Source organism: Cherax quadricarinatus, chromosome 66, assembly GCF_038502225.1.
Source record: "Cherax quadricarinatus isolate ZL_2023a chromosome 66, ASM3850222v1, whole genome shotgun sequence".
NCBI classification, from domain to species: Eukaryota; Metazoa; Arthropoda; class Malacostraca; order Decapoda; family Parastacidae; genus Cherax; species Cherax quadricarinatus.
This window is the reverse complement of record NC_091357.1, coordinates 11,019,618-11,163,796: the sequence shown is the minus strand read 5'-3', so window position 1 is coordinate 11,163,796 and position 144,179 is coordinate 11,019,618. Positions and strand designations below refer to the sequence as shown.

General features: G+C 40.2%; 3 protein-coding genes across 10 annotated transcripts in view; 1 reads left to right on the top strand and 2 right to left on the bottom strand.

Annotated features, from left to right (window-relative positions):
- The window catches only part of LOC128704076 (intraflagellar transport protein 81 homolog), a 71,919-nt gene extending 30,717 nt beyond the window's left edge, over positions 1-41,202 (top strand). Inside the window, exons 13-15 of the mRNA XM_053799088.2 lie at positions 24,418-24,566; positions 36,563-36,691; positions 39,246-41,202. Of these exons, the coding sequence (XP_053655063.1) occupies positions 24,418-24,566; positions 36,563-36,691; positions 39,246-39,336 (369 nt within the window). The 3' untranslated portion in view covers positions 39,337-41,202. The remainder of the gene's footprint in view (positions 1-24,417; positions 24,567-36,562; positions 36,692-39,245) is intronic.
- A 2,556-nt stretch (positions 41,203-43,758) lies between these two features.
- Positions 43,759-79,468, bottom strand: LOC128704077 (NAD-dependent protein deacetylase sirtuin-3). 3 transcript variants are annotated; one of them, XM_053799091.2, is made up of 7 exons: positions 78,856-79,468; positions 76,592-76,704; positions 52,107-52,229; positions 51,560-51,711; positions 46,256-46,372; positions 44,435-44,633; positions 43,759-44,275 (listed from the first exon to the last, which is right to left on the bottom strand). In XM_053799091.2, the coding sequence occupies exons 1-7, from the start codon at positions 79,200-79,202 to the stop codon at positions 44,262-44,264; spliced, it is 1,065 nt and encodes a 354-aa protein (XP_053655066.1). In that variant the 5' UTR covers positions 79,203-79,468; the 3' UTR covers positions 43,759-44,261. The 3 variants fall into 3 exon arrangements, with proteins under 3 accessions (XP_053655066.1, XP_053655064.1, XP_053655067.1); XM_053799089.2 differs by having other exon boundaries at positions 43,759-44,633; positions 78,856-79,467; XM_053799092.2 differs by lacking the exon at positions 46,256-46,372 and having other exon boundaries at positions 43,759-44,633.
- A 6,203-nt stretch (positions 79,469-85,671) lies between these two features.
- On the bottom strand, positions 85,672-142,957 carry LOC128704084 (UPAR/Ly6 domain-containing protein cold-like). Of its 6 annotated transcripts, none has more exons than XM_070099071.1 (4): positions 141,820-142,957; positions 98,938-99,060; positions 98,391-98,569; positions 85,672-98,204 (listed from the first exon to the last, which is right to left on the bottom strand). In XM_070099071.1, exon 4 carries the CDS (start codon positions 92,345-92,347, stop codon positions 91,097-91,099), a length of 1,251 nt encoding a protein of 416 aa, XP_069955172.1. In that variant the 5' UTR covers positions 92,348-98,204; positions 98,391-98,569; positions 98,938-99,060; positions 141,820-142,957; the 3' UTR covers positions 85,672-91,096. The 6 variants fall into 6 exon arrangements, with proteins under 6 accessions (XP_069955172.1, XP_069955169.1, XP_069955170.1 ...); XM_070099068.1 differs by lacking the exon at positions 141,820-142,957 and adding an exon at positions 133,689-133,833; XM_070099069.1 differs by lacking the exon at positions 141,820-142,957 and adding an exon at positions 133,693-133,833.
- Positions 142,958-144,179: the final 1,222 nt, after the last annotated feature.

Below are 144,179 nucleotides of genomic sequence, written 5' to 3'. Positions count from 1 at the left end.
AGAGAAGTAAATGCGAGGGTCTTGGCAAGAGGCGTGGAGTTAAAAGATAAAGAATCACACACAAAGTGGGAGTTGTCACAGCTGCTCTTTGCTGATGACACTGTGCTCTTGGGAGATTCTGAAGAGAAGTTGCAGAGATTGGTGGATGAATTTGGTAGGGTGTGCAAAAGAAGAAAATTAAAGGTGAATACAGGAAAGAGTAAGGTTATGAGGATAACAAAAAGATTAGGTGATGAAAGATTGAATATCAGATTGGAGGGAGAGAGTATGGAGGAGGTGAACGTATTCAGATATTTGGGAGTGGACGTGTCAGCGGATGGGTCTATGAAAGATGAGGTGAATCATAGAATTGATGATGGAAAAAGAGTGAGTGGTGCACTTAGGAGTCTGTGGAGACAAAGAACTTTGTCCTTGGAGGCAAAGAGGGGAATGTATGAGAGTATAGTTTTACCAACGCTCTTATATGGGTGTGAAGCGTGGGTGATGAATGTTGCAGCGAGGAGAAGGCTGGAGGCAGTGGAGATGTCATGTCTGAGGGCAATGTGTGGTGTGAATATAATGCAGAGAATTCGTAGTTTGGAAGTTAGGAGGAGGTGCGGGATTACCAAAACTGTTGTCCAGAGGGCTGAGGAAGGGTTGTTGAGGTGGTTCGGACATGTAGAGAGAATGGAGCGAAACAGAATGACTTCAAGAGTGTATCAGTCTGTAGTGGAAGGAAGGCGGGGTAGGGGTCGGCCTAGGAAGGGTTGGAGGGAGGGGGTAAAGGAGGTTTTGTGTGCGAGGGGCTTGGACTTCCAGCAGGCATGCGTGAGCGTGTTTGATAGGAGTGAATGGAGACAAATGGTTTTTAATACTTGACGTGCTGTTGGAGTGTGAGCAAAGTAACATTTATGAAGGGATTCAGGGAAACCGGCAGGCCGGACTTGAGTCCTGGAGATGGGAAGTACAGTGCCTGCACTCTGAAGGAGGGGTGTTAATGTTGCAGTTTAAAAACTGTAGTGTAAAGCACCCTTCTGGCAAGACAGTGATGGAGTGAATGATGGTGAAAGTTTTTCTTTTTCGGGCCACCCTGCCTTGGTGGGAATCGGCCGGTGTGATAATAAAAAAAAAAAAAAAAATTGTAATTGTAGTTCATTGTCATGATGTATTATGTCTAATGCATTGCTTAATGCTACATATGTTACCAAAATAATATTTCTTACTTTATATTGTGGTTGCTGGTATATTTCATTGATTCTGAAGAGAATGGAGAGGGATGCTATGGCCCTACTGGGCTGAGGTGGAAGGTTGTGGATTGTTTGCTGAGGTGGATGGTTAAGGCTTTTACACTAAAGTCGATAGTTGTACTAGATTAGTCAGAAATTCTGTACAATACGTGTGCAACAATATAACAGGCTATCATCTGCTATCAGCGATCACTTGTATATATCAGTAAAAAATGCCATATTTTACCAGTTAAGACTTTACTAAATAAATGTGTCCAGAGTAATACCTACCATAATATAAATGTAAGTGATCCAAGAAAACATGAAAAATATAACATCACAAGACAAGCTTTTCAAGGCTATCAGCATGTAAGTAAGTAAGTTTATTCAGGTATACACAAATACAGTTACATAGAATTATCATACATAGCAGCATATGTGTAGAGAACCTAGGATAATCCAAAAAAGTCAGACAGAGTGACTTATTTCCATTGGGGTCCTTTTACCTTATTATTATAATATAAAGGTTATAATATTTTCTTATTATTCTACAATGAAGATAACATCTTATTATCATACTAAAAAGATTATTTACTACACGAGGGTCATTAAGACTATCTACAATAAGAGGGTCATTACTAGGAATAAGGTAAAATTTACACGTATGTTAGCTAAAAAATAAAAAATCTTTCCCCTCCCTTTCTGTAGCTACATTCATCAGACACCTTTTGGCAATCTTCTTGAACTGGTTCATGCTATGACTGGCTTTGACATGTGCGGGTAGTCTGTTCCATTCCTTTATTGCTGTACAATAAAAGGTGTTTGACGCCTGGCCAATGACTGTGGGTACTACAAAGTTGTGCTCTCTCCCCCTAGTACTATGATTGCTTTGGTTCCCAACCTTGACAAAATTGACAGTAAGATATTCTGGACACTGTTTGTGAGCAATTTTATAAACATGATTTAGCTTCAGTTGTTTTACTCTGTCTTCAACATTCAGCATATCCAACTGCTGTAATTCATCCTGGCCTACATGTTCTCTTGGTCCCAGCCCCAGGATGAATCTTACGATTTTGTTCTGAGTGATTTGCAGTCTATCTTTCAGTTTTTTTGTCAAGGCAGAGTACCATGAAGAGCAAGCGTAATCCATATGGCATTGTATAAGGGCTAGACATAGGGTCCTGCGAGCCTCAGTAGGTAGACACTGTGCTTGTCTATACAGAAACTTCAGTCTGGCATTCGCTTTCTTTACTACACTGTTCCCTATCAATTCTCCTGACATGCATGGGTCAAAGGGGATTCCCAGATATTTTACTGATGAAACCAAAGTGATGGGCTCCCCATTACACTGAACATTAAAATTATTTACCCTTCTCAGTTTATGTTTCGTGCCAAAGAGAATGGCTTCAATTTTCCCTAGGTGTAATGATAGTTTGTTGTCTACTAACCATTTGCTGCAGGACTCCAGTTCCAGTGTTAAAACATTAGCAATATCTTGTGGGTCTTTACCTGTCACTAACAGAGCACTGTCATCTGCATACAGTAGGAGTTTGCACTTGACACTGATAGGCATATCATTGACATAACATAAGAATAATAAGGGACCCAGAATACTACCTTGGGGGAACTCCACATGTTATCGGCAGGGGTTCTGATTCCGTTTTGTTGATTTTGACTATTTGTCTCCTGTTGCTAAGTTAGGACTTAAACCAGTCTACAGAACCTATACCGATAGCTTGAAGTTTCTTGCATAATATATTGTGGTTGACAGTATCGAAGGCCTTTTGCAGGTCTAAGGTTACCATACCTATGAGGTTCCCCTTTGACATTTCAGTTCTCAGGTAATCCATCAGAATAATAAGGGAGGTGTCAGTTGAGTAGGATCTTCTAAAGCCTGATTGATAGCTATGGAGAATGCTGTTGTCATTAAGGTACTTAACTACTTGAGAATACACCGCCCTCTCCAGAATTTTAGATATTATACTGAGTATACTAACAGGCCTATAGTTGCTTACATCAGACCTATTATTTTTCTTGAAGATAGGAGTAACTCTGGCCTCCTTGAACCCCTCCGGTACGGTATTAGTGGTGATTGATAGATTTATTATGTGAGCAATAGGGATTGACAGTTCAGAAGCACCATCTTTTAGGAACTTAGACGGGATGTTATCAGGGCCTGTGCTCTTAGTTGGGTTTAACCTGCTTAGCTCTTTTTGAATGAAGTCATGAGATACACTTACTAGTTGACAACTGTTTGGGGTTACCCCTTTATTGGTATAGTATGTTTGAAACTTATCAGAGTCTGTGTTAAAGGTATTTGATGCAGCTGGTAGTTTACTTACTAGTGTTGATGCAACAGATGTGTAGTAGGAATTAAAACAATTTGCCACCTTAGATGTTTCGTGGCATACTTCATTATCGATAGTGAGTACTATGTTAGACCTATCTACTGGCTTATGGCTATACCCCAACTGTTTTAGTTGTTGCCAGAGCTTTCTGGGGTTATGCTTATACTCTTCAATTTTTGAGCAATAGTGTTTTGCCTTTGCTCCTTTTATAAGTCTCTGTACTCTGTTCTTCACCCTTTGGAATTCATTTAGTGCTGCAATATCCTATATGTTTGCTTTAAATCTTTTTAGCAGCTGGTCTCTGAATTTCATATTATCTAATATCTCAGTAGTCATCCAGGGTTCAGTTCTTCGTTTAATCCTAACCTCTTTGACTGGTGCAATATTATCAAGGATGGCAGTGAACATTGTTTTGAATTTTTCCCAGGCATCGTTTATGTCCATGCAACTTGTTATCTCTGTCCAGTCACAATTGTGTAGCCTATTTACCAGTGTTTCTTTACTGTAGTTTCTAGTTGACCTCATTTTTATTGTCCTGTGTAGGCCTATCCTATCCCTAGTGATTTTCCTGGTGCAGTAAATGATGAAATGATCACTAAGACCTGTGGTAATGACGCCTGACTGACTAATGTTCTCAGAGCGGTTACAAAGTATGTGGTCAATTAGGGTGGCTGAGAACTGTGTGATCCGGGTTGGTGTATTAATTAGTTGAGTGTAGCTATTTAATCCTAGAATTTGCTTATACCTTTTGCATAGCCCGTTATTTTGCTGCTGAAAACAGATATTGAAGTCACCCAGTATTATTGCCTCGCAATTGTTTTCAAGTCCGGACAATACTCTGGAAAAGTCTTCTAAGAACTGGTCCTGGGTAGGAGGGCGGTAACTAGCTCCTACTAAGATGGGTTTGGTCTTGGGAAGCAGCACTTCAAACTATAGAATCTCCAGTTTATTGTTATTTAAATCAGGTCTTGGGTTGTAAGCTAAGTCATTTATAAATAACAAAAAAGGCACAATACCGTGACTGGAACGATACACAAATAACCCGCACATAAAAGAGAGAAGCTTACGACGACATTTCGGTCCGACTTGGACCATTGACAAAGTCACACAGTGTGACTTTGTCAATGGTCCAGGTTGGACCGAAACGTCGTCGTAAGCTTCTCTCTTTTATGTGCGGGTTATTTGTGTATAGCTAAGTCATTTCTAATGTAGGCACATACTCCACCACCCTTTCTGTTTCTATCTAAGTGTTTTATATTGTAACCTTCTATTTTGACCTCGTCGTCAGTCACCGTATCATCCAACCAAGATTCAGAGATGGTTATAACTGCCGCCCTAATTTTGTTAGCTAGAATCCTAATCTCTGCCAATTTAGGAAGAAGTGATCTTGTGTTGACATGAATAAAGTGAAGGCCTGTTTTCATAAAACAATCATAATCATCAATATATGGCAATGGGTCATTTGTATTAAAATTAGGTAAATCAATGTCATCACTGCTAAAGGGTAACTGTGCCAAAGTGCATTTGTTACACACAAAATGAATTCTGGCACCGTTGCTATAATTGTACATACATCCATCATGCACCCACCCCTTACACATTTTACATAAGGTGCCTTTTCTGTTTTTCATGTGTACTTTAGTACAGTGTATGCACCTGTTTGGTAATGTTTGAGATAATAATGGCTGTATTGTCTCACATTGACCTATGTATGCATTACATATGGAGTTAAGGTTATCATCCCTAGCTACTAGACCGTCATTATCGCCGTCATTTATCTGTCTGTTTTGCCTCTGCACAATAGTTTGAGGTCCTGGATTAATTTGGATATCACCACTTAAGAGCCCTACAATAAGAGCTGTGTGCCACTGTTTTTGTTTGGGTATGCGGTGTTGCCATACCTTGCGGCGATAGTGAGATTTACTTTTCTGGTAGGATGGCAACTGTTGGGCTTTTACTGTCCAGGGCGCTGTTACTCCATTCACCTTTTCCAGCCCCCATGACTGATTTCTTTCATGGAATTGAAGAAGAAAGATAAATATAATTATGGCAGCCTGTACCCCCCTAATGCCTGCCATTTTCACTCTTCGCTCTTTTACTCATATACAATAATATTTATTTCTCTTTTCCAGTCCCTAGTACACTTAGTATCAGCTTTAGCAATCACCACTGAATTACTAGTAAAATTTCCTCTTCAAAACCCTCTTCACTGCTTGTTTTTCCCTTAACTTCACAAACCCCTTACAGTTAACCCCTTATTACACACTCCCCTTCCCACCTCACTTCACAGTCTGGCTTCACCAATTAACTTCTAACTCCTTTCCATTCTGGTAGACCAGAAAGGTTTAATCAATGGTTTTATCCTTCCAAATCACCCTCAATTCCATTTATCGGGGGTTGTGTCGTGTTGTTGTCTCCTGACCTGTTCTGCTGACTCAGCCATTTTTAAAACACTGAGGGGAGTAATGCCACCTACAACCTGACTTTCCTTGAGCTTATAGATATAATTGGCTTTTTCTGCTATGATTCTCTCACTGTACACTAGTCAGCTAAATATAGGTCACCTACTAAAACATTGACCTTGACTATTTAACTATTCACTTCTTTCCCATGACTGGCACTGAGGGATAACCGTCCTATAACCTTGGAGTTTTGTACTGTTGATTTGACGATGTCTCCTGTGTTTCCCTCTCGTTAGCACTGGTACAGGTGATATGATGGTGGTACAGATATGATGCTACTGTCAACAGATGAACGTCAGTAAAGACGAGAATTTCACTTCGCTAGTTGTACGTCTGGCAGTAGCTGCTGTTTGGTTGCCGGTCAGCCATGTTTAAAGGCTCAATTCTTTCCCTCGTTTGGCACTGAAGAAAAAAGTCCTACAGACCTGTCATTTCCTTGGAGATTTAGTTGATCAGGTTTTCTGCCATGTTGTCTTCCCGTTGAACACTGGTGCAGTTGATATGGAGGTCAGTTATTTCATTGTAGTGGAAAACGTCTCATGTCTGGTTCACGTCTGGCAGCAGGTCTGGTACTTGAATGCCGGTCCCTCTTTTGTCATATTTAGTCCATTTCGTTGTCGTCACCGTCAGTTTTTATGTCACTATAGGTTACTTGCATGTTGTTGCAGCAGTACTTGCAAATTTGGCCATCACTGGAGTTCAGATAGGCCCAGGGGATGGCAAGATATAGGAGCAGCCTTGTTGCTGCTTGCTGCGGCTGCGGCAAGCACTGACGAGCATGTGTTGATGCTATTGTTGGGCTGAAGATTGTGATGCTCCTAGGGCCGTTGTATCTCTCGTTCCTGTGAAACTAAGTACAGTGGACCCCCGCTTTACGATCACCTCCCAATGCGACCAATTATGTAAGTGTATTTATGTAAGTGCGTTTGTACGTGTATGTTTGGGGATCTGAAATGGACTAATCTACTTCACAATATTCCTTATGGGAACAAATTCGGTCAGTACTGGCACCTGAACATACTTCTGGAATGAAAAAATATCGTTAACCGGGGGTCCACTGTACTAGAATGCTTTTACAAATATAAACTATTTATTACATATTAATAAATTCATTAAAATAAAGGAATATAATAAAATTATCATTTCCCTTGCATTTTCAACAATAAAAATATTAATATAAGGAAGGGTAAGTAGGTGGGATGCCCTTAACCCTTTGACTGTTTCGGTCATATATATACATCTTACGAGCCAACGTGTTTGACATATATGTACTCAAAAATTCTAGCGGCTTCAAATCAAGCAGGAGAAAGCTGGTAGGTCCACATGTGAGAGAATGGGTCTGTGTGGTCAGTGTGCACCATATAAAAAAACCTGCAGCACGCAGTGTATAATGAGAAAAAACCTCCTACCGTTTTTTTGGATTAAAACGCCGACTTTGTGGTGTATTTTCGTATAGTATTTATGGTTGTATTCTCGTTTTCTTGGTCTCATTTGATAGAATGGAAAACATATTATAGAAATAGAGGTGATTTTGATTGGTTTTGCCATGAAAAGAACCTTGAAGTGGAGCTCAAAGTAGGGGAAATGATTGATTTTTGCCGATGTTCAAAAGTAAACAAATGATGCCATTGTTCAATAAATGTCCAACTAGCCATTCTGATATGCAGTCATGAATGGGTTGACATTATTTATACAATTATTACAATATTGCAGTAGTCTGCATAGCAGTAAATCTTCTATTTTTTTGTCTGAATAAAAATTCAAAATAGAAAGCAATAGTAGTAGTACCAGAGGGGCCTGGAGACATGACTGATGAACAAAGAAAATGTTATTTTAGAGCCAGGAATGTCTGCATTGTTCATTCTGGACCCTATTTTGAAATTGGCATATTTTTTTATTTGCGTGAAATTGGCCAAATTGCAAATTTCTGACCATGTTATTGGGTAGTTGAAATCAGTAAATGGGCAGTTTCTTGTATTCAGTCGATAGAACAAATGGAGTTCTAAAGAAATAGCTATGAGTTTGGTTGACTGGAACAATGGAATTAGCCGAAAATAGGGCTCAAATTGGGCAAAATCGCCACTTCATAAATATTACTGAGGTCGCTAACTTCGCTAGAGCATAATTCCATAAGTTTTCCATCAAATTTCGTTCTTTTGGTGTCATTACCATTGGAAAAAGATTCTCTGTCATTTCATGAGATATTTTTTTTTTTTTTTCAAAAATTTTTCAAAACCAGGAGATACCTCAATATTTGGGGTGTCGACAGTCAAGGGGTTAATCCCAGCACAGCAAACCCTCACACACATCCTAGTTTGTGTACTACAATATACAAGTGTGCTAATGAAACTGATGCATAAATATATATTATATAAGTAGGTACTGTATACATGTTACATCTAGGTTCCTTACATTATTTAACCTTTATTGCAATGGAAGATAAAATGTATATAAACAGTCCCTAATGGACAGATGCAGTTTGTGTCTGCCTTCTCAATTTGTATATAAACATTGTCTCCGGTAAGCTCACATTTGAGCACAGTTACACGTAATTACAGTTATCATACATTCAATTCAAGTTTATTCTCTATAAGGGTTACAATGTGGGGTTTACAGGTTTTGGGTATTGTGTGGTTTACATGTTATAAAATACTAATTATAGAGGGGGGGGCCACTAGGACACCTAGCATGGCTAGGCATTTCGGGCAGACTTAGATTAATTCTTAACATTAAATCCTTACAGATTATGGTATTAATTTGTGAGTTTAGCAATGTGAATGCTTTTGTTTTGGCACAGTACAAAGTGTCTATATTGGAGTATCATAGGCAAACTTATGACTAGTTAGGATTTATTATTTTAAGATTGATTAGTAGTTCTGGGTTTATAGTCAGTGGGTGAGTGAGTGTAATTGTGAACCACCAAGTGGTTATCATGTAGTTAGTTGTCGGGGTGTATCAGGGAGATAAGATGTTTTCTAACTGTAGTTTTGAAAGTGATGAATGTGTCTGCAGTTCTCGAGTTTTCAGGTAGGGTGTTCCAGATTTTAGGTCCTTTGAAATACATTGAATTTTTGTAAAGGTTTAGTCGAACACGGGGAATGTCATAGAGATGTTTGTGTCTGGTGTTATGCCTGTGGCATAACTTGGATAGCCCAAAAAAGTCAGTGACATATTGATATGATAACACTGCATGTATTGAGTTGTATGCAGGAATCAACTAATTTAATCACAAACACAGATCTGAGAGTCATATGGGACACGTGTGGACCAATGAGAGGTGAGGCAGGGGATGAAGCTGGGCCTCCCCCACAAAGACAATGTACTGACCCACATGTAGGCTACTCACATGTCCACTAGAATGGTGTCCTGTAGCTTGACAGCTAGACCATTCAACTCACACACTGAAGTTTGTGGTTCGATCCCCAGTATGGGTGCAAACATTAGATGTGTTTCCCTAAGACACCTGCTGTCCCTGTTCACCTACCAGTTAAATAGGTATCTGGGTGTTAGTTGACTAGTGTGGGTTGCATCTTGGGGACAAACTTGACCTAATTTGCTGAAATGCACTGCATAACAAGGGGCTTTCTTTATACAGTGGTACCTTGACTTACAAATGACCCAACTTACAAGTTTTCCAAGAGGTGTCGCTCAGTCAAATTTTTGCTTTGAGTTGCAAGCCAAAATCTGAGTTACGAGCGAACAGTTATTTTGCCAGAAAACATGTGAAAAAAAATATTTACTGAAAATGACATTTGACAAGAACCCCGGCCTATGCACAAATAACCCGCACATAGAAGAGAGGAGCTTACAACGACATTTCATAAGCTCCTCTCTTCTCTGTGTGAGTTATTTGTGTATTGTTCCAGTCATGGTATTGTGCCTTTTTTTTGTTACTCCGGCCTAAATGGCACACTGAAAGGTGGTTTTGGGACTTGGTACTTATAAAACAATGCTAGTGTGATGTTCTTACTGGAGGTAATCATGTAATTATCTTTAGTTACTCTACAAAAAAATAAAGTTGCTAAGTTTTTGACATTTGCAAAATATCTTGCCCTTTACTCGCACACAAATCCCAAAATATTTGGAATATTTCCAATATTCCACAAGCCAATTGTATAGCAATCATATTTTTATGATTCCTGTCAATATTATTGCATTTACTTCAATAATAAATAGTGGGCTTCATGAAATAAGTCAATAACTTACTTCTGACCTCCCATGATCTAGTGCAGTTACCCTCTCAAAAACTCTGTTTTCGCCTACCCAGGATCAAACAAAACGTTATAGGAAGGAGCAGTAATGATTCTATATTCAAATTCAAATTCAAATTCAAAGTTTATTCTCTATAAGGATTACAATGCTGAGTTTACAGAAATTTGGTTATTGTGTGGTTTACATGTAGTAAAATTGTGATTACAGAGTGTACCACTAGAACGCTTAGCATGGCTAGGCATTTCGGACAGACTTAGTTTTATTCTTAATTGTAAAATATTACAAATTATGAGGTAAGTTGGTATTATGGCTAAGTGACTAAATACTAGTTTGTGAGTTTAGCAATGTGAATGCTTTTGTTTTGGCACAGTACATAGTTTCAGTATTGGAGTATCACAGGATTCATTATTTTAAGATTGAGATTAATATTTCTGTTTATGGTCAAATGAGTGAGTGAGTGTAAGTGTGAACCACCAGGTGGTATTCGTGTAGTTAGTTGACGGGGTGTATCAGGGAGATAAGATGTTTTCTAATGGTAGTTTTGAAGGTGATGAATGTGTCTGCAGTTCTAGAGTTCTCAGGTAGGGTATTCCAGATTTTAGGGCCTTTGACATACATTGAATTTTTGTAAAGGTTTAGTCGGACACGGGGAATGTCGTAGAGATGTTTGTGTCTGGTGTTATGCCTGTGGGTTCTGTCACAACTATCAAGAAAGCGTTTTAGGTCAAGGTTGATATTAGAGTTTAAGGCCCTGTAGATGTAGATTGCACAGTAGTAAGTGTGGATGTACTGAACTGGGAGTAAGTTTAGGTCTATGAAGAGTGGGGGGGTGTGTTGCCAGGGATGGGATTTAGTGATTATTCTTACTGCAGCTTTTTGTTGGGTTATTATTGGCTTTAGGTGTGTTGCTGCAGTTGATCCTGAAGCACAAATAGCATAGGTGAGGTATGGATAAATAAGTGAGTGGTATAGTGTGAGAAGGGCATTTTGTGGCACGTAGTATCGTATCTTGGAGAGGATCCCAACCGTTTTGGATACTTTTTTGGTTATATGTTGGATATGGGTGCTGAAATTCAGGTTGTTGTCAAGGTATAAGCCTAGGAATTTGCCCCCATTATTTCTGGTAATTAGAGTGTTGTCAATCTTAATGTTAATTTGTGCATCTCCTGCTCTGCTACCAAACATAATATAGTAGGTTTTGTCAGTGTTAAGCGTAAGTTTATTGGCTGTCATCCAAGTCGATATTTTAATCAGCTCCTCATTCACAATGGTGTTGAGGGTGGCAAGATTAGGGTGAGAGATGACATAAGTCGTGTCATCAGCAAAGAGAATGGGTTTCAGGTGTTGGGATATGTTTGGAAGGTCATTGATGTATATGAGGAAGAGCAGGGGACCAAGGACACTTCCCTGCGGAACTCCAGTATCAAGTGGCCGTGTTGCTGATGCTGTGTCTTTAATGGTGACATACTGATACCTATTAGTAATGTAAGATTTGAAATAAGCAAGCGCATGGCCTCTTATACCGTAATGATCAAGTTTGTGGAGTAGGATGTCGTGGTCTACTGTGTCAAAAGCTTTTCTTAGGTCAATAAAAATTCCTAGTGGATATTCCTTATTTTCCAATGCTGTGTAAAGCAGATCTAGCATTTTTATGATTGCATCATTAGTGCTTTTATTTTTCCTGAATCCAAATTGGCAGGGGTTGAGTATGTTTTGAGCCGTTATAAATGAATACAGTCTCCTGTGCACGAGTTTCTCAAAGATTTTGGATAGCAATGGTAAGTTAGATATTTGGCTATAGTTGTTTAAGTCTGTAGGGTCACCACCTTTATGTATTGGTGTAACCCTTGCCATCTTGAGTAGTTTCGGGAAGGTGCTAGTCTCTAGTGACTTGTTAAAAAGTAATGAAATAGCATGCGAAAGGACATGGGCCGCTCGCTTGTACAGTAATGGTGGGACATGAGACAGATTCCCCGAGTTATTTTTAAGTGACTTTATAATCTCAGTGACTTCCGAGGGCTCAGTTGGTGCAAGATAGAAGGAATTAGGGAAATTCCCATCTAGGTAGTCCCCGGAATGGGCATTGGTATGTGGGATTTTACTGGCGAGATTAGATCCTATGGTTGAGAAGTTGTTTATCTTGTTAGCTGTGTCAGTGGGATGTAGTGGTGTTTCATTAGGTTTAGTTAGGACAATATTCTTGGTTTTTCTCAGTTTGTGGGTCCCTAGAATCTGAGAGAGTGTTTTCCAGGTCTTTTTTATATCTCCTCTAGTGTCTGTGAATCTACTGGAGTAGTATAGTTGTTTGGCTTTCTTTATTACTTTGGTGAGAGCTGATGAATAGTGTTTAAGAATATCTTTGTGTATTAAGCCCTGTCTATATTGCTTTTCATATTGGTGTTTCTTGTCAATGGATTTCAGAATGGTGCTGGTTAGCCATGGGCAACCAAGCCGTTTGTTTGTGATCTGTTTTGTTTTTATAGGACAATGTTTGTTGTATAGTCTAAGTAATTTGTTAAGAAAAATGTCTGTCCAGTCATCAATACCATTGGCCTTGGAGAATTCTGTAGGCCAATCAATAGTCTCTAGGTCAGCTGTGAACTTCCTTACTGAGGTCTCGTCATGGAGTCTAAATGAGACTTTGTTGTATTCAAGTGGTGGTTTACTAATGTTTGTCAGGAGGAAGGTAGGGTAGTGGTCTGTAGTGCTATCTGTGATTATCCCTGATTTAAGGGGGGCCAGTATATTGGTCCATATGTGGTGTATTATGGTTGCACTTGTCTCAGTGAGCCTGGTTGGTTTAGTTATTGTTGGTATGAGAAGTGTGTTGTTCATATTGTTGATGAAATCAGTTACAGGCTGATCATCTAGTAAGCCAAGGTTGATGTTGAAGTCTCCAGCTAAGAGAAGGTGGTGCTTATTCATTTGTCTGTTTGTTATTAGTGACTTTAATTTCTCACTGAAATTTGGGATGTTTGTGTGAGGTATCCGGTAAATGACACCGATTGTTATAGGCGTCTTAAGTTTTTTTACAGTAAAATTAGCAAAAATGTATTCCCCATATTCATCACTAAAGCAAGTGGTGCTAAGACAAGATAATTGGTTAGAGTAATAGATTGCAATACCACCCCCAACTTGGTTTGGTCTGCAGTTGTGAATTGCTGTGTATCCTGGTAGAGGGTAGATATCTATTGTGTCCTGCTTAAGCCAGGTCTCAGTAAGAATAATGCAGGAGAAGGGTGTCTTTAGTGATTCAAGGAGTGCTAGCAGGTCATCATAGTGTTTGCTTAAGGACCTGATGTTGTAGTTAAGTACTGATAGCTCGGACTGGTCTGGACACTTGCCATATTATGGCCTATTTTATTCATTTTAGAGTATATGTCATGTTTCTATGTTACTTAGTGTATATTATGTCATATTAGATCAATTCTGATAGATAAATAAGCTGTAGAGTTGATATTAGTGTTATTTATTTTATTTTTTATTATCACACTGGCCGATTCCCACCAAGGCAGGGTGGCCCGAAAAAGAAAAACTTTCACCATCACTGTCTTGCCAGAAGGGTGCTATACACTACAGTTTTTAAACTGCAACATTAACACACCTCCTTCAGAGTGCAGGCACTGTACTTCCCATCTCCAGGACTCAAGTCCGGCCTGCCGGTTTCCCTGAATCCCTTCATAAATGTTACTTTGCTCACACTCCAACAGCACGTCAAGTATTAAAAACCATTTGTCTCCATTCACTCCTATCAAACACGCTCACGCATGCCTGCTGGAAGTCCAAGCCCCTCGCACACAAAACCTCCTTTACCCCCTCCCTCCAACCTTTCCTAGGCCGACCCCTACCCCGCCTTCCTTCCACTACAGACTGATACACTCTTGAAGTCATTCTGTTTCGCTCCATTCTCTCTACATGTCAGAACCACCTCAACAACCCTTCCTCAGCCCTCTGAACAACAGTTTTGGTAATCCCACACCTCCTCCTAACTTCCAAACTACGAATTCTCACATTATATTCACACCACACATTGCCCTCAGACATGACATCTCCACTGCCTCCAGCCTTCTCCTCGCTGCAACATTCATCACCCACGCTTCACACCCATATAAGAGCGTTGGTAAAACTATACTCTCATACATTCCCCTCTTTGCCTCCAAGGACAAAGTTCTTTGTCTCCACAGACTCCTAAGTGCACCACTCACTCTTTTTCCCTCATCAATTCTATGATTCACCTCATCTTCATAGACCCATCCGCTGACACGTCCACTACCAGATATCTCAATACGTTCACCTCCTCCATACTCTCTCCCTCCAATCTGATATCCACTCTTTCATCACCTAATCTTTTTGTTATCCTCATAACCTTACTCTTTCATGTATTCACCTTTAATTTTCTTCTTTTGTACACCCTACCAAATTCATCCACCAATCTCTGCAACTTTTCAGAATCTCCCAAGAGCACAGTGTCATCAGCAAAGAGCAGCTGTGACAACTCCCACTTTGTGTGTGATTCTTTATCTTTTAACTCCACGCCTCTTGCCAAGACCCTCACATTTACTTCTCTTACAACCCCATCTATAAATATATTAAACAACCACGGTGACATCACACATCCTTGTCTAAGGCCTACTTTTACTGGGAAAAAATTTCCCTCTTTCCTACATACTCTAACTTGAGCCTCACTATCCTCGTAAAAAGTCTTCACTGCTTTCAGTAACCTACCTCCTACACCATACACTTGCAACATCTGCCACATTGCCCCCCTATCCACCCTGTCATATGCCTTTTCCAAATCCATAAATGCCACAAAGACCTCTTTAGCCTTATCTAAATACTGTTCACTTATATGTTTCACTGTAAACACCTGGTCCACACACCCCCTACCTTTCCTAAAGCCTCCTTGTTCATCTGCTATCCTATTCTCCGTCTTACTCTTAATTCTTTCGATTATAACTCTACCATACACTTTACCAGGTATACTCAACAGACTTATCCCCCTATAATTTTTGCACTCTCTTTTATCCCCTTTGCCTTTATACAAAGGAACTATGCATGCTCTCTGCCAATCCCTAGGTACCTTACCCTCTTCCATACATTTATTAAATAATTGCACCAACCACTCCAAAACTATATCCCCACCTGCTTTTAACATTTCTATCTTTATCCCATCAATCCCGGCTGCCTTACCCCCTTTCATTTTACCTACTGCCTCACGAACTTCCCCCCCACTCACAACTGGCTCTTCCTCACTCCTACAAGATGTTATTCCTCCTTGCCCTATACACGAAATCACAGCTTCCCTATCTTCATCAACATTTAACAATTCCTCAAAATATTCCCTCCATCTTCCCAATACCTCTAACTCTCCATTTAATAACTCTCCTCTCCTATTTTTAACTGACAAATCCATTTGTTCTCTAGGCTTTCTTAACTTGTTAATCTCACTCCAAAACTTTTTCTTATTTTCAACAAAATTTGTTGATAACATCTCACCCACTCTCTCATTTGCTCTCTTTTTACATTGCTTCACCACTCTCTTAACCTCTCTCTTTTTCTCCATATACTCTTCCCTCCTTGCATCACTTCTACTTTGTAAAAACTTCTCATATGCTAACTTTTTCTCCATTACTACTCTCTTTACATCATCATTCCACCAATCGCTCCTCTTCCCTCCTGCACCCACTTTCCTGTAACCACAAACTTCTGCTGAACACTCTAACACCATTTTTAAACCTACCCCATACCTCTTCGACCCCATTGCCTATGCTCTCATTAGCCCATCTATCCTCCAATAGCTGTTTATATCTTACCCTAACTGCCTCCTCTTTTAGTTTATAAACCTTCACCTCTCTCTTCCCTGATGCTTCTATTCTCCTTGTATCCCACCTACCTTTTACTCTCAGTGTAGCTACAACTAGAAAGTGATCTGATATATCTGTGGCCCCTCTATAAACATGTACATATTGAAGTCTACTCAACAGTCTTTTATCTACCAATACATAATCCAACAAACTACTGTCATTTCGCCCTACATCATATCTTGTATACTTATTTATCCTCTTTTTCTTAAAATATGTATTACCTATAACTAAACCCCTTTCTATACAAAGTTCAATCAAAGGGCTCCCATTATCATTTACACCTGGCACCCCAAACTTACCTACCACACCCTCTCTAAAAGTTTCTCCTACTTTAGCATTCAGGTCCCCTACCACAATTACTCTCTCACTTGGTTCAAAGGCTCCTATACATTCACTTAACATCTCCCAAAATCTCTCTCTCTCCTCTGCATTCCTCTCTTCTCCAGGTGCATACACGCTTATTATGACCCACTTCTCGCATCCAACCTTTACTTTAATCCACATAATTCTTGAATTTACACATTCATATTCTCTTTTCTCCTTCCATAACTGATCATTTATCATTACTGCTAGCCCCTTCCTTTGCTCTAACTCTCTCAGATACTCCAGATTTAATCCCATTTATTTCCCCCCACTGAAATTCTCCTACCCCCTTCAGCTTTGTTTCGCTTAGGGCCAGGACATCCAACTTCTTTTCATTCATAACATCAGCAATCATCTGTTTCTTGTCATCCGCACTACATCCACGCACATTTAAGCATCCCAGTTTTATAAAGTTTTTCTTCTTCTCTTTTTTAGTAAATGTCTACAGGAGAAGGGGTTACTAGCCCATTGCTCCCGGCATTTTAGTCGCCTCATATGACACGCATGGCTTACGGAGGAAAGATTCTTTTCCACTTCCCCATGGACAATAGAAGAAATAAAGAAGAACAAGAGCTATTTAGAAAAAGGAGAAAAACCTAGATGTATGTATATATATATGCATGTGCGTGTCTGTGAAGTGTGACCAAAGTGTAAGTAGGAGTAGCAAGATATCCCTGTTATCTAGCATGTTTATGAGACAGAAAAAGAAACCAGCAATCCTACCATCATGCAAAACAGTTACAGGTTTTTGTTTCACAGTCATCTGGCAGGACTGTAGTACTTCCCTGGGTGGTTGCTGTCTACCAACCTACTACCTATGTTAGTGTTATATTGAAGTATTTTCTCCTGCCGCTCAAGACTCAGACTGGTTTTTTGGGGGCTGGAATGGATAAATGACATTTCAGTTAATTTCAATGAGGAAAATTGATTTGTTATATGAGCAAATTGAATTATGAGCTTGGTCACAGAACGAATTAAACTCGTAAGTTAAGGTACCACTGTAGTAGTATGTCATTGTCAGCTAGGCCTGTATACATTGTACATGTACTTCTAGAATTTTTTTTTTTTTCAACAAGTCGGCCATCTCCCACCGAGGAAGGGTGACCCAAAAAAGAAAGAAAATCCCCAAAAAGAAAATACTTTCATCATCATTCAAACACTTTCACCACACTCACACATTATCACTGCTTTTGCAGAGGTGCTCAGAATACAACAGTTTAGAAGCATATACGTATAAAGATACACAACACATCCCTCCAAACTGCCAATATCCCAAACCCCTCCTTTAAAGTGCAGGCATTGTACTTCCCATTTGCAGGACTCAAGTCCGACTATATGAAAATAACCGGTTTCCCTGAATCCCTTCACTAAATATTACCCTGCTCACACTCCAACAGATCGTCAGGTCCCAAGTATCATTCGTCTCCATTCACTCCTATCTAACACGCTCATGCACGCTTGCTGGAAGTCCAAGCCCCTCGCCCACAAAACCTCCTTTACCCCCTCTTTCCAACCCTTTCGAGGACGACCCCTACCCCTCCTTCCTTCCCCTATAGATTTATATGCTTTCCATGTCATTCTACTTTGATCCATTCTCTCTAAATGACCAAACCACCTCAACAACCCCTCTTCTGCCCTCTGACTAATGCTTTTATTAACTCCACACCTTCTCCTAATTTCCACACTCCGAATTTTCTGCATAATATTTACACCACACATTGCCCTTAGACAGGACATCTCCACTGCCTCCAACCGTCTCCTCGCTGCTGCATTTACCACCCAAGCTTCACATCCATATAAGAGTGTTGGTACTACTATACTTTCATACATTCCCTTCTTTGCCTCCATAGATAACGTTTTTTGACTCCACATATACCTCAATGCACCACTCACCTTTTTTCCCTCATCAATTCTATGATTAACCTCATCCTTCATAAACCCATCCGCCGACACATCAACTCCCAAGTATCTGAAAACATTCACTTCTTCCATACTCCTCCTCCCCAATTTGATATCCAATTTTTCTTTATCTAAATCATTTGATACCCTCATCACCTTACTCTTTTCTATGTTCACTTTCAACTTTCTACCTTTACACACATTCTCACTCATCCAATAACCTTTGCAATTTTTCTTTAGAATCTCCCATAAGCACAGTATCATCAGCAAAAAGTAACTGTGACAGTTCCCATTTTGAATTTGATTCCCCATAATTTAATCCCACCCCTCTCCCGAACACCCTAGCATTTACTTCTTTTACAACCCCATCTATAAATTATTAAACAACCATGGTGACATTACACATCCCTGTCTAAGACCTACTTTTACCGGGAAGTATTCTCCCTCTCTTCTACATACCCTAACCTGAGCCTCACTATCCTCATAAAAGCTCTTTACAGCATTTAGTAACTTACCACCTATTCCATATACTTGCAACATCTGCCACATTGCTCCTCTATCCACTCTATCATATGCCTTTTCTAAATCCATAAATGCAATAAAAACTTCCCTACCTTTATCTAAATACTGTTCACATATATGCTTCAATGTAAACACTTGATCTACACATCCCCTACCCACTCTGAAGCCTCCCTGCTCATCCGCAATCCTACATTCTGTCTTACCTCTAATTCTTTCAATTATAACCCTACCGTATACTTTTCCTGGTATACTCAGTAAACTTATTCCTCTATAATTTTTACAATCTCTTTTGTCCCCTTTCCCTTTATATAAAGGGACTATACATGCTCTCCGCCAATCCCTAGGTACCTTCCCCTCTTTCATACATTTATTAAACAAAAGTACCAACCACTCCAACACTATATCCCCCCCTGCTTTTAACATATCTGTCATGATCCCATCAGTTCCAGCTGCTTTACCCCCTTTCATTCTACGTAATGCCTCACGTACCTCCACCACACTTACATTCTGCTCTTCTTCACTCCTAAAAGATGGTGTACCTCTCTGGCCAGTGCATGAAATTACCGCCTCCCTTTCTTCCTCAACATTTAAAAGTTCCTCAAAATATTCTCGCCATCTACCTAATACCTCCCTCTCCCCATCTACTAACTCCCCTACTCTGTTTTTAACTGACAAATCCATACTTTCCCTAGGCTTTCTTAACTTGTTTAACTCACTCCAAAAATTTTTCTTATTTTCATTAAAATTTCTTGACAGTGCCTCTCCCACTCTTTCATCTGCTCTCCTTTTGCACTCTCACCACTCTCTTCACTTTTCTTTTACTCTCCATATACTCTGCTCTTCTTATAACACTTCTGCTTTGTAAAAACCTCTCGTAAGCTACCTTTTTCTCTTTTATCACACCCTTTACTTCATCATTCCACCAATCACTCCTCTTCCTGCCCCCACCCTCCTATAACCACAAACTTCTGCCCCACATTCTAATACTGCATTTTTAAAACTATTCCAACCCTCTTCAACCCCCCCCCCCCACTACTCATCTTTGCACTAGCCCACCTTTCTGCCAATAGCCGCTTATATCTCGCCCGAACTTCCTCCTCCCTTAGTTTATACACTTTCACCTCCCTCTTGCTTGTTGTTGCCACCTTCCTCTTTTCCCATCTACCTCTTACTCTAATTGTAGCTACAACTAAATAATGATCCGATATATCAGTTGCCCCTCTATAAACATGTACATCCTGGAGCCTACCCATCAACCTTTTATCCACCAATACATAATCTAACAAACTACTTTCATTACGTGCTACATCATACCTTGTATATTTATCTATCCTCTTTTTCATAAAATATGTATTACTTATTACCAAATTTCTTTCTACACATAGCTCAATTAAAGGCTCCCCATTTACATTTACCCCTGGCACCCCAAATTTACCTACTACTCCCTCCATAACATTTTTACCCACTTTAGCATTGAAATCCCCAACCACCATTATTCTCACACTTGATTCAAAACTCCCCACGCATTCACTCAACATTTCCCAGAATCTCTCTCTCTCTCCTCTATACTTCTCTCTTCTCCAGGTGCATACACGCTTACTATAACCCACTTTTCACATCCAATCTTTATTTTACTCCACATAATCCTTGAATTTATACATTTGTAGTCCCTCTTTTCCTGCCATAGCTTATCCTTCAACATTATTGCTACTCCTTCTTTAGCTCTAACTCTATTTGAAACCCCTGACTTAATCTCATTTATTCCTCTCCATTGAAACTCTCCCACCCCCTTCAGCTTTGTTTCACTTAAAGCCAGGACATCCAGTTTCTTCTCATTCATAACATCCACAATCATCTCTTTCTTATCATTTGCACAACATCCATGCACATTCAGACTTCCCACTTTGACAATTTTCTTCTTCTTATTCTGTTTAGTAATCTTTACAGGAAAAGGGGTTACTAGCCCATTGTTCCCGGCATTTTAGTTGACTTTTACAACACGCATGGCTTACGGAGGAAAGATTCTTATTCCACTTCCCCATGGATATAAAAGGAAAAGTAATAAGACCAAGAACTATTAAGATAAAATCAAAGAAAACTCAGATGAGTGTGTATAAATAAACGTGTACATGTATGTGTAGTGTGACCTAAGTGTAAGTGGAAGTAGCAAGACATGCCTGTAATCTTGCATATTTATGAGACAGACAAAAGACACCAGCAATCCTACCATCATGTAAAACAATTACAGGCTTTCGTTTTACACTCACTTGGCAGGACGGTAGTACCTCCCTGGGTGGTTGCTGTCTACCAACCTACTATTATTATTATTAGAGGGAGGGGAAAAATCCTGTGGTCCAGCTCTTGGTGCTCCAAATTTTTTTTCCAGAGGTGGCACCACGTTAGTGTTACTGAGTGCTATTTGAAAATATGCCGCAATTTTGCAATACTGTGATGGTAAATACACATGATAAATACACGTGTGAGCAGGGTAATAGTTAGTGAAGGGATTCAGGGAAACAGGTTATTTTTATATAGCCGGACTGGAGTCCTGGAAATGGGAAGTACAATGCCTGCACTTTACAGGAGGGGTTTGGGATATTGGCAGTTTGGAGGGATATGTTATGTATCTTTATACGTATATGCTTCTAAACTGTTGTATTCTGAGCACCTCTGCAAAAACGGTGATTTTGTGAGAGTGAGGTGAAAGTGTTGAATGATGATGAAAGTATGTATGTATTTTCTTATTGGGGATTTTCTTTCTTTTTTTGGGTCACCCTGCCTCGGTGGGAGACAGCTGACTTGTTAAAAAAAAAAAAAATTACACATGTTAATTGACAGTCTACTGTATATAAAATATGCAATAACTTAAAACACTTGAAATTTTGTAAAGTTTCCAGACATAATCGAGAGATGTGGAGCTCGCAGATGATGTAAACAAACAGTGGCGTGCAGATGCCATAGTAGTGAATCAGAGAGCCTTATAAACAAATTTTTGGTTATAATTTGAAATGTCTGTATTAGTGAATCGCCATAAAGCGGAGCCCTCCTGTGCAAGAATAGTTGTAATAACAGCAAGACACAATATAATACAACTAATGTTAATAAACAGTTTAGTAAGTCATTATTACTCAACACCAAAATTGCTTAGCCCAACATAGCCCCACATTGAACATTCCATACAATATCAATTGGTGTAGATAGTTGTTTTGATTGTAGGTAGTAGGTTGGTAGACAGCAACCGCCCAGGGAGGTACTACCGTCCTGCCAAGCGAGTGTAAAACGAAAGCCTGTAATTGTTTTACATGATGGTAGGATTGCTGGTGTCTTTTTTCTGTCTCATGAACATGCAAGATTTCAGGTACGTCTTGCTACTTCTACTTACACTTAGGTCACACTACACATACATGTACAAGCACATATATACACACCCCTCTGGGTTTTCTTCTATTTTCTTTCTAGTTCTTATTCTTGTTTATTTCCTCTTATCTCCATGGGGAAATGGAACAGAATTCTTCCTCCGTAAGCCATGCGTGTTGTAAGAGGCGACTAAAATGCTGGGAGCTAGGGGGCTAGTAACCTCTTCTCCTGTATATATTACTAAATGTAAAAGGAGAAACTTTCGTTTTTCCTTTTGGGCCACCCCGCCTCGGTGGGATATGGCCGGTGTGTTGAAAGAAGAAAGAAGTTGTTTGGATGTCATTTGTCTTCTAGGAATTTTTATTGACCTAAGAAAAGCTTTTGACACAGTAGACCATGGCATCCTACTCCACAAACTTGACCATTATGGTATAAAAGGCCATGCGCTTGCATATTTCAAATCCTGCCTTACTAATAGGTATCAGTATGTCACCAATAAAGACACAGCATCATCAACACGGCCACTTGATACTGGAGTTCTGCAGGGAAGTGTCCTTGGACCCCTGCTCTTCCTCATTTACATCAATGATCTTCCAAACGTATCCCAACACCTGAAACCCATTCTCTTTGCTGACGACACGACTTATGTCATCTCTCACCCTAATCTTGCCACCCTCAACACCATTGTTAATGAGGAGCTGCTCAAAATATTGAATTGGATGACAGCCAATAAACTTACACTTAACACTGACAAAACCTACTATATTATGTTTGGTAGCAGAGCAGGTGTTGCACAACTTAACATTAAGATCGACAACACTAATTGCCAGACATAATGAGGGCAGATTCCTAGGCCTATACCTCAACAACAACCTGAATTTCAGCATCCATATCCAACACACAACAAAAAAAGTATCCAAAACAGTTGGGATCCTCTCCGAGATACGATAATACGTGACGCAAAATGCCCTTCTCACATTATACCATTCACTCATTTATCCATACCTCATCTATGCTATTTGTGCTTGGGGATCAACTGCAGCAACACACCTAAAGCCAATAATAACCCAACAAAAAGCCACAGTAAGAATAATCACTAAATCCCATCCCAGGCATCACCCCCTCCCCCACTCTTCATAGATCTAAACTTACTCCCTGTTCAGAACATCCACACTTACTACTGTGCAATCTACAAATTCCAATATTAACCTTGACCTAAAATGCTTTCTTGATAGTTGTGACAGGACCCACAGGCACAAACATCTCTACGACATTCCCTGTGTCCGACTAAACCTTTATAAAAATTCAATGTATGTCGAAGGCCCTAAAATCTGGAATACCCTACCTGAAAACTCTAGAACTGCAGACACATTCATCACCTTCAAAACTACTGTTAAAAAACATCTTATCTCCCTGATACACCCTGTCAACTAACTACATAAAAACCACCTGGTGGTTCACACTTACACTCACTCACTCACCCATTTGACTCTAAGCACAGAAATACGAATCTTAATCTTAAAATAATGATTCCTAACTAGTCATAAGTTTCCCTGTGATACTCCAATATAGAAACTATGTATTGTGCCAAAACAAAAGCATTCACATTGCTAAACTCACAAACTAGTATTTAGTCACTTAGTATTTAGTCAACTTACTCCATAATTTGTAATAATTTAGGGTTAAGAATTAATCTAAGTTTGCCCGAAATGCCTAGCCATGCTAGGTGTCTTAGTGGCCCCCTCTGTAATTAGTATTTTATTACATGCAAACCGCACAATAACCAAAATCTGTAGTATACCCCACATTATAATTCTTATAGAGAATAAACTTGATTGATTGATTGATGTACAAGGAAATCATGTCTCCCATTCTCTAGGCACTATATGATCTAGTGCTATAGGTTTAGTGATTTCTCTTAATTAAAATAAAAAATTCTAAAATTGTAATAAACATGCAAGTGTCAGAAATGTTGGCGAGATGCCAGTTCTACTATGATAAGATTGTCTATCTGTGATTACATCTTTTTGTACCCACAGAAGCAGAGTCAGGTGCTGTATTTTCAGGCCTTCATCAATATAAAATTAAATTGAATGAGCTCAGCTTTTAAAATCTAATTTACAATTGTATTTAGACCATCTGTTTATAAATATAATCATGCATTTACAAGAAGTTGTTTCTTCAGAGTCTACATGATGAGATTGTAAAATCAGAAACAAAGTACCACCTGTTCAATGCTGAACGGGAAATTCTGAACTTCAAGCAACAGCAGGCAAGTGAAGAAATTAAATTATACCTTTCCAGCGATCCACATGATAAAAAGAAATCACTCAGGCAAGTTTCTCTAATAATAAAACATTTTAAAGATATGTATGTGTGTGTGCACACGTGTGATTTCTGTTGAAGCTTATGTAGTACATATCTTATTTCAGTTTTGCGTTATATTTAGTTGTAAGTAGTTCTGGCTGATTTTTCAGTTGCTGTGTACTTTTGGAAATCATCTGTGCAGTGTTTAGTTATGTCCTCTGCCTTATCGGCACTTTGTTATACAGTGGACCCCTGGTTCACGATATTAATCCGTTCCTGAGAGCTCATCGCAAACAAAAATTATCGGAAAGCAAATAAATTTTCCCCATAAGAAATAATGGAAATCAAATTAATCTGTGCAAGACACCTAAAAGTATGAAAAAAAAACTTTTACCACATGAAATATTAAGTTTAATGCAATATAATAATTACAATAACAATAATAACAATAGAATAATCACAATAGAATAATTGACACTTACCTTTAATGAAGATCTGGTGATGATTGATGGAATGGGAGGAGGGGAGAGTGTCAAAGTTTTTAATGTTTAGAAGGGGAATCCCCCTCCATTAAGACTTGAGGTAGCAAGTCCTTTTCCGGGGTTACTTCCCTTCTTCTTTTAATGCCACTAGGACCAGCTTGAGAGTCACTGGACTTCTGTCGCACAACATATCTGTCCATAGAGGCCTGTACCTCTCGTTCCTTTATGACTTTCCTAAAGTGGTTCACAACATTGTCAGTGTACAGGTTGCCAACACGGCTTGCAGTAGCTGTGTCAGGGTGATTTTCATCAAAAAAGGTTTGCACTTCAAGCCACTTTGCACACATTTCCTTAATTTCAATAGTCATTAGCACCCTTGGTCTCGATGGGTTGGCACTAGAAGCTTTCTTGGGGCCCATGGTGACTTATTTTGCAGAAACAAGCACCAAAAACAGTGATAATATGGAATGTACTGAATGTATCCTTAGATGCGCGCACACTGGCTGGCTTGTAAACACTGGCACACACGGGGCAGTTCAGGCCACATGTGGACACGTCTTGTACGAATCGTATCACATACAGTGGATCCCCGCTTAACGATCACCTCCCAATGCGACCAATTATGTAAGTGTATTTATGTAAGTGCGTTTGTACGTGTATGTTTGGGGGTCTGAAATGGACTAATCTACTTCACAATATTCCTTATGGGAACAAATTCGGTCAGTACTGGCACCTGAACATACTTCTGGAATGAAAAAATATCGTTAACCGGGGGTCCACTGTACTGGGTTTTGTAACGGGAACTGAGGCAAATTTTTTGCAATATAATGCTTCGGATACCGGATTTATTGGATACCAATGGCTTCGCGAACCAGGGGTCCATTGTACTTAGGTGTTGTCCTGTAACTTGGGACTACCATGACCAACAACAGAAGAGACATATACAAGGACCTGGTGCTTGCTACTGACCCTTATATGTGCCTCAGTACTGTCAGTATATTGTTACTGTGAATACCATAGCATCATTAAAGTACTTCTAGTCACATCTTACAACTGGCAAGGCATGCGGCTAATAGGTCTTGTCTCCTCCCTTTGTAAGGGCCAAATTCTAGTTAGCCATCGTCCTAGCCCAAGCCTTCCTTTCCTAGGAAAGGCGAGTTGTTACCTCATGCCTCGTTTTCTGCCTGAGGGTCCTCTAAGTAGGTTAAAATATGTGTTGGGGTAAAGGGTAAATGACCATCAAGCCCTCGGCCAACAAGGAAGGCCTTTGATGAGGCTCTTACTCTTTCACTCATGAAGGGCTCGGGTAATTCAAGAGCAGACCCCTCTCCCCTCCCTTCCTCATCCATATAGTAGCAAAGCCCTTCTTTTCCAATTCTAGCACCATGGCTCTTCAAGTTCTAACCATTAAGGTCTACACATGTGGTTTGGAGAAACGTGTGTCAACTTTGCATTTTCCTTCAGTCTCAATTAAGAATGTGATAAATGGTTTTCAAAACTGACAAGTTGAAGATTGAGACACTTTTGCAACACATGGGAAACTTTATTATTGAAATGTTTCGCCACACAGTGGCTTCATCAGTCCAATACAAAGCAGAGAGGGATTAGGAGAGGAAGAGTTTGAGGTAATCAGTCCCTCAGCCTGTCAGTTTTGAAAATCATTCATCACATCTGTCAAGACACTGCAACACCATGGAAACTTGATACAAGGAATTCTTCAATACTTGTCCGACCTTTGGACAAAGACCTGCTTACACTAGTGGATGGTTCCAGTGTGATCCCGCTGCCGCCTGCTTCAACTCGCCTGACTACAGTATGTAAGCCATTTCTCTGGCCATATGTTGTACTTTCAACAAGAGTGATGGGCTGAACACATTGATTCCAGGCTGATTACCTCAAACTCCTCCTCTCCTTACCCCTCTCTGCTTTATATTGGACTGATGAAGCTACTGTGTGGCAGAACGTTTTCTTAACCCTTAAACTGTCTGAACGTAGATCTACGTTCACGTGCGTAGCGCTCCGACCTTGATTTTCCCCATTTGAAAGCATGTAAAAAAAAAAATGTAAATGTACGTTTGGAGCCCCCCGCACGTGGATGTAGATCTGCGTTTGGACAGTTTAAGGGTTAATAAAGATTTCCATATGTTGCATAAGTGTCTCAATCTTCAATCAAGAATACCATCAGTATCAGGCACAAAGGTAGGCACACTTCAGGGTGACACCGAACTTGAACTTTCTTCTCAAGAACATAAGAATTCATAACTCCATTACCCTCCATGTTAACATTATGATTCAGGGTATTCCTGGAAGCTCTGTAGGGGCATTAATTAACCCTTTGACTGTCGCAACCCCAAATCCTGAGGTGTCTCCTGGTGTTGCAAAATATTTGAAAAAAAAAAAAAATTATCATGAAATGATAGAGAAGCTTTTCCCGATGCTAATGACACCAAAAGTACAAAATTTGATGGAAAACTTACGGAATTACACTCTCGCGAAGTTAGCGACCTTGGTGATATTTACGAATTGGCACTTTCGCCCACTTGGAGCCATTGCCCCAGTCGACCAAACTCGTAACTATTTCTCTAGAACTCCATTTGTTCTATCGATTAAGTACAAGAAACTGCCCATTTACCGATTTCAACTACCCAATCAAGTGGTCAGAAACTGGCAATTTGGCCAATTTCACGCAAATTAAAAAATATGCCAATTTCAAAATAGGGTCCAGAATGAACAGTGCAGATATTCCTGGCTCTAAAATAATATTTTCTTTGTTCATCAGTCACATCTCCAGGCCCCTCTGATATTACTCTTGCTTTCTATTTTGAATTTTTATTCAAATAAAAAATAGAAGATTTACTGTTATGCAAACTACTGCAATATTGTAATAATTGTATAAATAACATCAGCCCATTCATGACTGCATATTAGAATGGCTAGTTGGACATTTTTTGGACAATGACATCATTTGTTTACTCTTGAACATTGGTAAAAATCAAACATTTCCCCTACTTTGAGCTCCATTTCAAGGTCATTTTCATAGTAAAACCAATCAAAATCACCTCTATTTCTATAACATGTTTTCCATTCTATAAAATGTGACTACAAAAACAAGAATATAATCATAAAAACTATATGAAAATACACCTCACAGTCGGTGTTTTAATCCAAAAACACAGTTTTTTTTTTTCCTCATTATGCACTGCATGCTGCAGGATTTTTTTATATGGTGCACACTGACCACACAGACCCATTCTCTCGCATATAGGCCTACCAGCTTTCTCCTGCTTGATTTGAAGCTGCTAAAATTTTTGAGTATACATGTTATTATATTATTATTATTAGCACACTGGCCGATTCCCACCAAGGCAGGGTGGCCCGAAAAAGAAAAACTTTCACCATCATTCACTCCATCACTGTCTTGCCAGAAGGGCACTTTACACTACAGTTTTTAAACTGCAACATTAACACCCCTCCTTCAGAGTGCAGGCACTGTACTTTCCATCTCCAGGACTCGAGTCCGGCCTGCCGGTTTCCCTGAATCCCTCCAACAGCACGTCAAGTATTAAAAACCATTTGTCTCCATTCACTCCTATCAAACACGCTCATGCATGCCCGCTGGAAGTCCAAGCCCCTCGCACACAAAACCTCCTTTACCCTCTCCCTCCAACCTTTTCCTAGGCCGACCCCTACCCCGCCTTCCTTCCACTACAGACTGATACACTCTTGAAGTCATTCTGTTTCGCTCCATTCTCTCTACATGTCTGAACCACCTCAACAACCCTTCCTCAGCTCTCTGGACAACAGTTTTGGCAATCCTGCACTTCCCCCTAATTTCCAAACTACGAATTCTCTGCATTATATTCACACCACATATTGCCCTCAGACATGACATCTCCACTGCCTCCAGCCTTCTCCTCGCTGCAACATTCATCACCCATGCTTCACACCCATATAAAAGCGTTGGTAAAACTATACTTTCATACATTCCCCTCTGCCTCCAAGGACAAAGTTCTTTGTCTCCACAGACTCTTAAGTGCACTGCTCACCCTTTTTCCCTCATCAATTCTATGATTCACCTCATCTTTCATAGACCCATCCACTGGCACATCCACTCCCAAATATCTGAATACATTCACCACCTCCATACTCTCCCTCCAATCTGATATCCAATCTTTCATCACCTAATCTTTTTGTTATCCTCATAACCTTACTCTTTCCTGTATTCACTTTTAATTTTCTTCTTTTACATACCCTACCAAATTCATCCACCAACCTCTGCAACTTCTTATTAGAATCTCCCAAGAGCACAGTGTCATCAGCAAAGAGCAACTGTGACAACTCCCACTTTATGTGTGATTCTTTATCTTTTAACTCCACGCCTCTTGCCAAGACCCTCACATTTACTTCTCTTACAACCCTATCTATAAATACATGTATATTAAACAACCACGGTGACATCACACATCCTTGTCTAAGGCCTACTTTTACTGGGAAATAATCTCCCTCTTTCCTACATACTCTAACTTGAGCCTCACTATCCTCGTAAAAACTCTTCACTGCTTTCAGTAACCTACCTCCTATACCATACACCTGCAACATGTGCCACATTGCCCCCCTATCCACCCTGTCATACGCCTTTTCCTAATCCATAAATGCCACAAAAACCTCTTTAGCCTTATCTAAATACTGTTCACTTATATGTTTCACTGTAAACACCTGGTCCACACACCCCCTACCTTTCCTATAGCCTCCTTGTTCATCTGCTATCCTATTCTCCGCCTTACTCTTAATCCTTTCAATAATAACTCTACCATACACTTTACTAGGTATACTAAACAGACTTATCCCCCTATAATTTTTTGCACTCTCATTTGTCCCCTTTGCCTTTATACAAAGGAACTATGCATGCTCTCTGCCAATCTCTAGGTACCTACCTTACCCTCTTCCATACATTTATTAAATAATAGCACCAACCACTCCAAAACTATATCCCCACCTGCTTTTAACATTTCTATCTTTGTCCCATCAATCCCAGCTGCCTTACCCCCTTTCATTTTACCTACTGCCTCACAAACTTCTCCCACACTCTCAACTGGCTCCTCCTCACTCCTACAAGATGTTATTCCTCCTTGCCCTATACATGAAATCACAGCTTCCCTATCTTCATCAACATTTAACAATTCCTCAAAATATTCCCTCCATCTTCCCAATACCTCTAACTCTCCATTTAATAACTCTCCTCAACTATTTTTAACTGACAAATCCACTTGTTCTCTAGGCTTCCTTAACTTGTTAATCTCACTCCAAAACTTTTTCTTATTTTCAACAAAATTTGTTGATAACATCTCACCCATGCTCTCATTTGCTCTCTTTTTACATTGCTTCACCACTCTCTCTTTTTCTCCATATACTCTTCCCTCCTTGCATCACTTCTACTTTGTAAAAACTTCTCATATGCTAACTTTTTCATAAGAACATAAGAAAGGAGGAACACTGCAGGAGGCCTGCTGGCCCATACTAGGCAGGTCCTTTACAATTCATCCCACTAACAAAACATTTGCCCAACCCAATTTTCAATGCCACCCAAGAAATAAGCTCTGATGTGAAAGTCCCACTCAAATCCAACCCCTCCCACTCATGTACTTATCCAACCTAGATTTGAAACTACCCAAAGTCCCAGCCTCAATAACCCAACTAGGTAGACTGTTCCACTCATCAACTACCCTATTTCCAAACCAATACTTTCCTATGTCCTTTCTAAATCTAAACTTATCTAATTTAAATCCATTACTGCAGGTTCTCTCTTGGAGAGACATCCTCAAGACCTTATTAATATCCCCTTTATTAATACCTATCTTCCACTTATACACTTCGATCAGGTCTCCCCTCATTCTTCGTCTAACAAGTGAATGTAACTTAAGAGTCTTCAATCTTTCTTCATAAGGAAGATTTCTAATGCTATGTATTAATTTAGTCATCCTACGCTGAATGTTTTCTAACGAATTTATGTCCATTTTGTAATACAGAGACCAGAACTGAGCTGCATAATCTAGGTGAGGCCTTACTAATGATGTATAAAGCTGCAGTATGACCTCTGGACTTCTGTTGCTTACACTTCTTGATATAAATCCCAGTAATCTATTTGCCTTATTACGTACGCTTAGGCATTGCTGTCTTGGTTTAAGGTTGCTGCTCACCATAACCCCCAAGTCCTTTTCGCAATCTGTATGGCTAAGTTCTACATCATTTAACTTATAAGTACTAGGGTTATGGGCACTCCCAAGCTTCAGAACCTTGCATTTATCTACATTGAACTGCATGTGCCACTTTTCTGACCAAGAATAGAGTTTGTTTAAATCCTCCTGAAGTTCCATAACATCTACGTTTGAATCAATTATCCTACCTATCTTTGTGTCATCGGCGAATTTGCTCATATCACTAGTAATTCCCTCATCAAGATCATTGATATATATTATAAACAACAACGGGCCCAAGACTGATCCCTGTGGAACGCCACTTGTTACAGATCCCCACTCGGATTTAACCCCATTTATGGACACTCTCTGCTTCCTGTCAGTGAGCCATGACTCGATCCACGAGAGCACTTTTCCCCCAATGCCATGAGCTGCCACTTTCTTTAACAGTCTGTGGTGCGGAACTCTATCAAAAGCCTTACTAAAATCTAAGTAAATAATATCAAATTCTTTATTGTGGTCAACAGCCTCAAAAGCTTTACTGAAGAAAGTTAATAAATTAGTTAGACAAGACCGGCCTCTTGTGAATCCATGCTGAGTATCATTAATCAAGCTATGCTTATCGAGATGGCTTCTTATAATCTCAGCTATAACTGACTCTAGTAATTTGCCTATAATTGAGGTCAGGCTTATTGGGCGGTAATTTGACGGTAACGACTTGTCCCGTTTTAAAAATAGGAGTTACATTAGCCATCTTCCACATATCAGACACTACACCTGTTTGAAGAGATAAATTAAAAATATTAGTTAATGGTTCACAGAGTTCCATTTTGCATTCCTTAAGAACCCTTGAAAAAACCTCATCAGGACCCGGCGACTTATTTTGCTTCAGTCTGTCTATCTGCTTCACAACCATCTCACTAGTGACTGTGATGTTACATAATTTATCTTCTTCTAGCCCACTGTAAAAATTAATTACTGGAATATTGTTAGTGTCTTCCTGTGTAAAAACTGAGAGAAAATAATTATTTAAAATCAAGCACATTTCATTCTCTTTGTCAGTAAGGTGCCCATAGTTATTTTTAAGGGGACCTATCTTATCTCTAACTTTTGTTCTATAGATCTGGAAAAAACTTTTTGGGTTAGTTTTAGAATCCCTAGCAACTTTAATTTCATAGTCCCTTTTAGCTTTTCTTATCCCCTTTTTAATGTCCCTCTTAATGTCAATATACTGATTCATAAGATGACCCTCACCTCTTTTGATACGCCTATAAATTCCTTTCTTATGCCCTAGTAGATATTTGAGCCTATTATTCATCCATTTTGGGTCATTTCTATTTGATCTAATTTCTTTATATGGGATAAACGCTCTTTGAGCAGCATGTATAGTGTTCAGAAAACTGTCATATTGATAGCTCTCTTCGTTACCCCAGTCAACAGATGATAAGTGTTCTCTAAGCCCATCGTAATCTGCTAAGCGAAAATCTGGGACTGTTACTGAGTTATCGCTACTATCGTACTTCCATTCAATGCTAAATGTAATTAATTTGTGGTCGCTAGCACCCAGTTCCTCTGAAATTTCTAAATTATTAACAAGGGATTCATTGTTTGCCATAACTAAGTCAAGCAGGTTATTTCCCCTTGTAGGTTCTGTCACAAACTGCTTCAAAAAACAATCCTGAAATAATTCTAAGAAGTCGTATGATTCTAAATTCCCAGTCAAGAAATTCCAATCAACATGACTAAAGTTAAAGTCTCCTAGAATTACCACATTATCGTGCCCCGCGGCCCTAACAATTTCCTCCCATAGCAGTTTCCCCCGGTCCCTATCTAAGCTTGGGGGACGGTATATCACTCCCAAAATCAGTTTTTCATGCCCCTCTGAAAATTCTATCCAAACAGACTCTGTATGTGTTACTTCAGACTTAATACCCGTTTTTATGCAACAGTTCAAGCGATCTCGGACATACAATGCCACCCCACCCCCCCTCCCAATACTTCTATCTTCTTGGAACAATTTAAAACCCTGAATATGACATTCCGCAGGCATGTCCCGACTTTTTGAATTAAACCACGTCTCAGTTAAGGCAAATACATCAATGTTACCTACACTAGCAACTAATCTCAACTCGTCCATCTTATTCCTAGCACTACGGCAATTAGCATAATAAACATTGAAAGACTCTCCTTTCTCTTTAACCTTCCTGCTCATTTCTATTTTTCTACTAAACCTATTACTGTCCTTATCACCCAAGGTCCCTGGCTTTTCAATATCTATCTCGTTCTTATTATTACTAGTTCCCCTAGAACTCGTAATATTACTACACTGGAACTTCACTGTTTTCCTGCCAAAACCCATACCACTAACTATTCCTAGTTTAAAGTCCTAACTGTTCCCTCCACTGCAGTTGCCAGTGCTCCCACCCCACACCTAGATAAGTGAACCCCATCCCTAGCATACATGTCATTTCTGCCATAGAAGAGGTCCCAGTTGTCAATGAATGTTACTGCATTTTCCTTACAGTATTTGTCCAGCCAGCAATTGACACCAATTGCCCTGGACAACCATTCACTTCCAACTCCCCTCCTTGGCAAAATACCACATATGACAGGTTTCCCACCCTTACTTCTAATTATTTCTATTGCTGACCTATACCTGCTAATCAGGTCCTCACTCCTACGTCTGCCTACATCGTTGCCTCCAGCACTTACTACTCTCTTACTACTCTCTTTACATCATCATTCCACCAATCGCTCCTCTTCCCTCCCGAACCCACTTTCCTGTAACCACAAACTTCTGCTGAACACTCTAACACTACATTTTTAAACCTACCCCATACCTCTTCGACCCCATTGCCTATGCTCTCATTAGCCCATCTATCCTCCAATAGCTGTTTATATCTTTCCCTAACTGCCTCCTCTTTTAGTTTATAAACCTTCACCTCTCTCTTCCCTGATGCTTCTATTCTCCTTGTATCCCATCTACCTTTTACTCTCAGTGTAGCTACAACTAGAAAGTGATCTGATATATCTGTGGCCCCTCTATAAACATGTACATCCTGAAGTCTACTCAACAGTCTTTTATCTACCAATACATAATCCAACAAACTACTGTCATTTTGCCCTACATCATATCTTGTATACTTATTTATCCTCTTTTTCATAAAATATGTATTACCTATAACTAAACCCCTTTCTATACAAAGTTCAATCAAATGGCTCCCATTATCATTTACACCTTGCACCCCAAACTTGCCTACCTCACCCTCTCTAAAAGTTTCTCCTACTTTAGCATTCAGGTCCCCTACCACAATTACTCTCTCACTTGGTTCACAGGTACCTATACATTCACTTAATATCTCCCAAAATCATGTATATACGTTAAACACATTGGCTCGTAAGACGTATATATACGACTGAAACAGTCAAAGGGTTAAGAAACTACTTTTCCCAAGAAAGAGAGCAGCCTCATCAACCTGCCTCCAGCCTCAGTTCTAAATCTTGACCGATTTAAGTGTGGATATAAAACACTTCATCTCTTCAGCCTTCTGTTAGTCTAGGAAGGAGTTCTACAGTCTACTTCCATAATACCAACAAGTGTTCCTAGCTCATTAACTTTATCTTCTCCCCAGAACCGTATTCTGGAGTATCCTGCCTTATTACTTGGTGGTTTGTTGAAGAAAGTCCATATCAAACTATCATTGTTGTTTTTACATTGGCTGATGCTGTATAGTCCTTATGGCTTAGCGCTTCTTTTTTGATTATAATAATACATTGGCTGAGGAGACTGTGGTTGCTTGCCTAGCAGTGTCTCTCTCTAGCTGGAGCCTGTGACTGAGTAATAAGAAATCCTCAGAGATCACGTCTAAGTTTTAAAGAGTTGCATATCAGCATGATCAAAACTGCTCTTTTGTTTAACCTGGTTCCTAGATTCCTCTCTCTTCTACATCGCCCATATTTTGGGACTGTTGATGGAGTCTCTGGTGGATCATCAATGCCTCACCACAGAATAAGTGGTTTTGAAGGATAACACATTTCTGCATGAGGACCCTATGACAGACAGAAAGCACCATCTCCTCCAGCTCTTTTGCACTGATTGTCAACTGGTGGATAAGCCATTGGAAGGTCCCAGTGGTCTCTGCTTGCAGAGACCACTGTATATGTGCTGTGTGTGTTCATAGTGGGTCATCAAACCCTGATGCCCAAAATTACTTTTTCATCCATCAAAACCATTTGTTTTGACTACCCTTTATACAGTATGCTCTTTTTCAGATCTTTTATTTATTTTTTTTTTTTTACACTGCGGCCGTTTCCCACCAAGGCAGGGTGATCCGAAAAAGAAAAACTTTCATCATCATTCACTCCATCACTGTCTTGCCAGAGGCATGCTTACATTAGTTATAAATTTGCAACATTGACACCCCTCCTTCAGAGTGCTGACACTGTACTTCTCATCTCCAGGAATCAAGTCCAGCCCCCAGATTTCCTTGAATCTCTTCATAAATATTACCTTGCTTACACTCCAACAGCATGTCAAGTCCTAAAAACCATTTGTCTCCATTTGCTCCTATCTAATAAGCTCACGCACGCCTGCTGGAAGTCCAAGCCCCTCTCACACAAAACCTTTTCTTCTCCTCCCTCCAATGCCTAGGCCCACCCCTACCCCGCCTTCCCTCCACTACAGATTTACACACACTCGAAGTCATTCTATTTCGTTCTATCCTCTCTACATGTCCAAACCATCTCAATAACCCCTCCTCAGCCCTCTGGATAATAGTTTTGGTAATCTCGCACCTCCTCCTAATCTCCAAACTATAGATTCTCTGCATTATATTCACACCACACACTGCCTCCAGCCTTCTCCTTGTTGTAACATTCACCACCCATGCCTCACACCCATACAAGAGCATTGGTATAACTATACTCTCATACATTTCCCTCTTTGCTTTCATGGATAAAGTTCTTTGTCTCCACAGACTCCTCAGTGCACCACTTACCTTTTTCCCTGTCAATTCAGTGATTCACCTCACCTTTCATAGACCCATCTGCTGACACATCCACTCCCAGATATCTGAATACATTCACCTCCTCCATACTCTCTCCTTCCAATCTGATATCCAGTCTTCCATTACCTAATTTTTTTGGTTATCCCCATCACCTTACTCTTTCCTATATTCACTTTTAATTTCCTGCTTTTACATACCCTACCAAACTCATCAACCAACCTGTGCAACTTCTCTTCAGGATCTCCCAAAAGTGCATCTTTTACTTCAGTACTAAAATTTTGTCATCAGTTAAAATTTTCTGACATTTTTTATCTACATTAATAATAACCTAATTCCTACAGAGAACAGCTTATGGCAAACATCAATGAACAAGAGAAGCTTGGCCGGCTACTACGAGAAGAACAAAAATCAGTTAAAGACCTCCTTCAGACTTCTGCTAAACAACTTAGAATGTGGCAGGATGTTGTAAAGTAAGTTAATTTTCATGAAATATAAAGCAACTCATTGTAATATACATCATTATTATATTTGTGAGAAAGCATTAACCCCTTGACTGTCGCAACCCCCCAATCCTGAGGTGTCTCCTGGTGTCGCAAAATTTCAAAAAAAAAAAAAATATTTTTTCTTATGAAATGATAGAGAATCTTTTCCTGATTGTAATGACACCAAAAAAAAACGAAATTTGATGGAAAACTGACGGAATTATGCTCTCGTGAAGTTAGTGACCTCGGCGATATTTACAAATCGGCGATTTCGCCCACTTTGAGCCCTATTTTCGGCTAATTCCTTTGTTCCTGTCGACCAAACTTATAGCTATTTCTTTAGAACTTCGTTTTTTCTATCGATTGAGTACAAGAAACTGCCCATTTGCCGACTTCAACTACCCAATAATGTGGTCAGAAATTTGCAATTTGGCCAATTTCACAAAAATTAAAAAATATGACAATTTCAAAATAAGGTCCAGAATGAACAATGCAGACATTCCTGGCTCTAAAATTACATTTTTCTTTGTTCATCAGTCACATCTCCAAGCCCCTCTGATATTACTCTTGCTTTCTATTTTGAATTTTTATTCAAACAAAAAATAGAAGACTTACTATTATGCAGACTACTGCAATACTGTAATAATTGTATAAATAACATCAACCCATTCATGACTGCATTTTAGAATGGCTAGTTGGACATTTATTGAACAATGACATCATTTGTTTACTTTTGAACATTGGTAAAAATCAAACATTTCCCCTACTTTGAGCTCCATTTCCAGGTTCTTTTTATAGTAAAATCAGTCAAAATCACCTCTATTTCTATAATATGTTTTCCATTCTATCAAATGAGACCAAGAAAACGAGAATACAACCATAAATACTATACGAAAATAGACCACAAAGTCGGCATTTTAATTAAAAAAAAAACGGTCGGAGTTTTTTTTTTTCTCATTATGCACTGCGTGCTCCAGGATTTTTTTTATATGGTGCACACTGACCACACAGACCCATTCTCTCGCATGTGGGCCTACCAGCTTTCTCCTGCTTGATTTGAAGCCGCTAGAATTTATGAGTATATATACGTCAAACACGGTACCTCGTAAGACGTATATATACGGCCGCGACAGTCAAAGGGTTAAACGAGTATGAGTCACAGTGCCATATGATGCAGTTGGCAATAAAAACTTTAAAGTGCATTTGAAAAAATTACTGCAGTCTTATATAGATCACATTGGATTTTTAAATTTTATTGCTGGAAAATAATAAATTCAGTCATCTGAGTAATCTGAACATCCAAAGTTTGCTAAAAAAATCTACCGTGCACAAACAACACATGGTTGACTGAAGCCTCAATTGCTTGGTCCGATTGTTTACCAAATTTATTAGGTATCCATGTTGCTGAGTGTTTATAAGATATATTCCAGATGGCATAAACTTTGGTGAGGAATTAACTTGTAAAGCAGATAGATATTTTTTATAAAAAAGAGTTAAATACAAAAGTATATTTAAAAGTCTTATTATTTCTTTTATGACTATCTGAAAATTTTCAAATTAAATAATAGCATATCAAATCATTATCTCTGGTGACAGATGATTAGATGATTTAAAAAAAAAGCAGCAGCATAACAATACCAAATACTTTTCCACTGAATTATTGGCCACAGTTTTACTAATGCAAAAAGTTAATTATTCAACAAGAAGCAAATGCACTTTGGTTTGACTTTAAATTTTCAGTGTTGTTGTAGCTTACTAAAGAAAAATTAAGATTATTGGGATGTGTAGTTGCTAGTTTAGTTGGCAAATAGTTTAGTGGTTTCCATCCAATAACTTGAGAATACCTCTTCTGATCTGCTTCTGACTTTCAACATAGGTGTATCCTACTTGAAAAAATGTTCAGATTGTTACTGGAGTCTGTAGATATGAATTTCCCAGTTTTATTAACAGAAAATCCAACTTCTGAATAATTTCAAACTTATCCTGCTGGTGTACTGTGCTCAAAGGAAGGCTCGTATTGTTCTTGGGCCGTTGGTTTCTGTATGGTAACTAGAGCACTCCTCATCTGAATGACCACTTTCGAAAGCTTAAAGTCAGTCTTAATGTATGGCCAAATTGATAAAGGGAGAAAAAAAAATCATTCCTTGAATGTCACAGTTTCCAGACCAGACACTAGAAAATTTGTGGTGTTAGGTGATAAAAGCAGTGCACATGTGCAAGCTGCACTACCTGATGGAGCTGGAGAGGTACTGCATGGAAATGTGGTCTAATATACCTCCTGGGAAGTTCATGAACTAACTTGTCATTTGAGCAAAACAAGAGTTTGTTAAATGTTTTGCACTCTGGAAGTCTGAGGGTATATGGAGTGAGAAGGTTGTCAATATGGTGTGTATGACATTGACTGAGGATACAGATACAGTACCTACAAAAGACTGCACTTGCCACCTTGTGTGCTAGTTGGTAATGGTGTAATTGGACAAGCACAGTACATAGAGGTTTCTCTTACTACTTTTTCTAATTAATCTTTCACCTTGATTTCCAGGCTCTTGGATATGAAAAGAAGATGCTTGGATGCTGTAAGAAATGGTGGAAATGTTACTCGAAACAGTGGTGGTGAAGCATTAGTATTATAAGTTAAGAAACTTTCGTGTAAATTTATTATATTCTGCATTCTACAAAACTAAATCTTACAACAACTTAGCTCAGTTCCAGAGGATTTAAAACAACTTTTTTGGTTTATAAGTAATGTTGGAAATCCTATTTACATTATTCTTAAACTAGAATTATCATTGGTAGCTCTGCATAAAACTTCTTTCACAACTAGTCTGCAATTTTCTTTTTTTTAGATTGTCAGTCACATTTGTCTTCAACCTCAGATTGTATATAATTTACTACTTAAAAGTCATAATAATCTCAAAAACTAACCTACACAACTCTAACCAAACAATGTTGCAATAACTCATGTAACCAGTTTCATCATAACTCGACTCACGAAATCGTAATGAAACGATTGCAAACAAACCATACCACGGGCGAGGATAGAACCCGTGTTCAAAGAGTCTCAAAACGAATCTTATTGTGGCTAGCTGGTCCAGTGGCTAATGCGACGGTCTGGAGTTTTGAGACTCTCTGATCGTGGGTTCTATCCCCGCCCGTGGTATGGTTAGTTTCATTATAACTTTCACAATATAAGCTAGCTATTGTTTGGTAACTTATCTGTATATTATTGATAACTTACCTCCTTGGAGTTCCTCAGGAATGGGGAAGTGGCTGAGAATTGCAACTGCTGGTTTTGTTATGCCAGAGAAGTGGGTTCCACCAAAACATCTGTACACAGTGGAACCTCGGTACTCTAACAAAACTCAGCACTTGACCAAACAAACACGACGTGCCAGAACTTCACTGTAAGCTATTTCATATTTCTTCACATTTTTTGGTGTTTTTTTTTTTTTATATTATTTGTATAAGTCACCATGGGGCCTAGTGATAACAGCCAACCAAAAAGAAAATTGGTTGGGAAGAATTTGTTCGATACTTGAATGGATCGGCACTCGAACAGCCTTCTGGAATGAATTAAGTTAGAGTAACGAGGTTTCATTGTACTTCATGGAAGGGCAGTACAAGTGAAAAAGGTGCCTTCTTTTTTTTTTACCATGGATATTTTTACTTAATATACAGGTACATATTTTTTTTTATATGGTGTATCAGTTACTGTGATATAACTCATCCATATTATAGTCATAATGTAAAGTATACTTTTAGTAACCAAACAGTCTAGTAAATGTTCCACAATGGTTCCAAGTTAATGTCTTTTGATATACTCAAGTTAGCATTGTGGTTTAATATACCTGTGGTTGTTCTTGGTGTGTACAAAGTTATTCTGATAATGTACTCTTATATTATAATCATAACTAAGTGCTAAACTCATTAAGGTTTTACAGCACTGATGTACTCTCATAGTACTGAATTATGATATACAGTAGGGTCCCGCTTTATGGCGTGTTGCTTACGGTGTTCCACTAATACAGAATTTTAAAATTATGACCAAAACTCGCTATACGGCTCCCCCCCCCACTTGACTTTCTAATACGGTCACCATGCCACCGCCCAGTTTGTTTACATTCTCCATAAGCACAGTGTCTCTCTATTATGTCTGGAAACTTTCCAAAATTTCAAGTGTTTAAAGTTATTTCATGTTTACATTAAGACTACAAATATTTTAAGGTATGTAATAAATGTACTGTATATGCATTTTATCATTCTGGGGTGCTTTAAATGTTGTAGTATATTACGTGTGGGTGGGGTGTCTTGGCTGGCTACCATACCTCCCACACCTGACTTCTTACAATAAATACTACTCACCTCTCGACTTAAAATATTTGTAGTCTTAATTTAGGGTAAGTAATGAATGTGCTGTGTGTGTATTTTACTTTTTATTGTTTTTAATGCCTAGTTCTATTGCTAACTTAATATATGTTAGTGTAAACTTATCTGGCATTTATATGCATTTATAAGTGAAAAAATGACTCTCTGCTTTCCAGCAGTAGCCTGGAACCTAACCTGCTATATAAGTGGGGCCCTACTGTACATTATACACTGAATTATAATTATTATAATCGTGGGGGAGCACTAAACCTGTAGGATTATACAGCACATGTGGGGGGTGGGGGTAGAAGGTATTCAGGCTCAATTCAGGGAACCAAAGCACAGATCCAATTCCCTAGATCAAAAGCCCCTCACCAGCATCAAGGAACCTCCCTTGAGGGGTTATACACTGAAGATAATGTAATATAGCAGACTTCCTTCAAGGGATGGAGGGTGCCTAGATTATGGTGAAGGGCTTTTGTGCCAAGAAATTGAAGATGCAGTCTCCTTCCTCAGATCAAACCTGATAACTTCCATTCCCTCAAGTGCTGTACAACTCATACAGGTCTAGCACTTCCACATGAATGTATAATCTGGCACACCCATTGTATTTAAACAGAAGCACTTTGCATTCTTTGATCTGATACACAAGATTTATACAACGCTGTATGTTTAAAATTATCGAGCCTTTATGCTAAATTACAAATGAGTACTGTATTATATGCAGTATGTTTTTAGACCTAGTAATAGAAATCTGTTGAATTAAAACATATTATTCACCTTATAAATACAGTAATGAATATTCTAGTTGTATTTAACCCAATATTTAATTTTCAACACATCAGGCATCACCCACCAAGGTTTGGCGACTTGAAGAAGAGATGCATTTATTGCCTCCAACCTCTTCTCTGCTGCAATATTTAACAATCATGCTTTACACCCATATAAGTGTTGGTACCATTATACTTTGGCACATTACCTTTTTCGATGCCTCCATATATGCATCAATACACCACCCAACTTTTTAGCTTAGTGCTATGATTTACCATCTTTAACAGACCTATTTGGTGACATCCTCACTCCCAATCACCTAAACACATTTACTTTCCCCATACTCCCTCCCTCCAATCTGATATTCAGTCGTTCATTGTCTAAATGTTTTGTTACATACCCTCCCAAATTTGTCCGCTAACCTTTCCAGCTTCTCTTCAAGACCTCCCAAAATAAATAAATAAATATGGGTCATCCTAGAAAAGGATAGAGGGAGGAGGCAAAAGAGGTGTGTATAAAGGGGCTTGGACATGCAGCAGGCATGTGTGAGTGTGTTAGATAGGATTGAATGGAGACAAATGGTTTTTGGGACCTGACGAACTATTGGAGTGTGAGCACAGTAATGTTTTGTGAAGGGATTCAGGGAAAATGGTTAACTTGAGTCCTGAAGGTGGGAAGTACAATGCCTGCGCTTTAAAAGAGGGGTTTGGGATATTGGCTGTTTGGAGTGATATCTAAATGCCTCTGCAAAAACAGTGATTATGGGTGAAAGTTTCTTTTTAGGGCCACCCTGCCACGGTGGGAGACGGCCGACGTGTTGAAAACATACATAAAATTTTTTTTTATTAACACAGCCATTTCCCACCAAGGCAGGGTGACCCGAAAAAGAAGAAACACTTTCATTGTTCACTCCATCACTGTCTTGCCAGAGGTACACCTACACGTGTTAAAAAACTGTAACATATCAACACCCCTCCTTCAGAGTGCAGGCACTCTACTTCCAGGATTCAAGTCTGGCTAACCAGTTTTCCTGAATCCCTTCGTGAATGATATTTATCCACAAAATGTTCCTCTCACCACCTAATAGTTCATAAAAGATATTACTACTGGTATCTTGTTACTGTAAATTTGCCCAAAATGCTAATGGTATTACCACACCTTTCTGAGTCCCTGCCCCTCCCCCCCTAAAAAAAAAATTGCCTCAAAAATCTCTGTGAAACCTACTGCTCTTTTTTCTAAAGAAGTCAAAGAATGCCAAACATGGTATTCTCCAAAAGCTTTAGGGAAGACCAGAAGCCAAGATCTGTTGGGAGTGTAAAAAGCAGAAAACCTGTAAACCGGCCATGAATCAGACTGGCCCATTGAAAGCTCTAGTAGCACTCACTTAACCAGGAATCAAAAAAGGTGCCATCTGTGATCTTTAATACGTTAGCAACATGGGGCCTTTTTATTCCGTTGTAGTTAACTATTGCTCGTGGATATCTTAGTTCTATTTCATGCAGTAACTCACTAAATGAAGGTGGATGAAGATCAGGCTCCTGGTCATACTCCCAAGCCTACTGGCCTCCATTTATTTACCACTCGCTACCCTTCTCACCTTCATTCCCTTCACGCATTATCTATCCACAAAGTGATCACATGCAGCTTTATTATTTTGCTGTAGCTGTCTGGATATACTGCCTACATATGCATGTGCTACAGAAATTTAAAGTTTGGGTGTTCCTTGGAAATGTAGAGAAAAAAGAGGAAAATAGGGGAGGGAGGGTGGCCATTTGCAACTCTCCTCACCTTCACTCAGTGAATGATACTTTTGTTTTGATGCTTGCAACTTGAGGACCATTGTAACTGGTGAGATTTGGAGACTTAGCAAGAGCAGATCCATTTCTAGTCAGTGTAACTTCAAAGTGAAATAGCTAGCAAACATTTTGATATCATTTTTTATTAAATGTTTACATGGAATTTGCAAAGAAGAGCATTATTTCAAGTACAAATTAAATTTCTACTTTTTTTGTGCATGCTAGTGAGAAAATACACTGTATAATAAAGTGAGAACATATGTTAGAATCCAAAAAATATGTTTGAATGGAGGCCTTATGTTGCCACGTGGTTGCAATATTTATATACTAATTTATTATGTATTTATACAGAATTCTAACATTAAAGTTATCTGTGCATACTTGATTTGAAATTCAACAATTTTAGAACTACGGCAGTAAAAAATGTAAGACAAACCGTTTAGTAACAGAGAACTTTCAGTGAGGTAGCTGCTATCACTCCTAGTTACCATGCAAGATTTCCTTTTTTTTTTTTTTCCCTGCAACTTCAGGAGTTATGAGGCCTCCAGACACCTAAACCATGCAAGTTCCAAGGCTCAACTGTACAGTATGAAGACTTAAACTTGAGACACTGTTAATTATGAAAATTAACCTACAATATCTGCAACATTAAAAATAAATTTAATATGTATCATCATTCTTAATATACAGCATAAATAAATATAAGATTTTTGCAGTTTCACCAAGTTTTATATAATTTAATTTAAAACTAAAATTATTATTAAAAGGATTACTTTTTATTCTTCATTTATCTGCTTACTTTCATAGACTTTTTCAAGAGCTTTTAATTTTTCTTCCCAGCCTAATTCCCTTACTAAACTGTGAACACTTTCTTCGAGATCTCCTGTCAGTATAACATCAGTTGTACGTCTTCCGAGGCTACCAACAGCATTAAGATTGATTAGTACCCTAGGTGTCTGTGTTCCCACAGCATCTGCTATTCCGGCAAAGGGGTAAACCTGTAATAATGAAAATAAATGAAAAATATTACAGGACAAATTTTTATACAGTAATTACAAAAATCTAATTTAGAACAATCACAACAACCACTTTAACATTTTCAGTACCATAATGTATGCTTTATTAGTCATAAATGACAAACAAAAGATGTAGAAGCTTTTATTAGACAATGTCCACACAGAGAAATATATCCTTAAAAAAGCTTCTTTCTGCATCCTGTCTTTGTCTTGATACTGAATTTGTTGGCACTATGCCATTTAATCCATAATCTAATTATTTTTTATAGTTACAAGTATATCAGGGCAAGGGTATTAACTTTTATAAAAAGTCAATACCATAACTGGAACAAATCACAAATAACTTTTCACTGTACATCACGTAGATCTATGCTACTGATGCCAAGGTCTGTCACAAAGATCTGTGTCATGAACTCGGCTCACTGAGATAAGCTGTTCATAGTAAATTTTGGCCTAGATATGAGAGAATGGGTCTGTGTGGTGAACATATACAACCAAAGGAATAGGAAAAAGAATGCAAGAAAAGGGAGTGAGAGGAAGTGAATTTGGGAGGGTGTGTAAAGGAAGAAAGTTGAAAGTGAACACAGTTAAGAGTAAGGTGATGAGGGTATCAAATGAGTTGGGCAAAGAAAAATTGGTGAATGTATCCAGATATTTGGGAACAGACTTGTCAGCAGATGGGTTTATGAAGGATGAGGTAAACCATAGAAGTGATGGAGGAAAAAAGGTGGGTGGTGCATCTAGGTATCTGTGGAGACAAAGGTTATCCATGGATGCACAGAAGGGAATGTATGAGAGTACAGTGGTACTAACACTTATATGGGTGTGAAGCATGGGTTGTGAATGTTACAGCGAGATGGAGGCCAAAGGCAGTGGAGATATGTAAGGGCAGTGTGTGGTTTAATTATAAAGAGAATTCGTACTGTTGAAATCAGGTGTGGCGTTAATAAAAGTATTATTCAGGGGTTGTTGAGGTGGTTTGGTCATTTAGAAAGGATGGAACAAAATAGGATGACTTGGAGAGTGTATAAATCTGTAGTGGAGGGAAGGAGGGGTAGAGGTCATCCTAGGAAAGGACAGAGGGTGTGGTAAAAGAAGTTTTGTATGAAAGAGGCTTGGACATACAGAAAGCAAGTGTAAGCATGTTAGACAGGAGTGGAGACAGTTGGTTTTTAAGACTTGATGAGCTGTTAGAGTGTGAGATTCAGGGAAACTGGTTAGCCGGACTCGAGTCATGGAGGTGGGAAGTACAATGCCTGCACTTTAAAGGAGGGGTTTGGGATATCTGTGGTCTAGAGTGATACCTAAACTGTCATATCTGTGTGCCTCTGCAATTTTTTTTTTTTTTTGGGGGGGGTCGCCCTGTCTCGGTGGGAGATGGAGAGTGTTAAAAAAAAAAAAAAATCAAATTAAGCACTAAACCTGCAAGGATCACAGTACTGAACAATCATGCAAGTAGAATGGAGAAAGTGATCAAGAGAAAGGAAGAGAACATGTAGGTAAGATGTAGGGAGGGATGGAGCAAACAAGATGGATGGATGGAATGTGATAAGAGGTAAGGTACAAAACAGTCTTAGCTTATAACACCAAAAGAAGATAATCACCTCAAGTGAAGTTCCAATAATAAGAAGAAGATCTGTGAAGTGAATGTGTTGGTGGTAGTCCCAGAATGAAGGTGGCAGATTCTCACCAAAGAAAACAATATCTGGTTTTACTTTGCCCTGTGGATATTGCAACATTTTATGTACAATTAAATCATCATCAAAGACTGTCATTATATTTGCAGACAAAAAGAGTACAGTGGCACATAAATGCCTTGTATAACATAACTGAAGCTGTAGTCACACCTTGTTTAAATACACTCTACATAAGATGCACTTAAGTTAATGACTGGCTCCTATACAACATTTAATCATAAACACTTTTCATCTGTGAGGATGTTGTGCGGTGCTGCTGTCACTTCTGTTATTTGGACTATCTAGTCCAGCAGACTTCGCTATTGCCTGTGCAGGCGCTGACTGTCACCTCATTACAGTTTCTCTCCAGCATGCGGTCGACCGTGTTTCCAATTGGGCCACCACACATGGGTTTAAATTTTCCAGTACCAAAACTCGCCAAATTACTTTCACTAGACGCTCTGTCATCTCCAATCATCCTTTATACCTCTATGGCACCCGTATCCCTGAACGTGATACAATCAGGTTTCTAGGCCTCCTCTTTGACCGTAGGTTATCCTGGAAACCTCACATTACCTCTCCGAAGACAACTTGTCAGAGCCGGCTGAATCTTCTTAAAACCCTTGCTCATCTTTCATGGGGAGCTGATCGTCGAACTCTCCTTCGCCTACATTCCACCCTCATTTTATCGAAACTTGACTATGGTGACCAGATCTATTCAGCTGCCTCTCCTGCTACTCGATCTAGCCTCAACCCTATTCATCACCAAGGATTACGTTTATGCCTTGGTGCTTTTCGCTCTTCCCCTGTTGAGAGCCTCTATGCAGAAGTGAACTTTCCATCCTTATCCGATCACCGTGATGCCCATTGCCTTCGCTACTATGTACGCTCTCATGATCTCCGCAATCCTTCCATTTATAGAATGGTCACCGATATTAGTAGACATTCTTTATTTGTTCGCTGCCCCTGTTTCCTCCGTCCCTTCTCTCTTGTCTTCTCTTCAATTTCCACCTTTCTATGTTCATATAGCATCTCACTTTTCCCTACCCCCCTGGGAAGTTCCAGCTGTTCAAGTCTGTTCTTTCTCACTCCCTTGCTCGAAAGCCCAACTGTCTACGGTAGCTTCCCGCTCTCTTTTTCTTGACCACTTCCACTCTCATTCTCATGCCATTGCAGTGTACACAGATGGCTCTAAGTCTTCTGACGGCGTAGGATTCGCAGCAGTGTTTCCAGACAGCGTCGTACAAGGGCATTTACTATCTTCGGCTAGTATCTTTACTGCTGAATTGTATGTCATTCTTGCAGCACTTATCCGTATTGCATCTATGCCTGTGTCATCATTTGTGGTTGTCTCAGACTCCCTTAAGTGCTTTACAGGCTATACAGAAATTTGATACACCTCACCCCTTAGTCCTCCGTATCCAACTTTGGCTACGCCGCATCTCTACCAAGCATAAAGATATTGTTTTTTGTTGGGTCCCTGGTCATGTTGATGTACAGGGCAATGAACAGGCAGACACTGCTGCGTGGTCAGCAGTACATGACCTACCAGTTTCATATAGAGGTGTTCCATTTACGGACTATTTTGCTGCAATAGCTACCCACCTTCACACCCACTGGCAACAACGTTGGTCTACCCTACTCGGTAACAAACTTCAATCTATTAAACCGAGTATAGGTTACTGGCCGTATTCTTGTCACCAGTGCTGAGGTTGAGAGACTACTCTCTCCCGTCTCCGCATTGGCCATACTCGTCTTACTCATGGATATCTCATGGAGGGGCGCCCTGCTCCTCTCTGTGAGAATTGTCAGGTTCCATTATTGGTCAGCCACATTCTGTTAGACTGCCCACTTTATCAACGAGCACGCAGAATTTACCTCCAACGTCGTCTTCGCTCCACTGCTCTCTCTTTGCCTTCCCTTCTCGCTGATGGACCCACCTTTCATCTGGACTCTCTCATTGACTTTTTGACAACAACTGACTTACTTCACAAACTCTGATGATACCTTCAGCCCTTTCTACCTCGATCTCTTGCTACCCTCTACCCTGCACTATCCCCTGCCCTGCTGTTTTCTGTAACCTACTGATTGCCCCTCCCCCCTTCTGCCACCCAATACCCTCGCCTCCTTTCCTACCCTGCAGCGCTGTATAGCCCTTGTGGCTTAGCGCTTCTTTTTGATTATAATAATAATAATAGTCCAGCAGAACACTCATTTCTCATGACTGGATGAATAACACTCAACTGTATTATAATGTATATTTCTCTTCCCCTCCAAATTCTGTTCCCTTAATTTTACTAATGTCACCTTGCTCCCATATACTGTCAATATTTATGTATCTCCATAGCCTTCAGACTAGTGAAGGGCTCTGATCTAAGGAATGGAAGTTACCCTCCCCTCCCTTGGATCATACCTGATTACTTCCCATTCTCAAGGCACTATATGACCCTTATGGGTTTAATGTTTTTCATGAATAATTTTTTTTAACATACTGGTTGTCTCCCATGAGGTAAGGTGATCTGAAAAAGAAGAAACACTTTCACTATTATTCATTCAGCATTTTCCCAGGAGCATACTGACATCACAGCCCAAGTGACCCTCTAAACTGCAACATCCCAACTCCTCCTTCAGAGTGTGGGCAGCATACTTCCCACCTCCAGGACCCAAGTCCAGCTAGCCAGTCACCCTGAATCCCTTCATAAATGTTATCCAGCTCACACTCCAACAACACGTCAAATCATAAAACCACCTGCTTCTACTCACTCCTATTTGACATGCTATACAAGCACTCAAAATATTCCCCACTGGACAGACACCTAGTCAATACCAGCTGTGGTTCATATGCTGGTCTGAATGCAGCCAGCAGTAACAGCCTGGTTGATCAGGCCCTGATCCACTGCGAGGCCTGGTCGTGGACTGGGCCACTGGGGTATTGACCTTCAGTATGCCCTCCAGGTATACCCCCTCCCTCCAATCCTTTCTGGGATGATCCCTACCTCTGTTTCCCTCCACCCCAGATTTCTATGACCTCCTAGCCATCCCGTTTTGCTCCATCCTCTCTAAATGTCCAAACTGCCTTAACATCCCCTCATCTTTTTTCTAATCTCCAAGCTGTGAATTCTCTGGATAATATTCACACCAAGCATTGCCCTCAAACACAGCCATAATAATATACATCACTATATGCCTGTATTTCCTGAGATTCTAATAATGCTGGTGGCCTGGTGGCTAGAGCTCCCGCTTCACACACGGAGGGCCCAGGTTCGATTCCCGGCGGGTGGAAACATTTCGACACGTTTCCTTACACCTGTTGTCCTGTTCACCTAGCAGCAAATAGGTACCTGGGTGTTAGTCGACTGGTGTGGGTCGCATCCTGGGGGACAAGATTAAGGACACCAATGGAAATAAGTTAGACAGTCCTCGATGACGCACTGACTTTCTTATGTTATCCTGGGTGGCTAACCCTCCGGGGTTAAAAATCCGAACGAAATCTTATCTTATCTGTCAACAAGCAAGCAAGCATCAACATGCGAGCAGTGGTGAAAAGCATGAAATGGTCTTTAGTTGGGGATCGGAGATATGAGTGTCTGTGTGAATGAGGTCAGCACTGCTGTTTTTATACAAACTCCATGGAATACTTGTCTATCTTCCATCTAAACTATCAAGTCAGTAAACCCCCAGATTAATTATCCCTTTGAGGGTTGACAGGCCCTCTCCGAAACTCGTTCTCAGGGTCGGCCAAATTTAAAAAAAAAAAAAATTATTTTCTCTTATGAAAAGATAGAGAATCTTTTCCCGACCATAAAGACACCAAAAGTTTGAAATTTTATAGAAAACTTACGGAATTATGCTCTCGCAAAGTTAGCGGTCTCGGCGATGTTTACGCATCGGCGATTTTGCCCAATTTGAGCCCCATTTTCGGCCAATTTCACTGTACTAGTCGACAAAAAACATGAATATTTCGCTAGAACTCCATTTTTTCTATCGAATGGGTGCAAGAAACCACCCATTTATGAAATTCAACTATCCAGTACAGTGGTCAGAATTTAGCAATTTTGCCAATTTCACACAAATTTCAAAAGATGCCAATTTCCGAATAGGGCCCAGAATAAACAAGACATTCCTGGCACTAAAATGACATTTCCTCTAGTCATTAGTCACGTCTCAAGGCCCCTCTTATATTCTTTTGCTTTCCACTTTGAATTTTTATTCTCAAAAAAAATTTAAGATTTACTGTTATGCAGACTACTGCATTAGTGTAAAAAATGGTATAAATATTATTGGTGCACTTGTGAAAGAATATTAGACTCACCAGTTGACGTGTATTGCACGCTTGGCACGATTTGTTTACTTTTGAAGTTTGGTAAAAATCGAACATTTCTGCTACTTTGAGCTCAATTTCAAGGCACCTTTCATTGTAAAACCAGTCAAAATCATCTCAATTTCTGTAATATGTCTTCAATTCTATAAAATGAGACCAAGAAAACTAGAATACAACAATAAATACCATACGAAAATACACTGCAAAGTCGCTGATTTATTCCAAAAAAATGGTCAAAGTTTTTTTTTTCTCATTATGCACTGTGTGCTGCAGGATTTTTTTTAGACTGTGCACACTGACCACATAGACCCATTCTTTCATATGAAGGCCTACCAGCTTTCTCCCACTAGATTTGAGGCCGCTAGAATTTATGCGTACTAGTACGTCAAAAACCCCTACGCGTAAGACGTACTAGTACGACCAAAACCCTCAAAGGGTTAAAGCAGAAGCCTTAGAATAGTAATTTTGCAGTTATAACTGTTAATGCTTCCAGGGATTTATCAACTCAGTGGCCTGGTCACATAACAGGCCATCAAAACTGCAAAAGAAATATTACAGGAATAACAACTATTCAGAAACACACAGGAAGAAAAATAAATATATGTAACATACAAGTAGTTTGTAAGTACTACCATCTAATATATCACTCCAAAGCTCTTCATTGAAAATACTGTAAACATATATTTACAGTATATATACTGCATATGGAAGTATTTTTAAATTCACCAAATAGATTCAAGTCTGTTCAAATTACTGTGCATCCTATGGGCTTTTAAAAACTAACACTAGTGTATGCATTTTTTGGGAAAAAAAAAAAAATCTTCAACTACACAAAACCAAGTTATATGAGCACACAATCCTCCCTATCTGAAGTCTTTACTGGTCAGCATCTTCCACAATAATACTCTCACCTTACAATTGGTGGCTTCACACATTGGAATATCTCCTTCGATGATGGCTTGTTTAACTTTATTAGAATTATGCATCTTGCCACAGAGTGTGCATGAGGCTGTAGCGAAAGTACCATGAGCTTCCATAAGCTTTGTATCTGGTATCCCTGCCACTGGAGGAGATAATTAAGAGAAACCAGCTGCAATTAATAAAAAAAAAAAAAAAAAATCAATAAATCTTACCACTATCATCAGTATTTCCCATTCTATATATAAATGGGGTAGACCAAGGAAATACCACCCCCTCATCCATTTGTATGTATTCTCAATGCAATACAATTTACTTAAAGCCTTTAAACCTAATGCTTGCCCAATTGAACAAATTTTTTTTTTTTCATTTCTATTCTATTCAAGTTATAGGGAGCACTAAACCAAAGGTAAGATGCTGCTATATATGATACCCTGTGTACAGGGTATCATATATAGCAAAACCATGATATACAGACTGGCAGGACATAGTCTCTTAACTCTAAATTATTTCTGAAAATACCAGCAACAAAGTACTTACATCTCTCCAAACCATCGATGTTTTGTGTGTACACCATTTGTAGTTTTTCTTCTTCATATAACAATCGAAGAAAGTGGTGAACCACATTAGGTTTGTAATTCACTCCGGGGTAGAGATCCTGAGCTGTTTAACAAGAAAAATATAACTGAATAACTTTTTTATGTTTATACTGAAGAGCATAAAGTTTATTTGAAAACTTAAATTATCACCCATTAATATACCTTCTAATGGCATAAGGTTTTACATTTACCCTTCGTAAGCATATAGTACATACAGTACTTTAAGCTACATGAAAAAAAAAAAAAATTCAATGCTATTTTTGAAGAGAATAATATAGTAGGGGGATACTGGCTATGATACATATGTATTACTATGCAAAATAACCACTGTGAAAAAAATAGCAAAATTCCAAGCACTTTCATGATTTCTCACATTATCAAGAACTATAAAAAAAAATTAACAGGAAGCATATTTGGTAAGTAAGACACATAGGCAACACTTAAGCATCTTTATTCTGAAATGTTTTGCCTACATAGTAGGCTTCTTCAGTCAAGTACAGAAAGTAGGCAGGAGCAATAGAGATGTTAAGATGATGTAATCAGTCCATCACCCTTGAAGATGTTGCATATGTCTTGCTTACCAACTTGTCGGAATTGTATACAACTCTGATATTCAGGATGTATGTATATTTATATGCCTTCCTGTTAGTCTTTTATTATTATAGTTCCTTGATAATATAAGAAATCATAAAAGCACTTGGAATTTCACTATTTTTTTCAGTGGATATTCTGCATATTGTAATACATGTATCACTTGTTTACTGTGATCTTATTTCATGTACGTATTACTATATCTGACTTGTCTTAATGGTTCACAATTTATAGAAATGTACTCGTGCAAACAAACCACTGTACAGGTGGTAACTGAACTCTGTTGTGTATAAATACATATACAGTGGAACCTCTACTCGCGAGTACATCCACATGCGAGTTTTTCCAAATACAAGCAGTCGATTGGTTGATTTTTTGTTTCCATACGCAAGCAAAATTTCCATAAGCGAGCAGATCTCAAGGCAGGTTCCTTGACGCTGGTGAAGGGCTCTTGATGTGGGGAACTGTATCTCATTTGTTTGTTGGACTATCTTATTGAAACCTGGGCAATGTATGATGGAAAGATGCTTCTTAATGTACACCAAAAATGAAAGAAATCTAAGCATAAATAATGGAGTTCACTTCTCAGCAATTAGCCACCCGTTAGCGGTATTTTCACATGGTTTTATGGTTGTATTCTCGTTTTTTTGGTCTCATTTGATAGAATGGAAGACATATTACAGAAATAGATATGATTTTGATTGCTTTCACGATGAAAAGTACCTTGAAATTGAGCTCAACACAGGAGACATGTTCGATTGTTTTGGCTATGTTCAAGAGTAAACAAATGACGTCACTGTCCATTCCAATATGCAGTATTGAATGGGTTGACATTATTTATACAATTATTGTTTATTATGTCATATTAGATGAACTGTGACAGATAAATAAGCTGTATAGATAATATTAGCAAAATATTCAAGAAGTATTTTGTCATGTCACCAGACAAACACTCGTCAGCCGCCGCCGCCACATATATAATGACGTTTTATCCATTCTAGAGTATATATATCAGGTTTCTATTTATATTGTTTATTATGTCATATTAGATGAACAGTGATATATAAATAAGCCGTATAGATATTAGCGAAATTATTCAAGAAGTATTTTGTCTGGTCTCCAGACAAACTCTCGTCCACCACCGACACCGCCCATACCACTACATGAATTACATATTTTATTCACTTTCAATTCAAAGTTTATTCTCTATAAAGATTACAATGTTGAATTTACAGAATTTGGTTGTTGTGTGGTTTACATGTAGTTAAATAATGATTACAGAGTGTACCACTAGAACGCCTAGCATGGCTAGGCATTTCGGGCAGACTTAGTTTAATTCTTTATTTTAAAATATTACAAATTATGAGGTAAGTTGGTATTATGGCTAAGTGACTAAATACTAGTTTGTGAGTTTAGCAATGTGAATGCTTTTGTTTTGGCACAGTACATAGTTTCAGTATTGGAGTATCATAGGATTCATTATTTTAAGATAGAGATTAATATTTCTGTTTATGGTCAAATGGGTGAGTGAGTGTAAGTGTGAACCACCAGGTGGTATTCGTGTAGTTAGTTGATGGGGTGTATCAGGGAGATAAGATGTTTTCTAATGGTAGTTTTGAAGGTGATGAATGTGTCTGCAGTTCTAGAGTTCTCAGGTAGGGTGTTCCAGATTTTAGGGCCTTTGACATACATTGAATTTTTGTAAAGGTTTAGTCGGACACGGGGAATGTCGTAGAGATGTCTGTGTCTGGTGTTATGCCTGTGGGTTCTGTCACAACTATCAAGAAAGCGTTTTAGGTCAAGGTTGATATTGGAGTTTAAGGGCCTGTAGATGTAGATTGCACAGTAGTAAGTGTGGATGTACTGAACAGAGAGTAAGTTTAGATCTATGAAGAGTGGGGGGGGGGGGGTTGCCAGGGATGGGATTTAGTGATTATTCTTACTGCAGATTTTTGTTGGGTTATTATTGGCTTTAGGTGTGTTGCTGCAGTTGATCCCCAAGCACAAATAGCATAGGTGAGGTATGGATAAATAAGTGAGTGGTATAGTGTGAGAAGGGCATTTTGCGGCACGTAGTATCGTATCTTGGAGAGGATCCCAACTGTTTTGGATACTTTTTTGGTTATGTGTTGGATATGGGTGCTGAAATTCAGGTTGTTGTCAAGGTATAGGCCTAGGAATTTGCCCTCATTATGTCTGGTAATTAGAGTGTTGTCGATCTTAATGTTAATTTGTGCATCTCCTGCTCTGCTACCAAACATAATATAGTAGGTTTTGTCAGTGTTAAGCGTAAGTTTATTGGCTGTCATCCAAGTCGATATTTTGATCAGCTTCTCGTTAACAATGGTGTTGAGGGTGGCAAGATTAGGGTGAGAGATGACATAAGTCGTGTCGTCAGCAAAGAGAATGGGTTTCAGGTGTTGGGATACGTTTGGAAGATCATTGATGTATATGAGGAAGAGCAGGGGACCAAGGACACTTCCCTGCGGAACTCCAGTATCAAGTGGCTGTGTTGTTGATGCTGTGTCTTTAATGGTAACATACTGATACCTATTAGTAAGGTAAGATTTGAAATAAGCAAGCGCATGGCCTCTTATACCGTAATGGTCAAGTTTGTGGAGTAGGATGTCGTGGTCTACTGTGTCAAAAGCTTTTCTTAGGTCAATAAAAATTCCTAGTGGATATTCCTTATTTTCCAATGCTGTGTAAAGCAGATCTAGCATTTTTATGATTGCATCATTAGTGCTTTTATTTTTCCTAAATCCAAATTGGCAGGGGTTGAGTATGTTTTGTGCTGTTATAAATGAATATAGTCTCCTGTGCACGAGTCTCAAAGATTTTGGATAGCAATGGTAAGTTTGATATTGGCCTATAGTTGTTTAAGTCTGTAGGGTCACCACCTTTATGTATTGGTGTAACCCTTGCCATCTTGAGTAGTTTCGGGAAGGTGCTAGTTTCTAGTGACTTGTTAAAAAGTAATGAAATAGCATGCGAAAGGAAATGGGCCGCTCGCTTGTACAGTAATGGTGGGACATTAGACAGATTCCCCGAGTTGTTTTTAAGTGACTTTATAATCTCGGTGACTTCCGAGGGCTCAGTTGGTGCAAGATAGAAGGAATTTGGGAAATTCCCATCTAGGTAGTCCCCGGCATGGGCATTGGTATGTGGGATTTTGTTGGCGAGATTAGATCCTATGGTTGAGAAGTCGTTTATCTTGTTAGCTGTGTCAGTGGGATGTAGTGGTGTTTCATTAGGTTTAGTTAGGACAATATTCTTGTTTTTTTCAGTTTGTGGGTCCCTAGAATCTGAGAGAGTGTTTTCCAGGTCTTTTTTATATCTCCTCTAGTGTCTGTGAATCTACTGGAGTAGTATAGTTGTTTGGCTTTCTTTATTACTTTGGTGAGAACTGATGAATAGTGTTTAAGAATATCTTTGTGTATTAAGCCCTGTCTATATTGCTTTTCATATTGGTGTTTCTTGTCAATGGATTTCAGAATGGTGCTGGTTAGCCATGGGCAACCAAACCGTTTGTTTGTGATCTGTTTCGTTTTTATAGGACAATGTTTGTTGTATAGTCTAAGTAATTTGTTAAGAAAAATGTCTGTCCAGTCATCAATACCATTGGCCTTGGAGAATTCTGTAGGCCAGTCAACAATCTCTAGGTCAGCTGTGAACTTCCTTATTGAGGCCTCGTCATGGAGTCTAAATGAGACTTTGTTGTATTCAAGTGGTGGTTTATTAATGTTTGTCAGGAGGAAGGTAGGGTAGTGGTCTGTAGTGCTATCTGTGATTATCCCTGATTTAAGGGGGGCTAGTATATTGGTCCATATGTGGTCTATTATGGTTGCACTTGTCTCAGTGAGCCTGGATGGTTTAGTTATTGTTGGTATGAGAAGTGTGTTGTTCATATTGTTGATGAAATCAGTTACAGGCTGATCATCTAGTAAGCCAAGGTTGATGTTGAAGTCTCCAGCTAAGAGAAGGTGGTGCTTATTCATTTGTCTGTTTGTTATTAGTGACTTTAATTTCTCACTGAAATTTGGGATGTTTGTGTGAGGTATCCGGTAAACGGCACCGATTGTTATAGGTGTCTTAAGGTTTTTTACAGTAAAATTAGCAAAAATGTATTCCCCATATTCATCACTAAAGCAAGTGGTGCTAATACAAGATAATTGGTTAGAGTAATAGATTGCAGTACCACCCCCAACTTGGTTTGGTCTGCAGTTGTGAATTGCTGTGTATCCTGGTAGAGGGTAGATATCTATTGTGTCCTGCTTAAGCCAGGTCTCAGTAAGAATAATGCAGGAGAAGGGCGTCTTTAGTGATTCAAGGAGTGCCAGGAGGTCATCATAGTGTTTGCTTAAGGACCTGATGTTGTAGTTAAGTACTGATAGACTTTAGCATTGTTTAGGATAGTGCTGGCTTGTGATGCTGTGTAATAAAGGCAGTTACTTTCCAATAGGTTTTGATTGAGTGTCAGATTATGGAGGTTTAGATCAGGGTCAACGTGATCAATCATCTTCTAGGTTTAAATTATGGTTATTTATATCCTGAGTTATGTGTTGAGTTCTAGTACTGATATCTGTAGTGGTGGGAAGCTTGGATAAGTATATAGCTAGAGTATTTTGGTCATATAGAGTATAGTCACTACTACACATAATGAAGTTGATGTTGTCTATGTGTTGTGCTGGAATGAACTAAAGTACAACTAGGTATAAACTAGTAATATAAAAATACAAATTTAAAATAGAACAAGACTCTCACTTGTAATTGCACTAAGGTCTAATATAATGACTTTTGTGGAGTCTATGTTTTGAGCTAGAATGAGCTATAGTACAACTAGATTTAATCTAATAATATAAAAATACAGATTAAAAATAGCACCAGTCTCTCACTAGTAATTGCACTATGGTCTAATATAATGAATTTGGTATTGACTATAGTACAACTGAGTTTAATCTAATAATATAAAAAAGGCACAAGACTCTCAATTGTAATTGCACTAAGGTCTTATATAAGTTGTTTACAAGAATTAGAGTATAACTAGATTTAAATTGACAAGATAAAATACACAAGTTATGGTAGCAAAAGAATAATAATAAAAAAAAAATTATAAAAATAAAAATGGCAATGACTTGGTTATAATATGCTAGTAAGATGGTAGACAGGATAGTATAAGAGTTGTAGTTGAAAATACTAGTTTAAAAAAGTATAGAATAAAATGGTCAATAAAAGAAGTTTACAATAAGTTTGATCAATATAGTTTAAAGCAAAATTGGGCAATAATAGGGATTTTAGAATAAAATTGGGCAATTGAGTATTTCTTAAAGTGAGGTAGAATTATTGAGGACAAGTTATGGCTAGTTTATAATAAAATAAGATAGAACAGTGATGCAGTAAGTTGTAAAAAAAGGAGATAGATTCTGTAGATATTAACCCTTTCAGGGTCCGTCCCGTAGATCTACGGCTTTACGTTCAGGGTCCAAACCTTAGATCTACGCCATGAGCTCAGCTCACTCTGATAAACTGTGAGTGGTACATTTGGGCCTAGATATGAGAGAATACATCTATGTGGTATGTGTGCACCACATAAAACAGATCCTGCAGCACACTGTGTATAATGAGAGAAAAAAAATGAAATCATGATTTTTCGATTAAAACAGCAACTTTGCAGTGTTTTTTCGTATGTTTTTTATAGTTGTATTTGCGATTTCTTGGTCTCATTTGATAGAATGGAAGACATATTACAGAAATAGAGATGATTTTGATTGGTTTTAGCATTGGAAATGGCTTGAAACTGAGCTCAAAGTAGCGGAAATGTTAATTTTTTGCCGATATTCAAGAGTAAACAAACGACCTCACACATCTAATACACATCAGCTGGTGGGTCTAATATACATTCACAAATATGGTGATGATATTTATACAATTATTACAGTATTGCATAACAGTAAATCTTCTATTTTTTGGTGTGAATAAAAATTCATTATGTGAATAAAAAATCAAAATGGAATTTATTTGTAAAGCCTCAAAACATAACTAATGAACAGAGGAAATGTTAGTTTAGTGCAAGGAATGCCTACATTGTTCATTCTGGACCCTATTTTGAAATTGGAATATTTTGAACTTTGTGTTAAATTGGCCAAATTAACAATTTCCGATCACTTTATTTTGTAGTTGAAACAGTTGACTTGGCGATTTCTTGTGCTCAATCGATAGAATAGAAGTAATACAGTGGACCTCCGGTTAACGATTTTAATCCGTGCAAGAGGGGTAATTGTTATGCGAAATAATCGTTATGTGAATGAATTTTCCCCATAAGAAATAATGGAAATAAAATTAATCCGTGCAAGACACCCAAAAGTATGAAAAAAAAATTTTTACCACATGAAATATACATTTTCCCACACACAAAGAGAAGGATACATGCACAATAGTAGAGTAGTACATGCACAGTATATATTGTGCATGTACTAGTCTACTAAATGAATAAATGACACTTACCTTTATTGAAGATGCAGCAATGACTGATGAGACACTGTGTCCTGGGAGTGCCTTTTCCTCCTGAGTACTGTAGGTCCTGTTTGGCATTTTCTTCCAGAACAGGCCTTATCACACTGTGTATGCCACTACGATTCTTAAATCTCTCAAACCAACCTTTGCTGGCTTTAAATTCACCAATATGAGCACTAGTTCCAGGCATTTTTCCCTGTTCACCTGGGTGTTAGTCGACTTGTGTGGGTTGCATCCTGGGAGACAAGATTAAGGACCCCAATGGAAATAAGTTAGACAGTCTTCGATGACACTGACTTTTTTGGGTTATCCTGGGTGGCAAATCCTCTGGGGTTAATTGTTTCTTGGTATTCTCAATAAGCCACACCAACAACGGTGCTACAGCAGCAGCAGCAGCTGACAGTGCAGCAGCAGCAGCAGCAGCTGACAGTGCAGCAGCAGCAGCAGCTGTACCACCAATAGTAGCGATGGTTGATTGGGGTTTATTATACAACCTGGCCAGCTCGGAGACATGCACTCCACTTTCATACTTATCAATGATCTTTTTCTTCATCTCTATTGTAATTCTCACCCTTATCTCTCTCTCCAGGTATTGCTGTAGGGTTGGCACTAGAAGCTTTCTTGGGGCCCATGGTCACTTATTTTCCAGAAAAAGCACCGAAAACACTGTAATAATACGAAATATTCCGATTGTATGCTTGGATGTTACCGCGGAGGCTGGCTGGTAAACAATGCCACCGGCGGAACATGTGAGCGTGGCTCAGGCCGCACATTGGACGCGTCTCGGACGAAAATCGGTAAGCGGGTTTTTAAGCGGTATGTGAGGCAAAATTTTTGCAATTAAAGTAAGCGGTATGCGAAATAATCGCTATGTGATGCCATCGTTATGCGGGGGTCCACTGTACTAGTGAAATAGCTAAGAATTTGGTTGATTGGAATAATGTAATTGGCCTAAAATGGGAGTCAAAGTCGGCAAAATCGCCGATTCGTAAATATCGCTGACACATCAAAATTCGCGAGAGCATAATTTCGTCAATTTTCCACCAAATTTCGTACTTTTTGTTTTATTACCTTCACAAAAAGATTCTCTACGATTTCATAAGAAAAAATAACAAATTTTTTTTTTGAAAATTCTTGGACACTGGTGCGTGACTCCAGATTTGGGCCTTGGACCCTGAAAGGGTTAAACAAATTAAGACTATGAGGTAGAATGGTCATTGAATACAACAGGTTTCTACGTTATTTATATTGTTTATAATGTCATATTAGATGAAGTGAGATAAATAAGTCGTAGAATTGATATTAGCGAAATTATTGAAGCACAGAATTCCACTGGAATGGATTAATTGCATTTCAATTAATTTAAATGAGAAAAATTGACTCTGCAAACGAGCAAATCCAGTTGCGAGCAAGGTCATGGAACGGATTAAACTCACAAGTAGAGGTTCCACTGTACCTAGTTAGATGAATCTTATTGTAGTCAGCTGGCCCAGTGGCTTACGCACTGGCCTGCAGTTTTACCACTCGCTTTCCACGAGTTCAAGTCCCACCCGTACAGTGGTTTATACAAATGTACAGTGGCAGAAGACACCATTAATAATTACAGTACACCCTTCATAACTTCATTTCATTTTATCTGTGATTATTATAATCTGTTGGCCGCAAAAAGAAGCGCTAAGCCACAAGGGCTATACAGCGCTGCAGGGTAGGGAAGGAAGCGAGGGTACTGGGCGGCAGAAGGGAGGAGGGATGATCAGTAGGTTACAGAAAACAGCGGGGAAGGGGATAGTACGGGGGTAGAAGGTAACAAGAGATTGAGGTAGAAAGGGCTGAAGGTATCAGAATTTGTGAAGTAAGTCAGTTGTTGTCAAAAAGTCAATGAGAGAGTCTGGATGAAAGGTGGGTCCATCAGCGAGAAGGGAAAGTAAAGAGAGAGCAGCGGAGCAAAGACAACGACGGAGGTAAATTCTGCGTGCTCGTTGATAAAGTGGGCAGTCCAACAGAATGTGGCTGACTGATAATGGAGCCTGGCAATTCTCACAGAGAGGAGCAGGGCGCCTCTCCATGAGATATCCATGAGTAAGACGAGTATGGCCAATGTGAAGATGGGAGAGAGTAGTCTCCCAACCTCGACACTGGTGACAAGAATACGGCCAGTAACCTATACTCGGTTTAATAGACTGAAGTTTGTTACCGAGCATAGTAGACCAACATTGTTGCCAACAGGTGTGAAGGTGGGAAGATATTGCAGCAAAATAGTCCAGAAATGGAATACCTCTATATGAAACTGGTAGGTCATGTACTGCTGACTGCGCAGCAGTGTCTGCCTGTTCATTGCCCTGTATGTCAACATGACCAGGGACCCAACAAAAAAAATATCTTTATGCTTGGTAAAGATGCGGTGTAGCCAAAGTTGGATACGGAGGACTAAGGGGTGAGGTGTATCAAATTTCTGTATAGCCTGTAAAGCTCTAAGGGAGTCTGAGACAACCACAAATGATGACACAGGCATAGATGCAATACAGATAAGTGCTGCAAGGATGGCATACAATTCAGAAGTAAAAATACTAGCCGAAGATAGTAAATGCCCTCGTATGACGCTGTCCGGAAACACTGCTGCAAATCCTACGCCGTCAGAAGACTTAGAGCCATCTGTGTACACTGCAATGGCATGAGAATGAGAGTGGAAGTGGTCAAGAAAAAGAGAGCGGGAAGCGACCATAGACATTTGGGCTTTCGAGCAAGGGAGAGAGAAAGAACAGACTCGAACAGCTGGAACTTCCCAGGGGGGTAGGGAAAAGTGAGATGCTACATGAACATAGAAAGGTGGTAACTGAAGAGAAGACAAGAGCGAATGAAGGCGAAGAGAGAAGGGATGGAGTAAACAGGGGCGGCGAACAAATAAAGAATGTCTACTAATATCAGTGACCATTCTATAAATGGAAGGATTGCGGAGATCATGAGAGCATACATAGTAGCGAAGGCAATGGGCATCACGGCGATCGGATAAGGATGGAACGTTCGCTTCTGCATAGAGGCTCTCAACAGGGGAAGAGCGAAAAGCACCAAGGCATAAACGTAATCCTTGGTGATGAATGGGGTTAAGGCTAGAGAGAGTAGCAGGAGATGCCGCTGAATAGATCTGGTCACCATAATCAAGTTTCGATAAAATGAGGGTGGAATGTAGGCGAAGGAGGGTTCGACGATCAGCTCCCCATGAAAGATGAGCAAGGGTTTTAAGAAGGTTCAGCCGGCTGTGACAAGTTGCCTTCAGAGAGGTAATGTGAGGTTTCCAGGATAACCTACGGTCAAAGAGGAGGCCCAGAAACTTGACTGTATTACGTTCAGGGATACGGAAGCCATAGAGGTTCAAAGGATGATCAGAGATGACAGAGCATCTAGTGAAAGTAATTTGGCAGGTTTTAGTGCTGGAAAATTTAAACCCATGTGTGGTGGCCCAATTGGAAACACGGTTGACCGCATGCTGGAGAGAAACTGTAATGAGGTGACAGTCAGTGCCTGCACAGGCAATAGCGAAGTCATCAACATAGAGTGATGACCAAATATTTGATGGAAGACTAGAGGCCAAATCATTAATAGCAAGGAGAAAAAGTGTTGTGCTCAGAACACATCCCTGGGGGACACCTTCAGCTTGGATAAAGTCCGGGGAGAGCACATTATTAACCCAAACACGGAAATGTCTATCAGTTAAAAAGTTCTTAAGGAAGGATGTTAGATTGCCTCATAGGCCTAAGGAGTAGGCTTGGGCCAAAATGTTATACCTCCAAGTTGCGTCATATGCCTTCTCAAGGTCAAAAAATATAGCAATAACTGAGTGGTTATTCGCAAAGGCATTACGAACATACGTATCCAAGCGTAGTAAGGGGTCTATGGTAGAACGTCCCTTACGAAAGCCATATTGACGAGTAGAGAGACTGTTGCATGTCTCTAAATACCACACTAAACGTCTATTTACCAGGCGTTCCATCACTTTGCAAACTGCACTGGTAAGAGCAATGGGATGATAGTGGGAGGCTTCATGTCACGTAGTGCCTGGTTTGCGGAAAGGGAGAACAATGGCAGATTTCCACAGCTGTGGAAGAACTCCTTGTGACCAAATAAGATTGAAAAGGCGTAATAGGACTGCAAGGGCTGACTGATGTAAATGTTGTAGCATACGAATATGAATGTCGTCGGGCCCAGGTGCCGATGATCGGCAAGCTGAGAGTGTTGCCTCCAGTTCTTGAAGTGTAAAAGGCACATTATACTGTTCTTCTCTGAGAGAAGAAAAGTCCAAGGGTGCTAACTCTCTGGCAGACTTTGAGGAAAGAAACGATGGAGCCCCTGAGAAATACGGACCAGATGATTGCCAATTTCATTGGCAACATCTAGTGGGTTTGCTATATCAACACCAGCAACCCGCAGAACAGGAGCCGGGTCAGGAATATATTTACCACTCAGTTTTCGTACTTTTTTCCAGACTGCACTCATAGAGGAAGCAGAGGTGATGGTGAAGACATGCAGAGGTGATGGTGGAGACATAATCTCGCCAGCAAGTGCGTTTAGCATCACGGATGACACGGCGAGCGATCGCACGCTTCTGCTTAAAATCAAGAAGTCTCTCCGTGGTTCTATTGTACCGGTACCTGCCCCATGCAGCGCGTTTCAAACATACTGCACGAGCACAAGCAGGAGACCACCAAGGCACGCATTTCTGAGAATGCCTGCCCAAAGTTTGGGGTATAGAATGAGAAGCTGCGGTTAAAACGGAGGACGAGAAGAGGTGTAAAAGCTCATCAATGGAGGACGAGAAGGAACCTCACTAAAAACAGTTAGTTGTGAGTAAAGGTTCCAATTTGCCTGATCAAATTGTCAGCGTGGGATACGAAGAGGTGGTGAATATGAAGGGGAAGTAAGAATGATTGGGAAATGATCACTGTCATGTAAATCCGGGAGAACAGACCAGGTGAAGTCTAATGCGGCGGAGGAAGAGCAGACTGAGAGATCGATGCAAGAGAGAGTGTGAGTCCGAGGATCAAAATGGGTGTGAGTACCTGTATTTAAAACATGGAGGGGGTGGGTGGCAAGAAAAGCCTCTAACTGAATGCCACGGGAATCACAGTGAGACCCCCCCCAGAGGAAATGATGGGCATTAAAATCGCCAAGCAACAGAATTGGTGGTGGTAATGACGAAACAAGAAAGGCAATATCCGGAATAGATAATGCCTGTGAAGGAGAGAGATATAAAGAACAGAGCGTATACCAACTATGCAAGTGGATATGGGCTGCTGTGTAATGCAGAGAAGTACGAACAAATAGCTGATGGTACGGAATATCAGTGCGTAGAAGAAGGTCACTTTCATTAAAGGCCCCATCAGGAAAAGGATGTGAAGAATACAATAAATTATAGCCTGAGATGGGAGAGATAACAGCAGAGTGTAATTTTGGTTCCTGTAAGCAAACACCAACAGGGGAAAACTGGGAGAGTAACATCTGAAGCTCACCCCGATTACCCCTGAGGCCGTGTATATTCCACTGTAAATAGGCCATGATTGGCAATGATAAAGATACTTGAAATCCGCAGGTAAGGGTTCCTACGGACTAGAGGGGTTAGAAAAGTCCACATGCGGAGGCAGCGGAAAACGTTCAAGCAGCGAAGGAACAGTGCGCTGTGAAGAAAGGAGTTGCGCAGATGGAGGAGAGGAGAGAGAAGGAACAGAGGGTGGATCAGTGTCCATTGATGGTTTGGTCTCTGCAATATATTCAGAGATTGCTTCAAGTGTTTCGGAATTCAGAGACGTCGTATGGGAGACAATATTGGAAATGGTAGGGGGAGGATGAGTAAAGATTGGAACTGTAATGGACTGTACCAAGGTAGGGGATGGCGAAAGGGTGGAGGGAACTGGAGAAGAAGCGTGGAAGGGGACAGAAGAGGCAGAAACCTGGGAGGTGGCAGAAGAGGAAGAAACTTGGGAGGGAACAGGGGAGGTAGGTACAGTACGAGGAGGAGGGTGAACCTCTACACTTGTAACAGAGCCAGTGAGAGGGGAAGAACCCGGTACAGAGACAGGGAAGGTAAAATGAGGAGGTGGAAGAAGGGAAGGAGGGGTTAAAGGACCTTTTTTTGACTTTTGAGAAGTAGAGGGACGATTGGGAGGAGGTGTCGTACGAGGTCTAGTCGATACTGAGGCTTGTGAGGGAGAACACGAAGAAGCGAGAACAGACTGAGGCGTTGAAGTAGGGACGTCTGAGCCTAGGACAGCAAAAGAATTAGATATAGGAGTGACTATGGGAGAGGTAACCACAAAGGAGGTTGCAGAAGATGGGACCCCAGAAGTGGGGGGACGTTTTGAAACACGGGAATAAGAAACATGAGGTAGTCTCCCTTGGAGGCGGAGATGAGAAACTGCCATGGCATAAGTGAGACCTTCTGCATCTTTGAGGTAACGGATTTCCCGCTCATTTAAGTAGACTTGGCAATGGCGAGAGTACGAAGGGTGAGCCTCATGACAATTAAGGCAAGAGGGAGGTCGATTGCAAGACGTATTAGAATGGTCATCGGCACAACAGACTGGGCATTCAGCTATGGATCTGCAATATTTCGCTGGATGGCCAAACCGCCAGCAATTTCTACACTGTTGCAGTGTAGGGATCACCTTTCAAACTTGTAACCGATGTCCTGCTACATAAACTGAGGATGGGAGTTCATGGCTGTCAAAAGTTAAACGAGCCACATTACTAGGGTATCGTCTCCGCCCGCGGGCAGGAAGAACATAAGTGTCTACCTTGAGGATTGGGAGATCTTGGAGTTCCAGCTGTTCAAGAATGTCATTGCCACATGTCTGGAAATTTTGTTGAACTATGGTATGGGGCAGAATGACGGTACCACTACAAGAATTGAGGGAATGATGTTTTTCAATAGTGACAGGAACAGTATCTATATGGGAAAGAAGAGAAAGATCATGAGCTTGGGTAGCATTCTGTACCGTGATGATGCGCGTACCGCTCTTAAGAGCATGAAAAGAAATATCTTTACCAACATGGCGTAGGAGTGCCTTGCCAATACTGTGGTCAGAAAGATAGGCGGTAGAGGAAGTCGGTCGTAAAGTGAAGAATTTAGTCCATTGTGCAGTCTGAAACTGAGCGTGGAAAGGGAGTGCAGGACGTGTCGATCTTTTCTGAGAAGAACGAGAAGGTGGAGAAGTATCATCAGCAGGTAATTGTTGTTGGCGTTTAGGCGTGGGACCAGAGTTGGTCCGATGTGGAATGGTCCGGCGATTCAAAAATTGCTGCACCGTAGAGGGAGAGGCCGGAAGCATAGTCAAAGGAGAGCGGAGGTCAGATAAATCAAAGGAGTCAGTCGAGACCTCAGTACCTGAAGCGGGTGAGGAAACAGCACCGGCAAGAGGTACAGAGGCATGAGGAGTGTCCGAAAAGTGGTCCAAAGATGAGGCGGGGTCAGAACGGGGTGCAGTATCAAGAAGGGGCCCGGGGGTAGCAGGTTCATGGATTGGGTTCTCCATGGTTAGGTTACTTCTTTCTTTTTGTTTTTAAGAAAAAAAAAGAAAGAAAAGAAAAGAAAAGTAAAAAAAGAATAAAAAAAAGGGGGGACTGGGGAGGGATAGTTCCTAGGAGGAATGAAAGGGCCAGAAATCTCCCTCCGCGCCCAAGAAGACCTCAGCACCGCAAGTAGCGTAGATGCAGCATGGAACCCGTGCCATACCCTACCCATCATGCCAGTAAACCAGCAATCCGGGATAGCAACCTCACATCTGCTGAGCTACCTTGGTGGACAAAAGAGAGGGCGGCCGGATATCCGCCACAAAGCATACCTCCTTCAGCCACCACCCCCGGAATCCGAAAGGTGGCTTCCAGAGATACACCCGTCGCCCGAAAGACACCCAAAGCCACTCTCTGGGATACCGGAGAGGGATCGGGACATCCCCAGGCGATCCAGATTCCACGGCAAACTACGCCACCGCTAAGAACCCCAATGGAATGGGATGGACCTCGGTACCCTTTCCCCTACCTAGGAACTAGCACGCCTGTGGGAAAAATTCCAAAGGCCAAAAAGAGGAAGGGCAAAAGGGAGGGGAGGGGGAGGAGGAAAGGGAAAAGGGGAGGATGGGATAGGGAAGGGGGGATTGGGGGGTAATTAGGTTCGGTCTGAGGAAGGAGACCAACAGGTCTAATTCCTCAGACCAAGAGCCTCTTCACCATGCCAAGGAGCCCCCCTTGAAGAGGTTTCACGTGCAAATACGGTACTAATCCCTCTAGGATTTTCCAAGCATACATAATCATGTATCTCTCCCGCCTGCATTCCAGGGAGTAAGGTCGAAAACTTCAAACGTTCCCAGTACGTAATTTAGGTGTTTTATTGCACTCATGTGCCATGAAGGTTCTCTGTACATTTTCTAGGCCAGCAATTTCACCTTCCTTGAAAGGTGCTGTTAGTGTGCAGCAATATTCCAGCCTAGATAGAACAAGCGACCTGAAGAGTGTCATCATGGGCTTGGTATCCCTAGTTTTGAAGGTTCTTATTATCCATCCTGCCATTTTTCTAGCAGATGCGATTGATACAATGTTGTGATCTTTGAAAGTGAGATCCTCTGATATTATCACTCCCAGGTCTTTTACATTAGTTTTTCACTCTATTGTGTGGTTGGAGTTTGTTTTATACTCCGATATAATTTTAACTTCATGTTTTCCATATCGTAGTAATTGAAATTTCTCATCACTGAACTTCATATTGTTTTCTGTTGCCCATTTAAAGATTTGGTTGATGTCTGCCTGGAGTCTTGCAGTCTCTTCAATGGAGGACACTGTCATGCAAATTCGGGCGTCATCTGCAAAGGAAAACACGGAGCTGTGGCTTACATCCTTGTCTATGTCAGATATGAGGATGAGGAACAGGATGGAAGAGAGTACTGTGCCTTATGGAACAGAGCTTTTCACAGTAGCTGCCTCAGACTTTGCTGTTTACTACTACTCTGTGTTCTATTTGTTAGAAAATTATAGATCTATCTGCCAACTTTTCCCGTTGTTCCTTTATCATGCATTTTGTGCACTATTACACCATGGTCACACTTGTCAAGATTTTTGCAAAGGCTGTGTATACTACATCTGCATTTTGTTTGTCTTCTAGAGCATCCAGGACCTTGTCATAATGGTCCAGTAGTTGGGACAAGCAGGAGCAACCTGCTCTAAACCCATGTTGCCCCTTTTATGTTTTAGGACAAACAGCTGAACAAACTCAAGCAACACTAAAATGTTTTGCTTCCTCTATTATAATTTTTCTCTACAATTTCTTAAAACATTTTCATCATTAAAAATGTTTCCAAGTATCTAAATTGTTCCATTATGGCTGTACTACTTGTGAAGTTTATGCTTGTTTCTATTATACTCTCTCTTTCCTGCAGAACTGGAAAACCTCCTTTGAATTACTAACTCTGGAGGGCCATTAACCCAGAATAAACCGAGAAAGGAAAGAAGAATGGTTTGCCTCCATTCTGGTCCTTAGGTCTTCTTCCTCAAGATGCAAACAATATCCAGGTACCTAGTTACTACTAGGCCCGTGGCCTAGTAGGCAATGCTCTTGCTTCACACATTAAAGTGTCCATGGTTTGATCTCTGGCAAGGGTGAAAACATGGGGTGAATTCCTTACACCTGTTGTCCCATTCACCTAGCAAGCAAATAGGTACCTGGGTGTTAGTCAACTGGTGCGGATCGCATTCTGGGGGACAAGATTGAGGATCCCAATTGAAATAAGACAGACAGTCCCTCGATGATGCACTGCCTTTCTTGGGTTACCCTGGGTGGCTAACCCTCCAGGGTTAAAAATCCAAACAAAATCTTATCTTCTATCTTAGAGATTAAAAAAAAAAATCATTGGGAAATTTGCCCTATACATTTCGACTTTCCCAGGACTGAACTCATGTCCTCAGGTAGTGTACTGACTGTTCCACCACTGAGCTGAAAGTCACTATCACACCTCTCTCCCTATTTTTAATAACCATCTCACACACACTATAATGCACTGGATGAACCAAACAGCCTGGTTGACCAGGTGGTCAACAGGAAGACTAATACATCAGGCAGGGGTACAAGTAAACCAGAAGGTTCTACCTTATCTACTTAACCTATCCCAGCCCATCATAAATACATATGCATTTGCTCAATATCATGAACATAGGTAAAACTTTCTCCGTTTTGCTCCATTATTGTTCAAATTTCATTGTACAATCTCTTAGTAATTAAATAATCAACTACCTCATTTTGTGATTTTACTAGTAAGCATAAGTCACCTTATGTGATTTTCTTATTTACTATTGTTCGCTTAAACATTAGCTGAATTGATACTTTCTCTGTCCATATTACTACCTCATATTTTTTTAAATACTATCAATTGATATTACTTACTAAAATTAATAAATATCATTTTTACTAAAATTTCAATTTACTCTTAACATTTTTGACATTTAATAACCATTACTTGTCTAATTACCTTTACCTGTTTTAATACCACATTTACTATCCTAGATTACTCTTAATTACCTTGTACTGCCATATAACCTCAAGTATAACTACCAGTGCAATATTGAATGAAATAAACATTACTTTTTCACTTTTTTGTAATCATTATTACTTACTAAAATTTTATTAAACACCATATTTACTACCAGTCAATTTTACTTTTGTACATTAAACATTATTTTATACTTCCCATAACATTTTGTAGCCAAATTTTCAAGTTTTTATATTCAACCCCAACCTTTATATTATCCCTTGTACCTGTGTACCTGTCTACCCTCTTACTATCATATTATAACCAAGACATTACCATTGTTATTTTTTTACTATTATTCTTTTGGTACTTTAATTGTGAATTTTATTTTGTCAATTTAAATCTAGTTATAATCTTAATCTTGTCAAAAACCTATACCAGACTCTAGTGCAATTGCAAGTACCATTTCAAATTGTATTTTTATATTATAAGTTTATATTATAATTCCTACCATCTGTCCATTTAACTTTGCTTACCATTACTTAATTTTAGTCCCTTATATATTTTCTCCTTTATTTTAGCTTTATATAACTATCCTAGTTTATATATTATATTCACAATTGTTAAAATAATCAAGGTGCTATTCTTAGGTGCTAAAGTAGAATAAGTTCACAATTTTGCCATTATATTCCAAAGCTCATTTATTTGATTACCACTTTATTGTTCACCACAACCTATATTAGTCCCTTTTGTATTATAATTTTATACTATAATTCTAACTTTAAAAAATTACCTTTATAGTACTACCTACTACCATATTCCCAAGCTCCACTATTTGATCATCACTTTATTTGTATTAGTCCCTTAGCTCATTATTTTACATTTGTTAAATAATCCAGGTGCTATTTTTTAGCTTAAGACTATTTACTTTGTTTTATACTTAATTCAAACTATAGATTCACTACAAATCTTATGATTACAAGCATTGATCCTGATACCAACCTCTTATTTAATGACTTAAATGAATCAAACAGTTACTGTAATTACTACACTGCAGAACAATCAAAGGCACTTCTCAGTGCCAACAACAACATAACTATCTTTAACTACAATATCAGATCTTTAAGCAAGCATTACGATGACCTCATAGCATTACTAAATTCCTTACATGCCAATATGTCCATCATTACACTAACTGAAACCTGGCTAAAGCCTGATAGTACAGATGTCTATGCCATTCCTGGTTACACAGCCATACACAACTGTAGGCCAGACCAACAAGGGGGTGGCACAGCCATATACTACTCAGACCAACTACAATGTATCACTAATACTTGCACAAGGGATGAACATGGGGAATATATAATAGCTAAATTCAAATCCAAGTACCTACAAAAACCTCTCACATTGATAAACATCTACAGAGTTCCACAGTCAAACATTAGCCAATTTAGTCAAAATCTAGGAAGTATGATAACTGATGCACGCATGAACAAAGATCACTTACTACTCTCAGGTGACTTCAATATAAATCTCCTGCAAGACCAGGACCCACACGTTACTGAATTCACAAACACAATGAGTAACTGTATGTTACTACCAACAGTAACAAAACCTACAAGAGTTACAGAGACTAGTGTTTCCCTACTTGACCACATCTGGACCAACACCATATCCCCTTTAAAATCAGGCATAATTACAGATAATACCACAGACCACTACCCTACTTTCCTCATAACAACTCTTGGTAAACTACCCCAAGACACTACCAAAGTCACCTCCAGACTTCACAATGAGGCAGCCATTAATAACTTCACAACAGCAATAGCAAACATTGATTGGCACACTGAGCTAGAAACCTATACAGATATTGACGAATGTATTAATAATTTTCTAAAAAAAACCCAATACCTCTATAACAAGCACTGCCCTAAAAAAACTAAACAGATGACAGCAAAGAGACTGAACAGTCCCTGGCTAACACCCAGCATTCTCAAATCCATAAATACAAAACACCAATATGAAAAACAGTACAGAATGGGTCACATAACCAGAGACCAAACAAAACGTTACTCGTCAATCCTAACCAGCCTGATAAGAAGGGCAAAAAAATTGTATTATGAGAACAGATTATCCAACTTACGAGGTGATATAAAAAAGACCTGGAAAACCCTATCAGAAATTCTGGGAACAAAAAAGATATCACGAAATAGCGAAATAAAATTAGCAAAATCAGATGAACCCCAACTCCCACCAACAGAAACAGCAAACAGACTCAATGATTTCTTCTCCACTATAGGACAAAACCTTGCCAATAAAATCCCAAGCTCAGATACCCCACCAAATGACTACCTCACCGGCAACTACCCGAACACACTGTTCCTAGCTCCGACTAACCCATACGAAGTCTCCCTTATTATCAACGCACTAAAAAACAAGGCAGGAGATTTAAATACCTTACCACCCTTTATATACAAAAAAGTGTCACAAGTGCTATCACCAATCATTGCAACACTCTTTAACAAATCCATTGAATCCTCCACCTTCCCTACAGTACTCAAAATAGCAAGGGTCACCCCGATCCACAAAGGAGGAGACCAAACAGAGTTGAATAACTATAGGCCAATATCCAACTTACACCCTCTCTCAAAAATCTTTGAAAAATTAATTCATAAACGAATCTACTCCTACCTTATCTCCCAAAACATACTCAACCCCTGCCAATTTGGATTCAGGCCTAATAAAAATACTAATGATGCTATTATACACATGCTAGAACATATATACACTGCAATAGAGAAAAAAGAAGTCCCACTGGGGATCTTCATTGACTTACGTAAAGCTTTTGATACAGTTGACCATGACTTGCTCCACGTAAAATTGTCACACTATAGTATAAGAGGGCACTCCCTCAACTACCTCAAGTCATACCTCAGCAACAGAAGCCAATATGTGTACACAAATGGGGCAAACTCTTCTGCGCAACCAATTACAGTTGGTGTCCCACAGGGAAGTGTCCTTGGCCCTCTTCTCTTTCTCCTATACATAAATGACCTTCCAAATGCTTCGCAATTACTCAAACCCACACTATTTGCAGATGACACTACATACGTCTTCTCTCACCCGAGCCCAGTCACGCTAGCCAATACTGTAAATACCGAATTACAGAAAATATCTACCTGGATGAGGACTAACAAACTTACACTAAACATTGACAAAACCTACTTCATTCAGTTTGGTAACAGAGCTACAGATGTCCCTCTTAACATAATGATAAACGGATCACCTATCACAAAACTAACAGAGGGAAAATTCTTAGGAATCCACCTTGATAATAGACTCAAATTTCATACACATATACAACAAATTTCTAAGAAAATTTCCAAGACTGTAGGCATACTATCGAAGATACAGTACTATGTTCCACAGTCAGCCCTCCTGGCCCTATATCACTCTCTTATTTACCCCTATCTCACCTATGGAATTTGTGCATGGGGCTCAACAACAATTAACCATCTCAGACCACTAATTACTCAACAAAAGGCTGCAGTTAGAATGATAACAAATTCTCACTACAGGCAGCACACTCCACCAATATTCAATACACTAAACCTACTCACCATACAAAACATCCATACTTATTACTGCACCTATTACATACATAGAACACTTAACTCTGATATTAACCCTCCCCTCAAACATCTCCTTGCCAACCTCAACAGAACACATGACCATAACACAAGGCACAGATCACTCTTTGATGTTCCTCGTGTCCATCTCACACTATGCAAAAACTCAATGCACATAAAAGGCCCTAAAATCTGGAATTCATTACCTGTAAATATAAAAGAAACACTACCTGTTTATAAATTCAAGTCTCTTCTCAAAGATCACTTACTCACCCAAAACCAAATAAATACTGAATAACTGAACCTTATAAATTGTATATCTTAAATGTTTCTCACAATTATATCACATAAATGTTAAACCTAAAACCGAATCTAACTTTATTATTTTTTAAATACACTACCTAACAGAATCACTACCTAACTGAATGCAACCATATGACCTGTCTTTGTAATACTCACTTGTGCTTTATAGTAATCTGTTTACATTAATGTTTTATCACTGATTTCATCATTGCTTAGTTAATCTTAAGTTAATTTTAAGCCAGCCCGTAATGCTATGCATAGTATAAGTGGCTTTGGCATACTGCTCTTATCTGTATTTTTTTGTACCTCTGTATGTGTGCTCAAATTGGAAATAAATAAATAAATAAATAAATAAATAAATATACAGTGGTACCTCAGGATACAAACTTATTTAATTCCAGAAGGCTGTTCGAGTGCTGATACAGGTATCAGCACAGGTATCGAATGCTGATACCTGTTCGTTTCCCGAGGTACTACTGTATACTTGTTCTCAATGTATCTGTATTCATCTCAAGTGTTATTCACTCCATTGTGTCCGCCTAAGGTTAATAATCAAAATTGTACGCCTTCTCTAGTAAAGCCATATAGTATGACCTAATAGAATACTTAGTTCTTTTGTATTCATTGAAACTCATCTGACTACATGTATATGTACTGTTATTGCCTCATTAATCATAAGTTAATTTTAAGTTTGCCCAAAATACTCTGCATATAAAGGGGCTTTTGGCATGTACACCCAATTATTATATTTCTTTGTGCAAACATGTATCATGTCAGAATAAATTATTATTAACCCTTTGAGGGTCGACAGGCCCTCTCCGAAACTCGTTCTCAGGGTCGGCCAAATTAAAAAAAAAAAAAAATTATTTTCTCTTATGAAAAGATAGAGAATCTTTTCCCGATCATAAAGACACCAAAAGTTTGAAATTTGATAAAAAACTTACGGAATTATGCTCTCGCAAAGTTAGCGGTCTCGGCGATGTTTACGCATCGGCGATTTTGCCCACTTTGAGCCCCATTTTCGGCCAATTTCACTGTACAGTGGACCCCCGGTTAACGATATTTTTTCACTCCAGAAGTATGTTCAGGTGCCAGTACTGACCGAATTTGTTCCCATAAGAAATATTGTGAAGTAGATTAGTCCATTTCAGACCCCCAAACATACACGTACAAACGCACTTACTTAAATACACTTACATAATTGGTCGCATTCGGAGGTAATCGTTATGCGGGGGTCCACTGTACTAGTCGACAAAAAACATGAATATTTCACTAGAACTCCATTTTTTCTATCGAATGGATGCAAGAAACCACTCATTTATGAAATTCAACTATCCAGTACAGTGGTCAGAATTTAGCAATTTTGCCAATTTCACACAAATTTCAAAAGATGCCAATTTCGGAATAGGGTCCAGAATAAACAAGAAAGACATTCCTGGCACTAAAATGACATTTCCTCTAGTCATTAGTCATGTCTCAAGTCCCCTCTTATATTCTTTTGCTTTCCACTTTGAATTTTTATTTTCACAAAAAATATAAGATTTACTGTTATGCAGACTACTGCATTAGTGTAAAAAATGGTATAAATATTATTGGTGCACTTGTGAAAGAATATTAGACTCACCAGTTGACGTGTATTGCACGCTTGGCACGATTTGTTTACTTTTGAAGTTTGGTAAAAATCGAACATTTCTGCTACTTTGAGCTCAATTTCAAGGCACCTTTCTTTGTAAAACCAGTCAAAATCATCTCAATTTCTGTAATATGTCTTCCATTCTATAAAATGAGACCAAGAAAACTAGAATACAACAATAAATACCATACGAAAATACACTGCAAAGTCGCTGATTTATTCAAAAAAAATGGTCAAAGTTTTTTTTTTCTCATTATGCACTGTGTGCTGCAGGATTTTTTTTAGACTGTGCACACTGACCACATAGACCCATTCTTTCATATGAAGGCCTACCAGCTTTCTCCCACTAGATTTGAGGCCGCTAGAATTTATGAGTACTAGTACGTCAAAAACCCCTACGCGTAAAACGTACTAGTACGACGAAAACCCTCAAAGGGTTAATATTATTGTTCTGAACTATATACGTACCTCATACCAATCATCGCAACAAAAGGCAGCTATTAGAGCCACCACAAAATCAATTTACATGCAACACACTATGCCTCTATTTGAATCCCTCAGCCTATTAAATATTAATGCTAAACATAATTATTATTGTTCATTCCTAATTTTCAAAACACTGCATTGTAATGCTGATGCTAGCCTGACATTTACACTACAAAACTGTAAGAGAATACAGAGGCATCACACCTGAAAGAAATACCTTCTTGACATTTGCCATGTTTGCCAGGATCTTTATAGACATTTAAAGTGGAAAAACTTGCTGAACATATTAAAATAAAATTTAACTTAATGAACTTGAACTGTGTGATACTGTATTAACAGTTTTTCTTGTGAATGTTAATATTACATAGATTTGAGTAATATTTTAAGAGATATGGCCGTGGAAACACTAACTAAATACCAATCTAAAATAAAATTTAATAAAATATACAGAAGTCAGAAATCTTCATGGATTATGAATTTGCAAGGACTTTTAACAACCTAGTCCTTATCAACCTTAATGTTCCAAAGTACAGGACAGTTCTTGGTTTCTTTCCTAGATCACTAACATATACAGTACACTATTTAAAACTTTCATAACAAGGCATTTACTTCATATTAATTAATACAACTTTCTACTGTTTGATAATTTGCCTATTAAAACAAAACTAAACTAAAGAATGTAATGATACATCGATAATATCTACAACAGCAGCAGCATTCACTGTAAAGATAATACCAAAGACTTTATTTTACAGACTCAACTGACCTAATGCAAAGAAAGGTCGAGGATCCATCATAAAGAAGTGGATGTCAAATATAGCCTCTGGATATGGCAGATTATACTTTTGTAGGTTGTCATACAAGCCAGTCCCTGGTGTTCTGGAATGTACAAATGGATTTAACAACACGCTGTATAGTAGTACTCTCATATACAGCAGACAATGTAATTAATAAAACATACCTGTGAAGTGTGAACAGATTTCTTACACTCCTGTAGACCAGTCTGTACCCAGACTTCTCAGACAACAGCCTAATCAGCCAGAATATTGCTACCTGCTGCCTGCTGAGGCCCTCCTCTCAGCACCTTCCCTCACCTTGCTCATACTACCAAACTTGGAGACAAGGGTTAACCTGTGTGTAGGACATTTCTTATTTAGACTTTGTCATAAGACTCAACTTCTATACTATGGCAGCAGTGTTCATTAACCCATGCAGTTTTGGTAAGACAGCTATTGAATGAGAGATGAAGATTTTCTTTTTTTGAGTCACCCTACCTCAGTAGGAAATGGCCAGAGTAATGAAAAAATATTAAAAAGATAGAGGAAAAGTATTGGAGAACTAAGTTTTAGTCAGATGTAACATGTAGGTAAATGCTAAACCCATAAGGGTCATACAGCATTTTGGTCAAGAAAAGATAGTTAAAATTTGCTTCAGCTGCTCGGTGGAACTCTGGCATTTTCTGAAAAATGTCATAACCTTACCTAACCAAAAAAAAAAAAAAAATAATATCCCCCTATCCCTAAGAAAGATAAGATTTTTTTTCAGATTTTTAACCCGAAGGGTTAGCCACCTAGAATAACCCAAAAGGTTAGCCACCCAGAATGACCTGAAGGGTTAGCCACCCAGAATGACCTGAAGGGTTAGCCACCCAGGATAACCCAAGAAAGTCAGTGTGTCATGGAGGACTGTCTTATCTTATACCCATTGGAGTCCTTCAATCTTGTTCCCCACAATGTGACCCACACCAATTAAGTAACACCTAGGTATAATAAACAGGAACACCAGGTATAAAGAAGCATGCCCAATGTTTCCACCCATGATGAGGATTGAGCCATGAACACTCAGTGTGTTAAGTGAAAGCATTGCCAACCAAGCCAATGCAAAACGTACTTTATATTACACACTGTAAACTATAACTTATCACCCAATTCTGCTGAGAAGCTAAAGCGAATAAATTATTGAATGAAAAGATTAGGGAAAGATTTGCTGACATTCTATAGATCAGTTAAAAAAAAAAATGTTTTGGATTATAATTCTTATAACTAAGTGCTAAGCCCACACATTATGTGTGTGGTTACATAATACACGGAAAAGCCCAAAGCTATACAATACATTTCGAACCCACTTAAGATTAAACATACACTAAATATAGTTATAGAGTAGATACGTATATTACATAAATGTTTAAGAAAATTTAATCAAGTTATATGGAGTTAGACAAATTAAGTGCAACGATTATTCTAAATAATAACTTGAAAGCATTACAAAAGATATGCCAGCAAGAAATTTTGGGTACAATGACAATCCAAGTGAGAACACTTGAAATAACTCTTCATTGTTACAAGAGACAGATACAAGAAATTAAGTACAATGACTATTCTAAGTAAAAAACCTCTTGTCATAACAGCTGTGTCAGAATGATGGGATTGTAACATGGTACAATTTATGGGTGTAGCAAACCCCAATGGAAATATGTCACAGACTTTTTTATGGGTTATCCTTGGTAATTTACATTATGTATGATAATTATTTATGTGTACCTGTGCCTTAATAAACTTACTAATAACAATGAAGACAAGGTACATGAGGATGAATACTCAACAAATACTCAATAGGGAGGTTTCAAAGATGCATTTGAGATGCATAATGCGATCAAGAATCACATTAGATTGGAGCAGTAAAATTGTTGGGATATGTTTAGCACTAAATGATACAAAGACTAGGAGTGCACTCGACTCACACACCGAGGTCCGTGGTTCAATACCCAGTATGGGTGGAAACATTAGGATGCATTTCCTTAAGACACCTGATGTCCCTGTTCACCTAGCAGTAAATTGGTACCTGGGTGTTAGTAGACTGGTGTGGGTCGCATCCTGGGGGAAAAATTGATCTAATTTGCTGGAAATGCTCTGTATAACCAGGGGCTTTCCATACAGAAATATATCATTGATGTCAGCTAGGTTTATATAAGTTGTATATGTAGAAACAAAGATTATTATTATCATCTCTCAAAGACAAGCTATGACCTACCTAAAATCTGGAATCCCTGAGGGAGTACTAATACCAGCTCCAACCATAACTAAAACATTTGTGGCACGTTCTTTAATAAATTTCGCTACATCTGTCACAGTTTTTAGTGTTGGTGTATTTTGATGTGAAGACCAGAGACCAATATGACGGCTGGACTGCAGGTCACACTGCCAAGACCAACATGATGACCTACAACATGGCAGGCCTACGCAAAATGTTGAAGATTGTCTATATAATGTTCGTAACACTGAAGACAAGTTTCCCTCATGTATTGCGGGACACTGGAATACACTATATGACTTGACTTGTCTCAAGACACTTCGTGATGAGGTTATTAATAATGACATCTCGAGATATCGTCAATATAACATAACTCGATTAAGGAAAACTTCGACCGGGTGATGATTTATCTTTTTCACACACAAAAACAAAACCAAAATTTTCATTAGGTATAACTTTTGTTTATTTTAGTGCCACGGAGTATAACAAGTTTAAATGTGTTATTCGTTTATATTTAGTTGAAGTGTATGTTAAGAATGTTGTGTAGAAGCGCACACTGGTGACTGTCACAAGACTCCACCCACAACCTTAGTTAAGGATCAACTTTATTATAAAACACTATTCATTGTGTATGAGTATTACCAAATATTGTAGGTTGTGGGTATATAAGAGTATTATATTATTATTATTATTTATTCTAAATATATATATTATTACTATTTAATTTATTCTACATGTATTATTATAAATTTAAATATTATTACTATGTAGATTTATTCTAATCCAAATATATTATAATTATTATTATTATTGGTCTATTTGAAGTTTATGGCCTAGTCTGAGCTGTTGATAATTTATTCCCTAAAATATCTAATATTTGGTGGGTTTATATGGAAATGACTCACGAAATCGTAATGACACGATTGCAAACAAACCATACCACGGGCAGGATTTGAACCCGCGGTCAGTCTCAAAACTCCAGACTCTCTGACCGCGGGTTAAAACCCCGCCCGTGGTATGATTTATATGGAAATGGTAACTTCAGGAAACTCACTGTAACCCAACCTAGGGTAGCCTAACGTAGTTTTACCTTACTCCGCCAGTGGTAGAAATGGGACTGGTGTGTTTCATGCTGCTGTGATTGGCTCAACTCATTACATAACTCAATAATAAAGTTTTTTTTTTATTTAAAATATACAGTATACATGCATATCACACATTGACGGAGTCACAATACATGAAACATTTATAAGAAAACATCCTTATAACTAACGGATGACAACCTACCCCTGAACATACATAATAAAATTGCCACTAGCCAAAAACTGACATTTATATTCATATCTTGTATGAAACTGTATATACAAATGTTTTTATATATAAAACAAATGCTTTGGCCTCTTACTGTACATTGTAATATTAGCATTTTATGTACCTAAACATTCTGTAGCTATTCATCCCCTAATATTGTATGTTTTATTTAGAGCACAGATATACAATATACATGTAATCATACATGATTGACTGAAATCACTAAACATGAAGCTATAATAAGAAATACACCATCCTTGTAACTAAATGATTTACTACCCACACCGTAACAAAAAATGCTACAAAACTTGCATGTATAAAATCTGTATATGTAACTGTAAACCATACATGAAAAACTTGCATCAAGAACATAGCACTTAACAAAAACAGTACCAGGGTTGTGACCTAAATTAATATACACTTTAAATGTACCAAAACCAAACATATAAAAATTTTTACATAAAACAGTGACATTAAACAATAAGTTGATACATTCCCAATAATAAAGTTGATCGACTCCCATGTGACACTTGTGCAAAAATTAATGTATTACTTTTATTAACAGCTCCCCAAATAAGACTTTGTGCAATAACTGTTGCCAGGGTATTGCATTATTATTATTATTATAATCAAAAAAGAAGCGCTAAGCCACAAGGGCTATACAGCACTGCAGGGTATTGCATTGCATTTTGCATAATACAGGAGCTGAGTTCAAACCAGGACCTAAACTCCATGTTGACTGAAGGCATTGTCCAATGTTATCTATTATGTTGGCGAGACCCATTAGTGGTAATAAGTCATGTCCAAGAATTAGGCCAATTTTAACAAATGGGTTGCAGAAGATATCCTCTGTACAAATATTCCATGATAATGCTGTCAGATAAGTATCGTTATGTTAATGATACTTAACTGTAATAGTTTAACTTGTAGAAGTACTTATTATTATTACAGTACTGACAGGGTGATGAAAATGACATGTACAACACCTGGGTATCTTTATTGTGAAGAGTTTTCCCAAATTATTGACTTTATCAATTCATTACAGTTTATATACAAAAGACAGTATTAAATAAGGTAACCAGCCCTTGACACAAGGCTAAGGGACTGATTACCCCATCTTCCACTATCTTCAAGTAATTATAGGGTTTACCAGTTTGAGGTATAAAATTATTATAATCATAACTGTTAAACCCACAAGGGCTTGAAGTGTAAAAATTTTTATCCAGGGTTGTAGTCCAAAGACTTCCTGTGGTGTAAGTGTTTCCAGGTGGTGGACCCCTTAGATTTTGAGCGGAGGAGCAAGCGAGACATAACACTAAATGTCTGTTGTACTATAAACTCATCTGGTAGAAAACTACGTTTTATTCTATTGTCTGATGCAAGAAAAATCCAAAAATCTTTGTTGGGCTGTGGGAGAAGCCAGGTCCAGTGTCAAGGTGAAAAGCATCAAAAGGAAAAGGCAGAATACTAAGTCTCAGGAACTGGGTGATCACTTGAAATCAGTTCCTGATTCTGAGGATAGTTCATGACCATGTAGAGGGTTGGTAGAATATGTTGCCACCACTTTAGTTTAGGAGAGGAAGGAAGCACCTCAACGGACAGTGAGGTGTGGGAACATCCACGAATTAAAACAATGAACCCTGAAAAGCAGTCTTATCCAAGGCAACTGATAGTAATGTCTCCAGATACCATCTCTGGTGGCACCTCCAGCACTGACCGAGCAAGACCTAGCTAAATCACCAAGTCATACACCTTCAGATGCTGCTCTTGAATTCATAGGCAATGTATTAAATAACAGCAAGTGGAGGCAGGCAGTTTTTGACTTGATGTGGTGTTTTAGTGTGAGCAAAGTAACATTTATGAAGGGATTCAGGGAAACTGGTCAGATGGATGTGAGTCCTAGAGGTAGAAAGTACACTCTGAAGGAGGAGTGAGGATATTGCAGTTTGGAGAAGCATCAGAGCTGTAATGTAGACACACCTCTGGCAAGATAGTGATTGAGTGATGATGAAAGCATTTCTTCTTTTTCGGGTTACTCTACCTTGGTGGGAGGCAGTAGATGTGTTAAAAGAAATACTGTATAAATGTATAGTAAAAATCATGTAAACTGGTGCAGCATTTTGGAAAGGTATGCAAGAATCAACAAGTTTCACTTGCTGCAATGCTTATCAATCTTACAACAGCAGGTAAGAAGACACATTAAGAGAAGATCAAAACCACTACCTTCACCAGTATGGGTGGACCCCTTGTTGACCCAGATAATGACTCTGGTAAGCCTGACCAAATTTAAATATTTTTTTTCACAAAAGTTCTTACCCCTACATATTAACATCTCAAAATTACTCAGTGTTGGTAAGGGTGGGTCCTGTGAACCCTCTAAAGAATTATTTAATAACACTACATTTTTCAAACACATTTATTTACTGTACAGCAAATTATTATTATACCATATTTAAATAACATTTATTAAATCTGAGTGAGTCATATAGCTATTCAATGTACAAAGTATCAAAACATCAAATGTTATGAATACAGTACAGCTATCAGTATAAAATTTATAAATTCATTAACATTTTTCTTAAATACTTATTAAAAAAATCTGAGAGAAAACAATAAGAAAAATCACAAAAAATCAACACTATAGCAAAATTAATAATTTCATTATTTTAAAAAGCAGCTAAACCTGTATATAACAGCACTACAATGCTATACAGTATAAAAAATCAAAGGCTATTAACCCATAAACGGTCCAACATTTGAAAGTATGTAAAAAAAGTAGATCTTGTTTTTTTACATTTGAAAATGTGCAAAAAACTTTGATCTACTTTTTTTTTGTTATATTTGAAAATATGTAAAAAAAAAAAAACGTAATCTACTTTTGGAGCGCTACGCATATGAACGTAGATCTGCTTGGACCGTTTATGGGTTAAAGGACTGTACGTACTCAATTCTTTGGCAATTTTATTATCAGTTCAATGGTGTGCCACAGGACAAACATTGAATGTAATGATTTCTTCACCCTGAGGTGGCTGGGCCTCACAGAGCCACTTTTACACAACAAAGAAAAAAAGATATACATATACTGTACTGCATTTGTAAATTTTATCATTCCTCTCATAAAATGGTACTTTATTTTAAAAATGCATCAAAAAATGTTAAAAAATAAATTTGAAAAGTCCATATGATAAACAGCATTTCTGGAAAACAAACTATTTAAAATTAGAAATTTACTGTTATGGAGCTGTTTCAGCTTGTAAGTTTAGAAAAAAATATTGACAGGTAAAATAAAAAAAATATAGAGAGTAGAACCTTTGTATCCATGGAACAGGTTTCTGCAGTTTGTTATCCATGGTTTACCATGGCCCAAAAAAAAACCTTAATTTTGCTAAGTGCAAAAGTAAAGATCTTGGCAGTTCTTCAAAGCCTAAAAGAATCTGTGAGGTGCTTACCATCAGTTAAAAAGTGCTAATTCTTTACTTTCTATGCATACTTTATCATAAGTATGTATGTAAACAAAAAATGACTTATATACAGGGTTCACTACTATCCACAGTTTAGGGTATCCATGGTAGGTCTTGGAATGTATCCCCCAGAGATACAGGGGGACTACTGTATATACAGTAGTACATCGGTACTCGAACAGCCCCCAACTCAACAATTCAGTATTCGAATGCTTTGTTTGGTAAAAAAAATCGCTCGGTAGTTGACTTTGCTTGGCACTCGACCAAATAATGTGCATCAGTCTCCCTGCAGCTGTCGCTCAGTGCAAACTCCGCTGAACTTCACTGTAAATTATTTCGTGCTTCTTGGCATTTTTTTTTATTTGTATAAATGAGTCACCATAGGGCCTAAGATTAGTGATAACAGCCAACCAAGAAGAAAATTGGTTAGAGTCACAACAGAGATGAAAAATTATTTTTAATTATTCCTTATGGGAAAAATTCATTCGGTACTTGAACAGCTTTCTGGAATTAAGTTTGAGGACCTAGGTACTACTGTATATTCTGAGGAAAAGTCTGAGAAGAACAAATGTTATGAAGGCTCAGGGGTTGACTCTGCAAGTGATAAGATTTTATACACTGTACATACAGTAAAGCCTTGATTTAACAGATCTCCATGTAATGGATTTTGGAAATGGACAAATTATGGCAGATGAATTGATTTCAGAAATAACAGACAAAAATCTGCTGGTACAGAATTGTCCATAGTTATAGCATATAAGGAACAAATTACACACACGAGATAAACCCACTGAATACAGCATTGTCTGTCATTGTCATGGCAAAACAAGTTAATCAATCCACCAAAGTTGAATAAAATTAGTGTATTTCTAATTCTTATTCTTTTTAGTAAACTTTACAGGAAAAGGGGTTACTAGCCCATTATTCCCAGAATTTTAGTTGACTTTTTACAACACGCATGGCTTACGGAGAAAAGATTCTTATTCCACTTCCCCATGGATATAAAAGGAAAAGTAATAAGACTAAGAACTATTAAGATAAAATCAAAGAAAACTCAGATGAGTGTGTATAAATAAACGTGTACATGTATGTGTAGTGTGACCTAAGTGTAAGTAGAAGTAGCAAGACATACCTGTAATCTTGCATATTTATGAGACAGACAAAAGACACCAGCAATCCTACCATCATGTAAAACAATTACAGGCTTTCATTTTACACTCACTTGGCAGGACGGTAGTACATCCCTGGGTGGTTGCTGTCTACCAACCTACTACATAGATGTTAGAAGTCGACCAGGAATCCTTCAGGACCTCGGAAGTCGTCTTCACAGTGAAGCTGTGATCTTTCCAGACTTGAGTCCTGGAAATGGGAAGTACAATGCCTGCACTCTAAAGGAGGGGTTTTGGGATATTAGCAGTTTGGAGGGATATGTTGTGTATCTTTATACGTATATGCTTCTAAACTGTTGTGTTCTCAGCACCTCTGCAAAAACAGTGATTATGTGTGAGTGAGGTGAAAGTGTTGAATGATGATGAAAGTATTTTCTTTTTGGGGATTTTCTTTCTTTTTGGGTCACCCTGCCTCAGTGGGAGACGGCCGACTTGTTGAAAAAAAAAAAATTCAAATTCTTTTAGTTTTAATGTTTGTTACAGCACATCTGTAAACTGTATATGGAGCTGCATTATGTATACAAGATTAGTTATTTTTTGTTGCTATTTTTTATTTTTTAATTTTCTGGACAGCTGACAGTACTGTAATGAGCACCCTCTTCCTTTTATTAATCCACTAAATCAATGTTTTACTATATATTTTATAAATAATGAATTGTATAAAAGACAAGGTCAATAAATTGGATGGGCAAGATAATTACAATACAAAAGAAACCAGAAGTACATCATAGTTTCTAGATTAAATACAGTATAAGCAATAAGTACAGTAGTGTATTATTTACCCCTCTGCCGGTCAGAAAAAAGCTATTAAACACTGGTAAGTTATTAGCAGGTTTAACACTTTTATTAAAGGTTTTAAGTAAAGTTCTGCAAAGTTTTTTTTTTATGTTTTATTTAAAGACAGTATACATGTATGTTATACATAATTGACTTAAAACACAGTATACATGTGTGGCATACATAAATGATGTAAAACAAAAAACATGATAACTTTATATAAGACATCCACATATATATAACTAAACAGAGGACTACCGGATCAATACCTTAAACACCAGATAACCATGTAACAAAACCTGACAGTCTTATTCATATTGTGTATGAAATTTTACATACAAAAAGAATGTCATATAAACTAATGCAATGGTACTATGGGTATATAAAAATTTTATATACAAAAACACACTCAATGGTACTATGGGTATATAAATTTTTTTATATACATATAAACTAATGCATTGCACACTCATTGGTACTATGGTTATATAAAATAACTATCAGAAACCTACATGACTCTTGAAATTGAAACATGGTGTTCTTATTTTTGGTTTTGCATATACTGAAAAAGGAATCAAAATATGCAAAAAGCCTTTAATAATTAACATAAGACTTTTACAGCTCTAGCATGTATGATTACATATGACAGTGGTTCCCAAACTTTTTCAGCTTGTTACCCAATTTAACATGCCACATAAAGCATGTTATCCCTTTCACAAAATGTTGTTATTATTGATATATATGGCTAAACGTGAACGTATACAGCCTCCCATACTCTGCTAATCCTAGCAAAACCATTGAAAACGTAAGAACCACACATACATTATATATAAAATTAATAATAGCTACAAATTCACAGTAACAGTGGGTAAATACTAACTATATACTGCACAGGGCAGTACACATACATACCAGCTTATGTCTACCTCGGCTGATGCTCACAGATAAACTGACAGTGTGAAATAGAGGCAGCCTCAGGAAGTGAGTGACGCGTACTGGACAGGTCGATCTGGGCTACTGAGTGACTTTTGTCCTGAAGCATACTTGTCAAAATACTTTTGGGTTTCCACACACTTAGCTATATATTTCTTCTTTTCTAATACTGTATATTAGTTTTTGATGTTTATTGTTATTTGGTTTAACTTTATTACTTACTTATAATAGGTTTACTTTACAACTTTATATACTAAGACAAAGTTAACAATAATCCTCATACCGGGTACCGCATTGTTTTCTTGATTTTCAGAATTCATAACTTTTTTTCTGTCACCCCTCCATTACCCCCCAAAAATGGTTAAATTACCCCCAGGGGGTAATTTACCCCCAGTTTGGGAACCAATGACATATGAGGAAACACTAAGACACACAATACCCCGACCAACCCCATATTTAGTTTCTCAAACTAATTATAAACCCACAAAAAAATATACCTTACTTGTATACAGTGATATTAGTAAAGGTGCTTAATTGAGCATCAACTGACTATATGCACCATAAATGATAAAAATAAATACATGTGATATCACTGGGTGTCAGAACAACATATCCCACAAAAGCGTGCTGCCTGAGGAACTTGAATGCCCAAAGATTACAATATAGGACATTATACATCTCAACCCCCCCCCTCACAGCGGTGACCGCTACTACATATACAAAAACAATCTTAGGCAAATGAAACTGCCCTTCATCAAAATTTTACCACCATCACCAAAAGGTCTGCTTATGAACATTCCCCTTAAAGGCCAGTATGACGTGTACTTTATTTTTTTAAATACACTACCTAACAGAATACTCCATTCTACTGAATGAACAGCAATGCATGCAACCATAGGACCTGTCTTTGTAATACTCATTTGTGCTTTATACTTATCTGTTTACAATAATGTCTAATCACTGATTTCATCATTGCTTAGTTAATCTTAAGTTAATTTTAAGCCAGCCCATAATGCTATGCATATAAGTGGCTTTGGCATGCTGCTCTTACCTGTATTTTTTGTACCTCTGTTTGTATGCTAAAATTTATAAATAAATAAAATAAATAAATAAATAAATACTTTTAGCGGTGATATCAGAGTAGCCTCCGCTTACAAATGACTAAACAAAACCAAACGGGAATCCCAGGAAAGACCCAACATACTTCATCAAACCCCGGCCATAGTTGGGAACCAGTTCAGTCTTGCTAGAGGCTGGAACATATACTGAAAAATTGCTTTTTATCTGTATTATCAGGATGCATGACCATTTTAGGATTAATCCAAGATCTCAATTCCACACAACGCCACAACCATACACACACAGATGCACGTAACCATTCATAATACATACACATCACTCCCTAAAACCCGCCCTCTACCCTGAAGTCCTGAACATACCGTTTGGTGCTACCACGGGGGGAGACCAGCCCCCTGTTGCCTTACCCCACCCCCAGTTGCAGCAACCTTTGAACAGTAAGACTTCGATAGTTTGCAGGAAAACTATTATCCCAACTTCTACCATATATGAGTTTATTTCTGCAATACGTTCTGTAGATACCTGCCGCAATTGCCCTGATCCTAACTGATCCCCCGGTTTCCCGTATACCCCACGATATATAGAGAAAATCAGCCACCATGTACAGTATTGCTCTTCATACCTCACTTGATACTCCGCTAACATCTAATGTCAAGGCCCGTAAGGTTGAGATAGTTCCCCCACTAAGAAAATCGAAAACCCGCCCCAACCACGAACGAACTTTGTCCAAGGTATCACAAAAGTAGACTGCATGAAAAGCTGTTTCTTTGAGACCGCAACGTAAGCAATCCGCGTCCCTTACCAAACCCATCCTATTTAAGACCGATTTTGATGCTAAAATCCCCACGACAAATCTGTACACCAATTCACGAACCCTTGGTGCCAACTTAAGTTTGCAAAATCCGTCCCATATGTCCCCCCAATTATACAGCGGAAATACAGACAATCCCTGTACAAGTTCCCCACGACAACATATGCTGACCATTTGCCCCACCCGGATCCGTTGCACATTTCTCAACTTTAACAACAAACGCAACATGTCCTCACACTCGATTAATCCCCTGCCGCTCCACCATTTACGCATTTCGATCATTACCCGACCCACCCGGATGCCCTTCTCACCGCCCGCCCCGAGGAACCGCTGCTTAACAAAGAGGGCCTTCACCCGTGGCCCCAAAGCCAAGAGACCTAAACCCCCACGACGAACATGGGTCATGACAACCTCCCAGCTTAACAAAGCTCTCCCGAAACCCCAAACATAACGTAAGACCCTCCTCTGCAGTTCCTGAATAGCCACGTCTCTTAAAGGTTACACCTCAGCCACACCCCATACTTTACTATAAAAAAGCGTATTAACCACTACTGTCCTTTGTTGCAAAGATACATCCCCAGCTCTTAACCCCTGAAGTCGATCTAAAGCCTTGTTAACCACCAATTCAGAGTTCACCCTTCGGCCCTCCCTCTCATCTGCCATAAACACGATACCACATATTCTAAGTTGCACCAAGACTGACCACCCATACTTTTCGCCCAACCCCTCCCCACCCATGTACCCACCTCCAATAATTTTGATTTTGCTTTATTGACGCACAGGCCAGACTTTGCCCCAAAAAACTCAACAATCCATCCCATGATCCGCAAATCCTCCTCCCCTTTTAACAAAATCGTGGTATCATCTACGTACCCGACCACACGTGCTGCATGGTCACTGCTCCGCGTCCCACGCCTCAAACCACCATCCACCAGCTCATAAAAGGGGTTTTGCATACAAGCAAAAAGCAGCTGGGAGAGGGGGCACCCTTGCCTCAAACCCCTTTCCATACAGACTGGCTGCCCCAATTTACCGTTTACCTGTACACGTATCATAGCCGAGTCATACAAGGTATCAACCCATCTTACAATCTCCTCTCCAAAACCCTGCTTCAATAAAATAAGCCTCAATAAATCTCTATCAACACAGTCGTAAGCATTTTGCAAGTCAAGCCCGAGGACAACCCCCCCTTGACATTCCTTCAAAAATTCCCTAATACGTACATGTCTGTCCATCATGCCCCTACCTGGTATGCCTAGCTGTCCCTCGTGAATAACCGACCCCAAAACCTTCCTCATTCCGTTTCCTAAAACTTTTGCAAAGATTTTATAGTCCGAGCACATAAGAGATATTGCTCTATATGCACTCAGACCCCTCCCCCCTCCCTTTTTGGGCACATACCTAACCTCCCCTCCATGAGCATGCAATTCAATACATCAACCAAACAATGCTTTATACTTCCCCAATGCGCCCTATAAAAATCATTCGAAATGCCATCTATACCTGGTGCCTTTCCTTTACTCATACTAAAAATCGCCTCCTCAACCTCCTCCACTCGAATTCTACCTTCTAGTACCGTACTATCCCTGTCACCTATAACTTTTCTGAAATTCCTCCCCACCAGGCCACCCGCATGGACCCCCCCTACTCCCCGCCGATGCTTTTCCTCAAACCATAGATCAGCATAAAAACTCATGCTGTCCGTGGTGAGGAGTACTTGACTCGGCAGGTAACCACCCAAACCCTTGCATACTTTCAACTGCAAGAGGGATGTCGCCTGTTGTCTGACCCTAAATTTGCGCAAGACACAACCGGAAGGTTTGTCACCCCAGAGCACTTCTTCCATACCTGCTCTGACTCGAACCGCATTAAAACATTCATTGTGAAGTTCTGCAAGTCGACTACAAAGATGTTCAATGTCGTCATTTAGCTGCCCCTCCAAATAGTTTTGTAGCCCAAACCTCCACCTTGCCTCCTCCTTTCCCCGCTTCTTATAACAACAAGCTATTCCGGGTTTGGCACGCGTTTCCCACCATTCCAACAAACATTCATCTGCCCTCCGTGTTTCTCAGATATTCTTCCACCAACCCTGAAAAGCGGACCCATCCCCTTCCCCCTTCAAGAGCCGCCCATTCAGTTTCCAATACCCTGAATAAACCCTGATCATTCCATCCATCCCCACTACATCATAAACCCCTGCATCCCCCAGCAGATTTCTCAGGACAGGTAGAAAGCACCCCGCCCCCCTCGGCTCAACATCCCCATGGCAGATAATGCAATTCCAATCCCCACCTAAGACCGAAATTAAAGGCAAACCCCGAATGTGAAACGTTAAAGCCTCCCTCACAAAGTCTATTTTAACTTTAGAGTTACTGTCCGCTGGCATATAAACTCCGATAAAACAAACTCTAACCCCATCCCAAAACCCATCCACCCTTACCACCCGTCCATCTTCCCCCTCCTCCCATCCCAAGACGCTCCAAGGGCTGGACTCCTTCACTGCTATAGCCACCCCACCCTTTAATTTTAAAGAATTGCTCACATACATTCGGTAGCCTTTCAATCGTAACTCTCTACCAAATTTATAATTATGTTCTTGCATAAAACATACATCCACATCGTAATGACGCAAAAACCACTCCATCCACACTTTTTTAACTTCCGTCCTTAGGCCATTGGCATTGAAAGTAACACACTTGAATTTACAAAAAAGGTGATTTACCTCTATGTTTTTGGGTCTTTCCTGTTCCCACACGCACATTAGACTGCCCATCTTTGTCCTTCGGCTTCTCGAGACACCCCTCCCCCCGCACTCTAGCCTTATGCTGGGACCTTGAAACTATCCCTTCTGTGATAGGTGGCTCAGCCACTTTCGCCCACGATTTCCTCCCCGGGTGCTGTCCTGGTGTCAAGACATCGTCCATATCCGACGCTCCCGCCGATCGTTTGCGGGAGCTGCCATCCACATGCATCTCCTCGCTAGACGAAGCCTCCTGGTGAACCTCCACCACCACCTCATGCGTCCGTACGAATGTGGTTTTGTCCTGCATTTCCATGTTAGGGGATTCCTCAGTCGTTAACTCACGACACGCCGTCGAAACAACAGGACCATGTTCTGTTCCATCTAGAAGGTCCTGCAACACATCTTCCAGCAACTTATCCTGTGGCAAAACCTCAGGCCTCACAGGATCCACTGTAAGCGTGGGCACGGTCAATGCATCCACCGACAAGGCGGCACACATCATAGACTGCGTGTCCTCCTGTTGCATCTCGTCACTCCAAAGCCTGGGAACTTGCCCAGCTGAGGTACCAGGCTCAGTTACGAAAGCCTCAGCCCGTAGGCCCACAGGTGAATGGTCCCGTGAGTGGACAACCAGTCGACGGGGGCACTGGGCAGCCATATGCTCAAAAGAGTTGCATAGTCTGCAAGTCTTCCTTTGGCCCAGGTAATGAACAAACACCTGGGTCCTATATTTCTCCAGACGTACGTAAGAGGGAATCGACTGGCAGAGCATCATCTTGATGGTGAAGGAGCCCTCCGGGAACCCCTCGTATGGGCCCTCTCTCCACACTCCCTTGGTCGCTGCATGCACCGTTCTGTTTCTGCCAAAAACATCCCGCAGATCGTACTCCGCCTCGAAAGGCACATTTCTCACCTTGACCCAGGTGACATACGTCGGCACGTCATGTAGGCACACTTCCACAGCTGAATTCACCACCATTCTCCTTTCTTGAAAAGTTTCCACAATCTTGTTGTAGAAGCCGGCATTCAGGAATTTTATAAACATCCTTGACATCCCATTCAAAGCTACGCCATATAATTCTTCATTGGGGATGCCGTAGACGTCGCGTATAATGCATGGCATCAATGCATGCATTGTAGAAACACTGAGGGAGCCTTGTGTGAATGCAACACAGACCGTGTTTACTCTCCTGCCTTGACGGTCTGCCATCTTGTGACTTGTAGTGGTCTCTGAAAACTGCGCAGAAATCAGTTGATTCAGGAGCTACTGCGCAGCTGTCCACACAGCCCGAGAGCGATGAGGACAATAATTCTGCAAAGTACACTACCCTAGGGATACCTGAATAAGTATGAACAAGTAGTCTGGAAATTATATGAATTTTACATTAAAAAATTAAGAATAAAGATTAGCTCTATGCATTTGCCACTCAGGTATGTGATGTTTCCACCTTGAGTCTAGTACAGCCACCAGATAGAGTGGGTAGAGGAGCAATGTGGCAGATGTTGCAAGTATATGGAATAGGTGGTAAGTTACTAAATGCTGTAAAGTTTTTATGAGGATAGTGAGGCTCAGGTTAGGGTGTGTAGAAGAGAGGGAGATTACTTCCCGGTAAAAGTAGGTCTTAGACAGGGATGTGTAATGTTACCATGGTTGTTTAATATATTTATAGATGGGGTTGTAAAAGAAGTAAATGCTAGGGTGTTCGGGAGAGGGGTGGGATTAAATTATGGGGAATCAAATTCAAAATGAGAATTGACACAGTTACTTTTTGCTGATGATACTGTGCTTATGGGAGATTCTAAAGAAAAATTGCAAAGGTTAGTGGATGAGTTGGGGAATGTGTGTAAAGGTAGAAAGTTGAAAGTGAACATAGAAAAGAGTAAGGTGATAAGGGTATCAAATGATTTAGATAAAGAAAAATTGGATATCAAATTGGGGAGGAGGAGTATGGAAGAAGTGAATGTTTTCAGATACTTGGGAGTTGACGTGTCGGCGGATGGATTTATGAAGGATGAGGTTAATCATAGAATTGATGAGGGAAAAAAGGCGAGTGGTGCGTTGAGGTATATGTGGAGTCAAAAAATGTTATCTATGGAAGCAAAGAAGGGAATGTATGAAAGTATAGTAGTACCAACACTCTTACATGGGTGTGAAGCTTGGGTGGTAAATGCAGCAGCGAGGAGACAGTTGGAGGCAGTGGAGATGTCCTGTCTAAGGGCAATGTGTGGTGTAAATATTATGCAGAAAATTCGGAGTGTGGAAATTAGGAAAAGGTGTGGAGTTAATAAAAGTATTAGTCAGAGGGCAGAAGAGGGGTTGTTGAGATGGTTTGGTCATTTAGAGAGGATGGATCAAAGTAGAATGACATGGAAAGCATATAAATCTATATGGGAAGGAAGGCGGGGTAGGGGTCGTCCTCGAAAGAGTTGGAGAGAGGGGGTAAAGGAGGTTTTGTGGGCGAGGGGCTTGGACTTCCAGCAAGCGTGCGTGACCGTGTTAGATAGGAGTGAATGGAGACGAATGATACTTGGGACCTGACGATCTGTTGGAGTGTGAGCAGGGTAATATTTAGTGAAGGGATTCAGGGAAACCGGTTATTTTCATATAGGCGGACTTGCGTCCAGGAAATGGGAAGTACAATGCCTGCACTTTAAAGGAGGGGTTTGGGATATTGGCAGTTTGGAGGGATATGTTGTGTATCTTTATACGTATATGCTTCTAAGCTGTTGTATTCTGAGCACCTCTGCAAAAACAGTGATAATGTGTGAGTGTGGTGAAAGTTTTGAATGATGATGAAAGTATTTTCTTTTTGGGGATTTTCTTTCACCCTGCCTCGGTGGGAGACGGCCGACTTGTTGAAAAAAAAAAAAAAAAATATTACTGTAATATACATAACCAGTTTAACACCCTTCCATAGCCAAAATAACAACAAGGCAAATAACCCGGGGCTAGTAACCCCTTCTAAATAAATTACAATGCCTTGGTGGGATATGGCCAGTGCACTGAAAAAAGAAAAACAAGACAAATAATGTAGCCACCCCATTATTATTATTATTATTTTTTTTTTTTCAACAAGTTGGTCGTCTCCCACCGAGGCAGGGTGACCCAAAAAAGAAAGAAAATCCCAAAAAAGAAAGAAAATCCCAAAAAAGAAAATACTTTCATCATCATTCAACACTTTCACCACACTCACACATTATCACTGCTTTTGCAGAGGTGCTCAGAATACAACAGTTTAGAAGCATATACGTATAAAGATACACAACATATCCCTCCAAACTGCCAATATCCCAAACCCCTCCTTTAAAGTGCAGGCATTGTACTTCCCATTTCCAGGACTCAAGTCCGACTATAAGAAAATAACCGGTTTCCCTGAATCCCTTCACTAAATATTACCCTGCTCACACTCCAACAGATCGTCAGGTCCCAAGTATCATTCGTCTCCATTCACTCCTATCTAACACGCTCATGCACGCTTGCTGGAAGTCCAAGCCCCTCGCCCACAAAACCTCCTTTACCCCCTCTTTCCAACCCTTTCGAGGACGACCCCTACCCCTCTTTCCTTCCCCTATAGATTTATATGCTTTCCATGTCATTCTACTTTGATCCATTCTCTCTAAATGACCAAACCACCTCAACAACCCCTCTTCTGCCCTCTGACTAATGCTTTTATTAACTCCACACCTTCTCCTAATTTCCACACTCCGAATTTTCTGCATATTATTTACACCACACATTGCCCTTAGACAGGACATCTCCACTGCCTCCAACCGTCTCCTCGCTGCTGCATTTACCACCCAAGCTTCACATCCATATAAGAGTGTTGGTACTACTATACTTTCATACATTCCCTTCTTTGCCTCCATAGATAACGTTTTTTGACTCATCCTTCATAAATCCATCCGCCGACACGTCAACTCCCAAGTATCTGAAAACATTCACTTCTTCCATACTCCTCCCCAATTTGATATTCAATTTTTCTTTATCTAAATCATTTGATACCCTCATCACCTTACTCTTTTCTATGTTCACTTTCAACTTTCTACCTTTACACACATTCTCAAACTCATCCACTAACCTTTGCAATTTTTCTTTAGAATCTCCCATAAGCACAGTATCATCAGCAAAAAGTAACTGTGTCAATTCCCATTTTGAATTTGATTCCCCATAATTTAATCCCACCCCTCTCCTGAACACCCTAGCATTTACTTCTTTTACAACCCCATCTATAAATATATTAAACAACCATGGTGACATTACACATCCCTGTCTAAGACCTACTTTTACCGGGAAGTATTCTCCCTCTCTTCTACACACCCTAACCTGAGCCTGACTATCCTCATAAAAGCTCTTTACAGCATTTAGTAACTTACCACCTATTCCATAAACTTGCAACATCTGCCACATTGCTCCTCTATCCACTCTATCATATGCCTTTTCTAAATCCATAAATGCAACAAAAACTTCCCTACCTTTATCTAAATACTGTTCACATATATGCTTCAATGTAAACACTTGATCTACACATCCCCTACCCACTCTGAAGCCTCCTTGCTCATCCGCAATTCTACATTCTGTCTTACCTCTAATTCTTTCAATTATAACTCTACCGTATACTTTTCCTGGTATACTCAGTAAACTTATTCCTCTATAATTTTTACAATCTCCTTTTGTCCCCTTTCCCTTTATATAAAGGGACTATACATGCTCTCCGCCAATCCCTAGGTACCTTCCCCTCTTTCATACATTTATTAAACAAAAGTACCAACCACTCCAACACTATATCCCCCCCTGCTTTTAACATTTCTGTCATGATCCCATCAGTTCCAGCTGCTTTACCCCCTTTCATTCTACGTAATGCCTCACGTACCTCCACCACAATTACATTCTGCTCTTCTTCACTCCTAAAAGATGGTATACAGTGGACCCCCGCATAACGATGGCATCGCATAGCGATTTTTCCGCATAACGATTACTTTTATCGCAAAATTTTTGCCCCGCATACCGATTAAAAACCCGCATACCGATTTTCGTCCGAGACGCGTCCAATGTGCCCTCACATGTGCCGGCCGTCCCATTGTTTACCAGCCAGCCTCCGCGGTAACATCCAAGCATACACTCGGAATATTTCGTATTATTACAGTGTTTTCGGTGGTGTTTCTGGAAAATAAGTGACCATGGGCCCCAAGAAAGCTTCTAGTGCCAACCCTGTGGTAAAAAGGGTGAGAATTAGTATGGAAATTAAGAAAGATTTTGAAGGGTTTGGGGCTAACCCTGAGAAGCCTATGCCAGTTGTGGAATCCATTGTGCCTACTTCAAAGATTAAGGAAATGTGTGCAGAGTGGTTTGAACTGCAAACCTTTATAGATGAAAATCACCCTGACACAGCTGTTGCAAGCCGTGCTTGTGACTATTTCAATGACAATGTTATGGCCCATTTTAGGAAAGTCTTGAAGAAACGGGAGGTACAGAGCTCTATGGACAGATTTGTTGTGCGACAGAGGTCCAGTGACTCTGAAGCTGGTCCTAGTGGCATTAAAAGAAGAAGGGAAGTAACCCCAGAAAAGGACTTGCTACCTCAAGTCCTAATGGAAGGGGATTCCCCTTCTAAACAGTAAGAAGATAATGCTCTCCCCTCCTCCCATCCCATCAATCATCACCAGATCTTCAATAAAAGTAAGTGTCATGTAATTGTGCATGCCTTTTTCAGTTTGTGTGTATTAAAATTAACATTTCATGTGGTAAAAAAATTTTTTTTTCATACTTTTGGGCGTCTTGCACGGATTAATTTTATTTCCATTATTTCTTATGGGGAAAATTAATTCGCATAACGATTATTTCGCATAACGATGAGCCCTCTTGCACGGATTAAAATCGTTAACCGGGGGTCCACTGTACCTCCCTGGCCAGTGCATGAAATTACCGCCTCCCTTTCTTCCTCAACATTTAAAAGTTCCTCAAAATATTCTCGCCATCTACCTAATACCTCCCTCTCCCCATCTACTAACTCCCCTACTATTATTATTATTATAATAAAAAAGAAGCGCTAAGTCACAAGGGCTATGTAGCCACCCCAAGGAAGCTAAAGCCCATCAGCAGTCACAACATACACTGTAATCCCTTATTACCTACATACCAGAGAAAAGTATCACAAGGGCACCCTCTTCAGCATTCTGTTGATAGGGGGCAGTGCGAGGTAAAATATAGCGATTATCTATTTTCTCCATGTGGATTCATTTGAGCCATGGATCAGTAATTGAGCCTATACTCAAAAAGAAATTATTAACATCATTTGCAGTTTCAGTGATTCATATTGATAATTAGACTCAGTTAGAATTTCTTTGGTCTTAGTTTACTTAATACCAGAGTTTGAGTATTTTCCAGGTCTTTTACATATCTCCTTTTTCAGAGTTAAGTTTTTTGTTACTGGATCTGGTGCTGTTAGCCACTTATGGCCTATTAAGCTTCTCAGTAGATGCTTGGAATTTTTTGTAGCAAGATGTGAACATTAATGTTAATGCCTTGATCACTGAAATATTCTCTTTGCCAGTCAATTTTTCTGATAGCTATGACAGTTATTTGCCGATGGTTCAAGTATAAACACAACTTTACTTGTTTTCTTGCAGTTTTGATATAATGGTGACTAATAATGCTGGGTAATGGTCTGTCATACCTGGAGTTTACCTGGAGAGAGTTCCGGGGGTCAACGCCCCCGCGGCCCGGTCTGTGACCAGGCCTCCTGTCAGTGACAATGTTTTTTTTTTTTTTTTTGAGGATCTATTGTACTGGTTCAGATGTGGTCTAGTAGCAGCTGACTCAATAATTATAATTTTGATTTCTGAAAACTGGCATCTTGTGAGTTTTTGAATGGATGAGATTAGTGTTAAATTATCCAGCAATTATTTAGTCTCCTGTTTGTGACTAGTATGTGACTAGATCTTATCACATATGTGGCCAAAACTAGCTATGTGATCCTCAGTGACCCAAGAAGATAAGGCTGCAGAGCTGTCAGCATCCCAGCTACCAGTATTAACATCAGCTTCAGGTTTTGGAACACTGTGCCATGCTGTAAATAGAGACATTTTTTTTAAAAATATAATAAAAAAGGGGGAGTGGAACAAATTAAATTTTTAAAACACTGTTGGAGTGATTATTTGCTTAATGAATCAGGGTGAATTATATAAAGCAAGATATTGCATATCTGAAGAAATCCTTAAGCATTAAACATTTCAAAGAAAAATACATCACTTACGCTACAAGCCATGATACCATTGCAGCAATCACTCTTACAGCAAGCTGTGCAATTCCAGTCTTTCCATGGAGGTGTGGGACATGTTTCCATGTCACTGACGCTTCCACTACATTCTTCTTCTGTAGCACAGTGCATATGTTCAGAAAGTTGCCGTGGTGGACCAACTGACGAAGATGTGCCTGTATGAATCTAGTTTTAATGTGGCTTGTATATATAATGGTTACTTTATAGATAGTTACTGGATAGATAGAACTGTGATAGAGCAACCAGATATATGTACTCTAGAATAAGTTTTAATTACTGAAATATTATTTAAAATTGTTTCTATTCTCTAAAGTTTATATTTAAGTAATGCAATCCCATTGCAACCCACATTTTTTAAGTTTTACAAAACAGCTTGAAATTACATTAAAATTTGACTTGTTAAAATAAAAACTGGTGCCACACTGTAATTCACACAGAATCCTTGATGGCACAATATGCAGTAGGCTTCCCATCTCTCTCAAGTTAAACAATGAACTGTAGCTATGTATGGTACTGTACTCACTTTTCCATTTTTTTCCCCGAAGACAGTAAACTTCATCAGTACCACAAGATTCAACAGTGGCATCACATTTTCCTGTGGTCCCAGTTTGATCTTTACATACATGACACTTTAAATTCGTCACACCTGCAATGTATGAAAAAAAAATCTTTTAAAGGAGAGTATTTGGTAAACTCTACCTATCAATTGACCTCTAGAAACATACTATACCCACAGAGTTTATTATAGTCTTCCAGTGAAAAAAAAATACGAACTTCATTTTAAAGCCTTTGGCACAGACAAAAAGCTAGTGTCCAGGTGTTTCTATGAACTGTGTTGTATCCACATAGAAATCTTAAAGCACTGTATTAAAAATTCAAATCACAAGTGGTACAGTGCTGTGAAATTAGTAGCAAACACAACTGATATACTGTAGCTGTGGTGGTCAGAGGGCAGTGAGTAAGTACAAGTTTATTTAGGTGCCCCACACCTCGATTACTAGTGCACTCAGCCTACACACTGAGGTCCATGGTTTGATCCCCAGTACTGGTGGAAACACTAAGAGGTGTTTCCTTAAGACACCTGCTGTCACTGTTCACATATCAGTAAAATAGGTACCTGGGTGTTAGGTGACTGGTGTGAGTTGCATCCTGGGGACAAAATTGAACTAATTTGCCCAAAATGCTCTGCATTTTGGGCCCGGTCACAGACCGGGCCGCAGGGGCGTTGACCCCCGGAACTCTGTCCAGGTAATAACCAGGGACTTTCTATATTAGTAGTACATCACTGATGTCTGCAGGTCTGTGTACGTTGTACATGTACTTATAGAAAGATTGTTATTATTATAGGTATGCATAAGTACAATTATTATACATAGTTTAACATATGTGGAAATTACCTAGGATAATCCAAAAAAAGTCAGAGAATAACTTATGTATATCTTAATATTTAGAGCCTAACCGCAAGTTACAGTAGAAATCTGTCATGATTACTGATTGTACTGTATCTGATACTGAAGCATTGAATTCAACCTAGTTCTGCTATAAACGTATCAAGGTGCAGCAAAACTTCTATTTAACATACCATACCTCGATTTAATGTACTGTGCCTCAATTTAACTGATTTTAAACATAACAGACAAATTCTGTTGTCCAGACGAAGTTCAGAAACTACTATCAAAGGTCAATTAAATTCAGAATTGTCCATTATCATTCCAGTCCACTAGGTAAACTAATGCAGGCATACATACATACATTTTATTTATATACATAAAATGTATGTATGCATGCATTAATTTACCCAGGGGACTTTATCAATAATGGATAATTCTGAATTCAGCTGACCTTTGGTTTTTAGTTAAATAATCTACCATAATTACTTTATTATATGAACACTTAAGACCCTAATGGAAATAAGTCACTTTGTCTGACTTTTCTGGGTTATCCTTGGAAATTTACACTATGTATGATAAGATAAGATAAGAGTTCGTTCGGATTTTTAACCCCGGAGGGTTAGCCACCCAGGATAACCCAAGAAAGTCAGTGCGTCATCGAGAACTGTCTAACTTATTTCCATTGGGGTCCTTAATCTTGTCCCCCAGGATGCGACCCACACCAGTCGACTAACACCCAGGTACCTATTTGCTGCTAGGTGAACAGGACAACAGGTGTAAGGAAACGTGTCGAAATGTTTCCACCCGCCGGGAATCGAACCCGGGCCCTCCGTGTGTGAAGCGGGAGCTTTAGCCACCAGGCCACCGGGCCACCACCAGGCCACCGGGCCACCACCAGGCCACCGGGCCACCACCAGGCCACCGGGCCACCACCAGGCCACCGGTACCTGTGCCTAAATCAGCTTACCTAAGTACTTACTAGTAAAAAAAAATACCTGCGATTAAGAATGTCCACACCAGGCCGAATACGTATATTTTATACATAGTTATAGCTTGGTTATCCTTTTTTCTTCCGAATTCTTCTGAAGATATGCACTTAAAACTTTCTTCTGATAGTACGAGAAGTGACTGAAGTGATTTTGTTGTATTCTATTCCAAACAACTGGAGACTTCAGACCCTTCACACAGTCTAGATAATGCTGGTTCACTTGTGTTACTTTATATTCAACACTTTTGTGCTAACTCGGCTGTATTATCTGTAACATTAACCTCTTGTAGGCCGTTGTTCTCTCAAAAGTCCATCCACACAGTAATCTTCTCCGCGAGACAGACACCGAGTTACCCGCGTCTACGTATCTTCACACTACACTATAATATACTTTAAAAAACATAAATACTGAAAAATACTTGAAATATTTTGCATTTTATGGGCTTTCCATAAAACTCTCAAGTTTGTGTATATATATAGTTTTTTGTGGGGAGGGGGAATATAGTATTATACCTGCTTTAAATAGTGCGTTTAATAGTAACTGGAAACTTGTATTATTATTATAATCAAGGGGGAAGCGCTAAACCCGGAGGATTATACAGCGCCTGGGGGGGGATGTGGAAGGCATTCAGGCTTAATTCGGGGAACTGGAGCACAGATCCAATTCCCTAAATCAAGAGCCCCTCACCAACATCAAGGAACCTTCCATGAGGGGTGGAAACTTGTAGAAAACGTACGATCGGCATACTAAAACGTATGTATATATGCAAATAACCACAAAATATCGAAAAATACTCTTAATTACCACAAAATGCATAGAAATTAATAAAAAAATATATAAATACTTTAAATTTATTTACAGATGCATATTTATAGACACGTGAACATTATTTATTATTGTTATAATTATGGGGAGCGCTAAACCCGTACTATTTTACAGCGCATGTGCGGGTATAGCTGCTATTCAGGCTCAGTTCAGGGAACTGGAGCACAGATCCAATTCCAAAGATCAAGAGCCCCTCACCAGCGTCAAGGAACCTTCCTTGAGGGGAGAAACGTGATCAAACATGACCCAACATTGGAAAAACTTTCGGTTCTGGGTCCTGTGGCTGTACCTGGAGAGCCTTTCGGGGGGTCAATGCCCCCGCGGCCCAGTCTGTGACCAGGCCTCGTGGACCAGGGCCTGATCAACCAGGCTGTTACTGTTGGCCGCACGTAAACTGACGTACGAATTACAGCCTGGCTTACCAAGTACTGATTTTGGGTACCTGTCCAGTGCCTTCTTGGAGACAGCCAGCGGTCTATTGGTAATCCCTATTATGTATGCTGGCAGGCAGTTGAACAGTCTTGGGCCCCTGACACTGTGTTGTCTCTTAGCGTACTCACGGCTCCCCTGCTTTTCATTATATCTTATTTCTACAAGTACATGTACATGATATACAGTTGACATCAATGACATACGACTATAGAGAAAGCCACTTGTTATGCTGAACATCTCTGGCAAATTAGGTCAGTTTTTGTCCCAGGATGCGACCCACACCAGTCGACTAACACCCAGGTACCCATTTTACTGATGGGGAACATAGATAACAGGTATAAGGAAACACACCCGATGTTTGTACCCTCATTGTGTGAAGCGAGAGCTTTAGCCACCAGGCCACAGGGCACTGTGGGGGATGTTGCACCACCTGCAGAGCCTTTTGCTTTCGTGGGGAGTGATTTTCGTGTGCAAATTTGGTACCAATCCCTCTAGAATTTTCCAAGTGTATATTATTATGCATCTCTCTCACCTGCACTCCAGGGAATACAAGACAAGGAACTTCAACCATTCCCATTAATTTATATGTTTTATTGTACTTATGTGTGCCGTGAAGGTTCTCAGTACATTCTTTAGGTCAGCAGTTTCACCTGCCATGAAAGGCACTGTTAGCGTACAGCAATATTCCAGCTGAGAGAGAACAAGCGATTTGAAGAGAATCATCATGGGCTTGGCATCCCTAGTTTTGAAGGTTCTCGTTATCCATCCAATCATTTTTCTAGCATGTGATAGATAGTGTTGTGACCTTTGAAAATGAGATCCTGTGACAGTATCACTGCCAGGTCCTCCATATTAGTTTTCCTCTCTATTGTGTGATTGGAATTTGTTTTATACTCCGATATAGTTTTTATTTCCCCAAGTTCCCCATATCGGAGAAAATGTAATTTCTGTTTATTGAACTTCATATTGTTTTCTGCGGCCCATTTAATGATTTGGTTGATGTCCGATTGGAGTCTTGCCCTGTCTTCGACGTAGGACACTGTCATGCAAATTCGGGTGTCTACCCGATAAGAAGACAAGGTGTTGTGGCTTACATCTCTGTTTATGTCAAACACGAGGACGAGGAACAGGATGGGGGGGGGGAAGAGTATTATTACTCTTTGTGCTGTTTGTTAGGAAGTTATAGAACCATCTACCAACTTTTCCTGTACGTATATTCCTTTATCATGTAATTTGTGAGCTATTTACACCATGGTCGCACTTGTCAAAGGCTTTCGCAAAGTTTGTGTATACTACATCAGTTTTTTTGTTTGTCCTCTATAGCATCCAGGACCTTGTCATAGTGGTCCAGTAGTTGGGACAAGAAGGAGCGGCCTGTCCCAACTACTGGACCACTATGACAAGGTCCTTGATTAATTCTACCATGTAAACGTAAAAAATAACAGTACAGTGGACCCCCGCATAACGATGGCATCGCATAGCGATTTTTCCGCATAACGATTACTTTTATCGCAAAATTTTTGCCGCGCATACCGATTAAAAACCCGCATACCGATTTTCGTCCGAGACGCGTCCAATGTGCCCTCAGCCAGCCTCACATGTGCCGCTCCGTCCCATTGTTTACCAGCCAGCCTCCGCGGTAACATCCAAGCATACACTCGGAATATTTCGTATTATTACAGTATTTTCGGTGCTGTTTCTGGAAAATAAGTGACCATGGGCCCCAAGAAAGCTTCTAGTGCCAACCCTGTGGTAAAAAGGGTGAGAATTAGTATGGAAATTAAGAAAGATTTTGAAGGGTTTGGGGCTAACCCTGAGAAGCCTATGCCAGTTGTGGAATCCATTGTGCCTACTTCAAAGATTAAGGAAATGTGTGCAGAGTGGGTTGAACTGCAAACCTTTATAGATGAAAATCACCCTGACACAGCTGTTGCAAGCCGTGCTTGTGACTATTTCAATGACAATGTTATGGCCCATTTTAGGAAAGTCTTGAAGGAACGGGAGGTACAGAGCTCTATGGACAGATTTGTTGTGCGACAGAGGTCCAGTGACTCTCAAGCTGGTCCTAGTGGCATTAAAAGAAGAAGGGAAGTAACCCCAGAAAAGGACTTGCTACCTCAAGTCCTAATGGAAGGGGATTCCCCTTCTAAACAGTAAGAAGATAATGCTCTCCCCTCCTCCCATCCCATCAATCATCACCAGATCTTCAATAAAAGTAAGTGTCATGTAATTGTGCATGCCTTTTTCAGTTTGTGTGTATTAAAATTAACATTTCATGTGGTAAAAAAAAAATTTTTTCATACTTTTGGGCGTCTTGCACGGATTAATTTTATTTCCATTATTTCTTATGGGGAAAATTCATTCGCATAACGATTATTTCGCATAACGATGAGCCCTGTTGCACGGATTAAAATCGTTAACCGGGGGTCCACTGTATAGCACAGTATGTATGTATGTATGTATGTGTGTGCATATAGGTGTGGAAAATTGCATTTATCTGAATATATTATTATATACATAACAGAAAATGAACAAAGATAATTATTATTTATCAGTTAGACAAATAGGAATTTGGGACACCTAGGTCGCAAAAATGTCCCCCTTTGATACCTACCACTGTCATATCCACAAGTTGCTCTGGACCTATTAATTATAAATAAAAGATACATCACCAGGAATTCTGGTAAATATATAAATTTGTGGACTGTATATTAAAAATAATAAATGATTATATATATATACAGTGTATATATATATATATATATATACACATTTATACAACAGAAGGAGAATATATCTTAATCATAACACTCACCAATTTGACTGGAGATTAATGTGTATCATACTCAGAAAACCTCACTGTATCTATGAAATAACACTGGCCAGGTTACTACATAAGACTTATCTGAGGTTCCTGGAACTGTCTTGTCCAGTCGTCTAATATCTCAAGTTATGCAGGAATGCACATCCAACAATTTCGCCTCCTATTTGAGAGGTGTCAACCCAATTTTAACCTCTAGAGCATGAAAAATTCTTTCCATTATACACAACATTTGTTACTCCAATTCAAACAAAATGGCAACTGTCCTCTTTTTAAAAATACACTTTCATTAAATACAATATAGGGCATTTACCTATAAATTACCACATTTCCAGAAAATATACAGTATTTTCCACACTGCGGCCGGGCGGAGTTCGTTGCTAAACGACTCAAATTACTCCTTCCTTTAGGAGACGATTCCAGCCGGTTCTGACTTGAGTGGCTGTTCTCCTAGTAGGTCTTACTACGATTTCATCTTCCGGCATCACTTGGTCAGCATTATCTATCATATCACTCGTGTCACTTTCCCTCAGATTTTCATTTACGTTTGTTTGAACACCAGTTAATTCCAAGGGAATCAATTTATTAATTGTGTGTAAACTTTCCTGGCCACGACACAACACTTTGACATTCCTGACAACACATTGTGCATCTGGGTACAATGTCAATACTTTGCCCAGAGGCCACAATGTTCGATGTTGTTCAGTATCAATCAACACAATGTCACCTGGTTGAATGTTCTGTCGATTTACTGCCTCTGTCGCACCATAAAAGTGTTCACGTAGTGTAAGAAGATATTCCTTACGCCACACATTAGACCAATGATCAATTACTTTATTTAACATTTTAAATTTACCACACAACACTGCCGCATCATTGTAATCTTCATCACTTTCTTCCGGATTATCTCTTTAGACAGGGGCAGCTTCCAATTTCCTTCCACATATTAGGTGAGAAGGTGTTAATACATCTGCATCAGGTGTATCACTCATGTACGAGAGAGGCCTATTATTTATACACTAACACTACACGGAATTCTTCCAAATTAATTCTCTTCGGGTGTAGTACTTTACGGAGACATCTCTTCACTGTGCCTATCAGTCTTTCGTACAGCCCCCCCTGCCAAGGGGCTCTAGGAGTAACAAATTTCCAGGTACACCCTCGTTGGGTTAACAGAGATTGAACATCGTTACTATTATTTAATTCTATCAAATGTTGAGCATCTGCTACAAAATTTGTGGCATTATCCGAAATCATCAATCTCGGACAGGATCTCCTAGCTGCAAATTTTCGAAACAGCTGTATAAACTGTTCCGCAGACAAGTCCTGTGCCACTTCTAAATGAACTGCCCTAGTAGCAGTACAGGTGAAAACAAACATACACTTTCAGTGGAACAAAATCTGAAGTACCTGTTAAAATTATTGGACCACTATAGTCTACACCTGTTACATCAAATGGTTTCACTAATTGTACATGCTCCTTTGGCAATGGTGGAGGACCTGGGTACATATAGGATCTGGCATCCACACGGCGACATATTGCCCAAGATTTAATCACCCTTTTTACACTTTGCCGTCCTTGTGGAATCCAGAAAGTTTCCCTAATGCAATTTAAGGTATCTTGTACCCCACCATACATTACATTTTTATGGGCATTTAGAACAATTAAATTTGTTAGATGATGAGTTTTGGGCAGTAAGATAGGGTGTTTAGCATAATCACCCAATTCAGCATTTTGTAACCTACCTCTGCACCTAATTACATTGTTCTTTAAATACAACCCCAATTTCTCTATTATGGAACCTTTCACAATTTTTCTTTCCATCATCAATTTAAACTCATTTCCATAGATTTCCTCCTGTACCCTCTTTATCCAATATTCAAGAGGATGTGAATACTTATATGATATATTCATCTTGTTTAGAAGTTTAAACACCAACTTAGTTACATTGATTAGTTCGGGTAAAGAAGAATACCTATTTATATCAATGGCTAAGGGAGGACAAACTATTGGAGCGGTGGTCACAGTAATTTCAACAGGAGCAATATATGCCTTTTGTACAGGCCAATTAGCTTTATTTACCAACCAACTCGGTCCTTTAAACCATGATACAGCATTTACAAATTTAGCATAAGGTAAACCTTGAGACAAGAAATCAGCTGCTGGATTCTCCTCACCAGGTATATGATTAAATGTTAACATATGCTGACCCAAACTATTATACTTCTCTTGCATCTGATTAATTTCAGCGACTGTTCTGTACGTACACAATTTTACTGTTTCCATTACGAATCCATTGTAAGGATACCTCATTATCAGACCAAATTACAGTATCACTAATATTTATCTCATGCAACTTATTTCTTATATAATTAGCTAATTTGACACCTACATAAATGGCTGTTAATTCCAAATGAGGCAAGGTACGTGATTTAATTGGAGACACTTTAGCCTTAGACATAACAAGAGAAATAACACTATTACATTGAAGGTAAACAACTGCTCCATATGCCAATTTTGAAGCATCACAAAAAATATGGAGTACATTTTTCCCATTTGGATTGGCCACCTGGTGTGGGAACTCCAACATTGGAATTTTCTCATAATCACCAATTAATTCATCCCACCTGTTAATGAATTCCTCAGGTAGAAATTCATCCCAAGCACATTTAAGTTTCCATGCTTCCTGAATTAATAATTTCCCTCTTATAGTAAGGGGTGACACTCAACCTAGTGGATCAAAACATTTGGAAACTTCAGCAAGCAAAACTCTTAGTTAATTTATTGGGCATACTGTAATTATTAGGTTTTAACATTAACAAATCTCTCTCAGTATCCCAAGTTAAACCCAATACATTACTACATTTTGGCACTTCATCTCCAGGGTAATCTTTACTTATTTTGTCCTTTAATTTGGACGAATTACTATTCCATTCCCTCAGAGGCATATTTGCACTTTGCATTATTTTATTAGCCTCTCCATAAGTCATTAACAGTTCCTCTTCAGTTGACGTCACACCCAGGAAATTGCCCACATAAAATTGTTTGCTCATTACTTTACTCAATGGACTTTCCATACGTTTAAGGTGTGCATTTATCATCGCTTGGAGTAGGAACGTACTGGATGTAGCACCAAATAATACGCTCCTAAAGCGAAAGGTTTTCAGAGGGCTAAGTGAGTCAATAGGATTCTCAGGCCATAAGAAGCGGGTACAATCCCGGTCAGCCTCTTGTAAACCCACTCTTAGGGAAGCTTTACTTATGTCAGCCGTAAAGGCATAATTCTTCACCCTGAAATTTAATAAGATATCTCCTAATTTTTCCGTCAACGACGGACCTGTCATCAAACAGTCATTTAAACTAGGTACATTTTTGTTACTCCTGGCACTACAATTAAACACAATCCTCAAAGGAGTGGTCTTAGAATCCTTCCTCACTCCGTGATGTGGCAAATAGTGACCATAAATTTTGGCTTGCTCAGGTACCTCTTCTATAAATTTATTAATTAATTGTTCAGTAATTATATCATTATATGCAGTTAACAATTCTGGTGTCTTACTCAGTTCGCAGAGCTGAGCCTTTAACTGTCTATATGCCATTCTGTAATTAGTGGGCAATTCTGGATGGTTCAGTCTCCATGGAAGTCGTACCCAGTACTGTCCAGATTCAAATTTTACATCTCTCAGGTATTGCTCCTGAGTAAAAGAATCATCTGGACTTTCTTCATTTACATTTATTCCAATGCTGTCTAATTCCCACAATTTATGCACTGGCTCAACACCATCCTCTATGGAAGAATTCTACTGGGGAACGACTTCATGAGTAAGACACACAGTTATGGTATTTGTAATTTCCTCTAGTCATGAATTATTATTACGAGGAATCCTACCATACATTACATGGCCTCCTGCAGTCTTCAAAAGGGTGACACCACATTTCTTTACCATACCCTTTACAAACGAGGCATAATAGTCACTACCTATCAAAATATTTATTGGGCCTACAGAATCATCACTTACACCTGAAGGTGCTAAATTTACATTATGTGAAAGTCTTTCTGTAGCTTTACTAAGCCCTACTGTAGTTATTTTCTCTGGAAGTCTATCTACAATTACTGCATTAACACGTTTTTTCTCATTGCCCAACCTGACAGTTACATAAACAGTGTCATACAATTGAGACCTTTTATCCGAGAGAAAACCAGATAATTTTAAAGTTGTGGGATCTCCCATTTGTACTTTCATACCATTAAGACATTTACGTTTTATGAACGTACGCTGGGATCCCTGGTCCAATAATGCATTTACATTTTTTGATTTATGCCTTTTATCATCAATTTTTACCTGTAACACAGGTAAGGCTACTTCAGCAAAACCATCATTATTAACATTAGCAGCAATTTTTACATTAGCTACTGTTGTGTCAGGATTGTCAACATTATCATTATTATCAACATTATCATATAGACCCTTACACATGACTATATGGTGTCTTCCTTTGTAACATTGATAACAGAAGTTTAATTTGGCATAACAATCCTTTACATTGTGATTACCTAAACACCTGATACATCTGCCAAGTTCCTCCAATCTTTCAACTTTATCATTCCATGATTTGTATGCATTGCAATTCTTAAAAAATGAGTACCCTTGCAGAAGAGACAATCTCTCTTTTCTTTGACTGGTTTCTTATTAACAGGGCTACTCTTAGGAGGGTACTTATTCTTCTTACCTTGTGGAGAATCATTATTTCTGATTCCTGCTACTTGATATGCACCTATGCAACTCTTTTTAGGAAATGAATTTTGATTATTAACATTGGGATAATTTTTCCCTTTGTGAAACTTGACAGATACCTCAGAGTTATTATGTGTTGCATCTTTAAAATGAGTTAGTTGGCTGGTCTGCAACTGCACAATTAATTCTTGTAGACCTAGTCTTATTTCCTCCAGACTAAAATAATCCTTGTGATATTTGTTCGAGAACCATTCAAGTGTTTTACAGCTTAATTTATTCTGTACTATGGCACTCAATAACCAGTCTGATTCCTTCAGATTATATTTATTACTTAAAGTTTTGAGAGTGCTCTCCAGTTTAACTCTAAACTGCTGTAAACCTTTGTAAGTGTGATCTGGAGATTTTAAATTAACAATGATATTCACTAGATCCAATCTACTTTGTTCTATATTACCATAAGTGACCTTCAACAAGTCAACTGCTTCCTTGTAAGAGTCATCTACATTGGGAAAGGCTTGTATGAGTATATGAGCATCTCCTCTTACCTGTCCTTTGAGGTAAAATAATTTAGTTACACAGGCTAGGTCACTCCTGTCATGCACAGCTGCTTTAAAAATTGACCAAAACTCCTCCCAGTTTTCACCAGGATTAAATACCGGTAAACATAGTTCTGGGAGTTTTGGCAAAGACATATTATTTGTTGGAGCAGACTGATTAACTGCCTGGTTTACACATTTTAATTTATTCAAGGCCTGACTTTTACAAGAATCTTTTCCTCTAATTCATAATATTGATTAATCATGAGATCTACTTCAGTCTCATCTACACAGTTTACTAACAAATCTCCTTCATATTTGTTGTAATATAATTTGTATGAATCATATCTATTACCTAAAGCATCTAAATACAATTTTAAATCATTATTCACTGTTTCTTGATTCATTAATTCCAAACATTTATTATATGCCTTGGTTACATGACCCTTTCTAGCTCGCAATGACGCTTTCTTTGCTCTATATTTCATATGTTTGTCTTCTATATTAATTTCCTCATTTTCAGCCATGATGCAATGTATTAAATTCAACTTAATACACTGATTATGTACTAAATTATGCACTTTATAAAGGTAAATAGTACAACTTACCTTTGAATAAATCCTAGCTACCTGAGCTTAGCAATTACATGTAAGAAAATTATATAAATTTTAAATGTACATTAATACAAACCTTTAGCCAGCCTTGGCTTATCAAAATTATTATACAAATTAATAAATATTTACCAGAATTTGGCATAGCAAAATTAATATTATACACATTAATATTAGTTACACTTGGCTTATCAATTACACATACACTGATATAAATCTTGGCCAGAATTATCTTATCAAATTAATATTATACAAATATATTAATATAAATCCTAGCTGCTTTGGCTTTGCAAGATATAAATCTTGGCCAGAATTATCTTATCAAATTAATATTATACAAATACATTAATATAAATTCTAGCCACTTTGGCTTTGCAAAATTATTTTTTTTTTTTTATCACACTGGCTGATTCCCACCAAGGCAGGGTGGCCCGAAAAAGAAAAACTTTCACCATCATTCACTCCATCACTGTCTTGTCAGAAGGGTGCTTTACACTACAGTTTTTAAGCTGCAACATTAACACCCCTCCTTCAGAGTGCAGGCACTGTACTTCCCATCTCCAGGACTCAAGTCCGGCCTGCTGGTTTCCCTGAACCCCTTCATAAATGTTACTTTGCTCACACTCCAACAGCACGTCAAGTATTAAAAACCATTTGTCTCCATTTACTCCTATCAAACACGCTCACGCATGCCTGCTGGAAGTCCAAGCCCCTCGCACACAAAACCTCCTTTACCCCCCCCTCCAACCTTTCCTAGGCCGACCCCTACCCCGCCTTCCTTCCATTACAGACTAATACACTCTTGAAGTCACTCTGTTTCGCTCCATTCTCTCTACATGTCCGAACCACCTCAACAACCCTTCCTCAGCCCTCTGGACAACAGTTTTGGTAATCCCGCACCTCCTCTTAACTTCCAAACTACGAATTCTCTGCATTATATTCACACCACACATTGCCCTCAGACATGACATCTCCACTGCCTCCAGCCTTCTCCTCACTGCAACATTCATCACCCATGCTTCACACTCATATAAGAGCGTTGGTAAAACTATACTCTCATACATTCCCCTCTTTGCCTCCAAGGACAAAGTTCTTTGTCTCCACAGACTCCTAAGTGCACCACTCACCCTTTTCCCCTCATCAATTCTATGATTCACCTCATCTTTCATAGACCCATCCGCTGACACGTCCACTCCCAAATATCTGAATACATTCACCTCCTCCATACTCTCTCCCTCCAATCTGATATTCAATCTTTCATCACCTAATCTTCTTGTTATCCTCATTACCTTACTCTTTCCTGTATTCACTTTTAATTTTCTTCTTTTGCACACCCTACCAAATTCATCCACCAATCTCTGCAACTTCTCTTCAGAATCTCCCAAGAGCACAGTGTCATCAGCAAAGAGCAACTGTGACAACTCACACTTTATGTGTGATTCTTTATCTTTTAACTCCACGCCTCTTGCCAAGACCCTCGCATTTACTTCTCTTACAACCCCATCTATAAATATATTAAACAACCACGGTGACATCACACATCCTTGTCTAAGGCCTACTTTTACTGGGAAATAATTTCCCTCTTTCCTACATACTCTAACTTGAGCCTCACTATCCTCGTAAAAACTCTTCACTGCTTTCAGTAACCTACCTCCTACACCATACACCTGCAACATCTGCCACATTGCCCCCCTATCCACCCTATCATATGCCTTTTCCAAATCCATAAATGCCACAAAGACCTCTTTAGCCTTATCTAAATACTGTTCACTTATATGTTTCACTGTAAACACCTGGTCCACACATCCCCTATCTTTCCTAAAGCCTCCTTGTTCATCTGCTATCCTATTCTCCGTCTTACTCTTAATTCTTTCAATAATAACTCTACCATACACTTTACCAGGTATACTCAACAGACTTATCCCCCTATAATTTTTGCACTCTCTTTTGTCCCCTTTGCCTTTATACAAAGGAACTATGCATGCTCTCTGCCAATCCCTAGGTACCTTACCCTCTTCCATACATTTATTAAATAATTGCACCAACCACTCCAAAACTATATCCCCACCTGCTTTTAACATTTTTATCTTTATCCCATCAATCCCGGCTGCCTTACCCCCTTTCATTTTACCTACTGCCTCACGAACTTCCCCCACACTCAAAACTGGCTCTTCCTCACTCCTACAAGATGTCATTCCTCCTTGCCCTATACACGAAATCATAGCTTCCCTATCTTCATCAACATTTAACAATTCCTCAAAATATTCCCTCCATCTTCCCAATACCTCTAACTCTCCATTTAATAACTCTCCTCTCCTATTTTTAACTGACAAATCCATTTGTTCTCTAGGCTTCCTTAACTTGTTAATCTCACTCCAAAACTTTTTCTTATTTTCAACAAAATTTGTTGATAACATCTCACCCACTCTCTCATTTGCTCTCTTTTTACATTGCTTCACCACTCTCTTAACCTCTCTCTTTTTCTCCATATACTCTTTCCTCCTTGCATCACTTCTACTTTGTAAAAACTTCTCATATCCTAACTTTTTCTCCCTTACTACTCTTTTTACATCATCATTCCACCAATCGCTCCTCTTCCCTCCCGCAAAATTAATATACACATTAATATAATTAGCTACACTTGGCTTATCAATTACACATACACTGATATAAATCTTGGCCAGAATTATCTTATCAAATTAATATTATACAAAAAATTAATATTATACAAATACATTAATATAAATCCTAGCCATTTTGGCTTTGCATAATTAATATACACATTAATATAATTAGCTACACTTGGCTTATCCAAATTAATATTGTAATAATTATAATCCACTACACATTAAGTAAATTTGTGAACTTAACATCCACCTCCTTCTGTCATTTCACATATAATTATTAAGTAATTAACTAATTAATGACTTCACTAATTACCTCTGGTTCAAGAAGGACCAACGGGCAAATTAATTGTCGAAAATTGCATTTATCTGAATGTATTTTTATATACATAACAGTAAATGAACAAAGATAATTATTATTTATCAGTTAGACAAGTAGGAATTTGGGACACCTAGGTCGCATAAATGTCCCCCTTCGATACCTACCACTGTCATATCCACAAGTTGCTCTGGATCTATTAATTATAAATAAAAGATACATCACCAGGAATTCTGGTAAATATATAAATTTGTGGACTGTATATTAAAAATAATAAATGATTATATATATATATATATATATATATATATATATATATATATATATATATATATATATATATATATATATATATATATATATATATATATATATATATATATATGTATATATGTATATATATATATGTATATATATATATATATATATACATGTATATATATATATATATATCCTAGGTAGTAGGTTGGTAGACAGCAACCACCCAGGGAGGTACTACCGTCCTGCCAAGTGAGTGTAAAACGAAAGCCTGTAATTGTTTTACATGATGGTAGGATTGCTGGTGTCCATTTTTCTGTCTCATGAACATGCAAGATTTCAGGTATGTCTTGCTACTTCTACTTACACTTAGGTAACACTACACATACATGTACAAGCATATATATACACACCCCTCTGGGTTTTCTTCTATTTTGTTTCTAGTTCTTGTTCTTGTTTATTTCTTATCTCCATGGGGAAGTGGAACAGAATTCTTCCTCCGTAAGCCATGCGTGTTGTAAGAGGCGACTAAAATGCCGGGAGCAAGGGGCTAGTAACCCCTTCTGCTGTATATATTACTAAATGTAAAAGGAGAAACTTTTGTTTTTCCTTTTGGGCCACCCCGCCTCGGTGGGATACGGCCGGTGTGTTGAAAGAAAGAATATATATATATATATATATATATATATATATATATATATATATATATATATATATATATATATATATATACATTTATACAACAGAAGGAGAATATATCTTAATCATAACACTCACCAATTTGACTGGAGATTAATGTGTATCATACTCAGAAAACCTCACTGTCTATCTATGAAATAACACTGGCCAGGTTACTACATAAGATTTATCTGAGGTTCCTGGAGCTGTCTTGTCCAGTCGCCTGATATCTCAAGTTATGCAGGAATGCACATCCAACAATTTTGCCTCCTATTTGAGAGGTGTCAACCCAATTTTTAACCTCTAGAGTACGAAAAATTCTTCCCATTATACACAACGTTTGTTACTCCAATTCAAACAAAATGGCAACTGTCCTCTTTTTAAAAATACACTTTTATTAAATACAATATAGGGCATCTATTTACCTATAAATTACCGTATTTCCGGAAAATATACAGTATTTTCCACAATAGGCTTGAAAATAAGGTTTGAGAAAGAGGAAGTGACCTGATGAAAGTGTGAGTGAGTTCGTATCAGGAAGCCCATGATTCTTGTGTTGAGGTTAGAGATGATGTAGACAAGGAGTGGAAGTGCATCACTAAAGCTCGCAGATTAGTACTTAGGTGAGGGATAGAATCTCATGACATATAGGATCATAACCAGCCTAGTCCAGAAGAGGGAATGATGGGGAACTCGTTTCTGATCAGTGAAGAAAAACACAGATGCTTGCGAGCAGATTGGAACAGGGGACAAGAACCATGACAATGATGACAGTGTTCCAGTATTAATTGTAAGCCTGTACCATGACTCACGAAATCGTAACGACACGATTGCAAACAAACCATACCACGGGTGGGGCTTGAACCGGCCCGTGGTTCTCTGACCGCGGGTTCAAGGCCCGCCCGTGGTTTGGTTTGTAAGCTTGTAACTTGTTTGTTTGTTGGGTTTATGAGGGCCACTGACACCTTATACAGTATCAAGGCTGACTTCTCGATGTACGGGAAGATTTGCTGCCCAAAGTTAGACGATGAAAGATAAAGGAACAAGAGTTCCTTCGTAAATAGAAGCAGGAAGTAGAAGTTCCCAATTATGTCAGGTGGCCCACCCCAATGGGCCATCTAGTCAGTAAGTTTGTCTGACTTTTTTGGGGGGTTATATTAGGTTCACTACACATGCTGCAATGTATGATAATCTATGTAACTATTTGTGTATACCCGAATAAACTTACCTACCATGTCAAGCCTCAGCAGAGCGGGATGCCTTCAGCCACACCTAAATTCAGTATCCGGCTTCCCACCATAACCGTTAAAGAATTATCCGGAGAGCAGAAAAATGGAGCTGGCTAAAAGTAAGCCGATGATAGATGTCCCTCCTGTAATGTGCCTGGCGGACAACGTAGATGAGGATAATTATCATTATTATTATAATAAAAAAGAAGCGCTAAGCCACAAGGGCTATACAGCGCTGCATAGATGAGGATAAGCGTCCCAGAGAGAAAGAGAGCGGGGAAAATTTGTCGCCGCTGAAGGATGATTCTTAATCGTCTTATGCACAGAATTAAGCAATTCTTGTCTCCCCGGTTGCATGGCTTCATGCATGGAAGGAGTGTGCATCATTGCATTACCACCTTTCTCAATCTGCACACTGACAGCTCATACACTACCTTCCTTGACCTTAAATCCGCTTTTGATGTAGCCAACCGACATGTAATCATTAGTGAACTTGCCAGAATGGATGTTGGAGGATGGCTTCTCCGCTGGATTAAAGGTTACCTGTCCAACAGAAAGTCGTCTGTGTTGTTCCAGGGACATAGAAGTGTAACTAAAGACTTTGAATTAGGAACCCCACAGGGAGGTGTGCTTAGTCCCACCCTTTTCAATATTCTGATTAATGCCCTACTTAATGCTATGCCTAGCCAGCCCCATCATTATATGGTTAGTTTTGCCGATGATATAATGATTCACACCACCGGATTCTCCAGCACCCAAAACATTCTTAATCATGTACTAGCCTCATGTCAGGACCTGGGGTTAATAATCTCAGGGGATAAAACAAAGATACTCAACAGGCGTCCTCCTCGACAGAGAGGCACAGTTCGTCAGATCCAGTTGCATGATGGGTCTCTTCTAGAATATGTAAGCAGATACAGGTATCTAGGCTTTGAGGTTCCACTACTTGGACCTGTCGTAACGAGACTTTGTCGCCAATACAAAGAAAGGCTGAGAGCACTTAGAGTTGTGGCAGGTTTTCATCCCAGGTATGGAGCTAATGTTAAAATTGTGAAAATGATGTATCTTGCTTATATTAGATCATTGGTTGATTATGCGGCGCCACTACTTGCACTCGTGTCTGACTGGAAGCTTGGAGGGCTGGAAAAACTGCAAAACGAAGCAATGAGGATCATCCTAGGATGCCCTCGTACTGCCAAAATTTTAAATATGCGGAAAGAACTTAATATTCCAAGCATTAGAGATCGTGTTACTGAAAGAAATATCCTTATTGGGGTCAATATGCTTAGGTTAGCCCATTCAAACCCCTGCACAGAAGCCCTCCAAACTTTCCTCAGCACTGGTGAACATCCTTCCAGATGGATCAAAAAAACTGGAACCGACCTCTGCATGAACCAGCTACATGATCTATGTCAAGTTAGGCAACAGAGACACTTCCCTGCTCCATGGGATATTACCCCATTCCAAACTACCATTCCTCCATTTCCCCCCAAAACTCTTCTTAAATCACAATCAAAGCTTCGTCTTGAAGCCAAACATGATGCCTTAAGCTGTATTGGTAACTTAGTCACACACAACACACTTTCACAAATTATTTACGTTGATGGTTCTGTTCACCAGTCCACTGGTGCAGCTGGTAGTGCTGCTGTTGTCATACAGTGATGGCTCTCATAAAGAAATTGGAGCACGCATCAATAACTGGACCTCTACCCTTCAAACAGAACTGTTTGCCATACTCCTTGCACTCAAATGCGTCCATGTATCTAACGTTGATACTTTAATTGTAACTGATTCTCTGTCATCCATAAATGCTCTCAACTCATTAAGTATAAATTGTGGCATGCTTGTGTCAGAAGCTAGACATAGGTATGGTAAGATTGTGGACAGTGGAGTCAGAGTGCACATGCTGTGGATTCCATCTCACATTGGTCTTCAGATGCATGATAAAACTGATAAATTGGCTAAGCTGTATGCTTTCAAAGAGGGAGTAGATTACAATCTTGGGTTGTCAGTTAGCAGTTTGAGAACAATAATAAGAAAAGAACTTCAATTGAACTTTGACTTAAGACTTAGGGAGATTGACACAAGTCAGTCCATCTATCATCATTCCATCATGCAGGAGGAGCCACATGTCTATGGTGCATCCAACAAAATAAGCAGACTCTTGGATGTCACTACAGCCCGGCCCCGGCTGGGTTACAAGTATCTTTGGCAGGTTAAATCCCCACCACCAGATGTAGACCAAACGAAATGTAAACTTTGCCAGATGGACTATTGTCACACCCTGCGTCATTATGTACTGGAGTGTGATAAAATTAATGAATTTAGAGACAACTCACTCAGAAATGTTCAAGAAATGGCAAAGTATTTTATCCACAGTGGTATATTACAGACCATTCTGGAGAAATACCCTGACTTTGCTAGCTGTAAATAATGCATTACCACGTGTGTGTGTGTGTGTGTGTGTGTGTGTGTGTGTGTGTGTGTGTGTGTGTGTGTGTACTCACCTAATTCACCTAATTGTGGTTGCAGGGGTCGAGACTCAGCTCCTGGCCCCGCCTCTTCACTGATCGCTACTGGATCCTCTCTCTCTCTGCTTCCTGAGCTTTGTCATACCTCTTCTTAAAACTATGTATGGTTCCTGCCTCCACTACTTCACTTGCTAGGCTATTCCACTTGCTGACAACTCTATGACTGAAGAAATACTTCCTAACGTCCCTGTGACTTGTCTGAGTCTTCAGCTTCCAGTTGTGACCCCTTGTCCCTGTGTCCCCTCTCTGGAACATCCTATCTCTGTCCACCTTGTCTATTCCCTGCAGTATCTTGTATGTCGTTATCATGTCTCCCCTGACCCTTCTGCCCTCCAGTGTCGTCAGTCCGATTTACCTTAACCTTTCCTCGTACGACATTCCCTTGAGCTCTGGGACTAGCCTTGTTGCAAACCTTTGTACTTTCTCTAACTTCCTGACGTGCTTGACCAGGTGTGGGTTCCAGACTGGTGCTGCATACTCCAGTATGGGCCTAACATACACAGTGTACAGTGTCTTGAACGATTCCTTATTAAGGTAACGGAACGCTATTCTCAGGTTTGCCAGGCGCCTGTATGCTGCAGCGGTTATTTGGTTGATGTGTGCCTCCGGTGATGTGCTCGGTGTTATGGTCACCCCAAGGTCTTTCTCCCTGAGTGAGGTCTGTAGTCTTCGTCCACCTAGCCTATACTCTGTCTGCGGTCTTCTTTGCCCCTCCCCAATCTTCATGACTTTGCATTTGGCTGGATTGAATTCGAGAAGCCAGTTGCTGGACCACATGTCCAGCCTGTCCAGGTCTCTTTGCAGTCCTGCCTCATCCTCGTCCGATTTAATTCTTCTCATCAGCTTCACATCATCTGCGAACAGGGACACTTCAGAGTCTATTCCTTCCATCATGTCATTCACATATATCAAAAATAGCACTGGTCCTAGAACTGACCCCTGTGGGACCCCGCTCGTAACAGGCGCCCACTGTGATACCTCTTCACGTACCATGACTCGTTGCTGCCTCCCTGTCAGGTATTCCCTTATCCATTGCAGTGCCCTCCCTTTTACGTGCGCCTGATCCTCCAGCTTCTGCACTAATCTCTTGTGGGGAACTGTGTCAAAGGCCTTCCTGCAGTCTAGGAAAACGCAATCTACCCACCCCTCTCACTCGTGTCTTACTTCTGTTACCTTGTCATAAAACTCCAGGAGGTTTGTGATACAAGATTTGCCTTCCATGAACCCATGCTGGTTTTCATTTATAATCTTGTTCCTTTCCAGGTGTTCGACCACTCTCCTCCTGATAATATTCTCCATGACTTTGCACACAATACATGTCAGAGACACAGGTCTGTAGTTTAGTGCCTCGTTTCTGTTTCCTTTCTTAAATATGGGGACTACATTAGCTGTCTTCCATTTCTCAGGTAGTTGCCCAGTTTCAAGGGATGTGTTGAAGATTGTGGTTAGAGGCACGCACAGCATCTCTGCTCCTTCTCTAAGGACCCATGGGGAGATGTTGTCTGGTCCCATCGCCTTTGAGGTGTCAAGGTCACTTAAGAGCTTCTTCACCTCCTCCTCAGTTGTTCGTATGTCATCCAACACTTGTTGGTATATTCCCTCTTGATGTTCCCTTCTGTGCTGTCTTCCCACAGCCCTTCCTGTCTCTACTGTAAAAACTTCCTTAAATCTCCTGTTCAGCTCCTCACATACCTCCTGATCATTTCTTGTGAGTTCTCCACCTTCTGTCCTTAATCTGATCACCTGGTCTTTGACTGTTGTCTTCCTCCTGATGTGGCTATACAACAGTTTCGGGTCAGTCTTGATTCTCGATGCTATGTCATTTTCATACTGTCGCTGGGCCTCCCTCCTTACCTGTGCGTACTCATTCCTGGCTCTGCGACTGATCTCCCTATTTTCGTGTGTTCTCTGCCTTCTGTACTTTTTCCATTCTCTATTGCACTTTGTTTTTGCCTCCTTACACCGTCGGGTAAACCAGGGGCTCGTTCTGGTCTTCCCGTTGTTACTGTTGCCCTTGGGAATAAACCTTTCCACTGCCTCCTTGCATTTTGTTGTTACATATTCCATCATTTCATTTACTGGCTTTCCTGCCAGTTCTCTGTCCCACTGGACCTCCCGCAGGAAGTTCTTCAACCCTATGTAGTCCCCTCTTTTATAGTCAGGCTTTTCCCATTCAACTCCTGTTATTCTCTCCACTTGCAGCTCTACTATGTATTCAAAGCACAGAACCACGTGGTCGCTAGCTCCTAGGGGACTCTCATACTTGATGTCCTCAATATCTGAGCTGCCCAGGGTGAACACAAGGTCCAATCTTGCTGGTTCATCCTCCCCTCTCACTCTGGTAGTGTCCTTAACATGTTGGTGCATGAGGTTTTCCAGCACCACGTCCAACATCCTGGCTCTCCATGTTTCGGGACCCCCATGTGGCTCCAGGTTTTCCCAGTCAATCTCCCTGTGGTTGAAATCCCCCATAACCAGCAACTTTGCTCTGCTGGAGTGAGCTCTTCTTGCCACCTCAGCAAGTGTGTCCACCATTGCTCTGTTGCTCTCTTCATATTCCTCTCTTGGCCTCCTGCAGTTCTGTGGTGGATTATACATCACTGCAATGACCACTTTGTGTTCCCCAGACTGAAGTGTACCTGCTATGTAGTCTCTTTCTCCTGTCTCATCTATTCCTTCCATTTTCTCGAATTTCCATCTGTTTTTTACGAGCAGAGCAACCCCACCTCCCCCCCTGCCCCTTCTATCTTTCCTCATGATCTGGTATCCTGGTGGGAAGATTGCATCTGTTATTGTCTCCATGAGTTTTGTTTCTGTAACTGCTATAATGTCTGGGGACTTCTCATTGATTCTTTCTTGCCATTCCTCATGTTTATTCGTTAATCCATCTGCATTTGTGTACCAAACCTTCAGCTTCTGTTTTAATACTGTAACTGTGGTGCGGGGGGTGGAAACAGAGGGATCGGTGTGTGATGGTTGGTTTAGATTGTTCAGTTGCCTTGGGGGTGTCATGGCTGGAGTCCTTCTGCAGGTGTTTCTGGGGGTGCGCTTGTCCTTCCATTTGATCCTGGGTTATTCTGCTCTCCTTTTTCATTTCCTCCCATTTCTCCTTTCGTTTTTGAACTCTCTCTTTCATTGTCTTCCTTTCGTCCTGTGTTCTGTCTCGATCGAGGTACACACTCCGGAACTCCTGCTTGCCTCTCAGCCGTGCTTGCTCCTGCAGGATCATGGTTCGGGTTGATTCTGCCTTGAAAATTACTTTGAGAGGCAGATTCCTTTTCTTTGTGAACCACCCAATTCTCCAAAAATTTGCCACCTGGGTCATGTCCCCCTCGCCTATCACCTTCATGATATCTTCAATCGCTTTTTTCTCCTCCTGCTTTCTTTCATCACAAGTTTCCCCTTTAGCTTCGTCTAGCCCATAGACAAACACGGATCTTTCCCTTTCCACCTCCCACTGTGACTCCCATTGCATCCTCTGATGTGTTTTAGTTCCTTCCCGTGGAGTGTTCCTTCCTTCAGTCCCTTCCCTAGTTATGGCCCCTATGCTTCTTGGTTTATCCTTCCTGCTCACCTGCTCCTGGCCCCCACAGGTATCTGGTAAGGTCCTTGCACATGTCCTAGTTCCTTCAATGTCTTCCAACCTCTCATTCTGTCCTAGTGTGCTCCCTGTCTTTGTTTTGGCCCCATGTGGGTTTGACAGGACCTCTGCATACAGTTTAGTTTCCATGCTTCCTTCAGACCTGTTGTCTGTGTTCGATGTAGCCATTGCGGATGCTACTTCTGTAATATCTTTGTCTCTGTGCTGTTTCAGATGTCTCAGCTCCTCTTCTAATCTCTCTATCTTGATTTCTGCTGCTGTGGCCTGTTGCTTCCACCTTCTGCATTCTGCTGCTAACCTCTCTTCCATCTTCCTTTCCAGCTCATCTAGTCTCCTTCCCCAGTCTTCCTCCCTTTTTTTGAGCTCTACCTCCCATTCCTCCCTCCCAGATTCGTCCTTGGAGCCCCTTGTCCTCATCCTGGTTAGGGGGAGGGGAATAGATGGTTAGGAGAGGGGATGGATGGTTGTGGGGGAGGGGGAGGATGGTTATTGGAGGGGTAGAGATAGTTGGGGGAGGGGGTTAGATGGTTTGGGGGAGAGAGGGGATGGATGGTTATGGGGGAGGGGGAGGATGGTTATTGGAGGGAGGGAGGTAGTTGGGGGGTTAGACAGTTTGGGGAGGGGTTAGGTGGTTTGGGGGAGGGGTAGGTGGCTAAGGTGAGGTGGTTAGGGAAGGGGGAGAGGTGGTTAGGGGAGGGGGGGTACGTGTTTGTGTCAAGTGGTGGAGGGTGTGTGGGTGCGTGTACTCACCTATTTGTGGTTGCAGGGGTCGAGTCCTAGCTCCTGGCCCCGCCTCTTCACCGGTTGCTACTAGGCCCTCTCTCTCCCCGCTCCATGAGCTTTATCAAACCTCGTCTTAAAACTGTGTATGGTTCCTGCCTCCGCTACGTCATTTTCTAGGCTATTCCACTGCCTTACAACTCTATGACTGAAGAAATACTTCCTACTATCTCTCTGACTCATTTGTGTCTTCAACTTCCAATTGTGGCCTCTTGTTTCTGTGTCCCCTCCCTGGAACATCCTGTCTTTGTCCACCTTGTCTATTCCACGCAGTATTTTATATGTCGTTATCATGTCTCCCCTGACCCTCCTGTCCTCCAGTGTCGTCAGGCCGATTTCCCTTAATCTTTCTTCATAGGACATTCCCCTTAGCTCTGGAACTAACCTTGTCGCAAACCTTTGTACTTTCTCTAGTTTCTTGACGTGCTTTATCAAGTGCGGGTTCCAAACAGGTGCTGCATACTCCAGTATGGGCCTGACATACACGGTGTACAGTGTCTTGAATGATTCCTTACTAAGGTATCGGAATGCTGTTCTCAGGTTTGCCAGGCGCCCATATGCTGCAGCAGTTATCTGATTGATGTGTGCTTCCGGAGACATGCTTGGTGTTATACTCACCCCAAGATCTTTCTCCTTGAGTGAGGTTTGCAGTCTTTGGCCACCTAGCCTATACTCTGTCTGTGGTCTTCTGTGCCCTTCCTCTATCTTCATGACTTTGCATTTGGCAGGATTAAATTCGAGAAGCCATTTGCTGGACCAGGTGTCCAGTCTGTCCAGGTCTCTTTGAACTCCTGCCTGGTGCTCATCAGATTTAATTCTCCTCATTAACTTCACATCATCTGCAAACAGGGACACTTCTGAGTCTAACCCTTCCGTCATGTCGTTCACATATACCAAAAATAGCACTGGTCCTAGGACCGACCCCTGTGGGACCCCGCTCGTCACAGGTGCCCACTGTTTACCTGGAGTTTACCTGGAGAGAGTTTCGGGGGTCAACGCCCCCGCGGCCCGGTCTGTGACCAGGCCTCCTGGTGGATCAGCGCCTGATCAACCAGGCTGTTGCTGCTGGCTGCACGCAAACCAACGTACGAGCCACAGCCCGGCTGATCCGGAACTGACTTTAGGTGCTTGTCCAGTGCCAGCTTGAAGACTGCCAGGGGTCTGTTGGTAATCCCCCTTATGTGTGCTGGGAGGCAGTTGAACAGTCTCGGGCCCCTGACACTTATTGTATGGTCTCTTAACGTGCTAGTGACACCCCTGCTTTTCATTGGGGGGATGGTGCATCGTCTGCCAAGTCTTTTGCTTTCGTAGTGAGTGATTCTCGTGTGCAAGTTTGGTACTAGTCCCTCTAGGATTTTCCAGGTGTATATAATCATGTATCTCTCCCTCCTGCGTTCCAGGGAATACAGGTTTAGGAACCTCAAGGGCTCCCAATAATTGAGGTGTTTTATCTCTGTTATGCGCGCCGTGAAAGTTCTCTGTACATTTTCTAGGTCGGCAATTTCACCTGCCTTGAAAGGTGCTGTTAGTGTGCAGCAATATTCCAGCCTAGATAGAACAAGTGACCTGAAGAGTGTCATCATGGGCTTGGCCTCCCTAGTTTTGAAGGTTCTCATTATCCATCCTGTCATTTTTCTAGCAGATGCGATTGATACAATGTTATGGTCCTTGAAGGTGAGATCCTCCGACATGATCACTCCCAGGTCTTTGACGTTGGTGTTTCGCTCTATTTTGTGGCCAGAATTTGTTTTGTACTCTGATGAAGATTTAATTTCCTCATGTTTACCATATCTGAGTAATTGAAATTTCTCATCGTTGAACTTCATATTGTTTTCTGCAGCCCACTGAAAGATTTGGTTGATGTCCGCCTGGAGCTTTGCAGTGTCTGCAATGGAAGACACTGTCATGCAGATTCGGGTGTCATCTGCAAAGGAAGACACGGTGCTGTGGCTGACATCCTTGTCTATGTCGGATATGAGGATGAGGAACAAGATGGGAGCCAGTACTGTGCCTTGTGGAACAGAGCTTTTCACCGTAGCTGCCTCGGACTTTACTCTGTTGACGACTACTCTCTGTGTTCTGTTAGTGAGGAAATTATAGATCCATCGACCGACTTTTCCTGTTATTCCTTTAGCACGCATTTTGTGCGCTATTACGCCATGGTCACACTTGTCGAAGGCTTTTGCAAAGTCTGTATATATTACATCTGCATTCTTTTTGTCTTCTAGTGCATTTAGGACCTTGTCGTAGTGATCCAATAGTTAAGACAGACAAGAGCGACCTGTTCTAAACCCATGTTGCCCTGGGTTGTGTAACTGATGGGTTTCTAGATGGGTGGTGATCTTGCTTCTTAGGACCCTTTCAAAGATTTTTATGATATGGGATGTTAGTGCTATTGGTCTGTAGTTCTTTGCTGTTGCTTTACTGCCCCCTTTGTGGAGTGGGGCTATGTCTGTTGTTTTTAGTAACTGTGGGACGACCCCCATGTCCATGCTCCCTCTCCATAGGATGGAAAAGGCTCGTGATAGGGGCTTCTTGCAGTTCTTGATGAACACAGAGTTCCATGAGTCTGGCCCTGGGGCAGAGTGCATGGGCATGTCATTTATCGCCTGTTCGAAGTCATTTGGCGTCAGGATAACATCGGATAGGCTTGTGTTCATCAAATTTTGTGGCTCTCTCATAAAAAATTCATTTTGATCTTCAACTCTCAGTCTGGTTAGCGGCTTGCTAAAAACTGAGTCATATTGGGACTTGAGTAGTTCACTCATTTCCTTGCTGTCATCCGTGTAGGACCCATCTTGTTGAAGTAGGGGCCCAATACTGGACGTTGTTCTCGATTTTGATTTGGCATAGGAGAAGAAATACTTTGGGTTTCTTTCGATTTCATTTATGGCTTTTAGTTCTTCCCGCGATTCCTGACTCCTAAAGGATTCTTTTAGCTTAAGTTCGATGCTTGCTATTTCTCTGACCAGTGTCTCCCTACGCATTTCAGATATATTGACCTCTTTTAGCCGCTCTGTTATTCTTTTCCGTCGCCTGTAAAGGGAGCGCCTGTCTCTTTCTGTTTTACATCTACTCCTCCTTTTTCTTAGAGGAATAAGCCTTGTGCATACATCGAGTGCCACCGAGTTAATCTGTTCTAGGCATAAGTTGGGGTCTGTGCTGCTTAGTATATCTTCCCAGCTTATATCGGTTAGGACTTGGTTTACTTGGTCCCACTTTATGTTTTTGTTATTGAAGTTGAATTTGGTGAATGCTCCCTCGTGACTAATCTCATTATGTCGGTCTGGGGCTCCGCGCATACATGACTGAACCTCAATTATGTTGTGATCTGAGTATATTGTTTTTGATATGGTAACATTTCTTATCAGATCATCATTGTTAGTGAAGATGAGGTCTAGTGTATTCTCCAGTCTAGTAGGCTCTATTATTTGCTGGTTTAAATTGAATTTTGTGCAGAGATTTAAAAGCTCGCGTGAGTGTGAGTTTTCATCAGAGCTGCCTCCTGGTGTTATTACTGCAACAATATTATTTGCTATATTCCTCCATTTTAGGTGCCTTAAGTTGAAATCCCCCAGGAGCAAGATGTTTGGTGCAGGAGCTGGAAGGTTTTCCAGACAGTGGTCAATTTTTAACAGCTGTTCCTAGAATTGCTGGGATGTTGCATCCGGAGGCTTGTAGACTACCACAATGACTAGGTTTTGGTTCTCGACCTTTACTGCTAAAACTTCCACTACATCATTTGAGGCATTTAGCAGTTCTGTGCAAACAAGTGACTCTGCAATGTACAGGCCAACCCCCCCCTTTTGCCTGTTCACTCTGTCACATCTGTATAGGTTGTAACCTGGGATCCATATTTCGTTGTCCAAGTGATCCTTTATGTGGGTCTCAGTGAAAGCCGCGAACATTGCCTTTGCCTCTGCGAGCAGTCCACGGATGAAAGGTATTTTGTTGTTTGTTGCTGTCTTTAGACCCTGTATATTTGCAAAGAAGAATGTTATCGGACTGGTGGTATTGTTGGTACTGGGGGGGGATTTTTTTTCCGGCATTAGTATCTGTATCTGTTGGTTTGGAGTGGAGGCCATCGACTGTGGTTCCACTCCAGGAATGACTGGATTTGGTGTACGATTTCTGCCATTTCCTGCCAGTTTTTTTTCCTTCCTGGCACTAAAAAACCTCTCCTTCTTGAGTGGCTGTGGCTACCCAGGTTTTCCCATGGCCTGGATGTTTTGTATCTTTTTGTCCCCTTTAGATGGTATGCCTGGCAATTTAAGTTATAGCACAGTCTTTTCTGTACTGAAGAGGTACACAGTTCAGGGTGAAAAAGCTTACAGGAAGGGAGTTTGCATTTTCCTGTTGTCATATGGGTATGGCATTTTCTAGAGTGGTCATAGTTGCACGTCCCATCTGTTTTTCCAGATTTCCCATGCCAGCAGATACCAAGTGCATAGTATGTGCACAGGCTTGGTTTCCGTTTGCCTTGGGTTTCTGTGACTGTATTCCCTGTTGGTGCATGTTTCCCTGTCTTACTTCTATCCTCCCTAGCACCAACAATGGAGCTCCCACCAGTTGTTTTTGGTAATATATCCTCACTATTGCTAGTGGAGTCCTCTTGTTTGCTATTTCCTGCGGTATTTCTAGTTTGCAATATTGGTTTTATCTTATCTTTGACTACACTTGTTTCCCTACTATGGCTCCTGTCCCCTATGAGGTCATTTATATGTATTCCTTCCTGCATATAATTCCCGACTACCTGGACAAAATCTCCAGCTTCACCATTACTGTCTCCCAGGACAGCATCTCCAGCTTCCCCATTACTGTCTCCCAGGACAGCATCTCCAACTTCACCATTACTGTCTCCCAGGACAGCACCTCCAGCTTCACCATTACTGTCTCCCAGGACAGCACCTCCAGCTTCACCATTACTGTCTCCCAGGACAGCACTATCAGCCCCCCATTTACTGACTACCAGGACATCATCTCCAGCCTTACAGTTTCTGACTACATGGCCAGTATCAAGGGCAGTACCATTCAGCCCAGACATTTTATGTTCCCATCTGTTGTAGAAAGCTTCCAGGTTTTCTATGAAAGCAGCTTTGATGTTGACCTCTTTTAATACCCTTGTGATTTTAGTCCACAGATTTATCTCATTTGGGCATACCCAAAAACACTTCCCTGTTTTAATACTGCTTGTAGCTAGTTCTTGGATATCTGCACAAGGGGCGTGACACCAATTTCCACAAAAATGACAATTTATGCATGTGGAAGCCCGTTTGTTTGACTGACCACAGACTACACACAGCTTCATAATGATTTGAATGGTTGATTTACTGCAATTCTACTAGCAACCTCTTGAAAATTCTATTAATAACCTGCTAGGTAGTGCACGAAACCGTTTGAAACCAGTCCAGGGTTCGGACCAGTCAAGGGTTCGGACCAGTCAAGGGTTCGGACCAGTCAAGGGTTCGGACCAGTCAAGGGTTCGGACCAGTTAAGGGTTCGGACCAGTCAAGGGTTCGGACCAGTCTATCTGATCTGAGCAGTGGGTCACTTATTTAAAACATACTGGTCGGTGATTTGAGCTAACACATGAAGGATCTACTGGAAATTATCTACCCGAGTAATATGTGATTTGATTGATACAAAAGTATAACTTGCGTGTTGAAGAGCCGGTGACTGCTGGCACTCCTACAATGACGAACGGTCGACCTCCACCCTTGTTTATCAATCGCTGTATCTAGCTTCTCTGTTTTTTTTTTTCCGTCTCCACCACAATAAATGCTATATTATCACTATAGTTGACTGGTGCAAATTTTGGAGGAAGGACGCTTTTTCTGTAGTAATAATTGCTTCTCGTTGTGTATATTGGGACCGCTGGTAACTACAGGTTATATGAAATTCACAGTAACGTCTGGTATTTCAAGAAAAAGAAACTAATGAAAGTCACTCCACTCCACTAAGTACCATTATAATACTGGTTAGTTGCTACTACAGCACTGTATTCTGCTATTCACTGGTATCACTAGATTATATGCGAGTACACTAGCAGGCCAGGAAGATTATTAAAAACAGCTGACCTGTGGTAAGATTCTGGCGACTTCTGGCACCTGCCTCTATAGGCTTATCACTTCATTTACAAATTCACCTGTTTTCAAATGACACTTTAGCCTTTATCATCAATATACTAGGGAGCCACTATAGTATACACTATACACTATGTATATTCAATGTTATCAGGGAGACACTGTGATACATCATTACGTACCATGACTCGTTGTTGCCTCCCTGTCGGGTATTCTCTGATCCATTGCAGTGCCCTTCCTGTTATATGTGCCTGATGCTCTAGCTTCTGCACTAATCTCTTGTGAGGAACTGTGTCAAAGGCCTTCTTGCAGTCCAAGAAGATGCAATCAACCCACCCCTCTCTCTCTTGTCTTACTTCTGTTATTTTATCATAAAACTCCAGAAGGTTTGTGACACAGGATTTGCCTTCCGTGAATCCGTGCTGGTTGGCATTTATACTCCTGTTCCGTTCCAGGTGCTCCACCACTCTCCTCCTGATAATCTTCTCCATAATTTTGCATACTATACACGTCAATGACACAGGTCTATAGTTTAGTGCCTCTTTTCTGTCTCCTTTTTTAAAAATGGGAACTACATTTGCCGTCTTGCAAACCTCAGGTAGTTGCCCAGTTTCCAGGGATGTGTTGAAGATTGTGGTAAGTGGCATGCACAACATATCTGCTCCCTCTCTAAGGACCCACGGGGAGATGTTGTCCGGTCCCATTGCCTTTGAGGTATCGATGTCCCTTAGCAGTTTCTTCACCTCCTCCTCATCTGTATGTATGTCGTCCAACACTTGTTGGTGTATTCCTTGCTGGTGTCCCCATCTGGTCTGTCCCCCCAGAGTCCTTCCTGTCTCTACTGTAAATACTTCCTTAAATCTCGTGTTGAGCTCCTCACATACCTCTTGATCGTTTCTTGTGAGTTCTCCACCTTCTTTCCTCAGCCTTATCACCTGGTCCTTGACTGTTGTCTTCCTCTTAATGTGGCTATACAGCAGTTTTGGGTCAGATTTGACTTTCGATGCTATGTCGTTTTCATACTGTCGCTGGGCCTCCCTCCTTATCTGTGCATACTCGTTTCTGGCTCTTCTACTAATCTCCTTGTTTTCCTGGGTCCTATGCCTCCTGTACCTTTTCCATTCTCTGTTGCACTTAGTTTTTGCCTCCCTACACCTTCGGGTAAACCAAGGACTCGTTTTGGTCTTCCTATTATTTCTGTTTCCCTTGGGAACAAAACTTTCCTCTGCCTCCTTGCACTTTGTTGCCACATATTCCATCATCTCGTTTACTGATTTTCCTACCATTTCTCTGTCCCACTGAACCTCCTGCAGGAAGTTTCTCATACCTGTGTAGTCCCCCCTTTTATAGTTTGGCCTGTCCCCTTCAGTTCCTGGGTGTGTGTGTGTGTGTGTGTGTGTGTGTGTGTGTGTGTGTGTGTGTGTGTGTGTGTGTGTGTGTGTGTGTGTGTGTGTGTGTGTGTGTGTATGTGTTTATGTATGTATGTATGTGTGTGTATGTGTGTATGTGTGTATGTGTGTGTGTGTGTGTGTACTCACCTATTTGTGGTTGCAGGGGTCGAGTCCTAGCTCCTGGCTGTGTGTGTGTGTGTGTGTGTGTGTACTCACCTATTTGTACTCACCTATTTGTGGTTGCAGGGGTCGAGTCCTAGCTCCTGGCCCCGCCTCTTCACCGGTTGCTACTAGACCCTCTCTCTCCCCGCTCCATGAGCTTTATCAAACCTCGTCTTAAAACTGTGTATGGTTCCTGCCTCCACTACGTCATTTTCTAGGCTATTCCACTGCCTTACAACTCTATGACTGAAGAAATACTTCCTACTATCTCTCTGACTCATTTGTGTCTTCAACTTCCAATTGTGGCCTCTTGTTTCTGTGTCCCCTCCCTGGAACATCCTGTCCTTGTCCACCTTGTCTATTCCACGCAGTATTTTATATGTCATTATCATGTCTCCCCTGACCCTCCTGTCCTCCAGTGTCGTCAGGCCGATTTCCCTTAATCTTTCTTCATAGGACATTCCCCTTAGCTCTGGAACTAACCTTGTTGCAAACCTTTGTACTTTCTCTAGTTTCTTGACGTGCTGTGTGTGTGTGTGTGTGTGTGTGTGTGTGTGTGTGTGTGTGTGTGTGTGTGTGTGTGTGTGTGTGTGTGTGAGTGTTTACCCTTGTGTGTGTGCTTGTGTGTGAGGGAGGGAGGGTTACGGGGGGTAGGTTGTGTGGTTGAAAGATCCGTCGTGTAGGCACAAATTTAGTCTCATTTATCTTTCCCAATTATCTACTCTCTCCACTTATTGCCCTTTCTGGATTTACGTATTAATTGTTGCTGGTTATTATCATTTTCCTTGTTCACATTGAGAGAGGACTTCCTAGCTTCCTATGTATTCTTACTGCTAATAACTACTGGTAGTAACACTGCCTGTGTGCGTGTGTGCATGTGTGTGTGTGTGTGTGTGTGTGAGAGAATCTTGTGCGGTGTAATGACTGGCCGCAACTTCTTGTGACCTGACACAACCCTCCTGGGACCTGACCCTAGCACCGTCTTACAATGTTGCCCTTAAAAGCTTGTCCCACCTACCTTCTCACACTCGTCAACACTATATTCTCTATGTCTATGCTATTTCTATTCTAATTCTGGTAATAGCTTGCAGGAGTGAGTGACCAGTATCAAACAGTATGCAAGGCCAGCCAGGGCCGTCAACATGCAAACCACAAATAGGCGAATAAACTTGCGGTGACAGTTGCCAGCTGCTGATGACGAAGTCGTCGTCGTAGGCCTTAAATCCCTATTTTGGAGATCCTTCACCCGTGATGATTATAACCACATATTCTCATACATCCCGCTTCCTCACGCGATTTCACTCTTCACTGATGATAGTATACACTTCACATTACATACACTTCACTTTATATGTATAATGGCACACAACTTGTCGTGACGTCACTTCTTCAGGCCTACCGCTACCAATGTGGCAACAGCGCCTAAGACCCCCAACGGTTTGCGCTTTGAAATATTATGATTTCAGCTTTCCTCTCACTTTCTTTAACTAATAACTTTAATTATCACTCGTAGTATTGTTCACTGACGTTCCACTACCACTGATATATTAGTACGCTCATGTGCATGTGTCTGTGCGTGCGCCCTCTTGTGTGTATGTGTGTGCGTGTGCGCTCGTGTGGGTGTATGACCCACTTAATATTTGTATTTATAACTCATTACAATTGTGACCAGGTGTGGACGTATCAGTGGCTCATTACTCTGTAATTTGTTCATGACTGTAACCATGTATAGGAGTGAGGCTGATTCATTACCTTTGTAACTTGCCATGATTGTGACCAGATCTACCTGGAGTTCATTACCTTTGTAACTAGTTCAGCTATCATAACTTTGGGGTCCAGTCCCTGGACCCATTATGTACCTTTGTAATCTTTTGACTACCGCCCGCAGGATGGGTATGGGGTGCATAATAAAGATATTAAACTAAACTAACTGACACTCAGGCGAGAGCGAGACGTACCCCAATGGAAATAAGTCACTATGTCTGACTTTTTTGGGTTATCCTAGGTTCTCCTAGGTTATCCTAGGTAGTAATAAGTTATCACAAGTTATATACACTGATGGATCTAAACAGGAGTCTTCTGGCAGGGCTGCATCTGCTCTTGTTGCCACCTCCCTAGTTAAGAACGATAATAAATTTGTTGAGTTAGGCATAAGAATTAACAACTGGGCGTCTACACTGCAAACTGAATTGTTTGCAATCCTAATGGCGCTAAAGGACCCCAATGGAAATAAGTCACTCTGTCTGACTTTTTTGGGTTATCCTAGGTTCTCTACACATATGCTGCTATGTATGATAATTCTATGTAACTGTATTTGTGTATACCTGAATAAACTTACTTACTTACTTACTAAAGCTAACCTATGACACTGAGCTTGACTCTATCATCATTACTGATTCTATGTCATCATTGAAGGCTCTTGACTCATATAATGACTCCAACAACATGCTCATTGGGGAAGCCAGGTATAGATACTCAAAAATTAGGGACAAAGGAATTAATGTACAATTGCTATGGATACCATCACACATTGGATTACTCCTTCATGATAAAGTTGATATGTTAGCCAAGAAGAGTACCCAGAAGGAGAATGTAGAATATAACTTTGGTATAACTGTGTCTAGCATTAGGAATAATATTAGGAGAGAAGTAAATAATGAAGATGATTGTTATAGGAATGCAGTTAGAAGCCTGAGTAGATCTATAACCCACTATGATAACATGAACGTAGATAAGTATGTTTATGGAGTAACTTGCAATGTGAACAGACTGACTGATGTTGTAGTGGCCAGGCTTAGGCTTGGTTACAAGTACTTCTGGCAGTTTGGGAGACACACAGATGATGATCAAACTAAATGTAAATTATGTGATCAGGCATATGGTCACTCTCTTGAACACTATGTGCTTAATTGTCCACTTATTGAGGAATACAGAGACAGACAGTATAATAACCTATGTGACATGTCAAGATATCTTATTAATGAAAATAAGATACCAGATATACTAAGCAAATTTCCTAAATTTGCTTGTAACAGATAAGTGAACTATAGATATGTAGATATAAATCCATATGTATTCCTGTTAACCCTTTGGGGCCTAGTTCCTAGGCCTTTTGTGTATCCATATGCTCTCGCGCTACCGTCCACAGGATGGATATGGGGTGCACAATAAACTAGCCACTTCGGTGGCAAAATCTAAAAAAATCTAATCTACACATATGCTTCTATGTATGATAATTCTATGTAAATGTATTTGTGTATACCTGAATAAACTTACTTACACACCCGTCGAAGGCTAGCACAGAAGTCTTAACTGCTAAGCTTGTAACTTTGAATATTGTTTATCAGGGGTTTATAGGGCCAACACAACGTATGTCGTATTGAACCCCATGGACTGTCAGTAATGAGATCGAGGAGGCGAAACTTCTGCTCTGGTCATGGTGGCGTGACTTGATAAAGCTCACGTTTTTAGTTTAATATGCTTATTATGCACCCCATACCTATCCTGTGGGCGGCAGTCAAAAGATTACAGAGGTACATGATGAGTCCAGGGACTGGGCCCCAAAGTTTTGATAGCTGAGCAAGTTACAAAGGTAATAAACTCCAGGTAGATATGGTCACAATCATGACAAATTACAAAGGTATTTACAGATTACAGAGGTACATAATGGGTCTAGGGACTGGCCCCAAAGTTTTGATAGCTCAACAAGGTACAAAAGTAATGAATTGAAGTTACAAAGGTAATGAATCATGTAAGTAAGTAAATTTACATACTTATGTTTATACATGGCTACAATCATGAACAAATTATAAGGTAATGAGCAATTCACACGTCCACACCCGGTCACAACTATAATGAGTTATTGGTGCAAATATTAATTGTTGGGTCATACACACACACACACACACACACACACACACACACACACACACACACACACACACACACACACAGAGGCGGGGCCAGGAGCTAGGACTCGACCCCTGCAACCTCAACTAGGTGAGTACAACTAGGCGAGTACACACACCAGCCTGTGTTCTTCGTCAGTTTGTCATTGTCACGTCTTTGTCAATCATTTTATAGGGTGGCCCGTTGCCTGGTAGGCAACTCTCTCGCTTCACACGCTGAGTGCCCGTGGTTCAATCCCCTGGGCGTTTCCTTACACTTGTTGTCCCGTTCACCTAACAAGCAAGTAGGTACCTGGATGTTAGTAGACTGGTGTGGGTCGCATCCCGGGGGACAAGATTGAGGACCACAATGGAAGTAAGACAGTCCCTCGGGGTTAAAATCCGAACAAAATCTTATCTTATTGCTGTTGTCAATTCATTGTTTTTGTCAGCTTATTTTCATTGTCAGTTCATTGTTACTGTGTCCATTGTATGTCAGTTCATTGTTGATGTCAGATTTTCACTGTCAGTTCACTGTCGATGTCAGATTATCTCTGTTAGTTTACTATCACTGTCACTGCCAGTTCACTGTCACTGATCAATGTCATTGTCAACTCATTACCACTGATTAATGTTGCTTCCAGTTCATTGTCAATGTCAGATCATTGTTTGGTGTGAGACACGAGAGACGCAGCCAAGTCCTCGTGTACTCCAGTGTACGAGAACACGTGTCTTCAAGGAACTATTTTTATGAAGCTATAAAAATACGAAGCTGACTACGCTGAGCTACCGTATGTGCTTACCTTGAACGATAACCCTTATATTTTTTTTATACACTGTTGAATTTACAGTTTAAGAGCTGTTATTGTTTCTCAGCTTATATCACAGCCCAGCCCTATGCAAGGTATGCTACTCTCCCTGAGAATGCCACCCACAACCATCGGCTAACGCCTAGATTCCTTGGAAAAGTAGACACGTAGTCAATAAAGAATCGCATTATACTGCTTTTGTGTCTACCTTTCTATCGTGTCGGTATTTTATACCATTTATCTCCACCTAGGTTCCTTGATGCTTGGGAGGGGCTCCTGATTCAAGAAATTGGACCTTATCTCCTCTAGGATCGAATATGATTACCTCCCATCTCCCCCACTCGCTGTATGATCTCCATGGGATTATTACTCTCCAAATTAATAACATAACATTTAGGTACTTATTTACTGCTAGGTGAACAGGGGACATAGTGACTTGCTCGTAAGTCTCGCCCTATCTGGTAATCAAATCTAGAAACTTTCGGTTGTGAGTCCTGGTCTTCTATTAATCTAAATGTCACTGCCCTTGTTATCACCTTCATGGGGAGCGCTAAACCCATACGGGTCATACAATGCCCTGGGGAATGGATGGGAGGTAATAATCAGATTCATTCCAAGGGAGAGCAGATCCATTTCCTTGGATCAAGAGCCCCTCACTGGCGTCAGACCCTCCCTTGAGGGGAAACCGATATCATTACACATTGCTATATAGCTTATATACCATTTCCCTATTGTCAGGAATCTTAACAGCTTTTTCTAAAAACTACGTCACATCTACCAGTTTTTATTTTACAAGTAAATCAGAATTGCTGCCACATATTTAACTCTAGGTGTATACACAATAAACTACATAATTTGCATATATAATTTGCACTGTGCTTTCGGGAAATTCTGAAGAGAAGTTGCAGAGGTCGGTGACCGAGTTTGGAAGGGTATGTAATAGAAGGAAATTAAAAGTGAATACAGGAAAGAGTAAGGTGATGAGGATAAAAAAAATAGGGAATGAAAGACTGGATATCAGGTTGGAGGGAGAAAGTATGGAAGAAGTGAATGTATACAGATATCTGGGAGTGGACCTGTCAGCAGATGTGTCTCATGAAAGATGAGGTGAATCATAGAAGTGATGAGGGGGAAAAAGGTAAGTGGTGCACTGAGGAGTTTGTGGAGACAAAGAACATTATTCATGGAAGCAAAGAGAATAATGTATTACCTGGAGTTTACCTGGAGAGAGTTCCGGGGGTCAACGCCCCCGCGGCCCGGTCTGTGACCAGGCCTCCTGGTGGATCAGAGCCTGATCAACCAGGCTGTTACTGCTGGCTGCACGCAAACCAACGTACGAGCCACAGCCCGGCTGGTCAGGAACCGACTTTAGGTGCTTGTCCAGTGCCAGCTTGAAGACTGCCAGGGGCCTGTTGGTAATCCCCCTTATGTATGCTGGGAGGCAGTTGAACAGTCTCGGGCCCCTGACACTTATTGTACCTGGAGTTTACCTGGAGAGAGTTCCGGGGGTCAACGCCCCCGCGGCCCGGTCTGAGACCAGGCCTCCTGGTGGATCAGAGCCTGATCAACCAGGCTGTTGCTGCTGGCTGCACGCAAACCAACATACGTATGAGAGTATACTTATACAAATACTTTTATATGGGTATGAATCATGAGTGGTGAATGTTGCAGCAAGGAGAAGGCTGGAGGCAGTGGAGATGACATGTCTGAGGGGAATGTGCAGTGTGAATATAAAGAGAATCTGTAGTCTAGAAATTAGGAGAAGGTGCAGGGTTACGAAACGTATTATCCAGAGGGCTGAGGAGGGGTTGTTGAGGTGGTTTGGACATTTATGAAAGGATGGAACAAAATAGAATGACTTGGAGAGCGTATAATATCTGTAGTGGAAGGAAGGTGGGGTAGAGGTCGGCCTAGGAAATGTTGGAGGGAGGGGGTAAAGGAAGTTTTGCGTGCGATGGGCTTGGGCTTCCAGTAAGCATGTGTTAGCGTGTTAGGAGCGAGTGGAGACAAATGTTTTTTTTTCTTTTACTTCTCGTACTATTGGAGTGTGAGTAAAGTAACATGAAGGGATTCAGGGAAACCCGGCAAGCCGGACTACAGTCCTGGAGGTGGGAAGTACAACGCCTGCGCTCTGAAGCAGAGGTGTTGTAATTTTTTAACTGTAGTGTACGCACGCCTCTGGCAAGAGAGTGATAGAGTGAATGTTGATGAAAGTGTTACTTCTTTTTTGGGTCACCATGTCTTGGTGGGAAACGGTCGATGTGTTAATAACAAAAATAATTTGCATAAAACAACTAATGTTTATTTAAGTGTAAAATATACGAACTTGAGCGCGAATGAATGATTCTATTATTATTATTATTATTATTATTATTATTATTGAGAAATTTCTTAAATTGATTAATATGTTCAGTAATATGTACCAGCTATACAAATGGACAAGAAAGTCATAACTTATGTTAAACAAGTGGTTCACAATGTTGGCACAAAAGTGTACGAAGAAAATGGGAGTTAATTCATACCTCCCACGAGAGTGTATTTTGGTGGTGACAATCAGCTGGTGACGGGGACGAGGCAGCCAGACCCACCCGCATCCCATGGTCACTCACATTTACTTATTTTCTTGTTAATTCGGATGGAGAGTGACCTATCATGTTGCTGGTAAAATAGGTCATCAGGCCATCAACAGAGTCCTCAAGGACAAACTGGATGACCTGAAGAAGATGAAGGCGAGAATAAGTGATCTGGATGCCGATGACGCCCTGTATCTCCTCCTCACAATTTACTTCTTGAGGTGTGCACCCTCCGACAACTCAACACTCAGTGAATATGAGGCACCCTTGAGATCTATCTCTAGGAAGGCACTGAACCTGTCGCTGGAAGATCACCAATGGGATCAAGCAACTCTTCCAGTGCGACTGGAAGATATAGGGGTGTATGACTTCCAGTGACCTAGGAGATTGTCGCCTAATGCTTGAAAGGTGCTGTAGGAGCTCAAGACCCGAAGTTCATCGAAGCAACCGCGCAGTGGAACAGCCTTGCAGACTCTTCAAGCAGTCCAGCTCCGTCCAGAGCAAACTCCCGCTGGAACAAACCAGTCGTGGGAAAAAATCGCCAGCACAGTGCTCAACAACGCCTCAGGAAAGGACAAAGCTCGCCTCCAGCGGTGAGGGCAACACATTCAGGTTTCATTTTAGCTGTTCCTAATTTCTCCTTGGGCATTCGACTCGACCCACAGGCCATTCGGATTGGTGTAGCTCTTTACCTAGCCGCCCCCATACTCACCGAACGTAAGTGCATTTGCGGCAGGGCATCGCCTGATCAATTTGGGCTACATGGTCTTGTCTGTCATAAGAAGAGAAGTATGCCAGACATGAGATCAAGAGAAGTTTTGCTATAGCCCGTTGCCCAGCAGAACGGGAACCTCAGGTACAGAGGTCTGACAAGCAAAAAAGCATCCAGATGGGGTCACTGCGCTACCCTGGAAGGACGGTAAGCAGATTACATGGGACTACACCTGTGCCTCTACGATGGCTGATACCTACTTTCCATACTCTGAAGCCGAAGGGGATGGGGCAGCCAGTTTTAGGGAGACCCAGAAGATCAACAAATACAGAGGGCTGTCACCATGCTATAACTTCGTCCCAGTAGGATCGGAAACCCTCGAAGCATAGAGCAAGTGTGCTCTAAAATTCCCGAAAGAGTTAGGTGAAAAACTCATCACAGAAACCAAGGACCCCATAGCGGCCAGGTTTCTCTTTCAGAAACTGTGTTGCGATTCAAAGGGAAAATGCCTGTAGCATTCTGGGTACACGGCCCACCGCCGGGGAGCTGGATGAAGTATTTGAGACGTAGGCAGCTCCGGGGAGAATCTTGAGTTTCACCTGAAGTACGTTTATTCTCTTATTTGAGGACGAGCATTTGCAAACTTTATTAAGCCAACGTTTCGCCTCCGCAGTAGGCTTTATCAGGTCTAATCAGATTTGATAAAGCCGAAACGTTGTCAGGCGAAATGTTGTCAGGAAAGTTTCCAATTGCTGCTTGTACGTATTTATCAACTACAGCAGCAGTAGGAGTGACAGCAGCATCAGTAGTAGCACAGCAGCGGTAGTATTAGTGACATCAGCAGCAGTGGTAATGCCATCACCAGTAGTAGTGACAGCAACAGTATTAGTGACAGCAGCAGTAGTGGTAGTAACAGCAGCAGCAGTAGTGATAGCAGCAGTAGCTGTAGTAGTGACAGCAGCAGCAGCAGTAGTGATAGCAAGAGGAGCACCAGTGATAACGACTGCAGCAGTGATAGTGATAGCAGCAACAGCAGCAGTGGTAGTGATAGCAGCAACAACAGCAGTGATAGTGATAACAGCAGCAACAGCAGCAGTTTTAGTGATAGCAACAGCAGCAGCAGTGGTAGTGATAGCAACAACAGCAGCAGTGGTAGTGGTGGCAGCAACAGCAGCAGTGGTAGAAGTAGCAGCAACAGCAGCAGTTGTAGTGGTAGCAGCAACAGCAGCAGTAGTAGTGATAGCAGCATCAGTAGTAGTGGTAGCAGTAACAGCAGCAGTGGTAGTGGTAACAGCAACAGCAACAGTGGTAGTGAGAGCAACAGCAGCAGTAGTAGTGATAGCAGCATCAGTAGTAGTGGTTGCAGCAACAGCAGCAGTGGAAGTGGTAACAGCAGCAGTGGTAGTGAGAGCAACAGCAGCAGTAGTAGTGATAGCAGCATCAGTAGTAGTGGTAGCAGTAACAGCAGCAGTGGTAGTGGTAACAGCAACAGCAGCAGTGGTAGTGAGAGCAGCATCAGTAGTAGTGGTTGCAGCAACAGCAGCAGTGGAAGTGGTAACAGCAACAGCAGCAGTGGTAGTGATAGCAACAGCAGCAGTTGTAGTGATAGCAGCAACAACAGCAGTGGCAGTGATAGCAGCAAGAGCAGCAGTGGTAGTGACATCAGCAACAGCAGCAGTGGTATTGGTAGCAGCAGCAGCAGTAGTAGTGACAGCAGCAGCAACAGCAGCATGAGGGAGAGGTTACCTTAGCTCACGCTACCCGCGTGCTGGCTGTGGCTTGATATTTATACCCCGGAGTCTGCACGTTAAACCTTATGTTTACCTGGGTATAGTACGGCTGTGTCATCTATGTACCTCTGGGTTCGTCTGGTTTCGCCGTCCCCTCCTACTGCAACCCAATTTTTGCAACATCAATGATAGTTCCTACAACCCACTCTTGCGCCACCGGTGATGATCCTACAACCCAGTCTTGCACCACCGGTGATAATCCTACAACCCAGTTTTGCACCACCGGTGATAATACTACAATCCAGTCTTGCACCACCAGTGATAATACTCCAACCCAGTCTTGCACCACCGGTGATAATCCTACAACCCAGTCTTCCACCACCGGTGATAATCCTACAACCCAGTTTTGCACCACCGGTGATAATCCTACAACCCAGTCTTGCACCACCGGTGATAATCCTACAACCTCGTCTCTCACTAACAGTGACAATCGTACAGTTAAGTTTAATATCTTTATTATGCACCCCATACCCATCCTGTGGGAGGCAGTCAAAAGATTACAGAGGTACATAATTGGTCCAGGGACTGGACTCCAGAGTTTTGATAGCTGAGCAAGTTACAAATGTAATGAACTAGATCTGGTCACAATCATGCCGAAGTTACAAAGGTAATGAGCTCCAGGTAGAGCTGGTCACACTCATGACTAATTACAAAGGTAATGAATCATAAACACATCAATCATGAGAATTCACAAAGGTAATGAGCGTACATACTTGAATGTTTCCTAGTTACGCGTATTGCTTATTTATGGTTAAATATAAGCTATCATACGTTCCTGTAACCTAACCTAACGTAACCTAATCTGACTTAAAATAAAATAGTGCAGTATATGCAGGATTACAGGTAGGGCTAAGAAATTAGCGATGGGCACCTCATATGAAAGTTAAAGCAGTTAAATAAAGATATGGTGCCAGTTGAAGTGTATGGCACCCAGCCTGTGTGATCCAATTTGACAAGCTAACACAACTGTCAGGGTCACAGAGTAGGATTAAGATTTTGTAGGCTCCCTGGCTACAAGTACTGTGAGCCTCAGTAATATTAAATTTATTTTTTACAACAGTCAATAGTTCATCATATAAGGGAGGTACCTTAACGCTGGTGAGGGGCTCTTGATATAGGGAATTGGATGTATGGTCCGGTTCCCTGAACTGAACCTGAATACCTTCTATCCCCCCACATACGCTGTATAATCCTACGGGTTTAGCGCTCCCCGTGATTATAATTATAATTATCATCATATACGTGATGTAATAACATAATGTAATGATAAACTTACAGCAGTAACTGTGAACACTTTTCATTTAATCTCTGGAGGCCCTCCAGCTGGCGGAGGCCCCTGGACTGCAGCCCCTAAAGCCCCTGCCTCAATTAATCCGGCCCTGATCAGGGAGCCCCAATAGATATTAAAGTCACACTGACTTTATTGGGTTATCCTTGGTTAAATCTACATAATGTATTTTTGTGTCAATAACAGTCGTGTGCTTTCAAAACCGTTGTAAAAAGAATTATATATACAAGCCTATATAAAAACTGATTTGCTTCTCCGGTCCACCCCTTTTTCAACGAAAGGCCTCGGTCAGATGACCAAAAGCCCCAGCAGCTGGTCACCATATGACTAAAACCTGACAAACCTAACCTGAGTCTTTTGCGTGCAGTGGGGTACAGGAGGCTATTGGTGATGTCTGGTAGCAAACCCATCTTAGTGAATTGTAGAGTAAATGACTCGCACATAACTAGAAAACCAAGAGGCAGCACAGCTAGAAGTAGTGAAGGAACAAACAAGAATTTAGTTATATAGTAACGATATCAGCTGCTGGCCTCAGTGAGTGATAAGATAAGATTTCGTTCGGATTTTTAACCCCGGGGGGTTAGCCACCCAGGATAACCCAAGAAAGCCAGTGCGTCATCGAGGACTAACTTATTTCCATCTTGTCCCCCAGGATGCGACCCACACCAGTCGACTAACACCCAGGTACCTATTTGCTGCTAGGTGAACAGGACAACAGGTGCAAGGAAACGTGTCGAAATGTTTCCACCCGCCGGGAATCGAACCCGGGCCCTCCGTGTGTGAAGCGGGAGCTTTAGCCACCAGGCCACCGGGCCATCACCAGGCCACCGGGCCACCACCAGGCCACCGGGCCACCACCAGGCCACCGGGCCACCACCAGGCCACCGGGCCACCACCAGGCCACCGGGCCACTAATTTCATACAAGAGCGCAACCCTTTATTACAGGAATGTTTCGCTCAAAAGAAGCTATATAAAGGATATCAAGTTATAGGTTAACTGAATGAAGTTAGGTAAGTAAGACACATGTGCGACTGTTAAGGAGGCTTCAATCCGATTGTTATCTCCAGGATAACCCAAGCAGTGCGATTTATTTCCATTGGAATTTTTTTGGGGGTACTCCCCCAGGATGCGAGTCACAACAGACACTTGAGTCCTAGGTACCTACTTAATGCTTCATAACAGGGGCAGCAGGTGTGACGAAACTTGCCCATACTTTCCGCCTCGCCCTGGATTTGACCCGGGTGCTTTCGGATGTAAGATGAATCTTTTCACCACTGAGCTACACGGTATCTCTAGATAAGCTGTATATACGTTCATCACACATGGGTTTACATTATTAAAATCTTTGGGAAGCGCTAAAACCCTAGGGGTCATACATCTCCTGGGCAATAGAACATATGTTTGATCCGTGGAAGGGAAGCTCCAATTCTTTGGACCACGAACCCTTCACGAGAATCCAGGCACCCCTCCTTGATGTTCAAAGTTAATTCTGTCAAATATTTGTAGACTTTCCTGAATAAATGTTTTTCTTGGCTGTGACTCAAGTAGTAGCGTCTTGGGCTCACAACTGCAGGACCCGGGTTCGATCATGTGAAAAATGGAAACACTGAGCATATTTCCTTACACCTGTTGCCCTTGTTCACCTAGCAGTAAGTAGGTACCTGGGTGTTAGCCAACAGCTGATGGTCGCATCCTGAGGAAGAGGATCAGACCACAATGGCAATAAACCAGACTGGCTTTCTTGGGTCAGCGTTACTAATCTTCCGGGTTATCTTGGTTTACAAACCCTCCAGGTTATCCTGGGTTACTAACCCTCCAGGTTATCCTGAGTTATTAACCCTCCAGGTTATCCTAAGTTACTAACCCTCCAGGTTATCCTGAGTTATTAATCCTCCAGGTTATCCTGAGTTATTAACCCTCCAGGTTATCCTAAGTTACTAACCCTCCAGGTTATCCTGAGTTACTAACCCTCCAGGTTATCCTGAGTTACTAACCTTCTGGGTTATCCTGAGTTACTAACCTTCCGGGTTATCCTGAGTTACTAACCTTCCAGGTTATCCTGGGTTACTAACCTTCCAGGTTATCCTGAGTTACTAACCTTCCAGGTTATCCTGGGTTGCTAACCTTCTGGGTTATCCTGAGTTACTAACCTTCCAGGTTATCCTGGGTTACTAACCCTCCAGGTTATCCTAAGTTACTAACCCTCCAGGTTATCCTGAGTTACTAACCCTCCAGGTTATCCTGAGTTACTAACCCTCCAGGTTATCCTGAGTTACTAACCCTCCAGGTTATCCTGAGTTACTAACCTTCCAGGTTATCCTGAGTTACTAACCCTCCAGGTTATCCTGAGTTACTAACCTTCCAGGTTATCCTGAGTTACTAACCTTCCAGGTTATCCTGAGTTACTAACCTTCCATGTTATCCTGAGTTACTAACCTTCCAGGTTATCCTGGGTTACTAACCTTCCAGGTTATCCTGAGTTACTAACCTTCCAGGTTATCCTGAGTTACTAACCTTCCAGGTTATCCTGGGTTACTAACCTTCCAGGTTATCCTGAGTTACTAACCTTCCAGGTTAATCCGAACAAAATCTTCCTCTATGTCCAGTGAACAGAAAGATAAACATAGATAGCAATTGCAAGTAACTATTATAATGCTACAACACAGATAACACATTATTTTAATTATAAATATTAATGTATATCACA

What these genes read in the sequence shown, in the direction of transcription:
- LOC128704077 (XM_053799089.2), bottom strand. Translation starts at nt 79,202, where the DNA reads ATGTCATTATTAATAACCTCATCACGAAGTGTCTTGAGACAAGTCAAG. An exon ending in TCAGGGATTCCAGATTTTAG is followed by an intron (nt 76,705 to 78,855) that starts GTAGGTCATAGC and finishes TGTACATTCCAG; the next exon opens with AACACCAGGGACTGGCTTGT. An exon ending in TCGACCTTTCTTTGCATTAG is followed by an intron (nt 52,230 to 76,591) that starts GTCAGTTGAGTC and finishes CTTGTTAAACAG; the next exon opens with CTCAGGATCTCTACCCCGGA.
- LOC128704084 (XM_070099071.1), bottom strand. Translation starts at nt 92,347, where the DNA reads ATGGCAGACCGTCAAGGCAGGAGAGTAAACACGGTCTGTGTTGCATTC.